At 33.1% G+C, this 141,948-nt stretch overlaps 14 protein-coding genes across 26 annotated transcripts in view; 9 read left to right on the top strand and 5 right to left on the bottom strand.

The window, feature by feature from the left end:
• LOC129887930 (cysteine-rich receptor-like protein kinase 2) overlaps positions 1-2,791 on the bottom strand; it is a 3,869-nt gene extending 1,078 nt beyond the window's left edge. The window contains exons 1-6 of one of the 3 annotated variants that reach the window (XM_055963183.1): positions 2,073-2,791; positions 1,044-1,810; positions 845-955; positions 608-747; positions 292-502; positions 1-103 (exon numbers count right to left, since the gene is read on the bottom strand). The exon at positions 1-103 is cut by the window's left edge and continues 132 nt beyond it. In XM_055963183.1, the coding sequence (XP_055819158.1) occupies positions 1-103; positions 292-502; positions 608-747; positions 845-955; positions 1,044-1,797 (1,319 nt within the window). In that variant the 5' untranslated portion in view covers positions 1,798-1,810; positions 2,073-2,791. Of the gene's footprint in view, positions 104-291; positions 503-607; positions 748-844; positions 956-1,043; positions 2,012-2,072 lie in introns of those variants that run through there. The other 2 variants (XM_055963182.1, XM_055963181.1) reach the window with 2 other exon arrangements.
• A 7,122-nt stretch (positions 2,792-9,913) lies between these two features.
• LOC129887931 (cysteine-rich receptor-like protein kinase 2) lies at positions 9,914-16,148 on the bottom strand. Of its 3 annotated transcripts, none has more exons than XM_055963185.1 (8): positions 15,935-16,148; positions 12,231-12,997; positions 12,031-12,141; positions 11,794-11,933; positions 11,478-11,688; positions 11,058-11,292; positions 10,804-10,954; positions 9,914-10,706 (listed from the first exon to the last, which is right to left on the bottom strand). In XM_055963185.1, the coding sequence occupies exons 2-8, from the start codon at positions 12,982-12,984 to the stop codon at positions 10,371-10,373; spliced, it is 1,938 nt and encodes a 645-aa protein (XP_055819160.1). In that variant the 5' UTR covers positions 12,985-12,997; positions 15,935-16,148; the 3' UTR covers positions 9,914-10,370. The 3 variants fall into 3 exon arrangements, with proteins under 3 accessions (XP_055819160.1, XP_055819161.1, XP_055819159.1); XM_055963186.1 differs by lacking the exon at positions 15,935-16,148 and adding an exon at positions 14,977-14,986; XM_055963184.1 differs by lacking the exon at positions 15,935-16,148 and adding an exon at positions 13,945-14,079.
• Positions 16,149-19,820: 3,672 nt separating this feature from the next.
• Positions 19,821-24,157, bottom strand: LOC129885222 (cysteine-rich receptor-like protein kinase 2). Of its 3 annotated transcripts, none has more exons than XM_055959421.1 (8): positions 24,023-24,157; positions 22,029-22,807; positions 21,811-21,924; positions 21,483-21,622; positions 21,153-21,363; positions 20,766-21,000; positions 20,538-20,688; positions 19,821-20,437 (listed from the first exon to the last, which is right to left on the bottom strand). In XM_055959421.1, the coding sequence occupies exons 2-8, from the start codon at positions 22,792-22,794 to the stop codon at positions 20,102-20,104; spliced, it is 1,953 nt and encodes a 650-aa protein (XP_055815396.1). In that variant the 5' UTR covers positions 22,795-22,807; positions 24,023-24,157; the 3' UTR covers positions 19,821-20,101. The 3 variants fall into 3 exon arrangements, with proteins under 3 accessions (XP_055815396.1, XP_055815397.1, XP_055815398.1); XM_055959422.1 differs by lacking the exon at positions 24,023-24,157 and adding an exon at positions 23,902-23,988; XM_055959423.1 differs by having other exon boundaries at positions 19,822-20,437; positions 22,029-22,631.
• A 5,484-nt stretch (positions 24,158-29,641) lies between these two features.
• LOC129887928 (uncharacterized) lies at positions 29,642-34,471 on the top strand. 4 transcript variants are annotated; one of them, XM_055963176.1, is made up of 8 exons: positions 29,642-30,060; positions 31,121-31,215; positions 31,602-31,705; positions 32,008-32,108; positions 32,190-32,293; positions 32,646-33,083; positions 33,633-33,764; positions 34,024-34,471. In XM_055963176.1, exons 1-8 carry the CDS (start codon positions 29,827-29,829, stop codon positions 34,181-34,183), a joined length of 1,368 nt encoding a protein of 455 aa, XP_055819151.1. In that variant the 5' UTR covers positions 29,642-29,826; the 3' UTR covers positions 34,184-34,471. The 4 variants fall into 4 exon arrangements, with proteins under 4 accessions (XP_055819151.1, XP_055819154.1, XP_055819152.1 ...); XM_055963179.1 differs by lacking the exon at positions 29,642-30,060 and adding an exon at positions 30,369-30,488; XM_055963177.1 differs by lacking the exon at positions 29,642-30,060 and adding an exon at positions 30,369-30,542.
• An 826-nt stretch (positions 34,472-35,297) lies between these two features.
• On the top strand, positions 35,298-37,057 carry LOC129885221 (peroxidase 57-like). The gene is made up of 2 exons (XM_055959420.1): positions 35,298-35,882; positions 36,308-37,057. The coding sequence occupies exons 1-2, from the start codon at positions 35,298-35,300 to the stop codon at positions 37,055-37,057; spliced, it is 1,335 nt and encodes a 444-aa protein (XP_055815395.1).
• A 6,859-nt stretch (positions 37,058-43,916) lies between these two features.
• LOC129885220 (glutamate--glyoxylate aminotransferase 2-like) lies at positions 43,917-49,684 on the top strand. Its single transcript, XM_055959419.1, has 14 exons — positions 43,917-43,977; positions 44,623-44,770; positions 45,374-45,439; positions 45,522-45,639; positions 46,188-46,269; positions 46,365-46,452; positions 46,572-46,730; positions 47,364-47,537; positions 47,636-47,767; positions 48,320-48,385; positions 48,588-48,652; positions 49,071-49,162; positions 49,252-49,408; positions 49,534-49,684. Exons 2-14 carry the CDS (start codon positions 44,654-44,656, stop codon positions 49,637-49,639), a joined length of 1,422 nt encoding a protein of 473 aa, XP_055815394.1. The 5' UTR covers positions 43,917-43,977; positions 44,623-44,653; the 3' UTR covers positions 49,640-49,684.
• A 3,396-nt stretch (positions 49,685-53,080) lies between these two features.
• On the top strand, positions 53,081-59,767 carry LOC129887927 (F-box protein At1g70590-like). 2 transcript variants are annotated; one of them, XM_055963174.1, is made up of 4 exons: positions 53,081-53,692; positions 55,971-56,104; positions 58,675-58,857; positions 59,416-59,767. In XM_055963174.1, exons 1-4 carry the CDS (start codon positions 53,116-53,118, stop codon positions 59,581-59,583), a joined length of 1,062 nt encoding a protein of 353 aa, XP_055819149.1. In that variant the 5' UTR covers positions 53,081-53,115; the 3' UTR covers positions 59,584-59,767. The 2 variants fall into 2 exon arrangements, with proteins under 2 accessions (XP_055819149.1, XP_055819150.1); XM_055963175.1 differs by having other exon boundaries at positions 59,374-59,509.
• A 1,132-nt stretch (positions 59,768-60,899) lies between these two features.
• Positions 60,900-62,204, top strand: LOC129884433 (stemmadenine O-acetyltransferase-like). Its single transcript, XM_055958729.1, has one exon. It carries the CDS (start codon positions 60,900-60,902, stop codon positions 62,202-62,204), a length of 1,305 nt encoding a protein of 434 aa, XP_055814704.1.
• Positions 62,205-62,999: 795 nt separating this feature from the next.
• LOC129887926 (nicotinamidase 2-like) lies at positions 63,000-66,789 on the bottom strand. The gene is made up of 3 exons (XM_055963173.1): positions 66,277-66,789; positions 64,657-64,923; positions 63,000-63,187 (listed from the first exon to the last, which is right to left on the bottom strand). Exons 1-2 carry the CDS (start codon positions 66,617-66,619, stop codon positions 64,673-64,675), a joined length of 594 nt encoding a protein of 197 aa, XP_055819148.1. The 5' UTR covers positions 66,620-66,789; the 3' UTR covers positions 63,000-63,187; positions 64,657-64,672.
• Positions 66,790-67,387: 598 nt separating this feature from the next.
• On the bottom strand, positions 67,388-75,410 carry LOC129887925 (succinate--CoA ligase [ADP-forming] subunit alpha-2, mitochondrial-like). The gene is made up of 7 exons (XM_055963172.1): positions 74,990-75,410; positions 73,634-73,843; positions 71,686-71,856; positions 70,592-70,715; positions 69,918-69,979; positions 68,302-68,383; positions 67,388-67,795 (listed from the first exon to the last, which is right to left on the bottom strand). Exons 1-7 carry the CDS (start codon positions 75,200-75,202, stop codon positions 67,659-67,661), a joined length of 999 nt encoding a protein of 332 aa, XP_055819147.1. The 5' UTR covers positions 75,203-75,410; the 3' UTR covers positions 67,388-67,658.
• A 1,845-nt stretch (positions 75,411-77,255) lies between these two features.
• Positions 77,256-84,545, top strand: LOC129887924 (tobamovirus multiplication protein 3). The gene is made up of 11 exons (XM_055963171.1): positions 77,256-77,602; positions 78,890-78,980; positions 79,139-79,191; positions 79,279-79,371; positions 79,450-79,521; positions 81,138-81,210; positions 81,293-81,338; positions 82,600-82,663; positions 82,761-82,814; positions 83,131-83,208; positions 83,988-84,545. Exons 1-11 carry the CDS (start codon positions 77,429-77,431, stop codon positions 84,078-84,080), a joined length of 891 nt encoding a protein of 296 aa, XP_055819146.1. The 5' UTR covers positions 77,256-77,428; the 3' UTR covers positions 84,081-84,545.
• Positions 84,546-92,286: 7,741 nt separating this feature from the next.
• Positions 92,287-97,575, top strand: LOC129885219 (transcription factor bHLH111). The gene is made up of 7 exons (XM_055959418.1): positions 92,287-92,824; positions 94,001-94,454; positions 95,024-95,188; positions 95,850-95,921; positions 96,303-96,368; positions 97,093-97,131; positions 97,281-97,575. Exons 1-7 carry the CDS (start codon positions 92,460-92,462, stop codon positions 97,434-97,436), a joined length of 1,317 nt encoding a protein of 438 aa, XP_055815393.1. The 5' UTR covers positions 92,287-92,459; the 3' UTR covers positions 97,437-97,575.
• Positions 97,576-110,520: 12,945 nt separating this feature from the next.
• Positions 110,521-118,473, top strand: LOC129887923 (protein indeterminate-domain 6, chloroplastic-like). 2 transcript variants are annotated; one of them, XM_055963170.1, is made up of 5 exons: positions 110,521-111,029; positions 111,735-112,131; positions 114,259-115,220; positions 115,768-116,155; positions 118,359-118,473. In XM_055963170.1, the coding sequence occupies exons 1-4, from the start codon at positions 110,945-110,947 to the stop codon at positions 116,097-116,099; spliced, it is 1,776 nt and encodes a 591-aa protein (XP_055819145.1). In that variant the 5' UTR covers positions 110,521-110,944; the 3' UTR covers positions 116,100-116,155; positions 118,359-118,473. The 2 variants fall into 2 exon arrangements, with proteins under 2 accessions (XP_055819145.1, XP_055819143.1); XM_055963168.1 differs by having other exon boundaries at positions 110,522-111,025.
• Positions 118,474-121,763: 3,290 nt separating this feature from the next.
• LOC129887922 (protein ACCUMULATION AND REPLICATION OF CHLOROPLASTS 3, chloroplastic) lies at positions 121,764-139,920 on the top strand. 2 transcript variants are annotated; one of them, XM_055963167.1, is made up of 16 exons: positions 121,764-122,160; positions 124,541-124,599; positions 125,489-125,529; positions 127,000-127,134; positions 127,953-128,001; positions 128,500-128,612; positions 128,774-128,845; positions 129,488-129,598; positions 129,869-130,050; positions 133,319-133,576; positions 133,679-133,743; positions 133,931-134,322; positions 136,186-136,290; positions 136,665-136,802; positions 138,560-138,726; positions 139,504-139,920. In XM_055963167.1, the coding sequence occupies exons 1-16, from the start codon at positions 121,805-121,807 to the stop codon at positions 139,574-139,576; spliced, it is 2,316 nt and encodes a 771-aa protein (XP_055819142.1). In that variant the 5' UTR covers positions 121,764-121,804; the 3' UTR covers positions 139,577-139,920. The 2 variants fall into 2 exon arrangements, with proteins under 2 accessions (XP_055819142.1, XP_055819141.1); XM_055963166.1 differs by having other exon boundaries at positions 121,765-122,160; positions 125,489-125,553; positions 139,504-139,919.
• Positions 139,921-141,948: the final 2,028 nt, after the last annotated feature.

Genomic DNA, 141,948 nt, shown 5'->3' with positions numbered 1-141,948 from the left:
ATTCGTGTCTTTGTGTTCTCGTGAAGGTATACCAATCCTTCTACCGTACCTATAATTATCTCAAATCTCTTCTCCCAGTTTAGAGCTTTACCTTTGATAGGGTCTGTCAAAGTTTAAGGTTAGAATCAAGATATGTGACGATCATTCTGGCGTGGTTATGTGAAAACACGACATTTAGTCTTAATGCAAAGGTGGTTACTTATTTTCACTTTTATTTTTAGTTGGTGTGATGATGACATGAGTTTAGCGTAAATATAATAGTGAGGATTCATATAGCCGACCCTTACTTACCAAATATGAAGCGATCAAGACTTTGGTTAGGGAGGAGCTCGTATACAAGAAGGCTTTCCGGTCCTGAGCAGCTGCAACCCAATAACCTTATCAAATTTTTGTGCTCAATGCTGCTGACTATGTTAACCTCGTTATAAAAATCTGCAACTCTATGTTTGTTGTTGAAGAACAGCCTTTTGACGGCGATCTCTCTCCCATCTGCTAAAACACCCTGCAGCACATTGCGGCTCAGACTCGGTTTAATTGCCAACATTTCAAGTATTGCATTGCTGTTATGTACAATTCATGAATTGCACTACATTCAACCATTACATACCTTATAAACCGTGCCAAATCCACCTTGCCCGAGCTTGTTGGCCTCATCAAATGACCCTGTGGCTTTGTCAAGTGCCGAGTACTTGAAGTTCAAGCTGATGTCATGAAGGATCTTCACTAATTTCTCGGCATCATTTGCACCTAAAAAGTTCAATAATTTTAATTCTAAGTTCAGTATATGTACACCATTGATATCCTATTGACTTTTATAACTAATTTTTGGCACAAAAGTATTTACCTTTTCTCTTCTTCTGGATTTGTTTGTTCTTCCAGACGCCAATACCAATGAAAGCACCTGCTCCCAAAACGACTGCGGAACTAACAACAATGACAGTGACTACAACTTTTCCTGCAATATGGTGATTTGAAAGTAAAAATTACGTGTTCAGTCGATAAATAACAGGTAAAACAGGAACAAAAAAAGAAGAAGAAAGTACCCCTTGATGACGAGCCTCCACTGGTAGAAATAGCATTGAGAAAATTGGTATCGGAATACCTCATGAAGCATCCGGTGTACAGAGCTCTACCTTCTGACCAAGGTAAGCATCCCAACATGGATGCAGATGCATTTTGTAAACACGCTGCACAAGAATTTGCATTCAGCGTCTTCCAGCAATCAGCGAGAACATAAGCTGTATCATTGAAAGGCCTGTGCATTGACACTTGGGCACGCGCATAGCCATTATTACTCGGTGCATTTGCAGCTGCTTGTTGAACGGCTAGCCTAGCATTCTGTTGGAACAATGAACCCTTTGTCGTCCTGTTTCCGCATACTCGCCTGTCCTCTGGACCTAAATACTGGTCATTGAACCTGTAATTTTCCGCTCTCATAAAGCAGCCATCAAGATAAATTCGCCCTCCATTATTAGGGAAGCACAGGGTAATATGGGTCCGCGCTTCAGAGAAGCATAAGCTACAGTCAATTAATGAAAGATCACCATAGCATTGGCCAAGTCCATAGGTAGCATCTGGTCCAGTGCCAGTAACTCCTACTCCATATCCTCTACTACTCAGTTGTTCACTTAATTTTTCTAATGTACGAACAGAATTTTCTACGGAAACCGTCGTGCTGTTTCCACATATGAGCTGGATTATCTGGGATCTTGGTTCAGCCACTGATGTATCTGTTAGAAGTAGGATCAACATGATAACAAAGTGACTACATAACAATGAAGGAGTTGCTCTCTCCATTTTCCCAGATGAACTGTACAACATAGAAAACAATGTAAGAGAAACAACATAGGTCACATCCGTTCGCATTTAATGAATGTCTGAGTCTTAATTCTTTAGATTTTATTCATTATAAATTCTTTTTGAAAAAACGGCCAAAATTACTCTTCAAAATAAATTGAGTTAACATTAAGATGTTAAGAATTTCTGTAAGAATGGTATATCAGCACTATTTGCCCAAGCATTTAGAAGGTCAAAAAAATAAGTGTAATTTGGAGAGGGTAGAGTATACGCACCTTTACCCCTATATCACAAAAGTAGAGAGACTGTTTTTGAATAGATACTCAGCTCAGAAACTAACCTCAGCTCAGAAACTAAGACATAATAAGGAAAAAAGAAAAAGGAAGTAACACTCACGAAGTTCAATCCTCTGAGCACTGTGCGCTCAGAAGTGAGATTGTCACGCCAAACTGATCAACTGTTATCAAAGTTGTAGAAACAGAGTTATGGATAATGATACAGAGAGAAAGTAGAAGGAACTTTATTTATTTATTCTATGAATGAATCAAAATGAATGATAAGAGTGATTATATTAATAAATTTATGAGAGAAGTCAACTATTGGAAAAAAATACTATTTGTGTGTATCTTTCTAAAGAAAGACTAAGAAACACAGTTGTATTGTAGCTATGAAGCCTCTTTTAACATACTAATTCTCCAACACATGCGTTCCACATATATCTCACTCTAATTATTATAAATATTTATAAATGATTTGAATACAGTTACAATATATATGTGATGAACTGCATAATAATTGAAGGAGAAAAAGCAACTGCACATAGCAATTAGTTGTGGTAGAGATACTTCCTCCATCCCAAAATATATGTTTGTCATGTCTTACTTTCCAGAGTTGATTTGACTAATCTTTGTAGGTAAATTAGATTAGAATAGAATAAAAAATTCTAACAGGGAGTATAAATTTACATAGCAAGAAGATCCCAAGGCCATATTATTTTTTGTTACTATATCCAAACCTAAAAAGGAGAATTCATTTATAGCAAATAATTTTTATTTGAAGAAGTCTTATCTTGGATTTGAATGAATTTTTTTAAATCTTTTTCCTTGAATGAAGTGTTTATATTATTTTTGGCATTTTGTTTTTATAAAATCTAAATATGTGTGCTATATTAAGATGTCGGTAATTGAAAGGACATTTTTGTTCTTCAATGTTAAAGGATATTTTACTTTTTAAAGGATATTCCTTTGTTGTTACAAAACACTTCATCTACCTTCGTGACTCCATTTTAGAATTAAAAACAAATTAAATATGGACTAACTCTATCTAGAAATACAATGAATTAATATCATATAATTGCTATTTAATATTTAATATATTATTTTTTAAATAATATTTTAATTTAGTGAAGGAGTAAAATAATAATTCAATTTTGCACTTTTAATAATATATATGATGATGATGATGATTGAAATGGTGGGGCCAGAAGTTTCAAATGGACGGATCAAAATTAATTGAGTGAAAAAATGGAGCAATGACTGATTTAAAAGTTATTTGGGTTGACCGTTAATTTTGCTCTTCAAATTGGTTGGTTTTAAATTGAGTGATGGGCACATGCTTCTCAGTACTGATTCGTATGGAATTAGCACGACTTTGTCCTTTAGCAATCAAACTCATATTTAGTGGGGCATAAGTTTTTTCGAAACTAAAGTCATGTGCGGACATAACTTGTGAGATACTATGATACAAAAATATAAACTTATGTCTCACAAAAAAATCATTTTTAGGAGGGGCATAAATTAAGGACCAGCACAAAATAGGAGCAAATTAAAGTGCAAATGACCTGAAATTTTATTCAACTTTATTACATACCGCCCAAATAAAAAATAAACTAAGTTAATAGACAGATCAATGATTCATTCAAAAGTTATTTGGGATTAAATGAGAAATTTTATGTAAAATTGTATAAGTTGTCTTTCAGATGAATTGTTCTTTTGTGTTGCCTTTCAAATGGGCTGATTTTTAATTTGTCTTTTAGCAATTGAACTTATGCTTAATGGGGCATAAGTTTTTTAGAAATTAATCAAGTAATGTCCAAACATAACTTGTGGAATATTATGATACAAAATATAAACTTATGTCTCACAAAAAAATGATTTATTAGGAGAGACATAAATTAAAGGTCAACTTGAAATAGGAGCAAATTAAAGTGCAAATGACCTGAAATCTTATTGGGGAACTTACATAAATCCTACTACTCCGGAGTTAATTACTTAGATATACTATAATTTGCAATATTACATATCTTATCAGATTTTGGCATGTCGAGATACGTTTGATACATTCAAATACATGTATCTCGGGATACATGGGGTCAAAATTAGGTATAATTTGTTCTAGATACATTGTATTCAAATGGATTCGCATGTATCTGGAATACATAACAAATCTTGCTCGCCACCCTCGCCTCTCTCTCATCTCGCTCGCCACTTTCTATGTATTTGGTATCTCAAATACATGTGAATCACACTAGATACATAACTCGCTCGCCTCTCTCTCTATTTTAGTGTATCTGCTAGTAAAAATACATGTATCTAACTATATATTCCTCAATATATGGTAGAAAATTCTTAATTAGTGATAAGATACGTAATATTTTTAAAATATAGATATAATAATATATATGATAGTGAAGTATGTCTAATTATATAGTTTTTCCAATCTTATTCTACTTTATTAATTACAGCCAAAACCAAAACTAAAAAAGGAGAAGAAAAAAGATACTCCTTTCATTATAATTAACGTGATACAATTTAATTCGGCTTAATTTTTTTTAAAAAAATGAGTACTTTTCAAATTTTTAATCTCACATATCACAATATTTTGTAAGACTATAAATTTTTTTAAAACAAATGTCTTTAAACATGACTAAAATTGCTTCTTATACACGTCCTTACTAATAAAAGAAAAAGTGCTCTTCGATTAAGAAGACATTTTGATTGAAATGGTCGACCACTGCATAAGTTGCCATCCATATTATCTAAATGTTCAATGCATTAGTATGAATATTTTTCTATTAATTATGTCTCTAACACGCCTTTTCGAATGTAAGTAAATATTTTTTCCCTGTGATTGAAGCATACATAAATCTCTTTTTGTAATACAACCTGAAGACTAATATCTATTTTAATACCATATTAAATATGTATAGCATTGATTTAAGATTTTAACATAAATAAGGTATCATCTAACTATGATTAATTAATTTGTATTTTGACCTTAATTATTTATTAGTTAATCATGATAAAGTGCATTAATGTAGAATAACTATTTTGCTTTTATAGAAACAAAGATTAATAAAAATTATTTAAAGTCAACCATTTTTAGAGTGTAATATTTTCAAAGTCTTCCACTTTAGGACTTTGGATCATTCCCCCGTTTATCTTTTGCTATATAATATCTTCTCCATTTCAATTTATATTTTTTTTTTAATTTTATTTTTTAAAAAAATAATATCATTTATATACTTGTATTCTGTTTGCGTAAGTTTTTGAAAAATAAAAAATGCTTATTTAAAGAGTTGTGGTATTTTGTTAAAATTTTTGGGAAAAAATAAGTTTTATTAAGTAGTAGTGTGGAAACTGAAAAAATAAATTTTCTCCAGAAATATTTTTGGAACCTTTACCAAATACAAATTTGGCTATGATAATAATGACAAAAATGTTTTTCAAATAGATTAGTTAAACACAAATTGCTATTCTATAAAAATACTTTTCGAAAAACACTTTTGTCAAAGAAAAGTAGCCAGCATCGATTTCACTATATTATTTAAGATCACAAGTTTAAGAGATATTTTGATGCATTATACAAATTTTAAATTTAAAATTACAATATTTTAAAAAAAAATCTCACATTGTTAAATTTTATGTCCAATCAAAATGAAATAAAGAAAGTAAATATTATTCCATTCTGATAGTACAACCAAGGAATTGTATTTAGGTAATTACGTGCATGTTGCATCAAGTCAAAAGTTTTTGTTGATAATAGAAGTTTCTTTTATCAAATCAACTTAATTTACATGTTAGTTGTAGAATTGAGAGTAGGATCATGAAACATAGGGTCGCTGTCAGGAAAGTCTATAGAATCAGTGAAGAGCCTTAGGAGGAGAAAGATTAATATAGCTTGTATTCAGGAGACTATATGGGTAGAAACCAAAGCTCAGGATGTGGACGGGTTTAAATTATGGTACTCAGGAAGCTCTAGAGATAGGAATGGAGTAGGTATTCTAGTCGACGCGGATCTTAAGGAGTGTGTGGTGGAGGTAAAGAGGATCAACGATAGGATGATGTTGATTAAGCTAGTTATAGGCAGGCTTATTGTGAACGTTGTTAGTGCGTATGCGCCTCATGTTGGCCTGGATGAAGAAGTCAAAAGACTCTTTTGGGAGGGTTTGGATGAGGTAGTGAGGAGTATACTGAGTACCGAAAAGATTTTCATTGGTGAAGATTTCAATGGTCATAACGGTACAACTTCAAATGATTTTGATGATGTCCATGGAGGTCTTGATTTTGGAGTGAGAAATGGTGGCGGGGTATCTCTTCTGGAGTTTACTAAAGCCTTTGAGTTGGTTATCGCTAACTCGTATTTTCTGAAGAGGGAAAATCAATTGGTTACCTTTAGTAGCACGGTAACTAGGACTCAGATTGACTACTTACTCCTACGGAAGGTTGATAGAGGCCTTTGTAAGGATTGCAAGGTTATTCCGAGTGAAAATATTACTACCCAACATAAGCTTTTGGTGATGAACTTGGAGATTAAGAGTGATAGGAGAAAGAAGATCCTCTATGACCGGCCGAGGATTAGATGGGGGGGCCTAACTCCCATTTTTTGTCGGGAGATAGGGGAGAAGTTGACGGGATCAGGGGCCTGGAGCAATAGTGGATGCGAACGACATGTGGGACATGACAGCTGGTTGTATTAGAAAAGCAGCTATTAAGGTTCTAGGGGTATCGAGAGGTATATTCGGTGGTCGCCAAGGAGATTGGTGGTGGAATGGAGAAGTACAAGGCATAGTGAAAGCCAAGAAGGTTGCTTATACGAAGTGGATGGAGTGCGTGGATGAGGAGGAGAAGAGTAGGCTTAAAGATATCTATAAAAAGGCAAAGACGAAAGCAAAGTCAGCGGTTACCAGTGCTAAGATGACAGCTTTTAAACGCTTATATGTTGAGTTAGGGGAAAAGGTGGAGATAAGAGATTGTATATGCTCGCTAAAGTGAGAGAGCAAAAATCTCATGACCTGGATCTAGTAAAGTGCATCAAGGACGAGGAAGGTGAAGTGTTAGTGGATGATACCTCCATCAAACAAAGGTGGCAGGCTTACTTCCACAGTGTCTTAAATGAAAAAGGAGACAGTGACATTGTACTGGGTGATTTAGCTCACTCTCATAGTCTTCAAGGCTTTGGGTACTACAGGTGTTTTAGGGTTGATGAAGTTAGACGGGCTATTAGCAGGATGAGGAGGGGGAGAGCTACAGGGCTCGATGAGATTTTGGTGGACTTTTGGAAGAGCACTGACAAGGCAGGTGTAGAATGGTTGACTAAGTCTTTTAATGTTATTTTGAAGACTGCCAAGATGCCCGATGAATGGAGATGGAGCACTATGGTTCCACTATACAAGAATAAGGGTGATATTCAAAACTGTAATAATTACAAAGAGATCAAATTGTTAAGCCACACTATGAAGATTTGGGAGAGAGTGATAGAGATGAGGGTGAGGAGAGAAGTGTCTATCTCAGAGAATCAGTTCAGATTCATGTCGGGGCGATTGATTACTGAATCAATCCATCTTATGCGGAGACTGGTGGAGAAATTTAGAGAAAGAAAAAGGGATCTTCATATGGTATTCATTAATATTGAAAAGGCTTAGGACAAAGTTCCGAGGGATGTTCTCTGGAGGTGCCTGGAGGCTAAAGGTATTCCGGTGGTGTATATTAGAGCGATAAAAGACATGTATGATGGATCCAAAACTCGAGTTAGGACGGTGGAAGGTGACTCAGAGCATTTTTCTGTTGAGATGGGACTACATCAGGGATCTGTACTGAGTCCTTTTCTTTTTACCTTGGTGATGGATAAGCTGACACGGTCTATTTAGGAGGAGATTCCATGGTGTATGCTATTTGCGGACGACATAGTTTTGATTAATGATACTCGGGAGAGAGTTAATGATAGGTTGGAGGTTTGGAGACATACTCTGGAGTCCAAAGGATTCAAATTGAGCAGGACCAAAGCTAAATACTTGGAGTGCAAATTCAGTGGTGCAATGTATGAAGAGGGCATAGAAGTGAGGCTTGCCACTCAGCCTATTCTCAAGACTGAAAGCTTTAAATACCTTGGATCCATCAACCAAAGCAGTGGGGACATCGATGAAGATATCACACATCGCATTGGGGAAGCGTGGTTGAAATAGAGGCTTTCTTCTGGAGTCCTGTGTGATAAGAAAGTACCACATAAACTTAAAGGTAAGTTCTACAGAATGGTGGTTAGACCGGCGTTGTTATACGGAGTGGAGTGCTGGCCGATAAAGAAATCTCATATCTAGAAGATGCACGTTGCGGAGATGAGGATGATGAGATAGATGTGTGGATATACTAGGAGTGATAATATTAGAAATGAGGTCATTCGGGAGAAGGTGGGAGTGGCTTCTGTGACAGACAAGATGAGAGAAGCGAGACTAAGGTGGTTTGGACGTGTGCAGAGGAGGGGTATCGATGCCCCAGTTTGAAGGTGCGAGCGATTGGATTTTGGGGCTATGTGTAGAGGTAGGGGTAGACCAAAAAAGTATTGGGGAGAGGTGATTAGACAAGATATGGCACTACTCCATATCACCGAGAACATGACCTTAGATAGAAAAGAGTAGAGATCGCGAATTAGGATAGAAGGCTAGTAGAGGTAAAATGGTATCTTGCAATTTGTCGATTTAGGGTGGTCGTAGGTCTAGGCATTCCATTATAGTTGCAGTGTTTTGTTTTGTTTTGATTACCATATTACATTTTTATCGTTATTGTCCTTGTCTTGTAAAACTTGCATCATTTTTTTATCAATATGCTCTCTCTATCTCTCCCTGTATATATATCTATCTATATATATATATATATATATATATATATATGTATTTATTTATTTATTTTTCTTATGTATTTATTTACTTATTTATTTTTCCTTATATTTGGAATGTGTCTTTTGAGCCGATGGTCTTTCTGAAACAACCTCTCTATCTCTATGAGGTGGTAAGGTCTGCGTACACTCTACCCTTCCCAGACCCCACTTGTGGAATTCCACTGGGTATGTTGTTGTTGTAGAATTCATAAACTTATGATCCTGGCTTCATTTTTGGAGGAAGACACCCCTATCAAGACTTTTTATTTTAAAATATGAATTCAAGACCGTTGAATGAAGATGAAGGGAATCCAATAACTAAAACGAGTTATGAATCTGATGACAAGTTCAAAAGTTATTTAACTTCTAATGCTGACATCCCCGAAGGAGAAACGCTCTCTACCAGGATTTTCTTATTCGAATGACTTGAGACCAAGAAATTCCATCCATTCCACCTCATCATCCTTAGTGGTAACATGGGCAGAGCTAGGGTACGGACCCTCCTTCGTCGGATTAAAATTATATTTTTATCTTTATAGTAGATATGTTGAATCTTCTTACTTCTTCTTATAGATTTTTTATTTATATTTTTGAACTTTTTATTCTGTTGCTTGAAATTTGACACCCCTTTGGAAGTGCTTGTCATGGGTAAATATGTTGAACTAAGTTGCTTTGATTTTAGTATGGACTGGCCCACTTGATTTTGGGCTCAATTAAGAGAAGCCCAACTAGAGGTCCAAGAACAAACTCAAAGCCTGACTACTAAATTTTGATAATTCGTCGGATTGTCTTGTCATAAATCTTGATAATAGCCCAATACTCACTACCAAATTGTGATAGTTCCGGCAAATCTCCATAAAATTCTTCAAGTTGCCTAGTCATAAATCTTGATGATTGCCAGAAATTGGCTACAAATCTAATAATTTTGATTGGCCGCCATAACTTGTTGTGGTAGAATTTTCGGCAACACGTTTTTGCTTCGAAATTGATCCAAATTTGATATCCAGTCTTATAATTTAGGAACTACACTTCGCAGATCATGTACAAGACAAATTTCAAGAAATTACAAGATCATGTACAAGACAAATTTCAAGAACTTACAGAGAATACCTTTGCAACTTAAAGGGACTAGACTAAGATCCATATTGAATCCCAAACAGTATAAAAACATCTGATGTCACTTTCTAATCATTCTCTTATTAACTAGGCAGTTGATTCGCTCACAGTTTTATAAAGACAAAATACAGAAATAAACTCAGCAACCCCCCCTCCCCCAGGGTCTCCTGTACTTTCAGAGTTGAGGTGTCTACATGTGCATACTCAAAGTTGAAATGTTTAGTTGCTAGTTAAGATCAATTTAATTTGTCTATCTTTAATATAAGCTTTAATCTAAGCTTCAATTTCAAGGCAACGGGATATCATCATCTGGGGTTAAAAGAACTATGAGATAAGATGGCAATCGTAGCAGATTCGCCTTGTTTAAGCGAGTACTTCTCCCAAGGGTCATGAAGTTCCATGGTTTTGTCATCCACGAATGGCGGCTTAGTAGGATGAGGCAACTCTTCATCTTTCTTGATGAACATTTGTAATGCCTTAGACATGGATGGCCGTAACGTTGGGATCTCTTGAGTGCACAAAAGTCCAACATGTAACACTCTCACAACCTCATTTTGTACATTGATTGTATGGCAGTTATGCAACATGAGATTCGGATCAAAAAGTTCCTTCACTATCCCGCGTTGAAAGTGCTCCCACACCTGTTAATGTCATCCAATAAAGTTAATATCAAAGAACAAAAACATTTTCCAAGATTTAACATTTGGTTCAAGAGAGAAGTGATTGATCAGAAATTACATCAGAAACTATGCTGACTGTATAATTGGCGTTTTTTCTCATGTTATTTTGTCTTCCAGTAACAATCTCTAGTAGAAGAACTCCAAAGCTGTAGACGTCTGCTTTTTCTGTTAGCTGACCGTGCGCCAAGTATTCTGGAGCCATATATCCTCTGCATAAAAAGGGTAAATCATCCATTATTGGACCATATTAGTCTTTGCATTTTTGTTTACTTTTACGCAAAAAATTAGAAGATGAGACGAAGAAATACTAACAATGTGCCAGCAAGGACAGTGCTTATGTGACTCTTGTCGTCTTGGAATGACCTGGCCAACCCAAAATCAGCTATTTTTGCACGGAGCCTCGAGTCCAACAGGATGTTGCTTGCTTTTATGTCTCTGTGAATTATTCGTGTCTTTGTGTTCTCGTGAAGGTATACCAATCCTTCTGCCATACCTATAATTATCTCAAATCTCTTCTCCCAGTTTAGAGCTTTACCTTTGATAGGGTCTGTCAAAGATTAAGGTTAGAATCAATATATGTGAATCATTCTGGTGTGGTTATGTGAAAACACGACATTTAGTCTTAATGCAAAGGTGGTTACTTATTTTCACTTTTATTTTTAGTTGGTGTGATGATGACATGAGTTTACGTAAATATAATAGTGAGGATTCATATAGCCGACCCTTACTTACCAAATATGAAGCGATCAAGACTTTGGTTAGGGAGGAACTCGTATACAAGAAGGTTTTCCGGTCCTGAGCAGCTGCAACCCAATAACCTTATCAAATTTTTGTGCTCAATGCTGCTGACTATGTTAATCTCGTTATAAAAATCTGCAACTCTGTGTTTGTTGTTGAAGAACAGCCTTTTGACGGCGATCTCTCTCCCATCTGCCAAAACACCCTGCAACAAATTGCGGCTCAGACTCGGTTTAATTGCCAACACTTCAAGTATTGCATTGCTGTTATGTACAATTCATGAATTGCACTACATTCAACCATTACATACCTTATAAACCGTGCCAAATCCACCTTGCCCGAGCTTGTTGGCCTCATCAAATGACCCTGTGGCTTTGTCAAGTGCCGAGTACTTGAAGTTCAAGCTGATGTCATGAAGGATCTTCACTAATTCCTCGGCATCATTTGCACCTAACAAGTTCAATATTTTTAATTCTAAGTTCAGTATATGTACACCATTGATATCCTATTGACTTTTATAACTAATTTTTGGCACAAAAGTATTTACCTTTTCTCTTCTTCTGGATTTGTTTGTTCTTCCAGACGCCAATACCAATGAAAGCACCTGCTCCCAAAACGACTGCGGAACTAACAACAATGACAGTGACTACAACTTTTCCTGCAATATGGTGATTTGAAAGTAAAAATTACGTGTTCAGTTTATAAACAACAGGTAAACCGGGAACAAGAAAAAGAAGAAAAAAGTACCCCTTGATGACAAGCCTCCACCGGTAGAAATAGCATTGAGAAAATTGGTATCGGAATACCTCATGAAGCATCCGGTGTACAGAGCTCTACCTTCTGACCAAGGTAAGCATCCCAACATGGATGCAGATGCATTTTGTAAACACGCTGCACAAGAATTTGCACTCAGCGTCTTCCAGCAATCAGCGAGAACATAAGCTTTATCATTGGAAGGCCTGTGCATTGACACTTGGGCACGCGCATAGCCATTATTACTCGGTGCATTTGCAGCTGCTTGTTGAACAGCTAGCCTAGCATTCTGTTGGAACAATGAACCCTTTGTCGTCCTGTTTCCGCATACTCGCCTGTCCTCTGGACCTAAATACTGGTCATAGAACCTGTAATTTTCTGCTCTCATAAAGCAGCCATCAAGATAAATTCGCGCTCCATTATTAGGGAAGCACCCGGGAAAAAGGGTCCGCGCTTCAGAGAAGCATAAGACACAATCAATTAATGAAAGATCACCATAGCATTGGCTAAGTCCATAATTAGCATCTGGTCCATTGCCAGTAACTCCTACTCCATATCCTCTACTTCTCATTTGTTCACTTAAAGTTTCCATTGTACCAACAAAATTTGGGGTGGAAACCGTCGTTCTATTTCCACATATGAGCTGGATTATCTGGGATCTTGGTTCAGCCACTGATGTATCTGGTAGAAGTAGGATCAACATGATAACAAAGTGACTACATAACACAGAAGGTGTTGCTCCCTCCATTTTTCCAGGTGAGCTGTACAACATAGAAAACAATGTAAGAAAAATAAGAAAGATCACATGAAGAAAAACTCAGAAAGATATTAATTTGAGAATTATGAATACTTCCTAAGCTATATAGAGCATCAAATTAGGTCGCATCTGTTTGCATTTAATGAATGTCTTAGTCTTAATCCTTCAGATTTTGGTCATTATACGTGCCTTTTTTAGGATTATCTTATTCATTCAGATCTCAATTGTTAAGTTCGTTTGTTCTTTTATTTTGTCACCGCCCAATGAGTCGGAGTATATTTAAATAATTAACACTTATTAACAATTTTTTTTGATTACCGTGGTGTCTGGGCCAGCTTTCATGCACCTTGACTAATTCCACGGGATACCTGTCACCTCTCAGAAGCAACAAAGACTAGGTAACTCTGTCCACCATCTAGGACAGATGAAAAGAATCACTTAGTGTTTTTTGTCTCCACTGGAATTTGAACCTGAGACCTCATGGCTCTCAATCACTTCATTGACCACTAGGCCACACTCTTGATTTGACTTTCACTGCTAATCGTCATTGCCGCTAACACTATCAACTACCACCATCCATCACACACGATCACCATCCATAACCACAACATATGTCGTCACTAATCACCACTAGTCATCATTTACAATCATCACCGCCAACCGTCACTACCACAACAATCACCAATCATTACCGACAATCACCACTATATATCATCAATCACTACGATCAGTCATCATCACCATTAATTATTATTATCATCCACTACATTTATCGGCCACCACCACCAACTACCACCATCTATCACCATTATCAGCCACTATTGTTAACAAAGAATATTTAGGATTTTGAGTTTATAAATTTTAGATTCCAAAACAAGTAAGTTATTGTCTTGATAAGTTACTTATACATATTAAGTAGATTTTAACATAAATATAGGTTATGTGTCAAACCTTCTGTGTTTTGCCAAACTGATAATCGGAATGCTAGTTCCACCCCTGACGGTTAGCCACCATATCACTAGATACTACCCACAACCGCTGGCATCAACCAACATCATCACCAACCAGAATCCTCATTTGGCACCCACAATCAGGACTATTAGCCATCACCATCACCACCAACAATCATATAAAATTTCTAAAATAATTTGATGATGTAGTATTAGATTAATCAATATTTTATTTAAATTTTATATTTATTAAGTTTTAATTAAAGATAAATTTTACACATTCAGATGTTAAAAAAAATAATCTTAATTTTTTAGTATTCAGTTCTCAATACAACATCTTTATATTCATATATGTATTCATATTTAGACATCTTTAATTTAAACATATTAATATAAAGGTGTATGTTCAAATTTGAACATCTTAATCTAAGTAAAATTAGACGGGGCCTTAACCAACTTAATTCAAATGGCATAATACCTCAATACTTCCTAATGTGGAACTCCATTCTTTAGTCTAGAAATTTTATTCGACTAAATGTAATGGAGTTTCAACTAATTTTTCTTTTGAAGAAATACACAGCTCAAACAAATTGTTATTGCAGCTAGAGAAGAAATAAATAGTTGAAAATCATTATTTTCGCTAAAAACATTTTATTTGGATAATTATTTTGCACTCAAACAAATATATAGCCTGTTTGGGGAAGCATAGGTCAAAAATACTTTCTTTTTTTTAAAAAAAAAGTATTTATTTTATAAAAATAAAGTATTTGGCCCAGCTTTTGAAAATAAAGTATTTCCATAGAAGCAGCAGAATTTATTTTCAAAAGCTAAAAAGAGAGCTTTTCACCAGAGTATTTTTTTTAAAGAAAAATACAATCACTTTTTGAAAGTTTGGCTAAACACTAATTTTTATTTAAAATTTATTAATAAAATACAAATACTTTTCAAAATAAGCTAATTTTAGAAATTCAATCAAACAACTTAATAATTAGAGAAAACAGAATAAGAAGGAAAAAAAAAAAGAAACACTCACAAAGTCCTTCTGAGCAGTGGCGGAACCAGGATTTTCATCGAGGGGGTTCAAAAAAATAAGTAAACACGCTAATAGTATCCACAAATAAGCAGATCGGATCGGGTCATATATGAACGGGTCGGATCAAATATAAGCAACTAGATAAAATTCAACTTTAGCTCAACACTAACAATAAAATAGAGAAAGTACGCGTTTGACATAATATTAAAATCAACATGAGAAAATGTATTTTTAAAATTTTAATTATGGGTTCTGTCGCCGTCATTGTTGTATAAATACATTATTCAATTTTTGAAACTAAATAAGGAACACAAAAGATTATACTATCCAAAAAAATATATTAAAATAAGAGAAATAATTAAATGAAAGTTTAATAATGAGGATTTTCTTAATTCTTGATTTGTACGTTAAAGGCATATTTTTTCTTAAGTTGTGGTCATTAATCTGTAGTAGAAGGATAAGAGAATACTTCCAAAATCCAATCCTATTTATTTAATCTTACTTATAATCATATTATTCCTTAATCAAATAAAAATTAAATGTTTGACTTAAAATGAGTATGAGAGAATTTTTTTAAAAATTTTAAATATGAAAACTCAAAAAAAGTTATAACTTTTACTTAATTTTATAAAAATAGAAAATTTTTTATTGTAAAGTGTAATTCATTTTATGTTGTGCTCTAAAATATTAATGTAAAATAATTAAACACATATAATATAGTTTAATATTACAATATTGGGGTTGGACGTTTCATTTATTAAGCAAATAAAAATTAAAATTGGCTGAAACTAAAATATGAAAAATAAAATGTTGCTACCCGGGTTCGAAACCGCAGACTTAGCTCCAGAATTTGCAATTTCATGAACCCCTTTACCGCTGGACCAAGTCTTTGGCTTGTGTTTAGGGGGTTCATTATTAAATATATACTCATAAATCAACAAATTGATTCTATACATACGGTGTAATTTTTCGACGAAGGGGGTTCGGATGAACCCCTAGGCTGCATGTAGGTCCGCCCCTGCTTCTGAGCACTAAACGGTCTGAAGTTCGCCAGATTTTTTAATCGGAAACTAGAGAGATCGCCGGCAAACTGATCAGCTGCTGTCAAATTTATAGAAATAGAGGAAGAGGGAGGAAATGAAAGGGAAATTTTTATAATTGACAAAGATCAGTTGTTTCGTGGAAGAAGTACTTTTTATACTATTGGTTCCAACTAAATTTGAATTTTATATTGGGGTAAAATATTTTTTTGACAAAATGATTTTATCACTTGTCATAATTCTCTTTTATTTTTTGTATAATTAAATAAATCTTATAATATTAAAAGTTAATTATATTATTTTTATTAATATTTTTTAAAATTACAAAAATCCTTTAAACTATATATGAATTCGAATATATCACTAGACTTTCGGATACATCAGAAGACATTCAGATACATAAGAGAAGAATATATCCGAGAGAGAAGGCATGCATTATAGAGAAAATAGACATCTGAATATATACGAGAGGGATGTATTAGCGAGAGATAAGTGATGTATTTGAGAGGAGATTTTTGAAATTTTTTTGAATGATAGAAAATTTTAAAGATTATGATAAATAAGATATGTATTTAGATAATTTTTTCTATTTTATCAATTTTAATTTATTTATTCTACTTTTCTTTTTTAGTCCATCAACTCTTTCTTACATATCTATAATTAAAGATCATAATATTTTTTTAAAATATTTTTTTAAATTTTTATATCAAATTAAAATTAAATAATAAATTAAAACAGAGCCAATAATTGTTTTTGGGTGATAGAAGTCAACAAGAGGAAAGAATTTATTGTGTTGAATTTTTCAAACGAAAGACTTAAAACAGTACTAAAATGAAAGACTTCAAAAGATATTTGTGGGGGCAGCTTTCGTAATCTACTTTACTTACTAACCAAACCAAAATAATAAAGAGGAGAAGAAAAAAGGTACTTCTCTGTTTCAATTTACACAAGTTTTAATTTTACATGAAATTTTGAAATAAAATTAATATGATCTGATAAAGTGGTTAGAGATGGAGATATCTCATTCAATGGCGGAGTCAAAATTTTTATTAAAGGAATTTAAAATCTAAAAAATAGACATACAAACTAATCGAAAGAGATTCAACATTTACTATATATACATAAAAAAAATATTTTAATTATGTATAAATAATATACTTTTCTGCCAAAGAGGGTTCGACTGAACCCCCTGAACTAAAGGTGGCTCTGCCACTGATCTCACTTATTAGACATTGATAGAGCTAGAATTTTCACTTAAGAGTTTAAAATATGAAAAAAGATACGTAATTTTTCATAGAATGAAACTCGGATGAACCAGTCAACCTTGCCTACCTCTGCCTTTGCACTTAGGCAACAAAGAAGTGGAAGCAACAAAAGCAAAAAAAAGACACCTATTAATGCTGCTCACAAAATAGAATCATATGATAGTGTCAATCCAAAAAGAAATGATGGATTTTTTCAACTTTCCATTAAAGAAAATTATTTTTCCTAATTTTTTAAGAAACTTGTTTTTTGTATATAATTTTTTTCCAAATTGACCGATCATGTTTTTTCTGATACTAGTTCTAGACACGTGCTTTGCGCGTGTATTCCATATTTTTAATAAAGTCATAAATGACTAATTTGAGCACAAATAAAAATACAAATTAAAGAAGTCTAATATGGAGAAAATACAAAAAAATAGAGAAGAAAAAATACAACGTACATATTCTTCTGAGGAGTGTAATCATAACAATATTGATGAAAAAAGAAATATAGAATCGGTACAGAATTTTTTCAAGTTCTTATCGACTCCTTCTCCCATATAGCCTTCTTCATTGAGTCACACTAAAGCATGAATCAAATAGTACAATAATGATATAAGCACTTCACTACTTTGACTGTAAAATGAAAAGGATAACCTTGGGTAGGGGTCACGTGAAACAAAAAAAAATGGATTTATATAGATAAAAATAAAGAAAGACCAAAAGATATCTTAAAATTTTAAATTAAATATTTGGAGGTTATGAATATAAAAATTATGAGAGTTATAGATAAAAAAGAGTAACAATTAAATAGGCAATTAAATATGACATAATATAATAATAATAATAATAATAATAATAGTAGTAGTAGTAGTAGTAAATGAAAGGGTATAAATTTCATAATACAAAAACTAATAAAATAACAATTGTATGACACAAGACATATGGATATTTTTTGATAAAGAATTTGAGTGTGAATATTGGATAGTTTAGTTTTAAAATTTAAATAATGAATATTACATTTATTATCTATTGAATTTCAAGATTTAATAATATTATAACATATTATTTGGGGTCATGAATTTGAAAAGATATAAGATATAATCAAGATTATTAAAACTAAGAGTTATGAAGATGATAATATGTGAGTTAAAAGACACAAGATTAATGAATATTATTAAAATATAAGTCATGAAAATGAAGAGGTGCAGTTATGGAGTTGATTTAAATGAAAAAGTAATTTTTTTAAATAATTTTGAGAAAATAAATTAATAGGTAAGGCGTATTCTTGTAATCCAACTTTTGACTTAGATACTTTTTATTTCTAATAATATACTAGTTTAGTGTATGTATTTTGCACGTGTGTATCGCGCTAATTTATGAAAAAAGATATAACTTAAATAAATTATTACGTGTGTAACTCATATCATTGAGTACATAATTTTAAAAAAATCGTAACCTTATCCTTACCCTTTGAAGGCAGAGAAGTTGTAACTTTAGAATACCTTTTAGCTGTAGTGATTTACCATAATTTGGAACTTGAAATGGACAAAAGTGGTTAATTTGAAGATTACTTGGAATCCTTGTTTTTTTAAAAAAATTATATTATATTATAATAAATTCACTTAAACATAAACTCTCTTTTCCATATATTTTATTTTAGGAGTCTTTCTAATTCTTCTTTTCATTTATTTTAGGAGTCTACCTTAATTCTACTATCACTTCTTATCATATATTTTAGGATTTTTTTTATTTTTTTCCCATATATTTTAGGAGTCGATATTATAAAGATAATCAAATAGTAATTTAATGAAAATTAATTGATTTAGAAGTGTCCCATAAACTTAGGAATTCAAGTGTTAGTTGAAAACTTTTTTTGTCTATAAATTATTTTGGGACTTTTTTTGTCCATATATTTTTTTGGGCCTTTTTTTAGGCCTATTATTTTGGAAGGCCTAATTTTTTGGGCTTTTTTTGGCAATATATAGGGCGAATTACATCTAGTGGCCATTCTGCCAAAATAATTACTAAAAAAATAGTCATTCGCTGTATAGACATGTATAGACAGTGTATATTTTATGTATAATCAAGCTATATTCAATTTTTGAGTGTATCAGAATGTATATTCAGTGTATAACTCATGTATAAGTAATCTATATTGTATAGTCGTGTATAGTCACTGTATATTTTCTATGACTTTGGCTATATTTTATATAAATAAAAAATGACTATATTTGCTGTAAACTAATTAGTTTATTATATATATTTGAAATTGTCCCATATATATATTTTATTTTTGTTTGCCTATTTTTGTGGACCTTTTTTTAAAACGATTTTTGCTTATTATTTTGAAAGTTTTTTTACTATATATTTTAAAAAATCAAGTCTATTTTAGTTGGAAAAAGATTCTTCAAAATTTAAGCATAATAAGAAAACTTTTTTTATTTAATTTTTATTATATTTGTTATAGTCAATATTCAATATCATTAAAATAATGGTATAATAATTGAAGAAAAATGGTGAAAAGACGATTTTGTCTAAAACGATGTCTTTTAATGAAGGGTAAAAAGGTCAATCAACATTTTAAGGGTCTTCGTACTTTTAATACAGTATAGATGATGATATGAGATGATATGATTTTAAACTTGCAACAAACTGCTCAATCATGAGTTGAGCTTAAATGGAATAGTGAGAATTCATATAGTCAACCTCAACTTGTTTGGGACCGAAACACAGTTGTTGTTGTTCTACCTAACAGCTCGATCACGATGAAGTCTACTTCAAGAACACGAGGCGAAATGATATGCTTGAGACATTCAGTTTCAGGGCACTGAGATATCATCATCTGGGGTAAAAAGAACTGTGAGATAAGTTGGCAATTGAAGCAGAATCGCCTTGTTTAAGCGAGTACTTCTCCCAAGGGTCATGAAGTTCCATGGTTTTCTCATCCACGAATGGCGGATTAGTTGGAGGAGGCAACTCTTCGTCTTTCTTGACAAACATTTGTAATGCCTTAGACATGGATGGACGTAATGTTGGGATCTCTTGAGTACACAAAAGTCCAACATGTAAAACTCTCGTGATCTCATTTTGTACATTGATTGTATGGTTGTTATTCAACATGAGATTTGGATCGAACAATTTCTTCACTATCCCGCGTTGAAAGTGCTCCCACGCCTGTTAATTTCATAGAATATAAGAGTTGAGATCAATATGCAAAAGGTTCTTCAAGACTGAAAATATTGTTCAAGAAACAATTTTGATAAAAAAAAATTACAATGGAAACTAAGCTGTCTGTGTATTCGGCGTGTTTGCTCCTGTTATTTTGCCTTCCAGTAACAATTTCAAGTAGAAGAACTCCAAAGCTGTAAACATCTGCTTTTTCTGTTAATTGGCCATGTGCTAAGTACTCTGGAGCCATATATCCTCTGCACATATTGGACCATATTAGTTTTCATGTACTTTTACGCGACAAAAGTAGAAAACAAGACGAAGAAATACTAACAATGTGCCAGCAATGGCAGTGCTTATGTGACTTTTGTCTTCTTGGAATGACCTGGCCAACCCAAAATCAGCAATCTTTGCACGGAACCTCGAGTCCAACAGGATGTTGCTTGCTTTTATGTCTCTGTGAATTATTCGTGTCTTTGTGTTCTCGTGGAGGTATACCAAACCTTCCACGGTCCCTATAATTATCTCAAATCTCTTCTCCCAGTTTAGAGCTTTACCTTTGATAGGGTCTGTCAATTTAAAAATTTGAATCAAATATATGAGAGTGTCATATTGGTGTGGTTATGTGAAAATACACCATTTAGTTGGTGCAATGATGACATGAGTTTAGCTTAACTTGTTTGGAATTGAGACGTAATTGTTGTAAAGTCCGGTTACTTACCAAATATGAAGCGATCAAGACTCTTGTTAGGAAGGAACTCGTATACAAGAAGGCTTTCCGGTCCTGCACAGCTGCATCCCAATAACCTAACCAAATTCTTGTGCTCGACGCTACTGATTATGTTAACCTCGTTATAAAAATCTGCAGCTCTGTGTTTGTTGTTGAAGAACAACCTTTTGACAGCGATCTCTCTCCCATCTGCCAAAACACCCTGCAATGAATCACGCCTCAGACGTTGTTTAACATGAACACTTCTAATATTGCATTAATGTTATGGACAATTGACGAATACCAACACATTAAAGTGCACTACATTCAGCCATTATGTACCTTATAAACCGTGCCAAATCCACCTTGCCCGAGCTTGTTGGCCTCATCAAATGACCCTGTGGCTTTGTCAAGCGTAGAATACTTGAAGTTCAAGCTGTTGTCATGAAGGATCTTCACTAATTTCTCCGCGTCATTTGCACCTAAAAAGTTCAAATTTCCCGGAAAAGCACAAGTAGACCATGACGCCTCAAGTTAATTCTTGAAAATTGTTTTCACTACAGTTGTGTGCAGATGATCGCGCGCTATATTCTCAGCTAAAAAATTAGCATAAAGATATAATACATGTTCATCATTGATATCCTAATGACTTTTATCACCAATATTTTACCTTTTCTCTTCTTCTGGATTTGTTTGTTCTTCCAGACATAAATACCAATGACAGCACCTACTCCTAAAACGACCACGGAGCTAACAACAACGATTACAATGACAACAATGTTTCCTGCAATATTATCATTTGAAAGGAAAAAACACCATTTAGCAGCTAGAGTATGCGTTCAGTCGATAAATAACAGACAAACCAGGACGAATAAAGAGTAAAATTACCTCTTGATGACGAGTCTCCACTGGCGAAAATATCATTGAGAAAATTTGTATTGGAATACCTCATGAAGCATCCGGTGTACAGAGCTCTACCTTCTGTCCAAGGCAAGCATCCCAACATGGATGCAGATGCATTTTGCAAACACGCTGCACAGGAATTCGCGCTCAGTGTCTTCCAACAATCAGCGAGAACATAAGCTGTCTCGTTGGAAGGACCGGGCACTGACACTTGAGCACGTGCATAGCCATTATTACGCGGTGCATTTACAACTGCTTCCTGAACAGCTAGCCTAGCGTTCTGTTGGAACAATGTACCCTTTGTCGTCCTGTTTCCACATACATGCCTGTCCTCTGGACCTAAGTACTGGTCATAGAACGTGTAATTCTCCGCTCTCATAAAGCATCCATCAAGATAAATTCGCCCTCCGTTATAAGGGAAGCACTGGGGCAGAACCGTTCGCGCTTCAGCATAGCATAAGACGCAGTCGAGTAAAGAAAGATCACCATAGCATTGGGCAAGTCCATAGTTAGCATCTGGTCCAGTGCCAGTAACTGATACTCCATATCCTCTAGTTCTCATTTGCTGGCTTATAGTTTCCATAACTCCTACAAAATTTGGGACAAAAATCGTCGTATTATGCTCGAGTTGAGTTCCACATATGATCTGGACTGTCTGAGATCTTGGTACAGCCACTGATGTATCTGATAGAAGTAGGATCAACGCAATAACAAAGAGACTACATAAAATTGAAGGGGCTAGCATCTCCATTTTGCCAAATGAACTGTACAACAGAAAAACTATGTGAGAGGATTAATTGAAGTAGCATTAAAATGACAAAAACATACCACAATAGACACCAATCACTACAGATAATCACCACCATCAATAGATGCTATATATCGTCAATCACCATACAAGTCACTACCATTATTAGCTATCATTATTATCAACCACAATTATATATAGCCACTGCCAACTACCACCATCAACAGACAACCACCATTGTTAACCACAACTGTCAGCCATTACCATCACTAACTACTACCCACCACCACCACAAGCCACTACTCGGCACCCATAACTACCATTGGACCTAAATCACACTTCAAAAGCTACCTCAAAAGGAGGAGGATTTCTCAAGCCTTATAAGTAATTCAGCCAAGTCTGGTGCGTGTATATTCATGGACAGGGGTTGTTTCCACCCCACCCTCACACCCAAGCAACTGTTCGGTTTCCTGGGGCCACATTGAGTCTAACTAGACACCAAGATAAATTAGGTCTTGGACCTAATTCACACCTCAAAAGTTAGCTCAAAGGAAGAAGGATTGTTCAAGCTTATAACGAGCCCCGGTGTGTGCATATTGATGGACCGAGAGTATATCCACATTGGTTAGGGCATGGACTAGTGACCTGTTTATATGGACTTGGACAATCTTCTCATAAATTTAGTTAGGCTCAGGTGTCATATAATTTAAAAAGAAAAAATCAGTCCTCTTTCTTTTGAATCAACCGTATCATAGTTAATCTTCATTTTTGCAGATTTTATACAAAAAAACTTCAACACCAAAGAAATGAGAAATTGTTTTTCACACAGCTGAATAGATTTCTCTTTTGTGCTCTCTTTCATTCTCTTTGGTTTGCTACTCAACGTCGAAATCAAGTAGGAAGTCTCACTTTAAATGGTAAAGAGTTCACTATCAAAATTCAAAGGGACTTTTATTTCTAAAGTTCAAAATACGAAACATCTTGTTAAAGATAGAGGAAGTACAAAGTACTTACCATCTAACTTTCCACACTAAAACAACACTAACAACAACATATCTAGTATAATACCACAAGTGTAATCTGGAGAGGGTAGAATGTACACAGCCTTACCCCTATCTCACAAAAGTAGAGAGATTGTTTTCGACAGACCTTCAACTCGGAAACTAAGACATAATTTGCATCTCAGTGAAAAAACACAATAAGGAAAAACGAAAAAGGAAGGAACACTCACGAACTTCGATCCTCTAAGCACTGTGCGCTCAGAAGAGAGATTGCGAGGCAAACTGATCAACTATTATATATCAAAGTTGTAGAAACAGAGTTATGGATGATGATACAGAGAGAAAATTGAAGGAATTTTATTTATTTATTTGATGAATGAATCAAAATGGAAATGATAAGAGTGATTATATTAATAAATTTATGAGAGAAGTCAACTATTGGGAAAAAAAAATTATTTGTGTGTATTTTCTAAAGACAGACTAAAAAAAACAGTTGCAAAGCAGCTATGAAGACTTTGAAAGGGTGTGCCTCTTTTAACAGAAATTTCCCCTCCTTAACATATTGGTATGGTGGGGCCAGAAGTTTTGAGTCAAAATAGACTGAGTTAATAGACAGTTCAATGATCGATTCAAAAGTTATTTCAGTTGAAATAAGAAATTTTATGTAAAATTATACCATTTGTCTTTTAAATGGATTGATCTTTAATATCGTTCTTTAGCAATCGAACTTATACTTATTTAGAAATTGAAGTCATGTTCAATTATAATTTACGAGAAATTATGATACGAAAATATAATTTTGTGTCTCTCAAAGGCAGGAAATAGGAGTAAAACTGCAAATGACCCTAAATCTTATTCTACTTTATTACTTACTGCCCAAACCAAAAATTAAAAGGAGAAGAAAAATCTGTTTTTTGCAATGCAACCTCAAGACTAATATCTGGTTTAATATCATATTAAATGTGTGTATCATTAATTTAAGATTTTAACATTAAGAAACTATCATCTAACTATGATTAATTAATTTGTATTTTGACCTTAATTATTTATTGGTTAATCATGATAAAGTGCATTAATGTAGAATAACTATTTTGCTTTTCTAGAAAACAAAGATTAATAATTATACAAAGTCAAACCATTTTTTTAGTGGGGACTAGAGTGTAATATTTTCAAAGTATTCCATTTTAGGACTTTGGATCATCCCCCTTTATTTTTTGCTATATAATACTTTCTCCATTTCAATTATATATTTTGTTTTTATTTTTAGTTTGTTTTAAGAAATAATATCATTTTTACACTTGTAGTCTGTTCGCTAAGTTTTTGGAAAATTAAAAATGCTTATTTAAAGAGTTGTGGCATTTTGTTAAATTTTTAGGGGGAAAATAAGTGTTATTTGAATAGTAGTGTGGAAACTGAAAAAGAAATAATTCTCTAGAAATATTAAAATCTTATATTATTAAATTTTATGTTCAATCAAAATGAAATAAAGAAAGTCAATATTATTCCATTCTGATAGTCCAAGGTCCAACCAAGGAATTGCATTTAGGTAATTACATGCATGATGCATGTTGCATAAAGTCAAAAGTCTTGTTGATAATAGGAGTTTCTTTTATCAACTTAATTTACACGTTAGTCGTAGAATTCCATAAACTTATGATCTTGAATTTGTTTTTTAAGGAAAATGTCCCTATCAAGATTTTTTATTCCAAATAAAAATTTGAAATCTTTAAATAAAGATGGAGGGAATCCAATAATTAAAACGAGCTATAAATTTGATGGCGAGTTCGAAAGTCATTTAACTTTAAATGATGTTGAATGACTTGAGACCAAGAAATTTCATTCATTCCACCTCATCATCCTTAGTGGTAACATGGGCGGAGCTAGGGCACTGACCCTTCTTCGTCGAAAAATTATATTGTATACGTAGGATTAAAATTATATTTTTATCTTTATAATAGATATGTTGAATCTCCTTTACTTCTTCTTATATATATTTTATTTATATTTTTGAACTTTTTATTCTGTTGCTTGAAATTTGACACCCCTTTGGAAGTACTTATGAGTTATGGCCTTATGGGTAAATATGTTGAACTAAGCTGCTTTGATTTTGGTATGGACTGGCCCACTTGATTTTGGGCTCAATTAAAAGAAGCCCAACTAGAGGTCCAAGGACAACCTCAAAGCCTGACTACTAAGTGTCCGTTTAACTTAACTTATTTTAAACAGATTATAAGTTGCTTCCAACTTATAAGGTATTTTAGATAACCTAAGCCAAATAGACTCAATTATTTTTTGGATTTATTTTAAGCACAAAATGGTTTTAAGTTGGCCAGTGAAAAACTCATATAAGTCAATCCAAACGGACTCTAAATCTTGATAATTCGTCAAGTTGTCTTGTCACAAAACTTGACGATTGCCAAATACTCACTACCAAATTGTGATAGTTCTGACAAATCGCTATAAAATTCTTCAGGTTGCCTAGTCATAAATTTTGATGATCGCTAGAAATTGACTACAAATCTAATAATATCCAGTCTTATAATATTAGTATCAATAATTTTTAATTATTAAATTCAACTCAAACCATCTAAATCAAAGCTAAGGTTGTCTATTGATTAGTAATTATGTTTAGTGCTAATTAATGTTGATTATTGACTTAAATAGTAGTATTTCAAATAAAAAACAATTTTTTGTTTAGGCCACCAAGAAATAAAGCATATGTTTATCATTTTATAATGTTATGTAATAATTAATAAAATCATATGCAACATATTCATAAAGTAGTATGGCTATTTTGGATAAAATAAAAAAGAGAAGTGACGTGTAAAATGGGATATAGAAAGTAAAGCTTCAATTGTTTGCATTTAATGAAAATCATAATCTTAATTATTTCAGACATCATTTATTAGATTTATTAATTTTTAAATTTACAATAAAATATTAATATTATTAAAATATATTTTCAAAGATTTTTATAAAAATAATAGTTCATCGGTTCCATTTCACATTGTCGTCATCATTCATTATTATCAACTATGTTGCACCACCATCACTAATCATCATCAATTATCACTGCATATCATTCATAACCACCATCATCAAATCTAATCATTTCCGCTACCAATCATTACAATTCGTTGTCGTCGTCATCACTAGCCACTATTTATAATCATCACACCTAGGGATGTATATAGACCGGGTTGGTTCAAATTTTTTACAAACCAAATCAAATCATTTGTGTCGGATTATTAAATCTATAAACCAAACCAAATCAATAAAAGTCGGGTTTTCCGATATCAATTTTTTTCGAGTTTTTTTTGGGTTTTTCGAGTTTTTTCAGGTTTTTCGGATTTTTCATAATACCTAATAAAAAGCACAGAGCAGTGCTTTTTAAAAAGAGTTCTAGTACAAAATATCAACATATAAGATGGAGGCAGAATACTGTTTGGATTTTAACTTTATAATATAACTTTATAAGATTAGCTTTTTTTGTATATTATTTAGATGGGCTTCTCAAGTTCAAATCTAAATGTAAGAAAGAAAACAAAAATTATTAAAAAATTTTAAAAAATATTTATAAATTACATTTTAATAAATATTTTTATGTATACATAATTTAAAAGTAGTATATCTATAATCGGGTCGGTTTGAGTTCGATTTGACTTTTTTTAGTTAAAATCAAACCAACCCTATAATGGTCGGGTTTTTTTTCCAAACACCAAACCAAGTCAAACCAAACCACTAGTCGGATTTTTTTTGGTTTGGTTCGATTTGTCGGTTTGGTGCGGTTTATCGGTTTGCCCTGTACAGCCCTAATCACACCAATCATTATTGCCACTGATAATTATATATCTCCAACCAACGTTATTATTCACCACCGGCATTAGCTATCACTATCATCCATTACAACTATCAACCGCAGTTATCAATCACTATTGTTACCCACTATCACTATTAGCTATTACATATTTATAATACCATCATTAGTCAACACCATCCCAAATCAGCACCCACAAGGGCCACTACTACTAGCCTTCACCATTTCCATATAATTATTAAAAAATATTTTATTGATGTTATATTAGATTTATTTAGTGTTTATTAAATTTAATATTTAGTAATTTCTCTTAAAAAATAAATTTTATATAATAAAATGTTTACTAACAGTTTTAACTATTTTATATTTAAATCTTAATATAATATCTCAATATTAAAATAATTATATTCTGACATTTAAATCTTAATACAAATCTTAATATTTAAATATATATTCAGATTTAAACATCTTAATCTTATTAAAGACCTAAGACTTCTATGTTGACAAGATTACGGTGAAGCATTCCATGTGTCTTTTCGTTTTAAATGAGTGATGTTGATCGGTGAAAATTCCAACCAATCATATCGTTACAGATGAGATGACTTGCTAAAATTATATAGTTTTCAAAAAATATATCACATAAATTAAGGCAAAAATGCGTCTAACGGTTTTGGATAGCTCTTTACCACACTCATAAATTTCCTATGCTTTCTTTTCGCATTTTTTCAGGTCAACTAATTTTAGGATCATTAGGATTTCAATTTTGATTTTGCCAAGTTGATAACTTGAAGTAGATTAATTGAATTATTCAAAAATCAAAATTCTTAAAGTTGAAGGCATAATATATATATATATATATATATATATATATATATATATATATATATGTTCTTTAACTAGAGTTCAACTGACATCTATGTCCTTTAATTTTGGTATAAATAGACACTTAAATTTGTATAAAATTGAACAAGTAGACACAAATGTCTTACATGGCATAATACATGTAGGACGCCACATACACAAAATTGTCATGTAAGATGCCATTTAGTACGAATATGTCTATTTGTTCAAGTTTTGAATAGTTAAAGTGCTTACTTGTGCACTAATAAAGTTAGAGTTCATAATTATAAGGTGATGTCGAGTCAAGAAACATATTTATTTATTATGCCAACTTTGAATACCAATAAAAATTAACCTTCACCAAATATTCCCCTAAGTATTTAGGATCATTTTGGATAATGCAAGTAATTATACCCTTAAAAATCAATCATTACACTAGATTTTAGGCATAATCTTTGGATTTTAATCCAACTCTATAACTAATAATTTGATTCTCTTATTGTTGTGTTTTCCTCCCTAAAGACAAAAGGTAAAATAAAATTTTCAAAATATTTTTAAGTGTCGTGATATGTTAAGTTTTGAAAGTCAAATGAGTATTTCTAAATTTTATTAATAAGTTTGATTTTCAAATTCAAATTATGACACGTGAAATGTGACAAAGGAAATACTAATTAATGGCGGAACCACATGTATTTAAGGAGTGTCAACTGACACATCTTAGTCAGAAAATTACACTGTATAGCTTGACACTATTTGATTTTTCTGTGAGTTTACTTTTTTATATTTTGATTCCTCTTAGTGAAAATTCTAATTTTGCCGCTGATACTAACAAATAAGGCAAGATCATTCCATATAATGATATTTTTTTATCATTACACGATATTAAATTTAACAATTCAATATAACAATAACAATATATCTTGTGTAATCTAATGAGAGGATTTTTGAAATGATAATGTAGAGCTGACCATATTCTTATTCAACAAGGTAGAAATTCTCGTATTCGTATATACATGTTCCTGCAGCTCAGATGAGTATATCGTAACGGCTATAAACACCTATTTCTTCCTATTAACAAAACATTGCAAGGATTTGATTGGTCAATTTTGAAAACGTGAAAGTGGTGGAAACAATTTTCAACAAACTCTATAAAACCCAAAAGAAAACAAGACCCAAACGTGTTTTTTTTTTCCTTCTTTCCATTCCCAACTTTCCAAGAATCACCATTTTTGAAGAAAAAAAAAAGACTCCATTTTTTTCTGTTTTAATTCATTTGGGGGGCTTTGAAAAGTTGTGGGGTGTTCTTGTTTTCTCTCAGTTTGAGCATTTTTTTACAATTTTTATTTGAGAAATATTCACTAAGAATTTTGTAGAAAAATGATAGTGAAATGGTGGGCAACAGCATTTCAATTGACAGAGCTGTTTGTGAGTTCTTTGGTTCATTTGAGTTATGGGTTTTACTTATTTAGCACAGCCGTTGCTGGTGATGTTTCTCAGTCTCTGAGCAATTGGATTTTCAAGACAAATTTTGAGGGTAACAAAGTGATAAAGAGTTCAAAAGATTTGCCTCCTATAGTTTTGGTTCATGGAATCTTTGGTTTTGGCAAAGGGGTAAATACCCCCTTTTCACATTTGGGGTTTTCCCCTATTATTAGTATTCTTCGATTTTATTATTACACGTTGTTTTCATTACTTTATCTTAATATTTGTGGTTGCTATTGTTCTTTTCTCTTTTGCTTTTCTCTTTTGCGAGATGAGTCTATCGGAAATAACATTTCTACTTTCACAATATAGGAATAAAGCTGCTTAATGTAGTTTTGGTTCATGGAATCTTTGGTTTTTGGCAAAGGGATAAATGCCCCTTTTTTCACATTTTCACATTTCTTCGAGGGGTTTTGGGGTTTTCCCCTATTGTTTGTATTCTTTGATTTTACTATTACATGTTGTTTTCTTTGCCTCGTTTCTCTTTTGCTTCACTTGAGAGGATAGTCTTTTAGAAAACCTCTATGCTTTTACACCCCACTTGTGGATTAAACTGTGTATGTTATTGTTGTTGTTGTTTGGGTTTTCCCCTAATTTGTCCTTGTACTATAGTAAGTTATCAATTTTGTTAATCTTTTGCACTTTTGGTTCATTCATAGTCTTGTCATTAACAAATCGTCTCGTATTTGTCATTGCCTTCAACGGAGCTTCAGCTTGAAATGAGTGGAATCGATGTGTTCAAATTCCTCGAGAAAAAGGGTCAAAATTTAATCAGGCTTTCCCCTAATTTGTCCACGTACTATAGGAAATTGATCAATTTTGTCATCTGTTGCACTTTTGGTTCATTCATAGCCTTGCTATTAACAAGTCGTCTCGTATTTGTCATTGCCATTAATGGAGCTTCATCTTGAAATGAGTGGACTCTACGTGTTCAAGTTATTCGAGAAAAAGGGTCAAAATTTATGCTTCAACTTTTGATTACGGTTTTATATTACTCAAGTTGGAGTTCCGTTAGGGGTCAAGGGTAAAAATTGGACCTTTTTCTAGCTCCAGAGTATAAAATTGCTCGATTTCGAATAATGTAGAGGGGACTTTGGCCTTTTTTCTTCCCTATACTAATGTTACACTTATTTGTTCTAATTGTTATGTGGGCTTGGAAATGTAATTATTTTTTTTCCTTTTTTTGTAGAGATTGGGAGGACTTTCGTATTTTGCTGGTGCAGAGAAAAAGGGTGACAGGGTTCTTGTTCCAGATTTGGGTTCGCTAACTAGCATATACGACAGGTGAATATTTTTTCTAAATTCTTTTTGGATTTTATGATTAATTATCTTCTCTGTGCTGTTTTGTGTTATTGTTAAGAAGCGTCTCAAGTTGGTTGAGGATAAGCTATTCACTTCATGAGCTACTTTTTGAGGATGAGCTATTCACTTCATATGAATAATAATACATCTAAACAAACGGATTTTCCAACAAGCTTTACGAGGAGATCTAGGAACTCTAATAGTTATTTGAACTTCAAGCTCATAGCGTTTTGAATACATAGTTAAATAAATAAAAATGTGCTTTCCCAAATAGCTTAAACTTTTAGATGAGATTGTCACATATGTCATTAGTTATACTGTTGCTTCTTGTTCTATAGTTTTTGCAACTGATGGATTTTTTAATTCAGGGCTCGTGAATTGTTCTATTATTTGAAAGGAGGGCAGGTTGATTATGGGGAGGAACACAGTAAGGCTTGTAGACATTCCCAATATGGACGAGTTTATGAACAAGGTCAAAATCTTTTTATTTCATCTATATCACTCACTCCCAATGATTTATTTCCTTTTGAGTCTGTTATGAAAATGACTACACATTTCTAAATTTTGAAACAATTGACTTGAACTTTTCACTTTATACTAATGAATGACGAGTTTTATATAGCCACACAAGTGTTATGACATGTTTAAGATCACATGTTTCAAAAATCGTTCTTTCTTTCCTTAAACTTTGTGCCAGTCAAACTAAGCCATTAAGGGAATATCATATTTCCATCTAACCTTACGACTTTGCTTTCCTGACAAAAAATGAAGCAGGGCACTACCCCGAGTGGGATGAAGATCACCCTATTCATTTTGTGGGGCATTCAGCTGGAGCACAGGTTGTTCGAGTTCTGCACCAGATGCTGGCTGACAAGGTAAATTAGTGCATGTTCAATTGAAAAATTGTGACACCTAAAATAACCTGTTCAATGTTAACATTAAACTTACTGTGATAGGCATTCAAGGGTTATGAGAACACTTCAGAGAACTGGGTCTTAAGCATAACATCATTATCTGGAGCACTCAACGGGACAACCAGAACATACTTCGATGGAATGCAGTGAGTTTCTGATAGTTTTTACTTACTGCAGTTTAACCTTATTTGATCTATTATTTCCATTTGAACAATTCCCTGGAAGTGATTCCTCAACTATAAATTTGATCTAACTCTGAGTTAATATATCATGTTTTTAGCTTTGATGTCGGGTTCCTATATGATTTTTGAGTACATAGTACTTGAGGAGGCACCCAATGCATAGAACATGTAATTACTCAGTTATATTATGATGATTTGCATGAATTCTGCTGTCAAAGCTATTGTCTGTTTTTAGCTTTCTTTAGTTTTATGTTTTGACCAGTTTACTTAGACTTGTAAAACTGTATTTGCTGAATTTAACTGAATTCTTGTACAGACCTGAAGATGGGAAGTCGTTAATGTCCATAAGTTTGCTCCAACTTTGCCGCATTGGAGTAATAGTTTATGAGTGGCTCAACATTCCCTGGATGAAGGACTATTACAACTTTGGGTTTGATCACTTCAGTATGACCTGGAGGAAAGTTGGTATCCGGGGTCTTCTTGATTTCCTTTTAGGGAATGCTGGTCCATTTGCTTCAGGGGACTGGATACTTCCTGATCTTACCATCCAGGGGTCAATCAAGTTGAACAGACACTTACGTACATTTCCGCAAACATACTACTTCAGCTATGCTACCAAGCATACCACGAAAGTTACGGGACTTGCAGTTCCTTCTGGCATTCTGGGGATACATCCTCTGCTATTCATTAGAGTCCTGCAAATGAGCCAATGGCGGCATCCTCAAGATGTTTCTCCTCCGTATAAGGGCTATAGGTTCGTGTCTATTACTCCTCTGTTGCCATCTACTTAGATAAATGAAGACACTTTATACCACAAGCCCTATTCACTTGAGTTTTTTTTCTAATTAGTCTGCAAGATCTCAAAACTCCATTAGTGAAAATTTTCTTAAAGTATCGAGTATCGTAATTGAGAGGGACTCTGTGTTGTGCCTTGCTGCTTTGCACTGAGATCCTACCCCCACCGGGTTATATTCTCATGACAAGTTCTTGTGGGTTGTGGGCTGATGTACACTCTGACAAAATAGAGATCTTGTAACATCGCTTTCAGTTGATTTCCGGTTCTCCTAATTTTATTACCTCAAAACTTTTTGTTTAATTTCCTTAGTAAGATGTAGATTCCCCTCCTTAGGACAATCCGTTTACGATCAGTTTAGAGTCATAAGTTTATTATCTGATAATTTTCAAAACCAGTTATTCAAATGCACCATTAAGTATTCTCAAAGTAATCATCATATGTGAAAGCATTATGAAACGACAAATAACTGGTTCATCTCATTGCTTTTATTTCATCTAATACATGCAGGGATGAGGATTGGTGGGACAATGACGGTGCTCTCAACACCATATCTATGACACACCCTCGTTTTCCAGTTGAACACCCGAGTCGCCTTGTTATTAAAGATTCTGATTGCCAGCCGTTGCGACCTGGCATATGGTAGGTGACCAGTCAGATTCTGTATCCATAGATTAACTAGACAGTCCTCATCTTATGCTTCCATCATATGTTGCTCGGAGTCTTTAAAAATACTAATGGGTGTGTGTCGGATCTTCCAAAAGTAGTGCATTTTTAAGGATCCGATACGGGTACAACAACATTTTGGAGAGTCCGAGCAACACATGCCAATTAGGTTATCACTCGTGTTGACATGATGGTGTTCAAAAGAAGCAGTATTGATAATTCCTCTGCTGTGCAGGTACTATAAGATTATAGAAGGTGACCACATTCTTTTTGTTGTGAATCGCGAAAGAGCTGGAGTTCAATTTGATTTGATCTACGACAGCATATTTGAGCGCTGCAGGAAGCATGTCTTAAGAAAGACTACAACATTACCAAACCAAGTACCTCTGGAATAGTCAGAAAGATATTTCTCTCATTTGTAACTCTTTTACACACTAACGAAAATCTATTTCTCAATTGAAATGGATTTTATGGTCAATGTCTCTCATTGTTCTTCTCTGTATGTAATTTGTAACTCTGTGGGGGGAATGGTTTGTTGTAAAAAGATGAATATAGAATTTTCCAAAAGGAAAACTTTCTGCTTAAACTATGATCTCAATGTTTTTCCATCATGATTTTGTTCATCTCAATCCTGTAAATTGCAAGGGACAAATTATCCTTGAATAGTGATTTCATGTTTTCAATTATGTGTGGTGTCTATTACTAGTACTAATAATAGTATGCATTTAATGTAAAGGAAAACAAGAAGAAGCTAATCAAGGGTGGCTAAGCACATTAGTGACTTAAAGCCAACACAACATACCCAATGTAGTTCCATAAAGTGGGGTTTGGGGAGGGTAGATCGTAGAGAGATTATTTTCGACAAAAAAGTAATTTATATATATATATTTTTTTTTATAAAATCTATTATTCTAGCTATTTGAGAAAATGAGATTCCAAAGTTCAACAAATATTAGATTCCAAACTCATAATTAATTATAGTGAGTTTAGTAATAAAAACTTTACAGGTTGGATCCATAAACTTTAGAGGACTTGACGGAATAAAACTCATTTTTTTCTTTATTTTGGAGCAACCGTTAGTATGATCGGATATTTTTCAACTATTTGACTAGTCAGAGAGCATTCTGAACTAAGTTGAATAACAACAAAAGCATATTTGAGTAAAAAACATAATAAAGGGTAAAACTGACCTATTTCAAATAGTTCAGAAGTATTTTTGACCCTTTTTCCCTCTAATAAAAATAGTTTTAAGAAGTTTATAAGGACCTCCCTATTTTGAGGGTGAAATTTCTCTTTAATTAGTTAAATTGAATTCATTGGTTTTCAAATTTTTAGCCATTTATTTCCTTAACAGAAATAACTGCCAAGAAAGATCTAACCATCAATAGCCTAAAAGCATTTTTTTTTTGTTCTCTACAATTTATTTATTTATAAGATCATCCAAAAAAGCTCAAATTGAACAAATATTTATCATCATATCACCATTGAGACTTAAAGAAAAAATAAATTATGGCAGCTAAGGTTGGGATTTTTGCAGCTATTTTACTAGTTTGCGCGGTCCTATTACCTTTGCTAGCCTCATCATTTCTGGATCATCGTCCTGAATTTCTAGAACATGATTCTAGTAAGACAGACGTAACGATCCATGGTGATATTAATAATGTTGTTCATGACAATAACAATGACTTCGCGATTCCTAGCTCAAATCATGAGACAAGGAATGAACGGTCCTTAAAGGAAAAGAAAAAGTCGAAGAAGAATAAGAATAAGAACAAGAAGAACAAAAATAGAAAAGAGTCTCACGAACATGATTTTGAGACTTTCAAGTTTGACCACCCCATAATAGGAGGTGGCCACCATGGAGTAGGGGAAGAAGGCGAATTTTCGTATGATTTTCCTGAATTTAACGTATCTACGACTATAGAAAAACACGTACAACCAGAGATTAATGGCGGATTACAAGAGGGATTTTATCAAAAAACATGTCCTCAAGCAGAGCAAATTATCAAAAATGGCCTAATTAGGGCACTTCAAAATGACTCTACTATTGCTGCTGCCATCCCTAGACTTCTCTTACATGATTGTTTTGTCAATGTAAGTTCCTCACCACTCTATGCAATTATTCATTAATTTCAAAAAATTATTTGGGCACCACGAAAGTCATTTTTTTCGGAACAATGGCGGGGAAAATCTTGAAAAATATTTTCAAGTGTTTGGTTGGTGAAACTAAAAAATTGATAACTATATTAGCATATTGGTGAAAAATAATTTTTGGCGACCAAACACCAGAATTTGACTTCATTTTTCGAAAAATATTTTCTTTCGTATCAAATATATACAAAGACAATCTTTAATTTTGGTGTTTGCAACCACGATAAGTCTAATGAAAATAGAGTTTAAGTTTTATACACCGACGATGTAAGAAATATTTAGGTCATCTAAACGACAACTAGTGACTTACTTGATAACCTTCTACGACAGCATATTAAATTACACTATGCAACTTATGGTACATGCAGGGTTGCGATGGGTCAATATTGCTGGATACAACACCAAGTGGTGGGAAGGTAGAGAAGTTAGCTCCGACAAATGGCATTACAGTCAAGGGGTTCGAACTCATCGATGAGATCAAAGCAGAACTCGAGGAAAATTGTCCGGGCATTGTCTCGTGCTCCGATGTTTTAGCCTATTTATCGCGTGACGCCTTTGTTGCATCAGGCCTCCCGCATTACGAGGTGCCAGGTGGACGACGTGACGGTATGGAATCGCTCGAAGAAAACATAGGTGGCAACCTCCCATTGCCTGATGACACAGTAGATAAAATGATTGATCTTTTCAAGAAAAAAGGCCTAAATGCTGAAGATTTAGTTGTCCTAATTGGTGCACATTCAATTGGAGTGGCACATTGTTTCAACTTTCTTTATAGATTGGACACACCTGAAAAAGCCCAAATGGTTGATCCAAGACTTGGTGGTGTTATGAGATTTACATGTAGTAGTGAAATGAGTACAATAGCCTTTGATGCCACAACACAATACAAAATGGACAATGTATTCTACAAGCAATTGTTGATGAAAAAAGGACTTATTGAGTCTGATCAAATTTTGACACAAGATATAAGAACAAGGGGACTTGTCCAAAAATTTAGTGATAGTGAAGTGGGCTGGTTTAGTAAATTCGGCGTGGCCATGAACAAACTCGGGGCAGTGGAAGTGCTCACCGGAAACCAAGGCCAAATCAGGAAACAATGTCGAGTTGTTAACTTATAAATAAGAGTTTCAACTTGTATACACTGAATGGTTGATTCAACCAATGCTCTAAATATGTATCACAATTTGGATGAATAATGTTTTCTTTCGCCATTTCTTAGAAGCGCTTATAAATTAAGCATTCGAAAGAAGGTACAAGAAGATGTAATTTGCTCATTCAAAACATTATCATAGACGGAAAAAAAGGACCTAATCGAACGAGAAATGAAAAAAAATCTTTTACTTTCCTATTTCACTTGAGAATTTTTTTTCGTTTTATTTGTATTTTTCTTGCTTCATCCTCATTGATATGTTGGAATTTAGTCTTGTGTGGTTCTATAAGCAAGCGTTGATGCATAATTCCAATGAGAGTACGAGTAACTTTCGTGTATATATGATATAGTTTAGTCTTGAGTAAGTGCTTACTAAAAATTGAGGGCAAATCAGAAAATAATATTGATAAGCGGTTAACTGAATAGGGATTTAACAGTGTACAATTTCTTTACTTTGTTGGTTTATATAAGTTGAAGTCTACTGGAAATTCGATATATGTAGTGCTTTAACATGTATCACAATTTGAGCCTAAACTACTAGGGTCTGTTGAATCTGTAACCACAATGTTGGCTCCGCCGCTGATTCTTACCTAACTAGTGTAGAGATTCTTAACAATCCTATTTTAGTAAGAAGTTGAAGTAAAAAATGCAACATTTCTTGAGATGTGAGGGGGTAATTGAAGATTTTTCATAGTTAGTGTTGGGGGGAGGAAGTACCACAAATAAAGTTTGATATGACAAATAATGAAAATAAATTGGACACGAGAATTTTACGTGGAAACCCCTCTAAATGATAGAAGGGAAAAACCACGGGGTAGAAGGATCTCACTATTTAATATGGAGTACACAGCTCTCAAATACAAGAAGAAAACAACAATTAACACTTCTCTCTTGTAAAAGGAACAACTACTAAAGAGGACACTCAAGACTAAAATATTTATCTTGGTGTATAACTCTCTTTGTATTCTTACTCTCTCTTTTGGGATAATTTAAATGAGGGCAAGAGGCCCTCTATTTATAGGAGAATGAAAACGCGTAAAATTATTTTACGCGTTTTCAAAACGCGTATGTTCAATTCAACAAAGGAAGGCTACAACAAAGTCATTAGGGAGGCAGCCTTTTTGACTTTGTTGGCCTCCCTTTTTGACTCTGTTGGCCTCCTTTGTTGACTGTCTTTCATTCTCCCACTTGAAAATTTAATTGAGAATCAATTAAGTCTTCACACCATCCTTTCTACCCAATTACTGTAATGTTACGTTTCTGCTAGGCCAATAGAAGATCGACACCATATGAACTTGTTGCTGTTGATCGGCTTCGTAAACATATCTGCCAGGTTGTCATTAGTGTGAATTTTCTGAATATCCACACTGCCTTCTTCCACCTTCTCACGAACGAAGTGATACTGAACTCATATGTGCTTTGTCCTTGAATGAAATGCTGGATTCTTTGCAAGATGCAAAGCGCTCTGACTGTCACAAAACAGAGCAACCTTCTCGTGTTTGTGCTCGAGTTCCTCCAGTAACATCTGCATCCATATTGCCTCTTTGCTAACTTATGTAGCTGCTACATATTCTGCTTCCGTCATAGATGTAGCCACGATAGATTGTAGTTTTGAAACCCAGCTTACAGCTCCTCCAGCAAGAGTAAACACATAACCTGTGGTGGACTTGTTCTTATCAAGATCACCTACATAATCTGAATCAACATAACCTTTAACATTAAAGTCTGATCCTCCATAACACATTGCAACATCTGAGGTACCCTTGATGTATCTCAGGATCCTCTTAACAGTATTCCAATGCTCTCTACCAGGATTAGCCATGTATCGACTAACCACTCCCACTGCTTGTGCAATGTCAGGTCTTGTACATACCATGGCGAACATTAAACTTCCCACTGCTGATGCATACGGTACTCGAGACATCTCCATCCTCTCTGCTTCATTGCTAGGACTCATACTTGAGGATAACTTAAAATTAATAGGAAGTGGGGTAGAAATTGACTTACAGTCTTGCATCTTGAAGCGTCTCAAGATTTTCTTCAAGTAGTTCTTTTGAGAAAGCCAAATCTTCCTATTATTTCTGTCTCGGTGAATTTGCATCCCTAGAATCTTATTTGTTGGTCCCAAGTCCTTCATTTCAAATTCCCTAGCCAACTGTGCCTTTAAATTTGTGAGACGATCTTTGTTGGGGCCTGCTACCAACATGTCGTCAACATACAACAGCAAAATAACAAAATCTTCATCACTAAATCTCTTGTAATAAGCACAAGGATCTGAACTATGTCTGTTGTATCCAAGACTTATAATGAAGGAATCAAATCTCTTATACCAACATCTCGACGCTTGTTTGAGACCATATAGAGATTTGTTCAACCTGCAAACCAAGTTCTCTTTTCCCTGTTCTTCAAAACCTTCTGGTTGGAGCATATAAATTTCTTCTTCAAGCTCTCCATGAAGAAATGCAGTTTTGACATCTAACTGCTTCAAGTACAAGTCAAATGTAGCACACATCGCCAGGACCACTCGAATTGTTGTGAGTCGAACCACCGGAGAAAATATCTCATTGATGTCTATACCTTCTTTCTGAGCGAATCCTTTCACCACCAATCTTGCACGATACTTTTCCACTTGATCATTACCATTGCGTTTGATCTTGTAGACCCATTTGTTTCCAATAGCCTTCCTTCCTTGTGGTAATTGAACAAGATCCCATGTTTATTTTTATGAAGAGCTTCAATTTCTTCTTGCATTGCTTCCACCCACAGAGATGATTCTTGGCCTTTCATAGCCTCATGAAAAGTTAAAGGCTCTCCATCTTCTGTTAATAGACAGTATGCAATATTACTCTCCATAGAATAATCTGAGTGTCAAGCTGGTTCTCTTCTCTCCCTAGTTGACCGTCGAACTTCTGGAGTTTCGATCTCAACTTGCTCTTGTTCTTCGTGCTCTGGTGCTGCTTCAGAAGAAACTGAAACTTCTTTTATTTCTTCAACTTCAACTGTAGTAGTCTCTGATTTTTCTTTTAAAGTGCTACCTTCTTTTGCTTGTATCTTGTTTTCAATAAATACAACATCCCTGCTGATTACCACCTTGCGAGCTGTGGGATCCCACAAGCGATACCCCTTGACTCCATCAGCATACCCTAAGAAAATGCATTCCCTGGATTTTGGGTCCAACTTTGATTTTTCTTGGGTGTTGTACATAACATAAGCAGGACTTCCGAATATATGTAAGCGAGAATAATCAGTTGGTTTTCCTGTCCACATCTCCATTGGTGTTTTCAGATCAATTGCGGTTGATGGTGACCGATTGATCACATAACAGGCGGTTTTGACTGCTTCTGCCCAGAATGGTTTTTCCAACCCTGCAGTTGCCAACATAGATCTTGTCTGTTCCAACAAAGTTCTGTTCATCCGCTCTGCTACTCCATTTTGTTGTGGAGTATATGCCACCGTGAACTGCCGTTTAATACCTTCTTGTTTACAGAAGTTATTAAATTCATCACCAGTGTATTCTCCTCCATTATCTGTCCTCAAACACTTGATCTTTTTCTCAGATTCAAGTTCCACCCGCGCTTTGAATTCTTTGAAAACTGAAAAAACATCTGCCTTCCTCTTGATTGGATACACCCAACTTCTCCTGGAGTAATTGTCGATAAATGACATGAAATATTTCGCTCCTCCTAGAGACTCCACCGGTGCTTGCCAGACATTAGAGTGAACCAGATCTAGTATTTCCTTATTTTTAGCAGAGGAACTGCTAAACTTCAGTCTATTTTTCTTACTGGTAACACAAAGCTCACAAAAGAGTAGTGAAACCTTTTTGAGCCCTGGAAGAAGTTTTTGCTCAGCAAGAATCTTCAAACCTCATTTCGACATATGGCCAAGTTTACAATGCCACATCATCGTTGATTCTTCAAATGAACTTGCTGACGCGGTTGATGCTTCTCCTTCTTGGTGTGTTTCACCTTTAAGCACATATAGATTTGCAGCAAGTTTTTCTGCTTTCATCACTACAAGCGCTCCTTTGGATATTCTCATGACTCCACCATGAGTCTTATACGAACATCCATTATCATCTAGTTGTCCTAAAGACAATAGATTCTTCTTCAAATCTTTTACATGTCGTACCTCCTGAATGGTGCGAACCGTGCCATCATACATCTTTATTTTGATGGACCCAATACCAATAACATCCAAAGCATGATTGTTTCCCATGAACACAGATCCTCCTGAGATAGGATTATATTGATGGAACCATTCTCTCCTGGAAGTCATGTGCCATGTTGCTCCTGTGTCCATGATCCAGACATCAGCAAAACATTTTCTGCCTTCATTATTTGATATTGCCTCACTACATAAAATATCGCCATCATCCGAGGTACATGCAACATTCCCTTGAGCATTTGATGGCTCAGGGTGTTCACTCTTCTTCTTGAACCGACAATCTTTCTTGAAGTGCCCTTTCTTGCCACAATTGTAGCACTTGATATTCTTCTTACTTCTTGATTGAGATCTGCCATGATTGTGACTCCTACTGGGGCCACGTTCAGTTGGTCTTCCTCTCACCATCATCAAAGCTTCAGCTTGTTGCGAACTTGCATGTCTGTCTTCTTTATTTTTGCGCCAATTTTCTTCTTCCAAGATAGCGGCTGCAATTTCATCGAAAACTAGACTGTCAGTATTGTTCGTCAGGTTGATAATGAGTTGATCATACGAGTCAGGCAGACTTTGAAGTAGAAGCTCCGCACGTTTAGTCCACTCTATTTTGCAACCCATTGTTGTAAGTTGCGAAAACAGAGTATTCAAAGTATTGATATGTTCAGTAACTGACATGGACTCTGCCATTCGAAGAGTATACAATCTTCTTTTTAAGAAGATTTTATTATGCAAAGACTTGGCCTCATACAACCCTGTAAGAGTATCCCATATTTCCTTCGCCGTCCGCTTTTCCGCTACACTAGACAACACTTGATCAGCCAGTGCCAAGTGTAGATCAGCAACTGCGTTGCTGTCTATGTCGTTCCACTTGCTGTCATCAACAAAGTCTGTGGGCCTGCCTTCAATTGCAGCTAAGCAATTGTCTTTTCTCAATATCGCTTTTATTTTCATTTTCCATAATGAGAAATTAGTCACATTGAACTTTTCAACGTCAAACTTTGTTGTACTCGACATTGTTATTTGCTTCACACCCTTCTAGATCGTTTCTGAATATTTTTGCGAACAATCGTGACAAACTGTATCGTCACCAAAATTTACTATTCACGTGAATAGTACTATTCACCGAATTTTACTAATCACGAAAATTTACTATTCATGAATAGTATCTTCGCATAAAACAGACAGAATAACCGAGGGCTCTGATACCACTGTTGGGGGGAGGAAGCACCACAAATAAAGTTTGATATGACAAATAATGAAAATAAATTGGACACGAGAATTTTACGTGAAAACCCCTCTAAATAATAGAAGGGAAAAACCACGGGGTAGAAGGATCTCACTATTTAATATGGAGTACACAACTCTCAAATACAAGAAGAAAACAACAATTAACACTTCTCTCTTGTAAAAGGAACAACTACTAAAGAGGACACTCAAGACTAAAATATTTATCTTGGTGTATAACTCTCTTTGTATTCTTACTCTCTCTTTTGTGATAATTTAAATGAGGGCAAGAGGCCCTCTATTTATAGGAGAATGAAAACGCATAAAATTATTTTACGCGTTTTCAAAACGCGTATGTTCAATTCAACAAAGGAAGGCTACAACAAAGTCATTAGGGAGGCAGCCTTTTTGACTTTGTTGGCCTCCCTTTTTGACTCTGTTGGCCTCCTTTGTTGACTGTCTTTTTGAGGGGTAAATAGTTTCAAAAATTCATATTTGGGGGGGGGGGGGTAATTAAGACTTCTCATAATTTAAGTGTGTATTTAATAAAGCGTGTCAAGTTTAAGGGGACTTTTAACTATTAACTCTTTACAAAATACTAAATCACACAGATTGGCAAGACGCAGAGGTTGAGATGGTTCAGACATGTGAAGTAGAGGAACAAAGATGCACTAGTGAGTAGGTGCAAGAGGTTGACAATAATAGATTTAAGGGAGAGGTGATTACACAATTAAGACATGTCACATCTTCAAGTTACTGAGAACATGATCCTAAATAGAAGAGCATGGAGATCAAAAATTAGGATAGACAATTAGTAAATAATCGAGCGATTTTTCTCTTCTCAACGATAGACCATGATTCTAGCCTGAAGCACCTTCTTATTAATTATTACGTTAGCACTATGCTATTCTTCACTTATTTCTTTTATTTTGATTATTTCTACTATTTGATGTCAATATTAATATTTTCATCATAACACGTATTTTCAAAACTCTTCTAAAAAATATTTTTCTTCAATTGATGGTCCATCGAAAACAACTTAAGCTCTGTCAGCGAGCCCATATACGATAGTTAGACTCAGAGTGAGAATCTCAAATTGACCTGACGTTTTTAGTGCCTATGAAACACAAAGAAAATCAATTCTTCCTTAACTAAGTCAAAGAGCGGATTCGTACTATCCTGTTAAACAGTCGAGTTGCCGCTCACAATAACCTAAAAACCTTTTTAAAAAAAATTATTTTATGAAAAAATCTAAAATATAAATCAGGTACTAGTTTTTTTTACCCAAAGACAATAAATGAACTAATCTGGTTGGGCACACATCCCAATGAATCCCATCACTTCATATGATGACAATTCATCATACTGCATGCCTTCCACGTGGAGCAAATAATATGACAAAAAACACCCACAGAAAATAAAAACAATAAAATCATGTTAAACTGCACCATTGTGTTTTTCCATTTCTTGAAATTCCCTTGTTCAAGAGCTAGAGTTATTGAGGTAATTATATTTGTTAAGCAAAAAAGTAAAGTAATTTCAAAACAAGTTCTTGTTCATTGTATTAATTAGTGGTTAAATGTTGTTTATATAATCTTCTTAGAATAGTTTCCACTAAAAATTAACTACGAACTTCGTCGCTAATCTGTTGCTAAATAGCTTTGTAATGATCAAAGTTGTTGATAATTTATGCTAACTTGGTGTTAAATAGGATTAGCGATGAATTTTGATGTTTATCGCATAATTTATCTAAGAAAACATGTAATTAATTGTACATCTTCTTCCAATTTTGAATTCCTTTGTTAAAGATCTAGAATTGTTGAGGTACTCATTTTTGTGAAATTGTTTTATTTATGGTCACTAGATTAGTAGTTAAATGATGTTTATATAGTTCTTGGCTTCATTTCAACTAGAAAAAAGTGAAATTAGCTACGAATTTCGTGGTTGATTTGTCGCTAAATAGCTTGTAATTATTCAGAATCTTTTATAATCTGTCCCTAAATAGGATTAGCGATGAGTTTTGTTGTTTAGATACAAAATTTTGTCTGTCGCTAATTCGTGACTTTTAGTAGTAGTAGTAGTACTCTTACCATTAATTAATTTTATGGTTTCTTTTTATAGTTGATAATTTATTCCTATACGTTGTAGGTTAAAGAGGTGCTATTTTTAATTGTTTATAATGTCGTCTAAGTCATTGGACTATGAGAATTTGAATGAAAATGTGAAGAAATGTCAATATGCCGTTCGAGGTGAGCTCTATCTTCGAGCTTCTCAACTTCAGAAGGAAGGAAAGAAGGTAAGAATTGTTCATGTCATGTTACTGTCATTTTATAGCTTTAATCAGTTCATTAATTCAGTCTATGGACTAGTCAAATGGATTGTGGTTTGTTTCCGCAAGATTTTCACTTTGAGAATAAAAAATATAAAGAAGTAAATATACGGAGAAGCCTGGAGATTAAACATATAGTACCGTATATGTATCTACAAAACAATTTTGACCTATTGATCCACAATGTATTTTTTTGCGGATCGGTGTCTATTGACCCCCCTCGAACAAGAGTAGCTCCTCCGTTTGTTCCAGTAGGTTGTGGTGGAGCTAAGTTTAATGAAGGGATTCAATTGAAGACTACTATTTCAAACTTCAGTTTTCATTGGCGCTTTTAAAACTTTTCACTTTTTGAGCCGAGGGTCTATCGGAAACAGACTCTCTACCCCATTAAGGTAAAGGTAAGGTTTGCGTACATCTTAGCCTCCCCAGACCCCATTTGTGGAATTATACTATATATCAGTAGATGTTGTTGTTGTTTTGCATAACTTATTGTCTAGCAAAACGACCATTTAGTTCATTGAGATTGCTTGTGTAACTATCTAATGCTTGATAATTCCTTTTACTCTGTAGATTATATTCACAAATGTAGGTAATCCGCACGCCCTTGGTCAGAAACCGCTGACGTTTCCCCGCCAGGTTTGGTCTAGTCGCCGAATGACTGTTCTGTGAGACACTTATGATTTTGGTATATGTCATGCATTTATCTCTTTATTTTCAGGTCATTGCTCTGTGCCAAGCTCCGTTCTTATTGGATGATCCTAATGTTGGACTCTTATTCCCTGCTGATGCAATCGCTAAGGCTAAACATTATCTTTCATTGAACTCTGGAGGTCTAGGTATCCTGTCTCACTTAAACTCCGAAAATGTTGTCGCATCCGTGTCAGATCTTTGGAAAGTGCATAGCTTTTGGAGGATCTGACACACATCCGATGGTATTTTTTGAAGAGTCAGAACAACATAAATTTTATGTGGCTTTGTTACAGGCATAGATCCATCTTACATTGCTTCCTCTACTTGTTATGCCTCTCTGTCTCCCGTCTTTATTTCCTTCAAAACTCTCTTCCGTAGAGTTTCTTCAGGAATTACTATCCCCTTATTTCTATGTTTTATGTCAACGTCAGATTATCGTTGTCATCTTTTATTTCGTTTGCGCATTTAACATATTTAAACTTAATAGTTCCTTTTCATGTTCTTAAAATTCTAATCGGTAATCTCTTATAGAAAGTCTTGCATTTATCATCCCGGTTCCTGAGCTCTATCCATTAGCAACTACTCGTATACATTGTCCTTCCGACAGTCAAGACTGTTGTTTTGCCTCAATTTTCCGGCAATCGTAAGATATTTTGTATTGAGAAATGATTTCTTTGTACTTCTGGTCAATTAGGTGCTTATAGTGACTCCCGTGGCATTCCTGGTGTAAGGAAAGAAATTGCGGATTTCATTGAGAGACGTGATGGATATCCAAGGTTATATCCTTTTTTATTTCATTTTAACTGGTCTCTTTGCGGTAACTTCAATTTTAGTTACTGGGATTACATTACTGGTTGTTTCTTTTGATCAGTGATCCGGAACATATATTTCTCACGGATGGTGCCAGCAAAGGAATAATGCAGATATTACATACTATCATTCGGGGCCCCAATGACGGGGTAACTATACAACCAAAATTAGGGGAAAAAGAGGATAACCAATATGTTCTGAATATTCTTTCAGGTTCTAGATTTTACGTGCATCGTAATATTCCTTACCGTTACATACTTCTTGTTAGGTGTTGGTTCCTGTGCCGCAGTATCCACTATACTCTGCTACAATATCATTGTATGGAGGTTCTCTTGTTCCGTACTATCTTGAAGAGACTGCAGATTGGGGTCTTGATATCAATGACCTTCAGCAATCTATTGGACAAGCCCGACAGAACGGAATAACTGTGAGTATATTTCCAGATACGTGCAGACATCCTCGCATGTATGGTTCTGTACATTTCCGATTTTGAGTGAGTTTTAGGCTTTGTTGCTCGGACTCTTCAAAAAATACCGACATGTGCTTGTCCGATAATACAAAGTAGTCCATTTTTGGAGGATCCAACACGGGTCCGGCAACATATTTGGAGAGTCCGATCGAGCAACATAGGTTTTAGGTCGTGCCAGAGTCCACATCTTACAGCACATTCAGGAATTGAGACTTAACAAATATTTTCCGCGACGAGCAAACTTGAATGGCTTTTTTTATAGGGCTGGTTCCCTTCACATTGACACAATTTTACGAGGATTTAATTTATTTACACCGAGAGTGTAGTCAATCTTTTACATTATTAGTATAATTTAACATGTTATGGTTGGTGACTTACTATTTATTCTAGCTTAGAGTTACCTGATTGTGTAAATATTTTTTATACCATCTTGCATGGGACTTAAAATTCTTTGTATATATGAAAGCAAATGAAAACAGGAATACTTTTTAATTTGTGTATGTTTTACTGCATCTTGTGTTATTCTTCATTATAATAATTAGCTTATCCGACTATAATGTGCAAACGACTTAAGTTTATATTATTGCCTAGGTACGAGCAATGGTGATTATAAACCCCGGAAATCCTACCGGACAGTGTCTTAGTGAACAAAATCTAAGACAGATAATAAAATTCTGTTACGAAGAAAATCTGGTGTTACTTGGAGACGAAGTTTATCAGCAAAATATTTACCAAGATGAGCATCCCTTCATGAGTGCACGAAAGGTATATACAAATATAGTTTTTTTCTTGAAGAATTTGTTAACCCACAAATATCATATTGGATCTCGAATAACATCCATGATGTTCCCCAAAATTCGTAGGTTTTATTCGATATGGGTCCTCCCGTAAGCAAGGAACTTCAGCTAGTTTCATTTCATACGGTCTCAAAAGGTTATTGGGGCGAATGTGGACAGCGTGGTGGATACTTTGAGATGACCAACATTCCTCCCAAGGTTTGTTTCTCCATCCCCAATTCGAATGTCAGTAATTGAAGTTTATTAGAAATAATCTTTGCTTCTGCTAAAGTGCTAATCCCTCCATGTTGAGTTACCTTTTATGGTTTAATTTGACAATGCAATTCTTGTCATGAGAGTTAAAGATGTATCGATCTCATTATTTATTTTGTTTTTCATTTCTTTTGGGGGAGGTGCTTCCATGGGCACTTTGTTTATCCTTACTATGTGCACTTGTTGCTCAGACTCTTCAAAAATGTCGACGGGTTCATTTCAGATCCTCCCAAAAATATTGCATTTTTTGAGGATCCTACAGGGTTGTGGCAACATTCTTGCAGTGTCCGAGCAACATACTATCCTAGTATATAGAGATGAGCTTGAGTTAAATTTAAAAGGAATTTTTTTCCGATCAAATGATGTTCTTTTTTCGACTAGACATCAATGAGCTATTCCAAAATGCCCTATGTTATAAAACATTCGAGGGTCGCATTATTTCCCAAGCATAATCTATGTACTACTAAGACATGGCCTTCCTCTAATTTGATGTTGCAGTCGGTTGAAGAGATATACAAGGTTGCTTCGATATCGCTCAGTCCAAATGTACCGGCACAAGTATTTGTGAGTAACTTTTGATCATTTCCTCGAAGATTTATCCTTCCGGAAAGGAAATCTTATTGTGATATAGAATTGGCAATCAACTTTTTCCGATGTAGCAAATTTACCTTATTTTTATGTTATCTGAAAGTTATGGCCAGTTTATTCTCTTTAATCGTAAACCTGTGCTGACAAGAAATGCTTGTATTCTTTCTCGTTTCAACAGTTGGGGTTACTGGCGAACCCACCTAAGCCCGGAGATATCTCGTATGAGCAATTTGCCAGAGAAAGGTATTAATTACTGCTGACATCTCTGTTACATGAAATAATTGAAACTTCATATGTGGAATTGTTGGAGTTAAGAATAGAAAATCTGAATTCTGCTCATTCGGTTTTGAGGTTATGTTGCTCTGACTATTGAAAATGCCAATGGGTGCGCGTCGTAATCCTCCAAAAGTAGGGCATTTTGGAGGATTTGATACGGATGCCTCAACAAATTTGGACAGTCTAAACAACATAGGACTTTTGAGTACCATTGAATATCTTGATGTTGAACTTTGTATCGCTAACTTCTTTTATCGTACTTATCGTGAATACAGAGAAAGCTCAATAATTAGTCTGTTCATCGTTATGATCTTCTACTCGTTTTATGATCTTGCCAATACATTTTTATGAATTCATGACAAATAGTATTTAATACTTGTTGCAGCAAAGGCATCCTCGAGTCACTAAGACGGAGGGCACATATAATGACCGATGGGTTCAATAGCTGCAAAAATGTTGTTTGTAATTTCACAGAAGGCAAGTCATCTCCCGTGTTTTCGTATTCTATATATTAGAAGTTGAAAAGCCACCGATCATTCACATATTACAAGGAAATATTTAAACAGGTGCTATGTATTCCTTCCCGCAAATTCAATTGCCTCCTGGAGCGATAAACGCTGCAAAGAAGCTCGAGAAAGCTCCTGATGTTTTCTATTGTCTGAAGTTGTTGGAAGCGACAGGCATCTCTACTGTCCCGGGTTCGGGTTTTGGCCAAAAGGAAGGGTAAGTACTCTTTTCCAAAGACATGGTCGAAAAGTGGTCAGTTGACGCTATTTTTGTTATCCTAACTGGTCATAGGAGATCATTTCCTACAATTATAGAAAGTGGTTGATGGTTTCTCTATGTAGGGTGTTCCACCTGAGGACAACTATCTTGCCAGCTGAAGAGGAGATGCCATCAATAATGGCGAGTTTCAAGAAGTTCAACGACGAATTCATGGAGCAATACGAATAGCGCTATTCAATTATGTAAAAAGGGCAGTTTGGTGCAGTAAAATTCTAGCTAGCTATGCGTAGGGTCTGACGCTATTCAATTATGTAGAAGAAAAAAAATATGATTTCAGTCTTTATTTTCTATGTTCGACTTTTATCTTTTTGTTTGATGAATTCTCTCTCAAAATTGAACAGTAATTAGTGTTTTGTCAAGCTTTTAAATGTGTGTTCGTATTTTCTTAGAAGTGTATTTTTCATAAAATATCGTGAATTTGATTAGTTATTTTTTTAGTTTGTGTGTTTTCTTCTAAAAGTACCTTATTTTAAAAAGTTGTAATTTTTTAAAAGCGCGTTTTAAATGTACTTCGAATTATTTTTAAACTAGATAAATTATCCGCGCTTTGCGCGATGGTGAACAACTTCATCAAGAGTACATATAACATTCTCTAATATCTGTTTGCCTTTTAAATATTGTATACATCTTTAACTTATTTGTTTTTACTTTTCGAAAATTCATTCAATTCATTATGAGAATTATAATGTAACGAAAATTTTTATCTACATCTATTGTTATTGTTACTTATGAAGTAACTAAAGTGAAAGCTCTTCAAATGAGCGCACCTGAAAATCAAATGGCAAAGTGAAAAAACAAGTAAATTGAATTAATTAGCAGCAAACGAACTCCAAATAACCAGATTTATTGAGATAATCAAACTGTTCAACCTCACCCTGTTAGAACATTTGAAGTTGTCCAAAGGGACAAATATTTGAAAATCATACACTGAAATATAGTGTCAAAACATAAAAACGGTTTTTCTGTATAGTAAAAAGGAGGAGCAAGGTACATCTAACATCTTATTTAACAAATGAAGCATGTTGTTGGTTATACCTCTAACCAAGTTGTATAGAGAGACATCTTATATCCTATTAGGACACTTAAATCTTAAAATGATTAACAATTATTTATAGCTCTAATTTTAGCATGTACCTCTTTGATCTATTAAGCAGTAGAGTAATTTATAATCGAGTTCCTACGTAAAAAAAAAAACTACGATTTTAAAAATTATAGTTAACTAATGAAGATAAATTCACTCAAAACTCATGTTTGATTTGAAAGAAAAAATGATGAACTTTATTATTCATTCAAAATAGTAGTGTAGCTGTTATTTTAACTTGAAATAATAAATTTACATGGGTGAACGAATTGAAACTTGTTTCACATTCATATGTCAACCAGAAGTATCATTATTCCCTGAAATTGGATAATGACACTTTTAGCAGGAAAAATTAATTTATAACAATTTCATTTCTTTTCAAACGTACTCAACTATCTCTACAACTTTGTCATCAGTTGTAAACTAATAATTTACCTACAAAGATGATACAAAAAAATTAATCCAAGACAATGTATGAAAACATAAATCTTTTTGCAAACTAAAAGCATTTTCACTAATTACATGAAAAGATCATTCTCTGTACCTTATTTGTTTTTTGTGATCCTTTGAAGGTTAATTGTGCATGAACCATTATAGGAACATTAATCAAAATTAGCGAAAAAATTTCATTCAAGTAGACATTTTACGAATTAATAAAATCTATCCCATTCAAACAAATAAAAAGAAGGAGAAATATCACTTTTAATTATGATTTATGAATTTTAAATTAGAGAAAGCCAAATAATTTGACAAAAAATGAATAGTACAAATACTGAGTTTTTAGAGTGCCACGTCATCAGGCTTAGGATCCACTTTTATATATAAGCTAAGATATATACTTATGAGCAATAATTAGTATTTGATCAAGCTTTTGAAAGTGTTTTTATATTTTCTTAAAAGTTATGATGAAAAAAGATTTTTTTATAGTTTATAAAAACCAGCTTCTACTATTTTTCAAAAAAAATAAATTCAAAAGTTTGACAAATACTATCTTATTTTTTTATATATAAAAAAAGCACTTTTTTAACAACAAAAATAAACTATTAATCTCTCAAAAACTGAACCAAGCAAGTTGATAATCTTTTTTTAAAAACAAAAATCCACACTAATAATATGGTTAAGGTTGCTTTATACACGAAGTTTCCTCTATTGTCCTCATTCCTCGTGTTCTTTTAATATCCTTAATAAGTATAGCTTTTTCTTTTTATCTCCTTTCTAGTATATTTAAGGCTTGAAAAATGTTATTTCAGAATTAATTATTTTATAATTAGTTATATTAGAATTGTTATTTCACTTTTGATGTGGAATAAAATATATTAGTATTACAATTTTGGGATAAATTATCTTATAGTTTATTTTAAAATTAATTATATAATTAATTATTTTTTATCCCTCATAGCAAGCGAGTCCTTGAAGTTTCTAGTCTTCTTGTGTCACGAGCTTTTGACATTCAATCATATATATATTTGATCGTTTAACAAGTGATATATATACATTTCCTCGTCATCTAACAATGGTACATATTTATCCTTTTTATTAACAAATTAAAAAAAATCTATTTTTTTCTTCATTTTAAAAATGTTGTAGTTTAAAAAATTACCTTAAATTTTGCCCCTCCAGATCCGACCCAATTAGAAAAAGAAAAAAATATCTAATTACACGAACATTCTTATCATATTTATTAATTTTCCTTATAATTTGAAATAGTTATATATTGTCTCACTAATTAACAATTTTCTATCAAATTTCAAGTCAAATAGACTTACACATATATATTTTTAATATTAGATACACAGATAGGGAGAGAGACGAGCGAGAGAAGCGAGCGATATAGTCTATGTATTTCAGATACATGCAAATCACACTAGACACATATATCTGAAATAGTAGATCATTTCAAATACATTCCGAAATAAAGATACATAAAGAGAAGCGAGCAAGAGAGTCACATACATGCAAATCTACTTAATAGTGTATTTAAAGCAAATTACAATTAATTTTGGCCTCATGTATCTGAGATACATATATTTGGACACACCAAATACATGTATTCAAAGTCTATATTCTGATAAAATTCATAATATTAAAAAGGCATTATACATAAATATGTCTTTTAACTTGACATCATTTCACATTTATGTCCTTCAATTTTGGGTGTGCACAAGAAGACACTTAAATTTATATAAAATTGAACAAGTAGACACGTGTGTCCTACGTGACACAATACACGTAGGATGCCATGTGGGACACAAAATTGCCAGATGCCATATAGGACGGATGTGTCTCTTTTTTTAAGTTTTGAATAATTAAAGTGATTGCTTGTGCACTAATAAAGTTAGAGGTCATAGTTATCCGTTGAATTCAAGTTAAGTGTCATATTTATGTATTATACCTATTAAAAACTCACATAAAAAAATAATTTAAAAAAATTGAATCCTTATTTTTTAACTTTCATAAAAAAAAAAAAATTATGGCCAAAAGCCTTTTTAAATTAATACCTACCGAAATTTAATACATGCATACCCATTTTTCTCTCTTTCTTGGTTTCCTTCCTTCCGCCTGAATGAATCAGAAAACATGGCCGCCGTCCAACTCCAATTCCGACGGAACAGCTCGTTTCACTGCTTTTTCTTTCATCAGAAAACAAACCCATCTCGAAAATCGTCCATCGGAAAATCCCTTTTTCAATCACTCCAAAAAGATCACTCCAACACTCCATCCAACATCCAAGTCTAGTAGTAGTAATAATCAGTACTGCTACTACAATCAAGACTTTTCTCAGCTTCCCTACGATGTTATCTTGAGAATTGCTGCTACTTTTACACTGTCGAATTTACGGGCAGTTTCTTTAGTATGCAAGTCTTGGTGCGATGCACTTCGACCTTTAAGAGAATCTATGGTTTTTCTTAGATGGGGTAAGAGATTTAAGCATGGAAGAGGTGGGGTTAAGCCTAATTTGAGTAAAGCACTTGATTCATTTCTTAAAGGAGCTGCTCGTGGGTCTACACTAGCTATGGTGGATGCTGGGTTACTTTATTGGGAGATGGGGAAAAGAGAAGAAGGGATTGGTTTGTATAGAAAAGCTGCTGAACTTGGTGACCCTGCTGGTCAGTGTAATTTGGGGATTTCTCTCTTGCAAGGTATTCAGATTGTTGCATTATCTTTTTTGTTTTCCTTAAAAACATAAACTTTGACGTTCAATAGCTAATGGAAATCTAGATTCAAGGTTGGAAAAATTGGAAACAGACTCGAAAACGGAACCACCACAACTTGGGTGAACTGCCATCACTAAGTGAGATGATCAAAGATTCTATTAACTAGTAATTAATTCCTACCTTTCGCTATTTGGGGCGGAAGGAAAAAGAAAACTAAGGGGAGGGATAGAATTACTACACTATCATGATCAACTATGTATCGGGCTAGGTTGTATGCACCTCGACTCTTTGATTAAGTCCCTGCTAACTTATACTAACACATGTATCGGTACAGATTTATGTGCTACATACACTCCCTTTTTTCTTTTTGGATGACAAGGGAAACCCACATCCGTTACTTTTTGTGTGCACACAGGTTAGAACCCCGCTCCTATGCAATAGCTCGCAAACCACACATGAGAAGTAACCCGTACTAGATAAGTCCGGTGCGACGAGTTCGACCCAAAAGGCAAACCCCTTGCTTTCGCTGGCAAGGGGTTTCGAACTTGAGACCTCCAACATGGAAGTCTCTAGCCCAAACTACTGGGCCACCCCGAAGAGTCACATACTTTACTTTTACTTGTTCACTATGCTTAAAATACTAGTTTTTTATTGTCACTTATCTACTTTAGCATATCAAGAAAGACAATTATTTTTCTTATTTTACCCTTAACTTTATCTACTCATTCCCCAAATCATTTCTCAAGTCCTTGAGACTATATACCAATTAATATAGGTGTCATAGCAACATACGTACAAAATTTATTATTTCTTAAAGGGAGTCAGTAAAAGTGAACAGAGGGAATGATTCTTAGCCAGTGAAACCATTGGTATTGGTTTTAGAGTCCACTGGTGGTGTATACTCTTGTCCTGTTGGATTTAAAGGAAACAGGGTGTTGCCTTAGGATCTACGAGGACTTGAGCTAAGGGATTATTTACTGATCGTCCCATAGTGCCCCTTTCCTGAGAATTGAACTTTAGACCTCATGGTTCTTCTTGACCCCTAGGGCGCACCCTTAGGTGCTGAGATTGTTGCATTATCTTATTCGTGCCTTATGTGTTCAGTTGTTTCTGTGGATTGGATGAATGTTGTTTGTTTATTGTTGGGACTGTTTACAGTTAAGTGAAAGAACTAGCTTTGCAATATTGATAACATCATGTTTTCTGGATTTGTGATCTATGCGCCCTGACTCATATTCATTCAATTAAGTCCAGGGCCAAGTATTTAGCTGTGTTGGAGGCAATATAGGCTTTGGGGTTCAGAAGGGTGCGTGTGTTAACTAGCCTGTATGTTATGCATAGTAAATATTTTTATCAAACTACGCTGGATATGTGAAAGTAACCTTAATCGCGCGAATTAATACTAATGGTGAGGTTGATAGCTTAGAAAAGTTTAAGCTCCTTGCTTTCTTCTTCCTACTCTGACTGGCCTCTCCTTTTGTGCTTCCTTTTTATTTTTAATGTGATGTAGCTGACTTGTTTTGAATAGTGTGCTCTTTTTGTTATTGTTTTCTAGAACCTTGTTGCCTTTCTCGCAATTGTTGACATGGCTCCTACCAAATTGATAGAAATAGATATATTCATGTGAAAGCATTGCATCTTTAGGACTGTTCCAGAGTCAAATATAAATTTGGCTTGCCCCCGGGGATTTGGTCTAGTTGCAAGAATGCAATGCGTGACTGCGCACACCACGGGTTCGCACCCTACAACAGACAAAAGCCGGATTTTTAGTAGAGAAGGGTAGAGAGGTGGGCCCATCACCAAGTTTTGAACCATGCCCAATTAGCCTTGGGGGATTTTTCGTTTACAAAGAGAAGGGTAAACATGGCTCCAACAAAGTGGCAAACAAAGTCAAAATGGCTCCAGTGAAGTCATTGATCTCAATTCTTAACATGGCTCCTATAAACATATTACTTGTGAACGTTATCAAAGGCATACTACATGTTAAGTCAAAACTTGGTGGTTAAGAGTACCCCGTAAAAAATTTCCATTTAATTTGCACTTTGTAGAGATTTAGTTTGAAGTGTCTGATCGAAAAAGGTTAAGACACTTGCGGGAAAATCCTTGCCGAGGGCCTGTGCCCCCCCCCCTCCCGGGATTAGTCGGGGCTCTAAGAGACTCGGACACCCGGTGCAAATCAAAAAAAAAAAGGATTAAGATTATTTGCATTGACAACTTTTACCTTTAATTTTCATTGTGATCTCTCCACTATACTCTTATGTAGTGAATCCTCCGGATCCTGAGGAAGCTGTTAAATGGCTTTATAAAGCTTCCGCTGCTGGCCATGTTCGAGCTCAGTACCAGCTTGCACTTTCTTTACATAAAGTTCATGGTCCGAATAGAAATCTCCAGGAAACGGTATGAAAAGTTTACCTCATTTAAGTTATTTACTTGATGTAATAAAAACTTTCACAGCAAGAATAGAATCTAGTTTGGAGTTTTCTTTGTCAATTATAAATTGTTATCTCCTTGCTAGTTTTAAATTACAGCATGCAATAGGAGATCTTGCAACTTCTATCTCAGAAGAAGGCTATTTTAGATTTTCTGTTTAAACAAACTCCTCTTCACCTACCTAGTTTCTCAAGAAGTCATTAAGGAAAATTTCGACCAAAAAAAGAAAAAATAGAAGCTGATAAGTAATGAGTATGGTAGCGTTCTGTTTATCTTAAAAAGTATCTTGGGAAAAAACGGAAAGTATGGTGGAGCAGCATAGGGAGAGGAAGAGGGACTTGCATATGGTATTCATCGACCTAGAAAAGGCTTATGATAAAGTCCCAAGAGAAATACTATGGACATGTTTGAAGGCTAAAGGTGTACCTATGGCATACATTAGGGTGATCAAGGACATGTACGAGGGAGCCAAAACCAGGGTAAGGACAGTAGGAGGGGACTCAGAACACTTCCCAGTGGTGATGGGGTTGCATCAAGGATCAGCTCTTAGTCCTTTTTTATTTGCCTTGGTGATAGATGGATTGACGCGACAAATTCAAGGTGCGGTGCCATGGTGTATGCTCTTCGCGGATGACATAGTCCTGATCGATGAGACTCGCCACGGAGTTAACGCTAAGCTGGAGGATTGGAGACATACCTTGGAGTCTAAAGGGTTTAAGTTGAGTAGGACAAAGACAGAGTACTTAGAGTGCAAGTTCAGTGAGACACCTCAAGAGGTTGATGTTGAAGTTAGGCTTGGTGCTCAGGTCATCCAAAAGAGAAGTAGTTGCAAGTATCTTGGGTCTATCATGCAAGGCAGCGGGGAGATTGACGATGATGTCACACATCGTATTGGGGTAGGGTGGATGAAATGGAGGCTCGCTTCCGGAGTGCTATGTGACAAGAATGTGCCACCAAAACTTAAGGGCAAGTTCTACAAAGTGGTGGTTAGACCGGCTATGCTGTATGGGGCGGAGTGTTGGCCAGTTAAGACTTCTCACATTCAAAAGATGAAAGTTGCTGAGATGAGAATGCTGAGATGGATGTGTGGGCACACCAGGAGCGACAGGATTAGAAATGAGGCTATTCGGGACAAGGTAGGAGTGGCCTCGGTGGAAGACAAGATGCGGGAAATACGACTGAGATGGTATGGACATGTGAAGAGGAGAGACACAGATGCCCCAGTGCGGAGGTGTGAGAGGCTGGCCATGGATGGTTACAGAAGAGGTAGGGGTAGGCCGAAGAAGTATTGGAGAGAGGTGATTAGACAGGACATGACGCAGTTACAGCTTACGGAGGACATGACCTTAGATAGGAGGGTGTGGAGGACCCCCATTAGGATAGAAGGCTAGTTCATAGTCTTGTTATTCTTCTCTATTCATAGGTGTAGTAGTGCATTACGATCTCTTGCGCTTTGACTTCTGATTTATGTTATTTCTGTTATTATTTATTACTTTCTATGCTTTGATTACTCAATTTTACCTGTGACGCTTTCATTATTTATTTAATCGTTATTTGTTATTAGTCTTTATTTATTTGTATTTATTTGTCATCTATTCGTTATTTGTTTGTTGTTTTTCTCATAAAGCTTTTAATTTTCTATTCTTATCTAACATTTTTTTATGCATTTATGCTTTTACTGAGCCGAGGGTCTCCAGAAAACAGCCGTCCTACCTTGGTAGGAGTAAGGTCTGCGTACATTCTACCCTCCCCAGACCCCATGTTGTGGGATTTCACTGGGTTGTTGTTGTTGTTGTTGTTATGGTCAATAAATTATTCAACTAGAAAAAAGGAAGCGGAAACAAGTTCTCGGGTAGATTTTATTTCTGGCAACTGGACTGTCCCACTAACAAAGAACTATGAGGGACAATGCTCATGGTAGGGACTGGATGAGGTACTTGTGCTGAAAACATAACGGATACTCCCTTAATTCCAATTTGTTTGTCTTATTTTCCTTTTTAGTATGTTTCAAAAAGAATGTCTCTTTCCTTTTTTGGTAACTCTTTAATTCTAACTTTCCACATGGCATGTTTAATTTCACAAGACTAAAGGGTATTTTGGTTACATATCTTTAATTTAAGACCACAAGATTCAAAAGTCTTCTTTACTTTCTTAAACTTCGTGCCAAGTCAAAACTAGACATACACAGAGGGAGTACTGCACATCTGAATGATGTGTCAGTCTTGTTGTGGATATGCAATAGGAGTTAGGACATATGTCTGCTGCTCCGTCTTCAGTTGAATTGATACATTTCAAAAAAGTTAAATTCCTTTCAAAAAATAGATTCGAACTTTGATCCATGGATCTTGAACGCAAATGTTTAAGTGTACCGTTATGACGCATAATATCTTGCTAGTATTCACTCTCTGTTTAAATCACGGATATAGGTCTTGGGAACTTTAATGGTGCTTAAACTATTGTTAGTTTCAACTGTCTGTTTAAATTGCAGAAATAGGTCTAATGAGAACTATACTAAAGGTTTCCTCTTAATTGCATAGGCAAAGTGGTACATGAGAGCAGCAGAAGGTGGATATGTTCGTGCTATGTATAACACTGCATTATGCTACTCGGTTGGAGAAGGTTTAATGCAGTCTCATAAATTAGCCAAAAAATGGATGAAGAGAGCAGCTGATCGAGGTCATAGCAAAGCCCAGTTCGAGCATGGGCTGAGTCTGTATTCTGTAAGTAGTGCCTAAATGCTTCTCCACTCCTTTTCTAGTTCAATTTCCTCATAAAATAGTCTAAAGAAGCACATAATTATATGGTGCCAAATGTTTCATACAGAAAAAGAAGCCCCTCCTCTCTTCTCCCCCTGATCTCATTCCTTTTTGTTTCTCGCTAGCCCGTGAACATGTAATATTGTTCTGAGATGAGTTTAAATTGAGTAACATCGTCAGTTAGGATTTATGTAGCGGACCCAACTTATTTGGGACTTTCCGGATTATCAAATCTCCTATATGTTTTGTGACATGCATTTGATAGGAAGTCGGTGAAGTTGTTTGCCTCCCCCTCCAAATATGAACAGTAGAAGCCTTAGTAGTTTCTAGCCAAAACTTACGGTCTTCAATAATAGCCTGAAGATGATACTGTATAAGCTGGATCGCAAGTAGATAATCTGTTTCCACTTGTAGTTCTTTATATCTCATTTATTTCGCTAATTTTAGCTCTTTTTTGATGCTTCATAACTCTGTAAATAGGCTTGAAGTAGTTTCATAACCAAACGCGCTCACATTGAACAGGATGGAGAGATGATGCAAGCTGTGGTGTATCTGGAACTTGCTGCTCGCGCTGGTGAGGCTGCAGCTGATCCCGTGAAGAATGTTATACTTCAACAGATGTCCACCTCTTCTCGGGATCACGCTATGCTTCTCGCCAATATCTGGCGCGCTTTACCTTCATCGCACTGATAACTTATTGTCAGCTTCATGCAGCTCTTTAATGAATGTATCACTTAACTTGTTGAAGTAAAAGTGTAATATAAGAACTTCCCCCCCTGCACTTACATGTTTCCAATTTCTGTGCTACTGCAATTATGAAAAAAGAGTTTGAACAGTGGATCAAAGGTAAATATATATTTACTACAGTTTATAACCGATCTAGACTCCACCTATGAGATTACATTTGTTGTTGATGCTGGTTGGTTTATAACTGTTGTAGTTGTTAACTCAATGTGGCATTTTTATAACTGTTGTTGTAATTAACTCAATGTGACATTCCCGAAATTTCGATGTAGTTGTTACCTCATTGAGCCTTTATGCCTACGACTGTTTTTCTCGGATCTCACTTGTCGGATTACATTGCGTTTGTTGTTTATCCACTTTCTTCTTCCCTTCTGATGATATACTGCCGTCCTAAGCCTGCAGCTGGAAATGAAATATAGAACACAAAAAATGTGCAAAGAATTGACCAGGAAAATAATTTGTCTTTATCTTGGTAAAAGTAATTAATATTCGAATATCTGTCCTTTTATTCCCTGAAATATTGACAAATACTAATTTGTCCCTGAATTATCTGTGTGCTATTAACCTCCAATTAATTGAAATGTGCAGTATTGAACATTTTGCTTGTGAAATTGCATACATTTGACAAATTATTGACCATTGAACCATTTAATTAATCATGCATTATGTTAAATTTATATCATTACTCTATATTTGAAAGTAATATATGTTTAGAAATAATCTAATATAACCTTATATTTACTATGTAAATGGATCGAAATCACGTATGGTGAATTAATTAACGGTTAAATATGTTAATGAAATATCACGAGGATCAAAATCAGAACAAGACCAAAGGTGCCGTCATCCATTTTAATTTTAGGTCTCTAACTTGTATTTAATTGTTTTATTGGCCAGTGATCAGATCATAATGCTTGTTCTTTAGTTGTATAGACAAAAAAAGATTAAAAAAACTTCATGGAGCCTTTCCATCTTTTGCTTCCAAGTGGAGAGATTCAATTTATTCATAATTGAGTTCAAAAATACAAAGACAAAAGAAACCTATATTTTTACATTAGAGAGAAATTGTTCTCTGTGTCTCTTCTTTCACATGTTTTTTTTAATTCACGTCTGCCTGAATGTCACAAAAAAAAATAAAAAAAAATCTCTAGTCTATTTAAATGCTCAATACCATTAATATAAATGAGTCACTTATAGAAAAACTTTCTACAATTGGATCAATTAGGTATATTTTTTTGCTTGAAAAAAAAAAAGAAAAGAAAATGAAGGTTGAAATAGAAGTAATCTCCAAGGAAATATTAATCAAGCCATGTACTCCTACTCCGATCGAATTTCGCCATTATAACCTTTCATATCTTGATCAAATAATTCCGCCCATCTTCATGCCCCTCGTTTATTTTTACCCAGCGAGTGACCTATTTTCCAACACAGAGCGTTCAGACAAGATAAAGTTATCATTATCCGAGGCCTTAGCCAAATTTTACCCTCTAGCAGGGCGTGTCGTGGACAACCTTTATGTGGATTGCAACGACGAGGGTGTTCCCTACGTTGAAGTTGTAGTCAAGTGTAACCTCGCCGATATAATTTCCAATCCGATTCCTAATGAACTCAACAAATTCATCCCTTATGAATTGGATGAAGTGAAAGATGTTGGATTAGTAGTACAAGTGAATTTTTTCGAATGTGGAGGAATGGCTATTGGCATAGGCATTTCTCATAAGCTAGCTGACGCTGCGTCATGTTTCATGTTTATCAACACTTGGGCAGCCATTGCATGTCGCCAGTGTCATTTATCCCCCTTTTTTGACTCTGCAACACTTTTTCCACCTAAGGACGCATCCCTGGTTAGGGACGTGTGCTTGGAAATTCAGAGAGAAAACATCTTGACCAAAAGGTTTGTGTTTTCTAACTCCGATATATCAGCTCTCAGAGATGAGTACGCCGATCAAAGGATGAAAGGTAGTGTATTCGAGAGAATTGGGCTACGCCCTTCAAGAATTCTAGCTTTATCGGCATTTTTGTGGAGCCGTTTCATGGCGACCGTTCATTCCGAAAGGGACCCGAACAAGATTTATGCGGTGACGCATTCGGTCAATTTGCGGGGACGAACTGATCCACCCCTTCCCGAATCTTTATTCGGGAACATTATGCGGTCCGCATTTGTGGTCCCATTTTTCGATAAAGGTAGTGAAGACGAAGTTTTTGAGTTTATGAATCAAATGAGAGAATCTATACAAGAAATTAATAATAATTTTGTGTCACAACTCAGGAAAAATGATCAACAACACTTGAATTTCCTACAAGAAAGAGCAAATGATAAAAGAAAAGGGCACATGGCATTACTTTCTTTTACAAGTTTGTGTAAATTTCCCCTTTATGAAGCTGATTTTGGGTGGGGCAAGCCGATTTGGGTCGGCTCGGCTCGGCTCGCTACGAAGAATATTATTGGATTTATGGATACAAAATTAGGTGATGGGGTGGAAGCTTGGGTGAATCTCGAAGCCGATGACATGGCTAAATTCGAAGCTGATAAGAAGTTGCTAGCCTTTTGTAAGAACGGGATATGAAAATCATTCTTCGAGTTCTTGCTTATATTGTGTTAGTCTGTATCGTTTCAATTTTATCGGCTGTTCATACGGACCAATTTCTTTCTAATTTAATTACTAGCTCGTGAAACCTGATTTATGGTCTTTGACAATATGTTTTTATGGAGTAAGAAAGATTGTTTTCGATAGACCACCGGCTTAAAAGCAAAGAGAAGAATTCAAATCATGATAACACAAAAATATAAGAGAAAAATAACAAGATAAAGGCAAATGAAATGACAAACAGAAATACACATTGAAAAAAAAAAACTACGGGATTACTAAATAGTACTACTAATAAAGAGAAGCGAAAGAGGAGGCTAGCCCCCCAAAAAGTGCGACATGTACTAACATTCTAGCCTAATCCCCGCCTTCCACACCTTCCATTCTAGAATCATGTGTTCAATAAACTAAAATTACATCATATCCTATCTAACCACCTCCTTCCGTTTTTCTTCGACCTATCTCTATCTCTCAAACTCCTTTTATAGTTTAATAGGTTCCAACTGCTTAATGTTGTGCCATATATGCATCTCAGGGACAATGTGATGCTAATGCAGAAAGTTGTGGGCTCCATTGAATGCAAATAACACCCTTCATTTAGTGTATAAAATTCAACTTTTCTAAAATTTAATATGACCAATAAAGACCTTTCATATATTTATATAGCAGTTAACCAATGCCAAGTGTTAAAAGTGAGGAAATAATACGTAACCTATATATATATATATATATATATATATATATATATATATATATATATATATGAGATTTACCTACCATAAACCACATATTTCAAGGTAAATTACATTATTTTACTGTAAACACTCTGCAGATAATTTCACCTTTGACATGAGAAGGTAAAACTTGTCATGTATTTATTTTATCTATCTTCTAAAATATTTACTCGCTAAATTACTTCTCCATAATTCCTTCCTCGCTAATTTCGTCTGTTACAATATTACCTGTAAATTGCATACAACATGAAATCTCATCATGAATATTATAATACGCTACAACAAAGGTTATATTTAACCACGAAAATATTTGCTACGACAAAAAATTCATCACTAATTTATTCACTTTCCATGACAAGGCTCAAAGCAATGGCGTGAACTAATCACTATGGATATTCATGTTTTTTTTTATGGCAACTTCACAAAATATACAATTTGTGTGTCGAAGTTGTCCTAACTCGGGCTCTCTTTGTCCCAATTTATGAGATTCACTTTCATGTTCCAAGAAACAATGATACCTTTATATACTTAAAGCCCGTTTGGATGGGCTTTAAGTTGGTCTTTGACCAACTTAAAGTCACTTTTTAGCTTTTGAACGTGTTTGTCTAATGCTAACTTTAAGCCATAAAGTTCTTAAAGTCAGTCAAAAAAAAAAAGTTAGGATTCCTAACTTTTTTTTTTCTAAGTGCTTAAAGTCATTTCTTTTACCATAGAAATTACTTTTATATCCCTTATATTTTAACTAAATTTCCAAACTACCCTTTTTATTCTTTTAACCCTAAAATTCACATCATTTTCCTCATTTAAACACTTTTATCCAAACACTCAACTGCTTATTTATAAAAATAACTTTCAGCACTTCAAAGTTCTAAAAGCACTTCATACATAAAAGTTACTTTTTTAAGCCCATCCAAACGGCTTTTTAGAAAACCATTTAACTTTAGAGATTTCCTTTTGCTCTTAATGACAAAAACTAGTTTCAAATTTGAAAAACTCTACGGAAACTAACCAAAAATAATATAATGTTTTGAAATATTTTTTGGAAAAAAAGAAAAGACTAACGTCTAAACAGACTTAGACCACATGTTTCAAATGATTTCTTTTCAAAAAATTCCGTACCCAATCAAAGTGCATCACATAAGTTGAAACAAAATGACTAATATATTGTCAAAGCTATAATCTATGTTGCTCGGACTGTCCAAAAATATTATTGCAACCGTGTGTCGAATCCTCAAAAAATGCACGACTTTTAGAGGATCCAACACGCATCTATCGACAATTTTGAATAGTCTGAACAACATAGGTTATTGCACTTGACTCCGAGTGTTCAGGATCCAACATGGACCTATCAACATTTTCAACATTTTTGAAGAGTCTGATCAACGTAGGTTGTTGTACCCGACTCCTGAGTACTCGGGTTCCAGCACACACCTATGAACATTTTTGAAGAGTCTGAACAACATAGGTTGTTGTACCCGTCAGGATCCAACACTCACTTATTCGACATTTTTGAACAGTTCGAGCAACATACATTATTGTACCCGACTCCTAAGTGCTCAGAATCAAACATGCACCTATCGACAGTTTTTGAAGAGTTCGAGCAACATAGATTGTTGTACCCGATTCCTCAGTGCTCAGGATCCAACACACACTTATCGAGATTTTTTGAAGAATTCGAGCAAAATAGATTGTTGTACCTTCACTCTTTAGTGCTCAGGGAATTGAGAAAGCAGCTTGAATCCTTTTGCAATCAACCAAATAAGTGAAACCATAAGCTAAGTTCTTCAATGTAGCATCATGCAATTCTGCTGAGGAAGTTGCAGTAGCATCTGTGGAAAAGAAGACTCTGAACCCTCTAACAAATGCCTCTCTGGCTGTGGTCTCACAACACAGATTGGTCATTACTCCAGTCACTATTACCTCCTTTATCCCCATCTCCAACAGTTTCTCCTCTAAGTTTGTATCTGCAAATGTTTGTAAATAGTAAATGTTTGGAATGGTACGCAAATATAGTCCGTAAAAGATTACCTTTTCAGACAAGGTTAGATTCAAGTCTAATGTTTGCTCATATAGAATACCTTTACATACAAAACATTAGATTGTAATCTAACATGTACAATAACTCACAAAATATTAAACTGAGACCTATTTTCGGTTTACTCAAAAACGAATTCTTAGAAGGTAATTTATAAGGTCCATAAATCATTTGCTAAAAGAGTTAATGATCAAAATCACACATAAACTATCATTTTTTTTCGTACATTAAAATTGCTCGTTATTCTCTTTACCTATCTCAACAATCACTCTCTTTGTATTAAAAGATATCCAAATGATGAGATGGCCAAATATTATTCTCACTCAACAAGGCCAAATATTATTCTCACTCAACAACAGGCGCATGTAAGCCAACTAATCACCTAGGTGTGTTTTACTATGATAGAAGGTTTAGTAGCTAAATGGAAGAGTGAAGGGTCAAAATATCCCAATATTTTGAATTTCCTTGTTGAACTATCATGTGTTCATTTTTCGTACATGAATTATCACCAAATATTTATCGAAACACACCTTAACTAGTAGTTGTTTCTTTATCCTACATAAAGAATGATGATATTTCAAGCAGAAAAATGGAACAACTTAGGGGCACTTGATAAGATGCATTAGAAAAAATAATGCATGCATTAGTTTTGCGTGCTACTAATACTTTATTTGGTACACTTTTTCAACTTATGTAACTAATACATAGTATTAGCAATACAAGAAGTTTTAATACATGCATTAACACGATTAAACATACAATTACCCCTGAACACGTTTTTCACATTCTCTCCACCATATTTGTGGAGGATATTTTTGAAAAATATATAATTCCTTTTAAAAATTATGTCATGCATGTTATTTTTAATACGTCAAACCACACACTACATACAATACCTTCATGTGTGTTTTTGACCATTCACTCTTATACAAACCTACCAAACACCCCCTTATAGTTGAAGGTGTATCTCAATAAACATTTAGTAATAGTAAGTAGCAAACTCGCACACTTATAGTTCAGCTATAAAACTTGAAAAATAGGAAATTTTCATGTGTGTTTTGCCCATTAACTCTAAATGAAAGAATAAATAGTTGAGGTATGAAATTCATGAGTATTTGACCAGTAACTCTCTCTAAAAGAGCCAAAATTTCACCAAAAAGTTGAAAGTTGAACAAAAAAAGAACTACAGAGCAATCAGAAAAAGGAATCCAAAGGAAATGAAATTAAAATAAATATAAAAAATGATTCAATAAAAACAAAATTTGTTAAAAAAAAAAAGTACCTCTGAAGGCACTGTAAGTGTGTTTTTCCACCACCAAATCACCGTCTCTCAGATCCAACTCCGGTATAAGTTCAGCTTCAACAGTTCCATCTCTGATAATATCACCGTTCCACCACTCGTAAATCATTCCGTAATCCTCCGGTGACTTATGACGGTGGCGCGTGAATATCACCGGTACGGAATTCCGCCGGCATAGGTCGATTGTCGTCTTAATTGCAGGTAGAATTGGCTTGCCCATGGAGTAGAAGTAGTTTTGCATGTCAATCACCAATAGAACAGCAGATTTCGGATCCGGATCTCGTTTTCGGGTCTCATATTTCTGGTACGATGATGAGGAAGCCATTGTAGAGAATTGTGATGAATTTTGGTGCTCTAAACAAGGAAGTGAGTTATCCACTTTGTAGTTTCCACTACCTTCTGGTTAATTGTCAAAAGACACATTTAAGTATCGTGCGAGTAATGTTTATCATTGTTTGGACAGAAAATGTGAACAATCATAATTGAGATGCTTTTTAATAAATAATTGATCATAATTTATATAGTTCGCACACTTGATAGTTTAAATCTAGGTACACATTATTTTTCTCAGATATTGTTGTTGATTTGAATTGTACATTGTTTTGGATGAAATTGATGTCTAATTTAAAAGTAAATATAATTAATCTATGTTCGTCACTAACGATACAAATATTTTGTAGACAAAACTATTAACGAAAAAAAGAAATTTTTATTTAATTTTACCTAATTTAATGATATTTTTGATCCCTTTCATACTTTGTTTCTTATTTGTTATATCCTCTTTAACTTCTATATTTCCATTTTTTCCATATTGCTTTGCTTTGATTTGTTTTACCCAAGTCAAATGTCTTTTGAAAGTCCATATCTCCATAAGATAGAAATAAGATATGTATATATTTTATCCTTCCAAAACTCCAGCTATGAAATTATACTATGTTGTTATTGTCCTTGAAAAAGAGGGCGAAACTACACACTTTCGTGTGCAGAGCATTGTCCGAGTAAAGCCTTCTTGAAGAAGTAGGGCTGGTGTACAACTGTCTTTCGCCATTTGGTTTACATAAAATTTACTATACACTAGTAAACAGCTAGTCAATCAGAGGAAGGGATAACAAGTCTTGTATTATGAATTTGCTCTGGTCCAAAAGCATGCTCATCTTGTCATAACAGGAAAATTCAGACCTAAATAACAATAAACCATCACAGTATCTTGATGGTTATTGGATAATGTTTCATATCCATCAAATTTTCTTTGTTATTATCTGCCAAAAATGGGTTATGGTGGGATAACGAGGCATAATTTTGCGCATGCCAGCAAAAAAAAACAAGCAAAAACAATTTCCAAATGAAGATGTTGCGCCACAGGCTTACACGAGACCCCTTTGTTTGAAAACGTCGAGCATTGCGACTCCAATTTTCGCGGGAGATTCACATACTGTAACCCCAGCTTCTTTTAGTGCCTTGATTTTGTCTTGGGCTGTTCCCTTTCCTCCTGATACAATAGCTGCAATTCCCAAAATTCAGGATTAAACTATTTCTCTAGGCATGACAGCAGGTAAACTGAAGCATCTGTTTATAGGTCATGCAATATTCAATCATCGTCATGCTAATGCAGCAAAGCAACACAGTAGAAGAGTGATCATGCACGTTCCTGGTAATTTTCAAGAAAAGATAGGAAAAAGACCAACGGGAATGGGACGAGGAAAAGAGAACGAAGCGAGGTATTGCAATTGCACAGTTCATTATTTCACATAGATATCCCATTATATGAATTTCACCAACTATAGATATGAGAAATTCTAGCATGAAACTTCTGATCAACATTTTAAATGACGAAAAAATATGGAGGGGAGATTCTTTTAAGGGTATGTAGAACAACATAAACTAGAAATATTTAATTAACAACAAAGTAGATTTAATCAATTCCAGATCTTTTGGTCCGCCCGGGTGGAGAGGGGGGTGGACTGAAATGGGATCACAAGTTGAAATATTTAATGAACAAGAAAGTACCTCCCGCATGACCCATTCGCCGTCCAGGTGGAGCAGTCAATCCAGCAATAAAAGCAACAACAGGCTTTTGAGTTCCACTTTCCTGTTCCAGGAGCAAAATACATAAACAAAAGTGTAAACTAAACATTACTCAGCACAATTTAAAATGCTATCAACCTCAGAGACGTGACAAGGAACTGGATGTTTAGAAATTCTGACATGATAATCTGCCAAAGTTCTGGGTATCCACGCAAAAATACAAGAAGCTAAAAGAGCATCTTGTCCAACTGTTCCGGGGGGCGCAACATTAACTTTCTTGAAATTCTCATATAGGAATCATAGAGCAGTGCTCGCAGATGCAGGATCAAAAGCTTAAAATTATTGGTTTGATTTCTGTTAGACAATCTAGGGCAAATTAAGGACGTGAAGGATAGCTGAAACACTGCTTATACGTGGAATAAAAGTCAAAGTGATGAACCACAAAACAAGATTCAACAAAAGAGCCAGTCAAAGAAAGCACAAATACATCTGGTCTTAAGAATGTCCTCTTTTTCACAGGTTGAAGTCAAAAAAATAAAAGGCGTAGAATTAGATTTCCGCCTCGAGGTACTTTTGGCCCTTTCAAGGGGAAGTTTCAAGATCCAAGTGGGGTATATAAGAAGTACAATAAGAAAAAGACAGAGAAATTGGCATTCCAAACAGAAGTGGGACAACAATCTTGAGTCAAGAGAGAAATGAGCTCACTGGTAAGTTTTACCAAGTTGTGAAGGGAAACCTAAAACTAGGGGACATATTTTTGGGAAAAAAGTGACAGCTGAAAAGATAATAGATGTGAATTTTTGGGACATGGGAAGGTGTCAAATCTTTCATGCAGTTGTGGGACTAAAGCAAGAGATCAAGTAGAATGATAGAGGTACAGTTTTTGTACTACTTTTACCTTGACAACGGTCTATAACATACCTGACAGAAAGAATTTCGTACCTATTGGAACAAGTACCATCTCATCCAGTTTCTTACAACACTGAATTTTACCAGATGGAGTACAGCCTCGACATGGATAACAACAGATCTTGTTTGTTCAAAAGACTCTTTCGCTTTTGAAATAAAACAAAGATTGAATAACTTGTCAAAAAAGAAAAAAACAAATATAATGCACTCCTATTCTACTAGAATTAAGTGGTCATGAAATAAAAAAATCAAAAACCTAAAATAAATATACTGCCTAAATCTGACCAATTCTGGAATTTTGACAAATACACCATCACTAGTAATTATTCCAACAAGTAAGAACAAACTTTAGTCAAGTAAGAATAAACTTTAGTAGAGACAAAATATAACCCCAATATCGCATTCCCTGACTGATATAGGTCCTTATTACCCAATAGCAAAATGTGACTCATCTAAATTTTATAGTGCCATATTTAAGAAATTATAATATTTACCAATAAGATAACTGTTACTCTTGACTGTATGGCACTCAAAAATACGGCTTGGACTCTATCAGAAACAATTTTCCAAACCAAGATGGAGAGAAATTCACATCACCACAAAAGAACTAAATGAGCCCTCTTATACAACAGTTGAATCCAGACATTGGAATACTTTACTCTGACATACATATTTAAATCATCACTAACCTTTATGAGGGCTGCTGCATCTTCTTCTGCTGTGCCACCAATCTCACCAATAAGAACAATACCTGGCATACAACAAGCACGTGTAATTAGATAGGATGTTCTTAATCTTCCTTCAAGATAGTACTAGATCTTCTAACTTCTGTTATCACCTCAATCTCAATTCTGTATAAATGGAATATATAGATTAAAGGCAACATAAAAGTCTGGGAAAAGCAGAAATATTGGCAAAACGAACAAAATTTCAGTATAGAGTAGAGAGTAAAGTAAGCAAAAGGTCTAAAGGTCCAACAACGATATTGACAAAAGGAAGTATCCATTTCTGGAGGCGGTGAATCTGATAAAAAACTAAAAACAGTTCTTTCCCTCGGTTGGACACTTGGTGGAAGGTCACCAAGGTAAATGGTAAGAAATTTGTGTTCTTCCCATTTTTTGGTGGCTTGGCAGGTCCATCTCCATTGATAGAAACCCTTTAGAAAATTTTCTCCTACAAAATCGTGCTGTTTACTACACAATTGCACTCTGGTAGTAACAAATTTTAAGAAACTTAGCATCTGATAATTCTTAAATAGATTATTATCTTATTGTCGTCTATCAAGACAAGTTTACAACAAGAAGAAAGCCATTGTATTCATGTTCTACACAGTTAGCTAAATTAATCCTTCAGTAAGATTTACCTTCCGTTTGTGGATCAGCAATAAATTTCTCTAAGCAATCAACAAAGTTTGTACCATTGAAAGGATCACCACCAATCCCAACACAGGTTGATTGCCCAAGGCCAACAGCAGTTGTTTGGAAAACCTAGAAATCACAGAACAATAAAAGAACAAATCAGAAAAAACAAAAGAAAAAACTCACAACAGAACTTTAGTGTATAGCAAATATTAACATCAAAGACCATATATAAAGTAGATAGTATTCCTCAGGATTCAGATCTGATCATTCCCAGTGTCATTTTCTAAGAGAAAAAATCTAAGTTATATCAGACACAGGAACCAGATTCAAGAAAAAAACTTTTTGACTTCCATATCTTCCCAACATTCATGGTGTCAGGGGGGCCTATACACATTCATAATTCAATGATGAGAACTTCAAAACTCATCAGTGGAAAAAACATAGAAAAGTAACAAATTAACCTGAGTATGGCTAACACATTACAACAGCATAATTGACTCAGTAATTATATTTCACAGACTGATTTCCTTCCTAGATATAGCAAGCCTGTTAGCATTTTGAAAGATAAACTTCTAGTACCAATGTTGCCAAAGGGGAAAGCCATAGAAATGCAACAACAACATACCCAATGTACTCCCACAAGTGGGCTCTCGAGAGGGTGGTGTGTACATAGCCTTACCCCTATCTTATGAAGGTAGAGAGGTTTCCGAAAGACCCTCGGCTCGAAAGCCATAAATATACATACAACAACAACAACAACAAACCCAGTATAATCCCATAATGTGGGGTCTGGGGAGGGTAAAGTGTACGCAGACCTAACCCCCACCTTGAAAGGTAGGGCGGCTGTTTCCGAACCCATAAATATACATCAAGTAAAAAAATAAAAAAGGTCTACAAATGTGGTGTTACAATGAACAAGTAGGGTTTTGAAAAAAGGAAATATGATTTGGAATCCTTTTTTCCCCAGGACGTATTCAAGAGAATCTTCTAAGCGTCCAAAACTTTAGTGGCTCATCATGAGTAAGAGGGGTGCACAAAATATGTTAAATTTGAACAAGTTTTTATAGACCACATTTTTCCAGAGGAAAAATCTTACCGCTTCATATGTCAGTGTGCCAGATCGAGAAACAATTCCGATACGTCCTGGTTTGTGAATGTATCCAGGCATAATACCAATTTTGCACTCTCCTGGTTTTATAATACCTGGACAATTCGGACCAATCAGCCGAGTTCTCGATTGCTTCTTAAGAGCAGCTTTTACACGAACCTATAATAACATGGAGAAAAACCAAAGAAAGGAAACAAACTAGTGAGAGAATAACAGAGTGAAAAGAGAAAGGTGCTAGCTCACCTAACAAGCTTATCCCAATTGTAATAATTATTCAATCAACCCAAAAACAAAGTAAAGAAGCCCCAAGAAAAACCAGAAACAATTTATAATAACCCCCAAAATAAACTCATCTAGGGGATGATGACTTGCAATCAGCATAAGCTTATCATAGTTTTCCCTCTATTCCGTATCTTCTTGTTGGATCAAGCAGCTCGAAACTAGAGTTTCAATGCATATAATAGTGCTAGCGCCACATTCAAGTATATACTCATCCATTTAGGTCCCAAGTTTACAATTACACAAACTACCAGGAATGTGATACAATGAAGAAATAGTCTAATACATTCAGTTCTTGAGAAACCTTGTCCTATCCAGTTGTCAATTCCATCTTGATACATTCATTACCTTGGAATTGACTTTCCAAGCTACAAGATCTCAATATTGTGGATTCAAAACAAGATTGTTGAATAATAGCTGAAAGACTAATGTAACTATGTAAGCATAATATGGAAGATCCATTTCGAAAAGGATAATATGAAAGATAAAAAAGAAATGTAGGTCATGACTAAGGTTCAGAATCTCAAAGATTTAATGATTGAAACTTAAATTATCAGATTACACTCCTCAAATTACTCATCCAAAGCTCAGATGGTTGTTTCCAAATTGTCAAAACATTCAATGCAACAAAAGCAGCAACTGACAGGGTTTACACTTAGATAGCATAACACAAATATTACAAATATCTTATGGCCAATACATTTCTTTTTAACTCTTAAATGGACATTCTAAGGCTAAAATAAATGTTATAAAATCTGGCCAAAACATTCTTTTAGAATTTCTTAGGGGAAACTTAAAGGTCTCTAACCCCTTACACCGTTTCATTTTCTGCACAATGAAGAAAAATATTCTTCTTGACTATGATAATCAATAAATAACAAGAATGGCACAAATGTTTGACACATAGAATACACAAGAAAAATGACTATTAGCCTAACAAATAAATGAAAGGAGGAGAATGAAAATGTTAACTTCAGAAGTTTTTTATCATTTTGACACTCTTTTGACCGTAGATTTCAGCCCATTTGCTCATTTTAACACATCCATCATACCAAAAAAATAATCTGATTTGCAGTTTTTATTGATAATTTTATTGTTGATCTTTAAAGTTGCTGCAGTTGTCTAGTTTCTAATTCTTCACCCCTTCCCACATTTAATAGATGAACACTTCTGTGCTGGTCATTGACACATTTAGTCATCAGAAAAGATTTTGCTCAACTACTTACAGAGTTACAGTTTACATATGTGTGAGTCTTTTCTTCCACTTCATGCTTGAATCTTTCTCCCAATATATTTTTTTCTTTTTCGGGGGGAGTGATTGAAAAGTTACTTCACAGACCAATAGAACAACTTTCATCCAGGAGATTCTTTTTCAAAAACTCACTGAAAATATAATTCACTAAGAAATCCCTCTTCCTAAAGGGAGAAGGATCAAAAGTGAGAAGATGCCTTAACCATTTCTAATCAAAATGTCCACAATTTATTTTGTTTCAACAACCGTTTTGAACTTCTATAACTAAAGAAATATATTACCCCTTCTATCTCATTTAGGTGTCTTAGTTTGTTTGGGTAAGAAATCGAAGGAGCGGTGTACAATTTTCTAACCTATAATGAGGGGAAAACGAGAAAATTCAAATAGATGAGATTTGCATCTTACCATATCATGCTGAGGAATTCCCTCTGTAATGCAAACAATTAAGTCCAATTCAGCCTCCAATCCCTCCATAATAGCAGAAGCAGCAAAAGGAGGAGGTACATAGATCACCGAAGCATTAGCTTTCGTCTCTGCTTTTGCCTCTGCAACAGTGTTGAAGACAGGAAGACCCAAGTGTTCTGTTCCACCCTTCTTGGGTGTCACTCCACCAACCTATTTAACCACATGAAAGTCAAAATAAGAAACAAAAATTATCTCTTTTCAGATGCCTATCATTGTCCCGAAGAAAAAAAGAGCAAATACATAACGAAAACAAGAACAAAACTTTCCAAATCAGTTTCATTAAAGAGTAGACTTTTTTCAATAGGAGCATATCATACACAAATTAGCATTTTCTTCATAAAATACGAATAGAGAAGGAAAACAACAATAGAAATGAATTCAAATACTTGCTCAATTACTCAAATGAAATCAACCGGATGGTTACAAGAAGTACCAACAAACTCTAAATAATTTAACAACATTACTAAGCAGTGACAATTCCAAGGAAACATCAGAAAACAAATATAAAGAGAAGACCTTGAAGACACAAGGAGCTCAAAACATCCGAAAAGAACCTTTTTAGGTAATGGTGTCGTGTAGGTCAGCTTGCCCACCTTGACTATACCACCGGGTATCTGCTATCTGACACCAGCCATTTACCAGGTAGCTTTGCCCCCAATGCATAGACATATGGGGAAATATTACCAGCACTTTCTCCCTCTACTGAGAATTGAAGCCTATTTTCTCAAGATTTTCACCCACCTCATTGACCACGAGGACATACCATCAGGTGCACATCATACAAGGACTTTTGACATGAGTATGAATGAAAGAACTATTATGCCAACATATGCAGTAACTATAAAAGAAGCAAAGCACATGAAAAATCATTTCCAAATAAAGAAAGCACTACTATACACATCGTTAAAGAACATCTAACAAAGTATCCCACATTCATATAAGGTCCCAAGAAAGATACAGCCTAGCCTAGCATCCAAAGGTGTGGCCTAATGGTCAATGAAGTAGTTTGAGAACTAATATTCATATCTCAGCAAAGACAAAAACACTAGGTGATTTCTTTCCATGTGTCAGTAGTTATTCCACCTCTAGAACTCATAACATATAAATCACACAGCAACAACTTTTCCATTGCACCAAGGCTCCCTTCAGCTCAACTATAAATATATACTAATTGATTTTTTTCAAAAAACAAAACATAAACAATAATTATATTAAATAGTGATGTATTGAACTATGCATCCACTGATCTAAAATTTTGGATCCACCTCTATTCCCCAGAAAAAAAGTATCACTTACCATTTTGGTACCATATTCAATGGCCTGCTCGGTATGGAACGTGCCGTTCTTTCCCGTAATACCTTGACATAGGACACGTGTATTCTTATCAACGAACACAGCCGGCGGCGGCGGTGCCGATCCAAAGAATCTGTACTGAGCAGATAGTGTTGGATTGCTAGAACTCAGCTTTGTTGACAGATTTACGATCAGTTTGGTCGCTTGGCGAGCCATTTGATCGATGATTTTCCGATACCTCAACTAAATCCTCTCAATTTCTGAGCGATTTACAGAGGATTTTCCGGTGGCGTTCGGTTTGTAGTGTAAAAAGCTTGAGAGCGGCAAAAGTAAAAGGAAAAGTCTTCTGAAAGGGCGAGTGAGGAATGTTCGTCGGATTCGGGGCGGATGGGTCACGTTTCAAATCGGGTCATGCGTTCGGATCAACCCAATTCGGGGTGTGCATAAATTAAGAGTGTACAAAATCGAATAAGTTATCGGTTCGGTTTTGATTTTTTAATATTAAGTTATTGAATAAATTGATATTTCATTAAGAGTGTAATAATTTACTATTGTATCCCTACATAAATGTTAAATATTAATACCAGTTGCTTATTGATAACCTTTGTTCCTTAGCCTTTAATTCACATTATTGTCTTAATTTTTTTTATTTGTGTTGCACTTATATAGTTCTTTTCATATTAGTTATTATTATTTCTATTTATTGAGCATTATGTAAAGTTATATTATTGTTCTATCATGTCAAATTATTGATGAACTCATATATTTATTTTATGAGTATTTTCATATTGGTTAAACCGAAAATCGAATCGTTAAGGACCAATAACCGATAAATCAAAAATCGATAAAAAATATCTTATTGCTTTGATCGTTGGTTTAGCGTATTTAAAAATCAAAAATCAAAAATCGATAAACCGAATTGATAATACATAAAATCGAATCGACTGATGCACGCCCCTAACGTAAATGATCGAAAATCAAATTATATAAAAATTTATTTTAATCAAATTTAAAAATCAAAAAAATGAATTAGTCTCTTACCAACTCACGTTAAGGCAAAAATTTTATCAAATCATTCACAGACTCACATATCACAAAATTGAATCGTACCATTTTGGAGTAAACACAAAGATTATATGCATTACAATAAATCTATTGTTTTACTAATATGTTATTAAACTTTACAGATTATTTGTCCAATTGTTTCGGGATCACAAATTTCTTTCTCTAAATTATCATTTTAAAAAAATTGTTTTCACATTATTTCATGTACTACTAAATTATGAATTTTTTAATCATACATCTAGCCTTATATTGCTCAACTATACCATTTGATCTTATAATTATAAAAATATCTGCTTGTTACTTGAGAATTTACAACCTATAGATAAATTATACTAGTCATAAGTATGATTAAAAATTAAGTGCTTAAGTACATATCTTTTTACAAATTTCAATACAATTGAGGGATATAATAAAACTAGTTTATTGCAAAAGATAGTTTTGACTTATGCTTGGCTCAAATAAAAATTACTATGCCTCAATTTCAAACAGATTAAGGCCCCTAATATAATTATTGTTTCTTTATTTAAGTTCATTTGTATTATTACATGAGAAATAAAATGTAAATAATACACACACGTATGTTATGTGTGTTTAAAAAATTTCTATTAAGTCTAGAAACTCCTCTAAGCTAGTAGATTTCAATCATATAAATTTATTATTTTCATTGTGTCTTATCTTTAGCTAAGTTCATTTTGATATTTATAATTTATATGTCCTTAGAAATAACTTCCTAAAATAATATTCAAACCGTAATAAGTAATTTTCTCGCGTTAACTTCAATTTGTGCTGTTCACTTTTTATCGAATGTGATCAATTTTAATATTATTTGATTTGATATGCCCGCATAATCATTCTAACATCTGCATCTTTAAACTACTTATTTTCTGAATATGTTAGACTTTAACAACCTAATATTCACTATTTTATAACATTATTGGTCAAGCATTATATAAGTTACATTTCACTTTGTTAGGGATTATAAATCCTAATCCTTTATTATTTAGACTAAAAATTATATTTGTCCCTTCCTTTTCCTAATGCATTAAGGATTTATACATTTATGACAATATTAACCCCCCTATAAAAGACATTATTTCAATTGAAATCCTACAAGGGTAAGTAAACGTGGCTGTTATATATATATATATATATATATATATATATATGTTTATTTCTATTTATTATTATACCTGTTTTTTTCTAGCCGGCCATTCAAAAAAAAAAAAGAGACAAAATTTAAATAAAACAAAAATAGAAAACGAAAAATAAATAAATTATTTCCGATACCAAAAAGGAAATTGTCAATTTTGGAGTTTGATTTCCTTTTTTATTTCGGGGATTTTGGATTTGGTGGGTTTGATTTTGGAATCTCCGGCGATGGGGCGGGCGGAGATGGTTGTAGGCCCGTCGGAGAAGGCGGCGGCGGTGGTGGTGTACCATCTGAATGATGCAATCAATTGGTGGGACGATGTGAACAGATCTCTTGTTTGGCAAAATCGTATATTTCATCTCCTCGCTATTCTCTACGGCATTATCGCCGCCGTTGCTTTTGTAAATTCTCTCTCTCTCTTTACGTCTCAGCGTTTTGAATTTTGAATTTTGTGAATGTTATTTTACCATAATTTGTTATGTTGATTGGGATAAGAGGTTGGTTGCTTAGGTGGTAAGCATCCTCCCATGTGAATTAAAAGAGAGTAGGTCTGGGCGCGTAATTTGTAAAGTTATTGTCACGACTACAGGAGGTTATAGGTACGATCTGTGGAAACAGGCTTTTCAGCTCTTCCCTTGACCCCGTGCATAGAGGGAGCTTAGTGTACTGGGTTACTCTTTTTTATTGTATTACGTTGATTGGTAATGTAAGCTCGCACGCGCCATGTATATGTGTTGGAGATGTATGAAGAATCTGATAATTTGTTTCGTGTTTGCTTGTCTATTTGTTTGAATTGAATGTCCTGAGCATCAAAATTTGATTTTTTTAGTCAAGGGAAGATTTCGAGGTGGAACTTTCGAATTTGAGGCATTTTAGACTTGTTTTTGATGGTCCTTGAAACAGGGATATATAGCTCATAGAGTTTGCATCAAGGCTTACTAGAACTATTACTCAACAGAGCTTTAGTTTCGGCTCATCTGGATAGGGATGGGAAAAAGAGAGATTTTTGTCGTTTGTGGATCACTCGGATAAACACAGTAATTTGTGAAAGGGGAGTAGCCTATAGTTATCGTATATTAATGCATAATATGTACAAGAGGCAATTGCTTCTTAAACATAAAATGCTTGCATGAATGGCTATATCAAATAGGAATAGTCTTTATATGATTTTATATGGAAACTTGAAAGTTATTAAAACTGAAATTTGAAACTAAAAAGGGAAGTTGTTGAATTAGGTAAAACTTATAGAGGATTGCGCCTTTTCCTCCTGAAAGTTTATTATTATTATTTTTGGTATGGCGGGTTGGTGTTGTTGGGGTTCAGCTGGTATTTAGTCATGGCAAAACTATAATATGTTACCTGGGAAAATTTGCACTTATAACATGTATATTTTTGGCAAAATTGAAACTATTTCTAATTTCCACTAATTGGTTTATGTATGCAAAAAAAAGGGGCACATGGCTTGGAGTTTGAAATTTGAAGCTTTGCCACGTTGGTTTTGTATGTGTCTCATTGATTGATTTTTGTATAATTGTTTAAATTTCCACATCGAAGACATGTTCTTGCGCATCGGATGATCATATTGTTATTCAGTTATTGCTCTAGAAAACTATTATCACTGGCATCAATACTTCAATTTATGTGCGACTCTGAAATTTGTTTCTGACTTTGCAACTTGGCAATTCCAGGTACAATTAATTCGCATTCAAATGAGAGTTCCCGAATATGGTTGGACCACTCAAAAAGTCTTCCACTTTCTCAATTTTTTTGTGAATGGAGGTTGGTATCTTTCCTTTCTTTACTTCTAATTTTCTTTTCTGAACATCCTGATGGGGACTTTCATTACACATGCTTCTCAAATGATTGGTCCTGTACACTCCACATTGTTTTGACGTGTTGGCTTTGTTATTTAACTGTGTCTTCATGTTCTTTGGCAGTTCGCTCGCTGGTTTTTACATTTCGTCGGGATGTTCAGAAGTTGCACCCGGAGGTTAGGCAATGGACTAACTTGACGTCTGGTGGATGTTTTTGTCTTTACACTCCTTTAATTCGTAACGTGTATGCTACATTTTTGCAGATTGTCCAACATATTTTGCTTGATATGCCAAGTCTTACATTCTTCACAACTTATGCTCTGCTAGTATTATTCTGGGCTGAGATATACTACCAGGTTCTTGTGGTCTCTGTTTCAGTTTAGTGTAGATATATATCTTCTCGAAATTAACGTATCTATTTTTTCCTATGACAGGCACGTGCTGTATCCACGGATGGGCTTAGACCTAGTTTCTTCACAATTAACGGAGTTGTTTATGCTATTCAGGTATATATGTGACAGTTATGCAAACTTATATGAACTCCTTCCATAACAATTTGTTTGTCTTGCTTTCCTTTTTAGTTCGGTTCAAAAAGAATGCCTCTTTCTTTTTGTGGTAACTCTTTAATTCTAACTTTCCACATGATATGTCTAAGAACACAAGATTAAAAGACATTTTGGTACATTCTACATATCTTTAGTTTAAGCGCACAAGATTCAAAAGTCTTCTTTACTTTTTTAAACTTCATGTCAAGTCAAAACTAGATAAACAAATTGAAACGGAGGGAGTATTATATATGGTAGTAATTTCTTGTAAGGGCATCTCCAACCCATTCTCTCTTTTACTCTCCAAATATAGAGAACTTCTATATTTGGAGTTCTCTATATTTGGAGACGACCAACTCCAACCCAATTCTCTATTTTACTCTCTAAAAAAGAATCTTCTTCTCTCTTCTCAATATTATATTATTATTTTATTTCATTTTTATTTTCTAATTTCATAATATAAATTCCTTTCTTCTTTTTCTAAATAATCATTTTATTGTCTTTCGGAAACAACCTCTCTACCTCTTTGAGGTAGTGGTAAGGTCTGCGTACACTTTACCCTCCCCAGATCCCACTTGTGGGATTTCACTGGGTATGTTGTTGTTGTTTTTCTAAATAATCAGCCTATATTATCATTTAAATTTGTGCATTCTTCATATGGAAAAATAATTATAATTTTAAATTACATATTCAAAAGTGACAAAAAAAAATTTAAAAAAAGTTGAAAAATTGTTAATTCAGGATGGAAGTAGTATACTTATCAATAATATATTTTTAGATGTTATATTACCTTAGAAAATAATTACGAATATTAAAGACTTAATTAATGGTCTTATATGATTTATAATATGTTAATTGCAAATATTATATAATATAAACAATATTAATATAATCAAAAAGTGAAATAAAGAGGATGAATTTGGAGAACTACTATTCACCTCTCTATAAATAGAGAATAGAGAGCTTTTTAGAGTGTGGTTGGAGTGCCTATTCTCTATTTACTCTCTAAATATAGAGAATAGAGAGTAAAATAGAGATGGGTTGGTGATGGTCTAAGAGCATCAATTTGTTTGGTGCTTGCTAGAAATAAACTCTGGTCTGGGAGTTTGGACATCAATATATTTCTAAAAATGGAAACAAGTTTCATCTGATTGGGTTTTTTCTCAACATTCAACATGCCGTTCATGGGGTAGTTCACGCAATGCCCTGGCCATCCTCTCCACCTCCCAAAAAAAAAGGATACCCTCCACTTGGGCATCATTAATTACTAAAATTTTCCCTTCTTAAGGGTATTCTATTAGCAGAAATGAGAGCACAGTGCCTAGTATTTCGCAAAATGTCGAGACCACTCATAAATCTTAGGGGTATATCAAATGAAGTGTCATTGAGAAAATATGTTTTCTGTCATTGGGAGATTCTTTATCAAGACTACATTTTGTTTGATGAGACCCCCTCTGTCACAGTTAGGCATACAAAGGTTTATGTTTTCTCGTGGAACTGTTGCATGAAACATGTGAGACAAGGGTTAACTCTTTTAGTTCATTGCTGACTTTCTTTGTTTCTAATATATCTTGCAGATTATATTATGGCTGATAATATGGTGGAAACCTATTCGAGTGCTCCTCATCTTATCCAAGATGTTCTTTGCAGGTTCTTGTTTCAGATTTAACTTATTTTAAGTGTTTTCCATGGCATGGATCTGTTGGAAAGTGCTAACACAATGTACTTGCAGGTGTATCCCTGTTTGCAGCATTGGGGTTTCTCCTTTATGGTGGAAGGTAAAATCTGATTTTTATTATCAGTCGCTTTGTCACTGACAGTAATTACCAAATGTACATTTGTTGAATGGCATACAGAATGGTTATAAACCAATCACACAAGCATAAAGCTTAGCACTTGTTTCTATCGTTCGTATAAAGGATGCTTTATCTTCTGATTCGTGGCTATTCTTAACACTTCTTTAGAAGCTAGAGTTGGTTATGTTGTCGATTGTTGTTTGCTTTGATCAAAAGCCAAAGTTTTTGGACTAAAAGGTGATCTTCTTCCTAGGCTGTATATCCACAGATCTAAACCTTAAAGAGATGAATCCGGTTGAGCCCTAATCTTTACATTTTTCTGAAGTTAAGTATCTTGTATTTATGTTATGCGGATCTTCAGTTACTTTCAGTGACCCGCACTTCATTAGTTTTGATACAAAGAGCACACATTGACAAAGAGGACAAAAGTAAAGAGGAAGACAAAGAAGGAGGGAGGGAAAAGAAGGGGGGTGGGGAGAGAAAAATGAAAGAAAGCATCCCCTAATATGGTGAATTAGAGAAGAGAGGAGCAAAAGATTGAAAGTTGGAACCTTCGAGAAATGACTGGAGAGCTCTTTAGGAGGAGATATGAGTGGAGGAAGCATCCGTTCTTGACCGACTAGTTTGACAATGCCTACCATTAACCTTCGCATTGCCATTGTCGCGTTCAACATCTGCTATATTGATTATCTTTATCCTCCTAGCTGAAAAGTGGAAGATTCCCCATTGAAGTCTTCCCTCATCTCTAAAGAGTACTCTAGAGTGAAGTTCCTAACATATAGGAAAGAAATTGGCAGGTGTTAGATTGAACGAATGCCAACAATATCACGACAGTGATGATGTCAAAACATTTTAATAAGTAAAATATCTTCAATTACACTTACTTATAGTGAAAGTTCATGTACCCTTTTATCGCCCTGCCTATTGAAAGTTCAATTTCCTCTCAAACATGATCTTAGTTCATTGGTACTGTTGTAGACAGCTGCATAGTATTGTTGAACAAGCTGTTTAAAAATAAAAGTAGTAATTAAAATATTAAGATACTGCCAAAAAAGTGCTTACAGTACTGCCTATAACATATGATTGTTTAGTTTGTGGATTGACCTTTGTTATATTCACACTTGGCTACCTTGTTTAAACTTGTGTATGAATAATTAGATCCGTGCAACTTGTATGTCAATTCATATTCATCGTTCAACATCACCTCACTATTTGGCTTTGATGTTCTTTCACTTCCTTCCAGGCTTTTCCTTATGTTACAGCGGTTTCCAGTAGAATCCAAAGGGAGACGCAAGAAGCTACAGGAGGTACATTATTAGTACTTTTTCTTTCCTGTTATTTTTCATTTTGGATTGTTTCTTCTTATTAGGTCTTTTGACTTCTCTGGCATTTTGGCTTCTGCAGGTTGGCTATGTCACGACAATATGTTTTACATGCTTCCTCATTAGATGTGTCATGGTAAGTCCATATTTCTTGTGAACTTGCCAATTTTTAGCTGACATATTACTATGTCAGAGAGCCATAACTGGCCCATGTTTGTATTGTGTGAATGATATCTATGTTTTGCTTTAGATGGTTTTTTTTCCTCTAAAACTTTACTTGAATCAATAAGTTACTCTTAGTTGAGATGCGTGCAAGCTGGCCCCGACACTTCTTTTTTTCAAAAAAAAAAGTCCTAGCTGATGCATTAACTTTCTTTCTAAAGGGCATGAAGCCTGTTTGGTTATTCTGTATGGCGTAATAGTAAGTTTCTCTCTGATTATCTTTGCTACAGATGTGCTTCAATGCATTTGATAAAGCTGCAGATCTTGATGTTTTGGATCATCCGATTTTGAATTTGATATATTACCTGGTGAGTTCCATATCACTGAACTTTTACTTCTTTAGGTATGCATATTGTCCCTTGTGCCATAACTAAAAAAGAGGTACTAATAGTCATTATTTCGTATATAATAATTGCCAAATCATGACTATATTGGATGTCAGCTTGTGGCATCTTACAATCGGTTTTATGCGCCAAAATTCTGTTTGGCTCCTTTTCTATTTAGTCATTTGAGTTGGGGATGGGAGTGTCTTACTTATGCCATGAACTCAGGTTTCTTTCTCCTTGTTGACATTTTTGTTAAATTGAATATTGGATTCAATCTTAAGATTATGGTGAAATATTTGAGACACAAGGAGTGGGAATCTTGTTCTGAAATTAAACTTGGTTATTATTTCGGCATAATACATAAACATGCACTCAAACTTGGCCTCATCTGGCAAGTAAGCACTCCAACTTTGAAAATGCATATCTCGTCCTCATTATATCTTGTGGACACCTTGATGTGACACACAAATTTTGGAGGTGTCTAGATGATCATTTTGTAAGTTGGAGTGTTCAACTAACACAGTGGAGACGAGTTGAGGTGTCTAGATGTGCATACTCAACCTTAGTTTATGTATCAAGCCTATGATTTCATTTGTTTGTATCCTATCTAAACCTTGGTTTGATCCAAATTTCAAATCATGAGTATATAGTTAGATATGGTGTTTTTTACTTTAGCATTCTGGGGGTAGACAGTGCATAAAAAATGGAGTAATACTTTCTATATGTTTCGAGACTAAGCAAACTTTTTAAACTCTTTGCAGTTAGTTGAGATACTGCCTTCTTCCCTTGTCCTTTTTATTTTGAGGAAGTTGCCTCCAAAGCGAGGGATCACACAGTACCACCCTATTCGCTAATACGTTAAGAGGGTAGATAATGATGAAAATCAGCTCCGGGATCAGGTATTGAGTGAGTTGGCTTTTACCTGGATGTGATTTGCAAGCAAGAAACACGAGAGGAGTGATCATGTAAATTGAAGTATAGTTCGTGGTGTACACTGAAATATCCATCTGTCCTCACACTTGGAGGATTGCAGCTCTGTTTTGTACTATTAGGTAACGAAGGAATTATGAAGTATTTTATGATCTTTAGTATATTATTTCGTGTTTGTATGTGTCATATTTTAATTGAATTCATTTTTTTCTCTCCTGAAATTTCATCGTTGTTTCCCAGCTCGGGTTCTGTATTCATTTGGCTCGGTTTTGTGTTAGCACAGATATCCTCATTGTTGGTTACTTACAGGATATCGAATACTATTGTAGCAAGATCAATATTTGTTGTTGTATCATGTATGATTCATAATAGACAATGTTTTACTTATTCATCGAACGAGTAAAGATTTCATGGTACATACCTGGAACAGAAATGTTGTACTTCGATCTCTCGGTTTATGAACAGTCGTGCTTGCTGATTTCTCGATTATCGATTGAAATATAGCTGGTTGAATGGATGGATCTATCTCCTTTTTGTTCTTTGGAAGAGGACTGGTTGGTGGACTTTACAATTCTGCATTTCCAACATTTGTTTGCAAGGCATTTCTGACTGTTAGTTATTGTCAGAAAGGTTTTTGATAAATTGATCATTTCTGGCTAATGATTTTGCCTCTAGTTTTTGTGACTTTGTCTTTAAGTTGGATTGCACTTGATTAGGGATGAATGATTTTTCAGTGTAATTCTACGAGTGGGGTTTGGGAAGGTAGAGTGTACACTAACATTATCTCTATTTGAAATTTTGATTTGAAATTCTTGTTTGTCTATAAAATCTAATTTCAAATTTACCGAAAAGTAGCATTTCAAATTTTGGTTTAGTGACGTCCAAATGGTCGACCTTGCCATCAAGTTGGGTCACTCGATCCTTGAGTGTTTCCTTAACAACAGCCGCTGGATAAAATTTGTAGCTAAACAGTAAAATTTCAACCATCGCAGACTAACCCATGTTGGTTTAGCGACGGACAAATTTTGTAGCTAAGCAATAAAATCTATTGCTAATTCTACTTAGCGACAAATTTTCGTTATCTACGAGCAAAATAGCTATGAATTAGCAACGAAATTTATAGGTAATTTCAATATTTTTTACCAGTAAGTTATGAGTTGATGTGGTGTATGTGAAGATGCATGCATCCTTGTTTAATCTATATTTTCTAATTTATATGATAAGATAAAAGAGTTTCTAACTTATTTTCTTCTTATAAAAATATGAGTTTTTTTTTTGGTAGGACATTTTTTTAGGAAACTCTTCTTGAGTTTCCACTAATAGAAAGTAAGGGACCACAATTAAGAGTGGATTTACACAAGGAAAAAAGTTAAAATAAAAAAATAAGTTTAATTTGTATAATATATATAGTACTATATAACCCAAAAAAATATTTTTATTTTTATTTTCTTTTATAAAAAAACAATCTTCTTGAAGATCAATTGAGAGAGACACTTAATGGAATTATATGTGATGCATTTTCCGTTTCAATCTATTCCAAAAGAACATACTTTTTTATATTTAGGGAAAAAATAACTTCAACCTTCCCATAATTATAGCTTTATAAATGAGATGATTCATATATATACAAAATTTATTACTTATTTTGAATCAAAAAAAAAAATCTTAAATTATGTGTATGCAGAGTCAAATACATCATATAAAATGGGATAAAATATAGTATGATTTTAGTCAAAAATCATATTTTTATTTTTTATCGTAAATTATATAATATGCTTTTGGTAAAAAATTTCCTTGGATCTTGAAATATAATTTGAGATGGAGCTCCTTGATTATTACTGTTTTATTATACTAATTTTTTTTATTTGTCTTACTCTAGGATATCAAGAGAAAAATAGTTTTTAAATTTTATTTTATGTTTAGCAGTAACTATCAATTCAAATCAGTCTTTAAGTCCACTATCATATACTAATAACCAACTAATATGAATATCATGATAAAATATGCACTTCATTTATTATTAAATGTTTATATATTTAATTTTGTATATCTTTAATAAAATTAAAAAGAAATTTATACATCGTTCATCAAATTTCTGGCTCCGCTATTAATTGCACTTGTACATTTTCATAATCCCAAAGGCCCTCCATTATTCTTCTTGATTTTCCTCCTTTCAATTACCGGCCATCCACTCAAAAGACAACAAATTTAAAAGTTCAACATCTATATTATTTACTAGTACTATATTTTTTGTGGCCACTCAAAAGACTAATTATAAAATGTAAATAGGGTCAACATCTATATTAATTTAGTATATTTATGTGGTTATTGATGGTTTATATGTAAACAACAAAAAATTACAACTTTAGTACACTACTTTCCACATAGTATACAAAGATAAAATGATGTCTTATAATCACTTATAAATTAAATCAAAAAAATAATTTTTTAAAATTTCTTATATATATATATAACTGAATATCTTGATTTTATAAGAAAGATTACAATAATAATATATTCAATATAATTTCGTAAGCAGAAAGATAATGTATATACATCTTTATTCTTATTTTATGAAGATAAAAAGTCTATTTTCATTAGACCATAAGCTAAAAAAGATAAAATTAAATATAAATTTATAAATTGGTAGTGTTTTTGCCATTGAGTATGCATATATATGCCTAATCTCATAGTATATCCATTTGAATAAAAGTATAAACTTTGTGCACCATTCTTTTGACACATGTCTACAAAGGTTGTACTAACTAGTTGATTATAATTTCCTTGTGACTAAGAGGCATGTGTTATATGATTGGACAGCAATTCCACTAAGTTAATGGAGATATAAATTTGTCTTATTGCTTCTTCTTTTTTAGGTTTTGATTTGTTTGTATTATATATATTTCACCTATCTTTGATATGACTATATTAATATTGCATCTATAGTGTTCTGCTCGTGGGAGGAGGAATGTTGAAAAGTGGAGTCCTCTCACTCGTGAAACTTCAACATTTGAATATTTAAAGAAGAAATTAAAATTTAAATTTTATGAACTCACGATTTCTAGCCTTTATAAGTATTTGGATTGGAAATTAATAAGTTCAATAGATTTTAAATATAAATACAAGATATTGTAACTAAAGCTATTGAATTCAGTTGGACATGTAATCGAAATGCTAACTAGTTGATCCACCATAGAAGTTAGGGGGCAACTAGTAGATTTGTTCCAAATCTCATATTTTTATTAAGAATTTTTCTTAATATTTATAAATAATATTTTCTATTATAAATTTAAATTAATAAAATATAATACAGATACCAATCACCGGAGGGAACACATAATATAAGCAATACTAAAATACTTTTTGGAGAAAGAGAGTTTCGTAGATGGGGTACAAATTTTGTTTATTCACTTCTTTTGTCGAATTTCTATTGGATATGTTTAAGTTATAAAAAATAATAATTAAGTATGCCATATATTTTATTGCAGTATTTTTTACTTAATGTTCAGTATTTGAGTCCGATTATTTCGAATTCGTGTCACGTAGTATCCTATTCAGATAGAAAAAGCTCCTTATCAAAGATTTTTCCATACTCAAGACTTCTGATTAAGGAAGAAACAACTTCATTCACTGTATTACATCTTTAGTAATATATCTGTCATGAGCACTAAGCCAACTATCTTGCTCGAGCTTCTTCGTGAAAATTTTAAGTATTTCCATGTGATGGTCGGGCATGTGTCGCATGCCTATCACATCACATGGAACTTTTTTTAATTTTACAAGAAATTATTTAATAATCACAATTTTTATTAATATTATATTATTCATACTATTGCAAAAATACTATAAAAAAGAATTCAAAGAGAAAAAAGAAGTTCATAATTAGGCACGGCAATTGGCAGCTAACAAAATCAAAATAAAATATTAAAAGACAGATGGCTTCCAAATCAAAACAAAGTAAAGTGGAAAAATTAAAGGGTGAAAGCAACGTAAACAATTTTACTTAATCTTAATAGCACCACAGTAATATAAGTGTTTTTTTATTATATTAATTTTTGATTGAATCAATTGTTTAATTAATTAGAGTTTTTTTGGAATTATATACACCACAAGAAATTTCTAACATTACTCTACCAATAAAAAGTCAAAGTTAGTCATCCCTCAATCCCAATTTGGACGTCTTATTGTGTTTTTAATTTCAAGAATTCAGCTGTAACAACCCATTAGATCCCGTAAATTTTTAAAGGGTATTTTGGATTATTCAATAACTATGATTATTTAGTTGACGGGTGAATTTAAATAACTAATTAAATTAATGGGTTAAAGTGTTAATTTAATTAATACTATATACCAATTATTAAAGGAAAAGGATAGGGTTTATAATTTTTTTATACATAATTAGTTTGAAAAAAAAGAAAAAGAGAAGAGAACAGCGACGCAGAATGTAGGGAAAAGAAAAATAAAGAAGAAGAGAAAAATAAGGATTTTCATTCCAAAGCATCAAGATAATTATTCTCATACTTTCCATTAAATTTTTATGCAATTATGAACATATTTTTAGGGTATATTGGTGGAGAAATAATGCTAAAATAAGGAAATATGACCCTAGGGTTCTTCACATAAAATCTTGATTTGGGGGTCGAATAACGATCCGTTTTAGCTGAAATTTGACATGTGAATTTATTTTATCATGAGTGAACATAATCGGAAAGAAAATTTCAGATTTGACTTCAATGACTCAGAATGACTTTTTGACCTAATTTTTTATCCGAAAATAAATATAGCTATATGGGTGTCATTGGATTCGTATTCTTATGAAGATTATATATTTGAACATATTTTGATAATTCGGAAGCGTTACGAGAGGCTCAAGTTTTAAAGTGATTATTTAATTTAATTAAGGTTTAACCCTAGTTTTGAAATTCATAAAATATGGGAGTTGACATGTTAAGTGACATCAAGATTAGAAACGTGTTTATAGAATTGAGTGAGTTAATGGGGCTAGGTTAAACATATATATATAATATTGGTGTTTACGGATTAGTTTACTTATAAATATTATATATTTGATAGATTAAGATTGGTCTGAGGCATTGAAGAAGGGGAAAGACATTGGTGGATTAACTTGCTTTACTTCGGTTCTTCGGTTGAGGTAGGTTATGGTTTTTTATTCTATATCATAGATAGACTCTTAATAGTGATTGATATTCATTGAGTAATGTGTGAAGTTTACTACGCATTTAATTGTTGTGGTTTGAATGGTTGATATGTTGTTGTGATTGGTCTGAAATCCCGAGGCCATTAAATTCATAATCTTGAACTTGCCCTATCAAAAATGGTGCCTTGAATAAAGAAGGCTTGATGAAATATTGTTAATGAAGTGGAATGTAATCATGAAGAATGATAAATTAATTATATTTGGATCGGGTGTCACGTTCCGACACGGTATATTTGGATCGGGTGTCACGTTCCGACACGATATATTTGGATCGGGTGTCACGCTTCGACACGGTATATTTGGATCGGGTGTCACGTTCCGGCACGGTAATATTAAAGGAAAATAAATTAAAATGACTTAATACTACTCAATCTCCAATAACTTATTTTCCAAAAGGGTGTGATATGGAGGCTTGAGTCCTCATGTGTGATCTTAATATTGTTGATTGGTTATGAAATTGTTCATTGTGTTGTCACTTGATCTTGATCTTGTTGGTTGCCACCTGTTAAGTGTTACGGTTGATTTTCCGCTATTACTTATTGCATATTGATTCCTATTTTGAGTCGGCCGATGATACCTACTCAGTACATGTTATCCTTTACTGACCCCTACTTGTATCTTTTCTTGTTTTATTTTGTGGGGTGCAGCGAGTGTTCCACCGACTTCGACTCGACCTCAGTTCTAGTCAGTCTCCAGTTCATAAGATTTCAGGGTGAGCTATCCTTCTAGCTGGCGATCGGATCTCTTGTCATGGCATGGTGTCCTTAGTTTTCGAATACGTTATGTTATTTATTTGGTGTTTGATAATTCGAGACTTAGTTTTAGAATTTAGATGTCCTTCATGTGATGACTTTTAAATTTTGGGGAAAACGTATTTATTTGAGCTTCCGCGTTATTGTTATTAGTTGGGGTTTGTATCGTTGGTTCTCCCACCCAGGAGGTTAAGTCTGGGTGTCATTCATGGCCCATTTTGGGTCATGACATCAGCATTTACACTATTATTATTATAATGTGTTACATAATTAAAAAGCGGTACATGAGCTGAATTTAGAATATCGTGAGATGATTCAGTTCATATTTGGTGTGTGCGTTAGAGTATTTAGAGGATCTTTCCCTATGCAACTCTAGTGTATTAATTATCATGCCTACGATAAATATTGAGTAGCTAAACGCGAAGCAGATAATTGCTGAAAGCATCTAAATAATAAGTTCGTACTACAAGATGAGTGACTCTTCTATTCTGACTTTTCCATAGTTTTCAATAGCACAATCAAGACAACGATGGATCCTCTACCCTATGAAGATAATGTGATAAAAGTATTTTTAAAAAAAATTCAAGAGAGGGTTCACTGATCGCGATCAAATTTTAAAATGATAAAACTTGTGGTTGCAGTATCATAATTTAGATTCAAATTTCTAAGTTGTTTTTAATTTCTTGAAAATATGAATTTAATCTACTAATCAATTTCACTCTAACGATTGGCTGAAGTAAATCTCATATGTGGACAAGATTCAACATAGACATAAGCAATACAACAAAATGTAAAACATGTCAACTTTTTTTTATAATGATATTCCAAACATTCTAAAAGTATTTTTATTATAAAAAATAATGATTCAGATACAATACTTTCTATGTTTTAATTATAAAATGTGATTTAAAGTCAAAGAAATTAGAAGGAAAAATAAAGATAGTAAAAAGTAATTAAAGGAATTTTGCCAGAATTTCATTAGACACTCAAACTATAATTTATTCCAATTGAGCAAGTGAACACATGATAAAAAGGCAAATTTATATAATTAAATGAGATGATATATATATATTAAATGATTAATTTATTTTCATAATGGATATTTGAAAATTCGCACAAAAGTTTTTCCAAAATTTAAATTGAAAGTGTCTAATCTAATTCTTCCTGCGTCCCAAAATAAGTGTCACTTTAATAAATAAATAAAAATCATCTAAAATAAGTGTAACTTATGAATTCAAGAATTTTTTATGTCTTCCAACTATATATACCCTTTATATACTTCATCTTCTAAATAATGTTCAATTCTCAAGAAACGTTTGTTAAATAGGAATATAGTTTAGTAAATAATACATTGTATTTATTAATTTCTTAATGGACATGATAATTTTTGCTAAGATAATATTTATTTTGAGACGATAAAAGTACAAAGTAGAAATAATTTATCATGTGTTCGAACCAGACTCGTCAATATATTAAATTTTTAAAAAACTATCTTCATGTCCCTCATGTTGGGTGTTTAACATGGCTTTCCTAGTATAGTTGAGTTTTCCTTTTTCTAAAAGGAAAACACAAAGTCTTTATATTTGGCTAGTTTTTTTTCATGTTGGAAAAGATTTATGACTCTATAAATAGAGGTTCATTCCTTCTAACATGGTAGCATTCACAAAATAGTCCTAGGGTCTTTGAGAGTTTGGTTTAGGGAGAGAAACGGTGAGTCACAAGTGTTACGTTAACACTTATGTGAACCTCTTTGTCATCCGAATGAATTGTGTGAGGTTATTTCTCTTGATATTTTTTACTCTCATATTTATAGTGGATTGCTCATCTCCTCTTGTGGATGTAGGTCTACTGATCGAACCACGTTAAATATTTATGTCTTTTTTGATATATTTCTCACTTGTCTTCTTATTCATAGTTTTTTGAAATTATCTTTGCTATCTTCCACATAACCTCTAATACGATAAACAAAATAAAACCATATCGAGGTCCTAATTGTACTACTTTGGTTCACAAAAGGGCTCTCAAAAGTGACACATCATACCTCTTCCCACTTCACCCCAACCCCCACCCCCACCCCCTTTCTCCCAACCATATATATTATAATAATTGCCCACAAATTCTTAGTGCTAAAAAGCTAGAAGCATTTAAAATTGTCCACCCCAAAATTGTTCTAATACCTACCAAAATACGTCACCCCCAAAAAAGAAAACCACAAAAGCACCCTCTTTAAATTCCATTCATTCCCCCATTGGCCTAAAGAAAGAAAAATGTTTTAAAACATTGTCCTCCATATTGTTAGAAATTAAGAAAAATCAAAGCATATAGTATAAGCCATGTCTGAAAAATCCATTCTTGAGTACACCAATTTAGCCAACAACAACAATAATCCAAATTGCTATTTGATGTCACAAAATTGGTGGCCACAAGTAGACAATAATAACAATAGTAATATTTTTCATCCAATTTCTACTAATTCATCTTTGTCTTCATGTAATACAAATAGAAGTTCATCATGTGAAGAAGATGTTATATCTATTTCTAATAATAATAATGGAAATAGTGCAACAAATAATAATCTTCATCGATATCAATTTCTACTTGGTGTTGATCATGAGAATAATAGTTCTTTGATTAGTGGAGAAATTGCTGCTAATTCTGATGATCATCACAATCACCTTATTTGGAGCCAACTTCTCTTGTGAGTTTGATTCTCTCTCTTTTATGATAATTGCATGTAATTGTTCATAATAAGTAATGTCAGTTTTGTTATTATGTGTATTTAAACAGTTTCATATTGTTCTGTTATACGATACTTGAGTCGAGCGTCTTTCTAAAATAATATTCTATTTACCATACATATACTTTACCCTTTTCAAACCTCGATCACCAGTGAAATTATACTGGAAAGGGGGGTGAGGTGTTATTGTTTATTTACCTTGAAAATTAAGTAGGAAATGACATGCTACAACATGTTTAAATATTATGTTGATAATATAAGAATTATTTACAACAATATGTTAAACCAACTTCTCCTGTGAATCTGATTATCTTTCTTTTATTGTCTCCTAGTTTTTCTCTAACCAAAAAATAAATAAATCACGAACTCATGTTGTTTGGATAATTCATTATGACTATGTTATTGTCCTAGTTTTATTAGGCACGAAGTTTTTATTTTTTCTTGCATGCAAACTTGCTAGCTTCTTAATTCAATTTTGTGAAGACAAGTTAGTGTAAAGAAAACTTGTACTGTATTTTATATTAAGCATCAGAGTCAAATTTTTTATTAAAAGAGTTCAAAATATAAAAGAATAAACACATAAAGAAGTCGAGACAATTTGACACGTACTATATATACATAAAAAAAATAAAAAAAATAATTTCACCTTAAATATACAATATGATTTTCAGCTAAAAGGAGTTCGAAGAAATCCTTTGCTCCTACTTGGCTCTGCCCCAAATGTATTTGTCTTGTCCACGTATAGGGGAGAGTGTCAATAATTAGTGGAAGAGAAATTTTAATTTTACCACTAATCGACCAAAAACCTAGCTAATTTCTTTATTAGATATGTGATATATGTAAGGTAAGACCATAGTTGAAAGTGGAGCACTAATAATTAATGTATTTCTTTTTTAATTTCTCATTCGATGTCGGGTGCTTTTTATCAAGATTTCTCCCATACATACCTAGAACTCAAAATCGTGACCTCTAATTAAGGGAGGAGTATCCCTCCGCTCTTCTCTATTTGTTTTCTCAATGGAAACCAACTAATATATGTTGTATAATTTTGAAGTATATAATTCACATAATGTATAATTTTTTATTTTTTTTTTGTATATTTTTCTACTCAATTGGATCTACTAATCAAATATGCAGAAGCAACTCTACTACCAGTGGAACAAGTGGGAGCATTAATACTAAAAATCTATTGGAAAACAATATGGAGATGAGCTTATTAGATGGGGGATCAACAACAACAACCTTAATCACCTCTAAATCTTGTTTTGATCACAATCAAATGGTTAATAATCATGATGATGATGATGATTACTCATTTCATCCTTATAGTAATCTTCTTGGGAGGCCATTTAATTATTATACAAATAATAATACTAACAATAATAATAATGATGATGATATGGACTCAATGTTTCCCTTGAGAAGTGATGATCAAATTGCACATCAAGATCAAGTTGATAAGTCAAGAAACTTGGCTAGTATTTGTTTTGGTGGCTATTTAAGCAATAAGCCATTGGTGGACTTTAAACCAAGTCTCAAAACTTTGAATTTGGCACAACATAAGAAGAATGGGCTCCAACAACCTTCTCTAGTAAGAACTCTCTCTCTCTCTCTCTAAAAAAAATTATATTACATGAAAAAAAAAATGGTATAAAATACAAATTATTTGGATAAAAAAAGAATGTTAGTACAAGTTTTGGGGTAGAAACACTAAAATAACTGAAATTAGTAACAGACAACTTTTGCTGCTAAATCACGAAATTCATCGTTAATTCTACTTATAAAAAATCTACGAGCCATTTGGATATAGATTAGTGATAAATTTCATAGTTAATTCGTTTTTCTTATAATAAAGGATTTTTGGTAAAGAAAAGTTTAATTTGGAAATTAAGTTAAAATTAGATGCAGAAATAGCCTCTCGCAAAATTGCAAGTTAAATATGTATTTATAAGACCTAATGTAATCCGACTCTTCCTCGTGGTACTCCACACATAGTGGTCAGAACTTAGTGCACCGTACTACTTTTTTACTTAATTTTAAAATTAAAAATCAAAGTATTTACAAGTCATTATTTTCACAAAGTTAGGCTTTTACTTTTTTTTACCCCTTTAAAGTTTAATTTCATTTACTCAAACTAACACTACTTGTTCTTGTTCTAAGAGCAAGTCTAGGGGTACAATATCAACATGCAACACATTGAAGAGAAGCAATGGAAGAGCACAAGAATATTATCCAAGTGATGGAAAAAAGAGGAAATTAGAAGATAATTCAGAGACTAATTCAAAAAGACAAAAAAATGAAAGCTCTGCAGTTTCATCTGCAAAGGTAGGGTTGGTTTGGTAGGAGGTATTAGAGAAAATAATATATCTACTTAGTTTTGGTATCATTTCGATTTTAGTTGTTTTTATTGCTTTAATTATCGTATTAATTTCTTGTTGTTACTTGTTCCTTTTCTTAATTGTTTCTGACATGACTTCTTTGTTATTGTATTTATTTTATATACTTGATTTTTGTTATGCCTTACAAGAGCTGAGGTTCTTTCGAAAACAGTTTCTCCACCATCACAAGGTAGAAATAAGACTGGTAAAAATAAGACTGCTCACACACCCCACTTGATGGATTACGCTAGATATATATTATTGTTTTTATTGTTGCAGCTTTAGTATTATTTAGTTCCTTGGTTGATAGTATTTTATGTATACACTATAGTCAGTATTATCTTTATACATAATAAATCATGACATTGTCAATACAGAATACTATTTATATTCTAACACATTCTATTTAATACTATTTTTATATACAATAAATCACGACATTAACAATACAGGATACTATTTCCTATTTTAATAAATCATATTCAGTATTATTCATATTTTGATTAGTATGAAGTTCTATTTTTATTTTCTTATTTTATTTTATTTTTATAACAACTCATTGATCTATTGTTTCGAAGCTTTACTTTATGTGGATGGATGATTTACAGATACAAGTTCCAAAAGTGAAGCTTGCAGACAAAATTACAGCTCTCCAACAAATTGTCTCCCCATTTGGAAAGGTTAGTCATTTTTTTGGGTCTTAAAATTTTGTGTTCAATCAAATAATTATAGATTCAATCATATTACTAAATATGAAAAATGACTATTTTTTAAAGTTAAGAACAAAATTTAATTCTTTAAAAAAAATAGAAAAAATTGAAGGATGTAAATGATTTGATACTTTTCTTCATTGTTTGCTATTTTTATGCTAATAATAATAACAACTCAATGTGCTAAACTAAATAAGATAATATTTTTTATGATTATTTATTAAAAAATATTGACTGCGTGCATTATGCGGATTTTAATATTAATTTATACATTATTATGATCAATAATATCAGTATTGTTATTAACATTAATTATCTCTAATCGAAAAAATTATCTTTATTTGTGTATAGACTGATACTGCATCCGTTTTATGGGAAACAATCAACTATGTTAGATTCTTACAAGAGCAAATACAGGTATGATTAAACTTTAGTCTTTGTTTTTTTTATTTTTTAAATTAAAATTAAATATTTTTTTCATATGTTTTATTAAAAAAGAATTAATTCCTTATGTGAGTGGACATGTTGAAAACATAATTAAATCTAAAACATATATGCTCTATTAAAAAAAATTAATTCAAAATACTAAATAAGATAAAAGAGTCTTTAATTTAATTATGTCGCATATATCTATACCATATATATTAACTCTACCTATAATTTTAAATAATTATGTATCTTACCATTAATTAATAATTTGAGGAAGATACATTTAGATACATGTCTTTTTGCTACTAAATACACTAAAAATAAGGAGTGAGATGAGCGAGATGGGGAGGGAAGCGAGTGAGATAGCCATGTATCCCATTCGTGTGAATCTACTTAGATACAATGTATCTAAAATAAATTACATCTAATCTTGATCTTATGTATCTCGAGATACATGTATCTTGACGTATCTAGACGCACTAAAATCTAATAAGATTCGTAATATTATAAATTAGAGTGTATTTAAATAATTAGTTCCTAATGAGATTTTTATAAGTTTCTTTTTTTATTGTGGTCTTACAAAATGACTATTACTTAAATATGTTCGTATCACCAGAAAAGCCAATGAGTAATTAATCTTTTAATAAGATTATTACACACGTTAATTCATAGATAATATGAAATTTTCTTTTTTCTCATGTATCCTCTGCAGCTACTGAGCCATGCCTACATGAAGAGCAATACATGCAAGGTGAGATATTTCATTTTTCAAAAAGTACCATTATTAATTTTTTATTCTTGGGTTATTTTCTAGTGTAAATATTCGTAATATTATAATATAATAAAATTCTAAGACTAATTATTATTGTTATTATACAAAGTTTTTTTTTTATAATTCAGGAAAGGTATTGGGGAGGATTTGAGGGAAAAGAAGTTGATTTGAGGAGCAAAGGACTTTGTTTAGTCCCCATTTCATGTACCCCTCAAATATATCATGATACTAATAATGGATCTGATTATTTAATCCCATCATATAGAGGATGTTTGTATAGATAATTAAGTATTTAAGTTAATAGTATATCGTTAGTATAAGAAATTTTTATATATTATCACGTCATATAAATAATATTTATAGTAAAATTAAGCTTTTTTTAAATGTGAGTTATGTAATTTTGAAATTAGATCAGATTAATTATTTTTTACAACTACGACAAGTAAAGTTGATGGTATAAAAATTCTTATAATAAGGATGTATATAATTTAAACTTAATGAATAATTAGCAAGTATTCGACTTTTTTCCCAATGTTTTGTTGGTATGTATATCTCTTTTTTTTTGGTAGTATTGATAATATTAATAATTAATACTTATGCATCGTAATATAAATAGGGTCACGATAGACCAAATGTTTCATGTGATCAATATGGGTTGTGGTTCAGTGGTGCACTGTTTCACCCTTAATCAGAGAGCTCGGATTCGATCCTTGGGTATGGAAATTTTTTTGTTGGGAGCGTCACCCCCGAATAGGCTCTACAGTGCGCGATCCGAATTTATTCGGGGCTCCACGAGCTCCGGACATCGAGCAGAAAATCCAAAAAAATGTTTCATGTGAAATGGAGTCGTGTACGATGTTATTATTATATGTCGCAAATTTAAAATCAAAATTTAATAAGTTAAATTATTTATAATTTTAGAAAACTATCATTCTTGTTTGAACGAATTAAAAGTGAATGCTTCCACTAAACTAAAATAAATGAAGCATATGATAAAAGAGTTTAACGTGTATATATATGAAAGTATAAAAATAATTACATGAAACGATTCATAATACCAAAAATCGTACTTTTAAAATAAAGCAAGAAATAACGTATTATAACATGTTAAATTCTCTACTAGTAATGTAAAAAAAAAAAATTACAGTATCAATATATAAAAATTAAATTCATAATAAAAATGCAAAAATTGTGGTAGATAAGATACTGAAAAGGAGTGTAAGTTCATGGGAGATAGAAACTACCTGGCGAATTCAAGATTTGAAGTTTATGAATTTTTAAATCAATTCCAAGTTCACATATAATAAAATTGGGTTCCCGTGAACTCGCGACAATGCTCTACATCCGTTACTCACTACTTGTGAAGAGTTTTTGAATCTTATGAGTTTCTTTGAAGATGTACTTTGAAGATATACATGTTATACATATTCCTAGATTACGGAATATGCTAGTGCATAATTTAGCCAAATTTTCTGTCTCGTGAGCGGCTCAAGCACATTATTGATCTAAAGTTAAAATCTAACGGAGGCTTTAAACTTTTGTTTTTTAAAAGTCTACTCCTCTTGCTATTTAAGATGCAAAGTTGTTAATAACTTATTTATAATCGATTTCTTCTAATAATTCTTTTTCAATTAATAATATAACCTCTTCATTTAATCTTTCTTGAGATATAGTACTCCAAATATATCAAGCTTCTTCTAAAACTTCTTTCTTTTGATAAGAAAAGTTCAGTTTTCTTACGAATAGTACTCAATATATTTTTTTAAAATCTTATAATCTATTATTATTAAAAATAAAATAAAATGGGACCCTTAAATTTGAAAGCCTAATTAGATACTTGCCTATTTCTTAAGGCGTTAAAGCCGGCCCTGCGTTGTTTCATATGGTTGATTGGGTTTCTGTATTTTTTTTAAAGTTGAATCGTAAATGATGCATTTGAATTTTTAAGATCGTTTATGTATTAAAACAGTAATATTATTTGTTGTCGAAAAAACAATTGAAGCTACAAATTACATCGTATGTGGTCTTCTTGGACAAAAGCAATTGACTGCAATATATATATATAAACAAAATTCATGCTATCGAGTCATTTAAAGATACTTATAGGTTCATGATAATATGTAAAATCAGACACACACCTGACAAATAAAACAAGAAATATATACTCAAAAGTACATTGTATGCAATTTTTCTTGTACAAAAGTAATTGACGGAATATAAAAACAAAAATTTATACTATTAAATTATTTAAAAGATAATTATAGTTAATCGTTCATGATAATAAATAAAATTAGGTACACACCTGAACAATAATAAAACAAAAAATATATACAAAGTACATCGTATGGAGTCTTTTGTGGACAAAAGTAATTGACTAATGACTACCATACGTTACAAATATATACAAAAAGGTGAACGTCAATAGTTTAAATTGAGAACGTCCAATGGTTAGACTTGAAAATAAGTCAAGTCTGGTGTGGCAACATCCAGAAGAAGTCATGGGGGAAAGCCCTTGGAAAAAGTTATCGTTACGTAACGACGAAAAACTTATTTTGTGTGACAATTGATTTGTTGTGATCGTATCATTACCTTAATATTTTCTTCTTATTTTGTCTTTACTTATTATTTATTAAATTCTATTTTATCATTTATCTTACATTTTCATAGTAGTTCTACTCTTTATCCTACTTTTCTTGTAGGTTTGTCATTCAAATTATGGATGTGTGACATTATGTAACGACAAAGAACGATACAAGTTATCTAAATGTTGTATTCATTAAAACAATACAATACGATATAATACAATACGATATGATACATTATGAAACAATACGTAACAACCCATCCAAACAAAGTGTAAGTTATCCCACTTGAGAGGTTGGATAAAATAATATCAAGTTAGATGGAATAAAGTGGGATATCCAGAATTAAAGTACTAAACTTAATTTATCAAAAAAATTAAACCTAAGGGACGGATGAGATCTTTGACATTTTTAATTTAAAGATTCGAATTCGAATTTGAAAATGAAGTAATGTTTCTTTTTAATGAGCTATACACTATATGAATTTGAAGTAATTAGGTCAATTGTTTTATAATACTAGATGATTATATTAGAAAAGGTGAAGTTTCATAAATAAAATATCTAATTCTATCTCCTTACAATTTTAGGCCTATATGCCTATAGTCATTGAAGTATATTTAGTGTACAACAAGTGTATAATAAATACATAACCACATACTGAATTACTGATTATATTGGAGTTATATTATTTAAAATTTATATAGAGTAATAATTAGAATTATTCTTGATTATAATTTTTATTAAATTGTTGCATAATTATGACTTAAGTAATTTCTTCGATCAATCTCTTTTAACACATGTTTTTAATCTTCAATTTCCTCTTTCTTCTTTTTAACAAAGAAAAAAAAATTATATTTGTGTCATGATCCAAACCCTTGGAGAGTGGCTAGACAAGACAAAGGGAATGTCATCGCAAAGCTATCTTGTATTCGTCGTATTTTTGACGGAATATTTTTTTCCATAGTACTCTAATATATATACGATGATATGATATGAGTTTAAATGAATAAATAAGAATTCGTATAGCTGGTTTTAATTACAAGATAGTTAATTATATATAAATCCAAACTTATTCCAATACTATCCATATCATGTGTATATATGTAATACAAAGTTATCAACATGAGGTGTGGTGGTGGACTGCTTCATCCTTAATCAGATGTCTCGGGGTTTGAGTCCTGGATATGAAAAAAATTCTGTTGGGAGTGTCACCCCCGAATGGGCCCTACAGTGCACAATTCAGATTTAATCGGGGCTTCACAGACTCCGAACACCGGGTAGAAAACTAAAAAAATAAAATGTAATACAAACTTACAACTTTAAGTAATTATACTAGCAATTAGTTATGAATTTCGTCGTCAATTCATCACTAAATTATTCAATAATTAAAAGAATTTTTTGATACTTCATCGCTAAATAAAATTAGAAACAAATTTTATTATTTAATTATAAAATTTTATCCGTCATTAATTCATATTTTTTTAGCCCAATTTACTGGATTCACCATATTGGGCTTCCACCTATGATGACATATATACGTCCTCTATTTCAGTGAATTGCCTCCAAAGTTGCTAGAAGGAGCCATCTTGCCTTAAAAAAAAAACTATAGAAATCTCACTAGTTTAGAAACTAATTATTTACGTACTTTAGTTTGCAATATTCTGAATCTTATCATATTTTGGTGTATTTAGATACATATATTTCGGGATATATGGAATCAAATTAAGTGTAATTTGTTCTAAATACATTGTATCTAAGTGGATTTGTATATATCTGAGATATAGAGACAAATCTCGCTCGCCTCCCTCCATCTCGCTCGTCACGCTTCTATGCATTAGGTATTCCAAATACATGAAATCACGCCAGATACATACAGATACATGTATCTAGTGTGTATCTGGTATGATTCACATGTATCTGAATAAATGACTATCTCACTCACCTCCCTCCCCATGTTGCTCGCCTCTCTCCCTATTTTTAGTGTATCTGGTAGCAAAAATACATGTATCTAGGTGTATATTTTTTAATATATGGTAGAAAACTCTTAATTAATAGTAAGATATATAATTATTTGAAAGTATAGGTAGAATCAATATATATGATATGAATGTATGTCTAATAACGTAGTTTCTCCCTTTCTTTTTTTTGTCCTTTAATTTAACATATTTGGTATGTTCGATAAAAAATAATTATATTCACAAACTAATCTACAAAAAAAATGTTAACTGATTATTATTATTTAAATAAGTGGCTATATAATTTAAAAATTCCTTTTTTGATATTGGAATGGAAACTACTATCTCTTTACTTTTCAGTGCATCATCATTTTACAAGTGTATAATCTTTACTCTTCTCTCTTTTCTTTTATTTTTCTTTTTAGATTCTACTTGAAAAAAATGTTGTTTTTAATTTTCGAAAAAATCATAGACAATTTATCTATGGTTCTCCATCTCTTTAACTTTCTCCATGTAAATACTAGAATTAGCTTTATCTGCTATGTTTTTTTATTAAAAAATTCTTTTTATGAGCTAAGCAGTAAAAATACTTTTAGTTGAATACATGATTTTTTTAAAAAAATTTATCACTAAATTTTATTTAAACACTTGAATTACGATCAGAAGCAGACATGTTAATCTCTTTCTTCAAATAACATAAACATGACTATTATTTAGAGTCTGTTTAGATTGACTTATTTTAAATACATTTTTAAATCAACATAGTTTTTAAGCATTTTTAACGTGTTTGAATAAACGAAAAGATTGTTTATAAGCACTTGATTAGCCGAAATCCATTAATTAGGATTATAAGTCAAAAACTAAGGATAAATATGTCTTTGACCGCAACCTATTTGGATTGAGCACCAAACAAATAATAATAATTTTTAATAAAAAAAACTATTTTTCATTGAAGTATTCTTGAACAAGCAAAGCTCTCTATATATATGGCTTATTTTTATTGGAAGAAGAGAAATTATTTGACTTCCAAAATGTGTTCACGTTTATTTTGTTACATAGATAAGACAAAAATGGGGGTCACTTTAATAAAGTTGGATAAACAGGATATTAATTCCAGAAACTGCATTCAGAATCTTGAGTGGTCCTTCACCACTAATTACTTATCTTGGCAATTAATCTTTTATCTCTTTATCTTTATATATTTTTACTTATTATATATTCAAATTCAAATATTTTTAGGACTCGTTTGGCTATAGGTTTTGGAAGTATTTTTTTTGGCAAAATAGTGTTTGTCCAATTAACTATCACTTTGTAAAACTTACATTTAAGCGTTGAAGACATATTGTTATCGTACAATATCCTAGAGACAGACCTCCATTTCACCCATCCAACTCTAGTATCAATATAAGACAATATCGTCAATTGTCATGTCTCCTTGAATTATGGAGCAAAGATACTTGAGCCTTTTTCTCTTGGGTATGATTAGGGCACCAATCTTCACTTCCACATCTGCATCATGCATCACATCACTGAACTTACACTCTAGGTACTATGTTTTACTTCTGCTTAATCTGAAACTTTTAGACTCTAAGGCCTCTCTTCAAATATTTCGTCTATCATTAACTCAATTACATGTCCCATCACTTAATACTATGTCATCTGAGACTAACGTACACCAGGACACCTCTTCTTAGATATATGTCGTGTCAAATCGTTCATCACTAAGGCAAAAAAGAAGGTCTAAGGGTTTATACCTCGTGCAACCCCATCACGATCAGAAAGTGTTTTGATCCACTGTCGTAACTCGAATTTTGGATCCATCGTGCATGCCTTTAATTTACAGGCCTAATGTAAGTCACATCTATACCTCTAGACTTCAAACATCTCCAAAAAGACATCCCTGAAGACTTATCATATGTCTTTTCTAGGTTAATGGACACCATGTATAAGTCCCTCTTTGTTTCTATATTGCTGCAATAATTTTCTTACAAGATGGATGACTTTTGTAGTCAAAAGCAATGCCATGATTCTAATTGGTTCTTAGAGATAAATACACCTCTTCTAATCTTCATCTCGATCGCCCCAGGGCTGTCTCGCGAAGATCTTCGATCCGAACCTTGACATCTACTCTCTCTTAGAGGATGAACCACGTCTTTGCTATCGCAAGAATATAGCGACTCTTCCATACTTTCATATTGTAACTTAATAGCTTAATATCCATATAGTTATTACACTTTTGAACATCACTATTGTTCTCGTACAACTGCACCATAATACTCTACCTCTATTTCTCTAATATTTAACCATCCTAAATATGACATTAAACAACTCAATCAGCCACATCATTACATGCCTCTTTTGCATTCTTCCAAAAGTCCAATCTACTAAACAAAATCAAACAGAGCAAAAACAAAAAACAAAAACCGTCCAAATTATTTAAGTAAAAATAATTAAAAAGTAAAAAAAGAAGAAATTATTAAATCTTGCAAACTATATGTCCTATTTGCTGGTGTGTTTTGACAATAATAATTAAATAAAGCCTGTGACACAAGTTGAGATGTCATTGTACATTCTTTTCTTCAAATGAATAACCAATACAAAGCCTTTGCCTTGAGAAAAGCTGGAACTCAACTTGTTTTTTCCATTCTTTTAGAATGGAGAGTCACAATCACACAGATTCAACTAAATCATAAAATGACTAGTGGCATGTCACAATATTAATTAATGTAACTTGATCACTAAATACATGTAGCTAACACCCCCCCCCCCTACTCCCCTAAAAAAGATCTTAATATTTCATACGACACTTGTGCGATTTCTATGATCCCAATTTGTTTGAGATTGAGATATAACTATTATTGTTATGTTATTGTATAACTTCGAAGAGGTTTTTTAATTTGACGTGTTAATATTTCATATGGCACTCTTGTGCGTTCATTGTGTATTCATACCAGTGGCGGACCCAGAAATTTTATGAAGGGGGTTCAAAAAAAATTAAACAGGCTAATCAGAAAAAAAATGTGCTTATTCGGATTTGAACTCGCGAGCTGAGACAAGCTAAGACAAAATATTGAACCCCATTTGCCACTGAGCTAGTCCTTTGGCTTATGCTCAGGGGGTTCAATGTTAAATATATACACATAAATTAAAAATTTTATCTTATATATACAGTATAATTTTTTAACGAAGGGGTTCGGATGAACTCCCTGAACTTGCCTTGGGTCCGCCCCTGATTCATACTATATTTGACTAAATTTATATTTGTACATTGCAGGACTCATTTTTGGAGACAACATTCCTAACAAGATTTTTTTTTTCATTTTCAGTAACTCAAACTCGAGATGTCTAAAAGGTAGAGGGATAAAAGTTGAGAAAAGAACATTATCAAACCATTGGTTACTCTAACATTATATTTGTACATTGTAGGACTCATTTTTGGAGATAATATTTCAAATAAGTTTTTTATTTCATTTTCAGTAATTCGAACTCGAGATACGTCTGAAAGGTAGAGAGATAAAAGTTGAGAAAAATACATTATCAAACCATTGGTTACTCTAACATGACTCATTTTTTAAAAATAACATTCCTAACAAGTTTTTATTTTTTATTTTTATTAACTCAAATTCGAGATGTATGATAGATAGAGGTATAAAAAGTTGAGAAAAGTACATTTCAAACCATTGGTGTTACTCTAACGTTCTTGCATGTCTTGACCATGCATGATGATGATGATGATGATTTGGTTGTCATTACATTAGAAATTCAACCTATTTTCTTGTTAACTTTTGGTAACTTTATAGGAAATACTAATTATTTAATTTGTGCCTCTTAAGATAAAGTGTGATTTTTATATACTAATAGTTTTTGCTTATTCCAAGTGGTTGGATTAAGTCTTTTAGTGGGTCCTATATATGATTGTGATATCCACTTTCTTTATATAATATATAACATTCTTCCCCTTTTTTATTCCTTTGATGTGACTCTCCCAGCACAACACAAGCTGCCTGTTGGTTAATTTATATACATAATAACTATTTCAAGATTCTCTTCTATTTTTTCTTCCTCAAAACATAATAATAATAAAATATTTAATATAATCCAAGTACTGTTTGAAGATTTAGGATATATTTCCGCAGACGTTATCTTTATCTTTGTAGGTTAAAAGTTGTTTTCGTTCGATGGACAATTTTTTTATCCTCCTAAATTGATTTATGATATTTGAATTTAGTAGGTTTTGATATTATATGTATATGGCTATTCTGACAATTTTGATTGAATTTGTGAGGAAAGAAAAAATACTAATTTTGTCACGCAAAAAATAATATTTCAGTAAAAATTTATTTTTCACTATTCATTTTTTCAATAAATTGGTTCGATAGAAAATGATCAGAAAAATCATGTTTTATAACATAAATTTCTTATTAATTTGCAATAAAAAAAACTCTATTTCTAATAGTGACTATACATTTCACTTAAAAAAAACTAATGCTTTAATAGTGAGGAAAAAATATCACTTGAAAATTGGTCTCTCTAATGTTTGACCAAAGAATGTTTTAAAAATACTTTTTGAAAAATATAGAAGAAGAAAAAAACCATGGCCTAAACGAGCCCTTAATTTCATAAGTGAACTAAAGTATTGAGTTTTTTTTTTTTCAAAAATATAAAATTAGATATCAAAAGAAATGACTAAAGAATATATATCATAATTTTATGGTTTAATATATTTAAATATTTAGAAAAAGTATCATTCTCAATTATTATTTTTAGTTTTGGGTGTGTGGGGATAAGGAACTTCAGTAGACCCATTCTTATCCAACAATAGAAATGTCTTATTTCATGTGAAGGACTACTTCAAAAATTGAATTAAAAGTGAAATAATTGGTGACAATGAAACTCGAATCTAGCACTTTTTTCCTCTCTATAAAATATAATTTTCTCGCTCATTTTTCATTGAACTAATTTATTCTAAAAACACATATAAAAAATTGATTCTCACTTTTTGTGTATGAAAATACTGTTACTTTTTCCTCACTAATTCAATTAAATATATTTATGATAATAATCACTGAATATTTTTCAACAAAAAATTTTAATGAAAAATATTGATATATAATCCATCATTATAGATATATAATTTTCTTTTAATTATATAACACTTTTTTTTCCCGGAAGATTGTTAAATAAAATATGAAAAATCTTTGTATGAATCTATTCAAATTATAACGAGGAGATCATTTTCTCAATTTATCCCATGTTTGCAAACTTGTAATGACATATTTGTTACAAATTAAAAGAAGGAAACTAAACAAAAACAAAAGCCATCCTTTTATCCAGTTGTTTAATATTTTTTTGGGACTCGATTAATCTGAATTTATATTGAAAGTTTTATTTTGAGAGGTAAAATACTCTCTATCAAAAATAATTTTATATCTATAATTTGTCACTTGCATTATATTTACTCACATATAAAGAATATATGAAGACTTCATTAATTAAATTCTTTTTCCACAATTAAGTGATTTTTTCTTAAAATAAAATACATAATTTTCATTAAAATTATTAGGTTCAATCGAATTTGACATTAGTTTTATTTTCCGTTTCTTCTCTTTTTTTAGGTCGAAAAAAAAAAGAGAAAGAAACAGAAAATATAAAAGAATATTTCTCAGGACTTCATATTTAATATGCATTTGGAATATTTATTTTTGACTATTAGCTAATAAAATAAAATTATTAGATATAAAGAAAATATAGTACTATAGTTAGCACCGCTAAAAATATAGTCCTTTATTTTTTATCACGAATCAATGAAAAAATTGTGTTATAAAACATATGATTGCTCCCTCCCCTCCCCCTTTCCAATTCTACCAAATTATCTTACTAAAATAATGCATGATGTAAATTAAAATAAATTCTCACTGAAATACTGAAAAGTTTTTAAATTATTTTATGTGAAAATATTACTATTTTTTTTCTCACTTGCTCAATCAAGAGACTGAACATTTTTCAATGTAAAAATAGTAATTTTTTAATAGTATAGTATGTACTTGTTGTGATGAAATAAATAAAGATTATGATAAAATCTTAAGATTTAACCAAATTAAAGATGTTGAATATGATTTTTATCTTTTATTTAAAAGCATTTTCCCCTTAAATAAATTTTACGTGACATATATTTAAATTAATCAAAATTTCAATACTCGAAAATAACAAAAAGGTGACGAAGGAAGGTTTTTGGCATGAAGTGATTAGAAGGATACGAAATGAGAGAAAGAGAGGCAAGTTGGTGGACCCAATCCGACGTCGCATATGGACACGTTACGGGTCGTGGGCTCCAATGACAGCACCATCATCTTCCTCTCCTCCCCCTGCCCTCCGTCATACGGTTGAATTTTATTGATCCGATTAATTTTAGGTTATTAGACATTTTTATTGATTTTTCATTTTAGGTTAAATTTCTTTCCAAAAGTTTTTATCTTTTTGCTTTTTTGATGACTCAAACTCACAACCTTATCGTTGAACGTAAGGAATATTTTATCATACGAACAACTCCCTCTTGTCAATTTCTTTAAATCAAATTGAAAACCTTTCGAAAAAACATCAGACGACGACCTAAGATTTTATAAGTCAGGTTTAGAGCTTCGGGCAAGCATCGGAACATTGGATCTAATGTTGTTCGAAAGGATAATTTTTCAAAGACTAAATTTGGATAACTTAAACTAGACAAGAAAATAAAATGATGGCCTAAAAAAAGATATTTGCATTAAAACAAAAGAGACATCTAATAACAATCGATTTTTCTATTAAGCGATTATATTTGTATTTATGTATAGTGTTAATTATAAATAGTCATATTTATTATTGTTGCCACATATAATACAATGATAATTATATTATTGACGTTAAATAATTGATGCGAAATTCTTTATTTGTTGTAATATTGCACAGACCATGAGTTTAGATTTGCATTGTATAGGCTCATTTAAAGAAAAACCTTTTCGTATAAAAAAAATATTATTCCAAAACTCGAACCTAAAATTTATAATTAAGGACAAAAAAATCTCATAATGGTTCCTTCCTCTCCTTCCACCTCCTCCCCTTTTGAGAATTTTTTGAAGAGGAAATCCTATGTGTGTAAATTTTGTAAAAAAATCAATTTTAATAGAGACAATGTTTTAAGTCATCACCCTTTGCTCTAAAATTGATTAACTTAAATTCGATTCAAATTGATTTAAAACATACAAAATATATGAGAAAATTATGGAATAAACAAAAAAATGTTGCCTAATTTTCTAGAATAATATCTAGCTTAAGTTAGTTGTAGTTATAATAATTTTTTCTATTTATAATACATTAGTAATTTTTACATATTTCTCCTTCTAAATTTCTCAAAGGCGTACACTTTAAAAGTCGTTTTGTTTAAAGTATAAGAAAATTTAATTTAATTTTTGTATAAAATTGTATTTTTTATATAACATCTAATTTATGGTAGAAATCAATAACCAGTATAATTTTCGTATAATTATATACTACATTGTTTGTTTTTCATTAATTATAAATTTAGCATAAATGAAGTGAATTGTTCAATATTGAAAATCAGAAGTTATATTACTAACCCATTTAACTTAAACAAGACAAGAATTATACAATATATATATATATATATATATATATATATATATATATATATATATAAAATAGAATGCGGGATAAGAGTACATGTTGTATTAGAAATACATTAATGATAAGATGATTCTACAATGACAAAAATGACATTCGATTAAGGCAATATGTATAATCCCTGAATCATTATTCGCCATATAATAATATTTTTTTGTATTATTATTCATCAGATAAATAATTAATATATTTCATTATACTCTTATATAGTTAGATCGTAAACCATACGACCCCTAAACTTACTCTTTAAATGTTTTAGTTCCATCTTTTGATGATTAGTTATTTTTTTCATTTTTGCAATTTGTGAATGAAAATAATTAATTCCCGGATTATTATTCGTCACATAATAATTATCTATACATTATTATTCACCACATAAATAATTTATTTAATTATACTCCCCGTATAATTAGGTCATTAACCAAACGACTCCTAAACTTACTCTTTGAAAGTTTTGATTCCCTCTTTAATTTTGATAATAATTAGTTACTCTTCGAAAGTTTTGATTCCCTCTTTTGATAATTAGTTATCTTTTCATTACTACATTATAATTTTCATATAATTACTACATTATTTGTTTTCCATTATAAACTTCGCATAAAGAATTAACTTTCATATTATTTTATATAAAATAAAATGTGAGATAGTAGAATAAGAATACATGTTATATTAGAAATATGTTGATGATAAGATCATACAATAGCGACAAAAATGACACTCAATTAAGGCAATTTCTATATAACAATTCCTAAAACATTATTCGCCATATAATTTTTTTATTTATGTATTATTATTCACCACATAAATAATTTATTTATTTCATTATATACTCCCGGCCCATGAACTTAATTACTCTTTAAAAGTCTTGGTTCCCTTTTTTTGATAATTAGTTATCTTTTCATTTTTGCAATCTCTACCTAATAATCCTTGAATTATTATTTGCCACATAATAATTAATTGTCTTTGCCTACATAACTAATTTATTTCATTATACCCCCCATATAGTTATATTGTAAACCATACTGTCTTAAACTTACTTTTTAAAAGTTTTGATTCCCTCTTTTGACATTTATGTTTTTTTTTTTTTTTTTTAGTATTTAGACTTGGGATAGGAAGTATAAAATGAGAAGGAAAAATAGTGATAGAGAGAGAAGAAAACCAAAAACCTTATTGGCATCTTTTTAGAAAATTTCATTTATAGCAAGTAGCTCTCCCACAATGGGATGATTCTTGCTCTCTCTTTTTTCCTCTCACTCTCACTCACTCATTCACTCTTTTTTCATTAGCTAAAAAAAAGTTTTGCTAATTAATTAGCAACAACTTTTTTTTGTTTTTGTTTTTGTTTTTGTTTTGTAAGGAGGGGTGTTTAGATAAGGTTTGTGAAGGAAAAAATAATCTTCTTGAATTCAATCCTTTTTTTTGTTTGTTTTTTGGGGTGAATTCAAGAAAAAGATAAAACGAATTCAAGAAAGATGTCAGCAGAACCTTCATCAATTATGTTTCGAGCAATGAGAGAAGAAGAAGAACAACAACAACACCAACACGAACTTCTTCTTCATCAGCAACAACAACAACAACATGGCGAACCGCCTTCTTCATCAACAACTCAATCTCAACAAGTACCAACAAAAAAGAGAAGAAATCAGCCTGGAACACCAAGCAAGTATCTTTTTTTTATATCTATGTATATATATATATACCAAAAGTTTTTTTTAAAAAAAAAAAAGGGGAAAAAAACTAAAAGGGGGTTTGGATTTTCCTTATTTTCATCAAAAAAGCAAAGGAAAAAAAAGGTGATTTGATTGTAAATTCAACTTTACAAGAAAAAAAAAGAAACCCTAGTCAATCTTGAAAGGGAATTCATGAGTATTGTGCTAACGAAAAAATGAAACCACTTTATTCACTTTTTGATCTAATTCTTTAAATAAAAATCTTTGCAAGTAAAATTCACTTATGTTGTTTAGATTCTTCAAAAGTACTACTGTCAGTTGTGTATTGAATCCTTCAAAAGCTACTCATTTTTTGAAGATTTGATACGATTGCAGCAACATTTTTAAAGAATTCGAACAACATAAATTTTATAGATATATGTTGCTCAGAAAATTGTGGAAGGATTTGATACATTTATGGCAATATTTATTAAAGGGTTTTCGAGCAACCTAACAAAATAGATTTTCTAGATATATGTTGCTCGAAATCTTTAAGAAAAAAAAAACTCTTGAGTGTTTGTTGAATTAATCCTCTAAAACCTATACATTTTTTTTTAAGGATTCGATATGTGTATGACAACATTTTTTGAAGTATCCAAGCAACGTTAATTAATTTCTCTCATGATTTTTTTTTTTTTTTTGTCAATTTTTTTTTCCAGATCCAGATGCAGAGATAATAGCTCTATCTCCCAAGACCCTAATGGCAACAAATAGGTTTGTATGTGAGGTATGCAACAAAGGTTTCCAAAGGGAACAAAACTTACAACTACACAGAAGAGGACACAATTTGCCTTGGAAGTTAAAACAAAAGAGTACAAAAGAGGTTAAGAGAAAAGTTTATTTATGCCCTGAGCCCACTTGTGTTCATCATGAACCTTCAAGAGCACTTGGAGATCTTACTGGTATTAAGAAACATTATTCAAGAAAACATGGTGAAAAAAAATATAAGTGTGAAAAGTGTTCCAAGAAGTATGCTGTCCAGTCTGATTGGAAAGCTCATACTAAGACTTGCGGTACACGCGAATATCGATGTGATTGTGGCACCCTTTTCTCAAGGTATGTTGTAGTACTAGTATTCAATCGTCTCGTCTAAAAGTTTAAATGATGGTATAAGACAGATATGGATAAAAATTGAGGTTATTTGAACCCCCATTTTGGTACGAATTAACAATCATGTGAATGTGGCATCCTTTTCTTTAGGGTATATAGTATTAATTGTTTCGTCTAAAAATTTAAGTGCTGATTAGACGGATTGAATAACAATGAGGTTTAATTTCTTTGTTTTTGATTTGATTTATGGACACCCATTTTTTTGGTTCTAATTACCAATCATGTGATTGTGGCACCCCTTTTTTCAAAGTCTGTGTATATATTCGTCATCTCATTTGAAAGCTTAAATCATATCAGATAGAGTCCAAAAATATGTCACCACTAAAATCATGGAAAATGTGATAGGACCGACCATATGTGAAAAATTTCACGAATTTCTAGTAGTGAAAGGATGGTTTCTTGATTCTTATTTTGATAATACTTGCTAAAATCAATTGTATTCAGGAATATAAATGTGATTGTTGCACCCTTTTCTCAAGCTAAGGTCTATACGATCATTTCGTCTAAGAGTGTAAGCTGTTTGAAAAAATAATACAAACGAAGTTAAATTTTTTTATTTTTTATAATTTATTGACGCACTCAATTTGGTACAAACAATCATGAGGATTATTATATAGCTCAAGTGAAAATGGCTATGATTATCTTCTTTGATTTTAGGGCTTTTACATTCCCCAGAAGTGAAGAAAAGTCTTAAAAGAAACTAAAAATAATGGAAAAAAGTTATTTCCAGCTTTTCCAACAGTTACAGATTCTTTTTGGACTATCAATTTAATTTTTTATTTTACATTTTTGTCTGTTTTCTGATAGGTTTTGTTTTTGTCTTTGGATCTTTTTATTTGCTGGTACTACTACTACTAAAGTATTATTACTTTTATCTCAATTTATATATGCACATTTTTCTTTTTTATCCGTCTCAATAAATGAAAGAGTTTGATTATAATTATTTTTTTAATCATACAAATTTTTAAGATTACACTATTAAAATAACTATATTTTTCATTAAAATTTTCTTTTGAAAAATATTCCATGGCTATTTCTATAGATATTTTAATTGAATAAGTAAAAAAAGAAAAATAGTAATGTTTTCACATTACAATAGATTTTGTGTCAATTCAAATAATATCACATAAATTGAGGCGAATATATAATAACTTTTTTTGTACCAATCAATTAATACCTAATTTTTTTGTCTGAACTGTTCAGTCATTTTTTTCCTAGGAACTATCGTCCTTTTGCCGTTACTTCTATCTGTTTCTTCTTATTCACGTGTTGTTATGCCATGTTGTAAAAATGTCTTGTCTTTTTTTTAAAAAAAAAATTTAATTTTATTTTTTTTGTTTGTTTTTTTGTCGGAGTTGTATAGATGCTTAATTGTTTTTCAGAATTCTTTCAACCACAACCCTTTTCATGATAATGTTTTGTTTTTTTTAGATTAAATTATTATCTTAGAATTTTTTCTCTTTATTCACAATCACTGCTATTTCTGGAATGAACTTTCACTATCACATGTGGTATTTTAACATCCATAAAATAGCTAAAAATGAATTCAAACATCTGCTAAGATAAAATTAAGGTTCGCATACGTGAATATATATACTTGGTATGTTATTTGTTGTTGTTTAAGGCAGTATAAAGCTTTTTCAGTATTGACTAATATAATTAGTTAAATTTCTTGTACCAACTTTATTAACGTGTGGTGGATACGTATTGTATTCTATTTCTATGATATGGGAGATCATAATAATGAATTTAATTATATTTTTGTATTATTATTATTATTTGTTTCTTAATTGTCATAATCATCTCTAGTATGGGACCACTTTGTACAAAACTATTACTCAACTCATTTTCAAGTTCATATATATGTTTATTGTTGACGTTTTTGGTAAGTTCAATGGTGTAATCATTTGTCTAATAAAAAATTCTCTACTACTTGACTTAAAAACATTCTTTTCAGACTCTATATACTTCTTTAATTAATCAAAGTATATTGGTTATTTTTCTTTTTGACTTACATCATAATATATGTATTTAATACGTTATATTGATAGTGTATATAACTTAAATATGCAGGCGTGATAGTTTCATCACCCATAGAGCCTTTTGTGATGCATTGGCACAAGAAAGTGCAAGAAATCCACCAAGCTTGAGCAGCATTGGGAGTCATTTATATGGAAGTATTAACAACAATAACATGAGTTTAGGCGGCCTTTCGAAATTAAATTCTCAAATTTCAAATCATCACGATATGCTTCACTTTGGAGGCAACAATAACAACAACATTAGTGGCGGGGCCCATCACCACCATCATCACAATCAGTTTGACAACAACAACAACCTCATTGGTTCGTCAGCGTTTCGGTCTTCATCTTCATTTTTCCAACTACCAGCTGATCAAACAAGTCATCAGGATTACGGGGAGAATAATAATAAACCATCAAATATCCATGGTCTAATGCAACTTCCCAATCTCCACAACAACACGAATGTTGCTACCGGTTCTTCTAGTATGTTTAACCTAAATTTCTTCCAGAATAACCATAATAATAATAACAACAACAATAACAACGTCGTTGATAATGCTCCTAATAGCAATATTTCTGGAGGCCTTGGTGGATTATTACTTCCTAGTCCTCATCAATTTAGCAACAACAATAGTGGTGAAGGTTCAAATAATTCATCAAACATTTTCTCAAGTGGTACCCTTCTAAGTGATCATCAACATCATCATCATATGAGTTCATCAATTCCTTCTCTTTATAATGTCTCATCATCGCCGGCACCGCCTATGTCCGCCACGGCGCTCCTCCAAAAAGCGGCTCAGATGGGGTCTACTACAAGTTGTAACAATAGTAGTACTAGTGCCTCCTTGATCAAAGCATTTGGTTCTGTTGTTGGTGTTGGTGGTTCGTCGTCTAGCACGACGAAATCTGATCTTCATCCGCCGCCAGCTGTCAACTTTGGCAGCGTTTACGGCCACGAGGATCCGATGAGCGCCGGGAATCATCTTCATGACCTAGTCGTTAATGCTTATGGTAAGTATACTTGCATGTTGAAATATGTGATTATCTTATCTAAAAATTTAAACGGTTAGAGTAATAATAATTTGATTTATTTAATAATATCATCAACACATCTTCTCACGTGTTAGCCTGATTCTTTATTTTACGGCTAAGAACGTGGAAATTCAGAGAAATTTTACACATAACCATCACTTTTCAACTCCTGAAATAAAAGAAAATAGTCGCTATCATCGAGTTTGAAATTCCACAAGGTAATATTTCAGTACATTATTATGGAATTTTCAATTGTGAAATTTCAAACTCAATGTGATGGAATTCCACCGGTAGAATTTCAAACTTAATAACATTGAGTATTTTTTTAATTATAGAAGTTGAAAAAGTGACTAGCCCACACTATTACTACTAAAAATTCATTTGGTCTGATCTTTACTTTTTTAATGATTCAAAAATATGAAAAATTCTTTTTCATACCTGATATATACCATGTTAACATATTTGATCAAACATCTCAATTAATCTTTTTTAATTTACTTAATTATATCTTCAACATACGTTACAGGTGCACACGATCAGAATCAAGACTATGGAGGGGTGTTAGGAGGGTATAACAACAACAATAAGATGAATAGTTATGATCAGCCACCACCACAAAAGAAGCAAATGATTAGTAATAACTTTTCAATGGACATTGGAATGAGTGAAGAAGCTAATAGGTTGACAAGAGATTTTCTTGGAGTTGGTGAAATTGTAAGGAGTATGAGTAATGGTGGAGGAGGATTTAGCAACAGCCAGCAGCAAATGAGTTCATTGGATAATAATAATAACAATTCTGAGAGTAGAAAAACTCAAAGTCGTCATCATCAACCTTTTGGAGGTGGCAATTTTCAATGAGTAAATACAAAGTTAGGGGAGAAGAAAAAAAGAGATATATGCACCAAAAAGTACAGGTAAAGTCAAAATACTACTTCTCTTTCGCTTTTATTTTATGTGTCTTGATTGATCTTATAATTTTAAATTAAAAGGTATTATATGAAAAAAAAATAAAAAAAATAAAGACAGTCTGATGTATAAAATATCTGCGTTAGCATAGTCTAGGAAAGGATTATGTACACCAAACGATGTGATATAGATAATCTATTTTAATACAAGTAGTAGTATTGACTGCTTTTATGATTCAAACTCGTAACAGGTTACACAAAGATAATTTTACTATTTGATTCAAGTCTCCCCTTTATAAAAATTTATATGTGAATTAATAGTTACTAAATCTTGTGATTTTAAATATGTCCTTTAAATTGAGGGTTTTATCAGAAATTAAACAACTTTTTTATCTCTAAGAAGTTAGGTCTTCATACACGATATCCTCTCATCCCAACTTGATAGGATTATACTTAGTATATTGTTATTATTGTGATCAAATAAACTTCTTTTTTTTTAAAAAAAAAAAAAAAGTTCTTTCCTTTGATAGAAATATGCCTGTCTGAATGTCAATCAGTATGTCTGTTACTTTCCTTTTGGCTGCAATCTGTTGTTAGGATTCTGTAGATACTTCACAGCACACCATTTTCAAAAGCACTTTATAACTACTCTATTAAATAATTAACTTATCTTTTTTAAAAAAAAAAAAAACTTACATGTAAATTAAATATTCTTTGAATGACCTAATATATTTTAAAAAATGTAAACCTAAATATACTTGCTATAACATAAAACTCTTTGAAGTATTTTATTCTATTTTAAAAGTAAAAAAATTCTTTATTTTCATAAAGAATTCTCTTATTTGATTGAAATACAAATTTTTTTGTAAGCTCCTTTTTAAATATTTATACTGTATATGATTCTCTCTAGAATTCAGTAAAATTGATTCTGAATATTCAATTATATGACTATATGGATAGTGGAGACTTGAGAGCAATAATGTTATGCCATCTTTCTATATGATATATATAAACTATTATGCAATCTATAAACTTAAAAAACAAATATTTTAAGTGATAAATACTTCTCCATTCTTAATCAAAAAATTTAGATTCAAGCCTTAGATACAAATCACCTTTGATAATTAGTAGGAAGCAGTTTGCCCAGAATTATGATATGACGAATCTGAATTAGTCGAACCTATGGAAGAAAAAATAAAATAAACAAATGTCAGAATATGTGGGGAGTGAAGGTCACATGTACATGTATAGATAATAATATTCCTTTGTTGTTTACATGCCTTGTCCCTCTCAAATTGCCCCCCCTCGTGCTGTCTCTCTTCATGTGAATGCATGTACAAAGTCACGGGGTGCTGCCCTATTGCCATTTTGGAATACTCATATAAATTATTCTTCTTATTTTTGAAACTGTTTTTCTATCGACACAAGATAAAGATAAATTTATATAATAGATAGTTAAATTGAATTTGAGCTGATCCAAAAAAATTGAGTTGATAGATGGACGGGGTCAGTGACCCCCAACTCGCCCAAGGGTTACTGCTGCTAAGATGGTTAAGTCAATATGAACTAAATAATGAGTTATACCCCCAACACGTTGAACTCTTAGCAAAGTTCTTTTGTATATATATAAAATACTATAAAGTTTTTTTATTTAAATATTTTGACAAAATTTTTTATGAGTAGCTATAAATTTTGCTCAAATCAGCTCAAGTTTTTAGATAGGCTGAATTTGAAAGGATCAAAATGATTTGAGTTGCTTAATTTGTGGGTCATTAACCTGCTCAAATTTAAACGAGTTGAACGCGTTATATTGTGTCCTTTTCATCCTTCAACATCTCCACCACCCCTCACCCCTATCCTCCCACCCTCACCTCCGATCGTACATATATATATATATATATATAGATTGTATATATACAAATGTTTTCAAAATAATATTTTTTACTGAAGTATCAAACGTAAAAAAAATCATTTATTTTTCTGAAAAAGATTGATCCATTTGGATCTTGGTCCATGATGGCCTTTTTATTGATTTTGACGATTGAATCTCTCTATGAATGGAAAAGGCACATTTTCCTTTGCCAAACACACTTGTCATTTCTTGCTGCTAATTTATTCTTCTTAATGTCGCTTCACTAGAGCTAGATTTAAATTTCACACATTATTAATTTTTTTTATTTTTGTTAATTAATTTTCATGGATATTCTTGTAGGGATCCAAGAACATGTTTTATAATGGAGCACATAGCTGTAGATTAATGAAGAAGTTCTCTTGAAGATTTTAGCTGGAATTTAGAAATACCTTTATTTCTGGAGATAAAAGTTTAGTACAAAAAACAAAAACTATGGTAGTTTTGTTTTTTTAATATTTTCTTTTGTTGTGGAATTTCTTTTTTGTTTTTATTTTGGTTGGATAGGCCAAGGTACAAGTATTAACTGCACAAAATTTTTAGAACTTCAAGCTTTGGTTATCTAATGACATATTTACATAAATGGTTTTTTTTTATATAGTTAGGTTTTACATGTTTAATTATGTAATTATTAAGTAGAGAACTAAGCATGAACAAAGAATTGTGTACCTACGTTAACACAACGGAAGTTCTTAAAAATTACTATAAAGAAAGTTGTCCAAATCAATTATGTCTTTCTTCGAAACATAATTCAGAAAGATAAATGTAATTTAATTTTAGAGAACTAAACGTCTGTGTCCTTTTTTGGGGACGAAAAGAAGAAGAAAAAAAATCGTCTTATCTACAGAAACACATGCCATATGAGTTTATCATGATTTTGGTGAAACTATTAAACGGTAGACACTAAGCTTATGCATTATTTGCAGAGCTAGATAGGAATATCGATGTTCAATTGAATTTCCTTCATCTAAAAGTTATATATATATTGTGTAGATAATTTTTTTTTTTTTTTGCTATGTATATATTATTGAATTCTTTTGATATTATACGAAAAATATTAATCTAATGTAGTGGTAAAGAGGTTTCAGAATTGATTTTGGTCACAAGTTAATTCAAACATAGGGCTGGCTTAACAGCACCGCAGAGAAATTTGTGACTTACCTTGATCAAGTCGTAAATAAAAATATTCCAACAGTAATGATAAAAAAAAGACTTGGAAATCAAAAATTGAAAGGATAGGGGATCGTCACAACCTCCGATCTATAGAATAGTTATGTTCACTATGTTCTCCTTATTATCGACATGCTATGATGCCTCGAAGCTATGTGACATTATAATGTTTCCTGAATCCTCTTATATAAATTTTTGGCTCTATTATTACTGGCGAATCTAATATTGTATATCGATATGAGTTTATTTAAATCTATAATTTTTAGTTTAAACCTGAATCGATCTGTTAAAATTCAATAAAATTGTTAATAACGATTAATAACAATTAGAATTGAGTTTTATATTAAATTCATAAAATTAAAATTCTGAATTCATTTCTGATAGGCTGAGTGGATTTGATTGTAAATTCTGATTAATTCTTGCTTGAAATTGAAGTCCAAAAGGTTAAAATTTGAAGCATTAATCATTTTTTTTGGTGGGGGCTTCACAATGATATACTAGAAATATTCAAGATTGTTTTTTGAAGATTTATTCAATTTGCTTAATATCATTATAAACAACCTGGCAGATCCACAAATATTTGGTTTATTACATCCAACCAAATATTAGTAGCTGCATGGCTCATCCAAAAAGCCATAATACACACATATATTATCTATTATTATATGATATATACATCAAGTGGACCTTATACTTTTTACCTTAGTTATATATCTTGAAAAGTACAATTGATGGAATAATTGATAATTATCAATGAGGATTTGAGCGATTTCATCTTTAATGGGCTTTATACAATATAATTTTGAATTAATTAGTCAATAATAAAGTACGTGATTATCTCATTTAAAAGCGTAAGTTATCAGATAAAACATAATGAAAATTTTATTGATAATGGATGGTGATAGACTCAGTTACGAGACATTTGGCTTTGATATCTTGCATGTATGAAGTGCACCTGCATGCAAGGGCGGATCTAAGAGCGGGAAGGGGTTCATCCAAACCCTTTCGATAAAAAATTATACTGTATATAAAGTAAATTTTCTGTATTTATGTATATATATTAAATTTCAACCCCCTAAACAAGAAACAAAGTGTAGCATAGTGGATAGTGCCTTTCAAATGGACTCCTGTGTTCATGGTTCGAATTTCACTATGAATATTATGTTTTTAACTTTTGTTATTTCTTTTCATATAATTTCGAGAACAGTCACTAGTCCGGCCCAATTTTTTGCCGTTAGCTTAGTTTTCTCAAACATTAGCTTAGTTTTCCATCAATTTTACTATTGATATATACCATATATGTCATATGTATATTTTATTAAATTACGTGATAGATTCTCAGTTTTGTAGGTTCATATTTTTATAATTAAAAGTAAGTTAAAATATAAGATGTGGTGATGTGGAAATTAAACCAGTTTTGTAGGTTCATATTTTTGCAATGCATATAAAACCTTTATCTTATATGAATTGTAACAAATATGCAATCACTTGTGTTTGTAAAGATGCATAATATAAGATGATAAATAAAGTTTTCCATAGTAGAAAAATAAAAATAAATACTCATATACTTCCGTTTCACTAGCTATTGATATTAGGATTGTTCAAAATCGAATCAAAATTGATAAACCGAATTATAAAAAAATTATTGGTAATAGGTTATTGATTTAGCGGTTTCAGTAATGGTTTTAATTTTTTGAATTATCAGATTATCGGTTCTTAACGGTTTAAAATTTTTTCTTAACGGGCTAACGATAACCCGATAGTAACTTAATAATTTATATTTATTACTATTCGGTATATAAAGTCTTTCACTTAGGATTTAGTTTTCATACTTTTATTTCTTGTTGTCTCAAATTCTTGATTATTATACAATATTTTACATTTGCTTTTGATTAAGATGCAATTTATCAACTCATGTGCATGTTTCATTTGGTTTGTCATCTTGTTTCTAAGTGATTTTCAATATTTTTTTTTTATCAAATATTAACAGTTAAACCGATAAACGAATCGATAATAATCAATAACCAATAAATCGATAACCGATATGCCAATATCTTATTGATTTTATAATGGTTTGACACGTCTATAACTCGATAACCGATAAATTAAACTGATAAACTTCAAAATCGAACCGAACCGATTAATACGCAGCCTAAATGATATCACATTTTAGCTCCATTTATATTTTTATTTATTTTTATCGCAAGTTTAATTTAATCAAACATTTCATTTCACTCATGATACCTCATTAAATAACACCACATTTATTGCATCCCTAATACATTGAGTTAATTTATTCCTTTTGAAATTAGACATACTAGAATAAATAGAAATTTATAGGTACAATATAATTTAGGAACTGAAATCGAAGAATTATATATTTTGTTTTAATTATTTGTTTTTGTCTTCCAAAAAAAAAAAAGAAAGGTAAGGACCAAATGTGTTGTGAATAAGAGTTACGGGACGAAATCGCATTTATTCATAGTTTGGGGACCTTACTCGCATTTATGTCTAGATTGTTTTACCACCTTCTTCTTCTTCTCCCATTTTCTCCTTCCAATTTCTCTCCGTTTATTGCTATGGACCTTCTCCTTCCGATTCCGGCGAGACTTTCCACATTTTCACGCGCCTCCGTGTGTACTATTTCTCCGATCAATCCTTTCAATTCCAACTCATTTACATACCGGAGAGTTAGAACTAGAGTGAATTGCAGTCCGAAGCCTGTGGGAGTGGAAACAAACTCGAATTTCAACAGTAGAGATAGTAATAATTGTGAATTGAATCTTGAAGATGATGATATTGAGGAGGCAGACGGTTTGAAGAATGTGTGGGAAGAGACTGAGTTTGTGGAGGTATTTGGAATTGGAAGCCGGAAAGACGCTCTGCTTGAATTCTGCTTAGCTTCGCCTTCTCTTTCTCCGGCTTTGAGATTTTGGTATGCTTTCTGAATTTTTTAATTTTTTTTTCCGATTATTATATATATATTTTCAAATTATTGTTATGTTAGGGTTATATGCTGTGTGTATACACTATCCTCCTCAGACTCCACTTGTGGAATTGTTGTTGTTTGTTTCTGAATTGTTGTAGCCCGTTTCGCCATGCTTCCGAGTTTTGCTTATTCAGAAAAAGTATTTTTTGGAGACTCTCTCTTTTTAATTAGCTAATCAATTTGAAAAGCATTTCTTTTACAAATATTAGAGCATCAATTTGTGATTTGCCAACAACATACCCAGTGTAATCCCACTTGTGGAGTGTGGGGAGGGCAGAGTGTAGTAGTAGATCTTCTTCCTACATTTGAGAGGTAAGGAGGTGGTTTTCGATAGACCCTCGACTCAAAAAACATTTCAAAGCAGGTCGGATTTTTTTTAGTGGAAGTGAAGAAGCCATAGAAAAATACAATGGTGTGATTTGCCAAGGGTCTAAAAGTTAATAAGGAGAAAAGCTACTTTTTTCAGCTTCTAAAAAACAACTTTTACTACTACTGCAAATCACTTACTTTTTTCCTAAAAGCTTGGGCAAATGCCTCAACCCTATAAAATAAGCACTTTTGGCTTCCTAGAAGCTTGTTCAAACAGGCTATTAATTTGATTGTGGCTTGGAAAATATTGAAGTAACGGATGACAAGATAGCTTGGTGGAGAAAATATTGCATCAAAGTTTTGAAAGTTGAATACTTTAATGAATTTTGATTCTTGAATGCTGTGAAAATGGGGTAGAAGTGGAATGGTGTTTACATTTTGCGTGTTCCATAATGGAAAGTGTTTCATGATTGGACCGAGGGAGTGGTAAATACAATTGATTGTTTATACATCCTCTCATCTATAAGTTATGAGATTTAAGCTGGGCGGTGAAGTCTGCGTTTTGATGCTATATATACATTTATCCAATGTACATTCCTAAAGCAGTAAGGACACTATACCTATTCCTGTACTTGCTTCAGAATTACATTTTTCTGATACATGATTTACATGTAAGCTTAGTGTCAATTCATTACTATCATGGCCTTTCCACCCTTGTTTTAACATTAAGAAGTTCAATGTTGTTAGGAGCTTCCTGTATACTTAAGGAACACTAGTATGAACTAAGTTTGACCTGCTTCATGGCCCAACATACACCAGTTCGCCAAATAAGTAGCAAAGGAGAGAAGTAGTTCTTACCTGTTCAAGATAAAAGTAGCAAATGAGAGAAATGTGCAGCGTTTCTATTTATTTTTATTATAGTGATGGTTCGGTTGTTCTAGCTTCAGTAGCATTCTGCTAGTTGGATGTTGGGATTACATGGATTGAACTTCATAGTACAATGTCAATAGTTGTGAAGGGCGAGGAATGCCAATGGACCAGAGTGCAAAGTGCATGAAACTTTTTGCAATCCAACAAGTGATGCGGGAGAGAGTAGAGCCATGTAGAGATAATAGATACTGGGTCATTGCTGAAAATATTAGTGGTGCTTGGAAAGCTGGAAGAAAAGAAATGTAGGATCATTTGACGAAGTGGAGTACCCAAATCATAATATAGGAAAAAGAATGTTTTTCTAGTTCCATTCATTTTGGTCCAAGGAAGAAATTCGTATTAGAATCTCCATTTGGTGATGTTTTTGGGAGGATCTTTCTGCCTTTTATGACATTTTTTTGAATTATTGAAAAAAGTAAAAGATAAATTGCCCTTTTTTATTGAGACAAGTAACAAGCTAAATTGACTTTTCTGGACAGCCTACCAATCTTTGATGGTTAAGTTTTGACTGCAAAACTGAAGGAATTTGAAGCAAGTTATCAAATATTTAGGGCTGACGACTCCGAAGCTTAGGCTAGTCTCTTGTTTAGAGATTTGTATTTCGGTAGGAAACGTAGAATATCTCTATTGTTAGAGAAATTTGTTTTAAGGACAATTATTGAGCATTGGAGTGAAATGAGCCCAAATAAAGAGGAATGGAGGAAGTTTGTGCTGGTTAATTTAATGGAGAAGTATGACATGGAGGACAAGGTGTTCTTAAATTATACGATGTAAAGCAACTCTGAAAATATTATGTCCTCCAATTTCTTCGAAATGTTGTGAAACTGATACTTGAGCTTGTAGTGCCTAATATACCACTCAACTTTGCGATTTAGAGATGATATACCCTCGTTAAAAAAGCAGCTCACATATACCCCTACCGTTACACAAATGGCCTAGATATACCCTTTTCTGAGATAAGTAACAAGATAAATTGGCTTCATTTTGTCCTAGAATGTAATGATTTCTCAAAGCTAATCATGTGAAACATAATTATGCAGTATTAATTTCTGAAATGTTGCCGACGTTTTTGTGATGGTATGTACAGGAATATTCTCGTGAAAGACTCAGAGAAGGTGCTATTACAAGAGAAAGTGCCTACAGAAGGTGAAATGTTTTATTTTTGTTTCTTTTTTCATTTTTGTTCTCCCTCCTCCATCTTCTTTGCTAAAAATAGTATCTATCTTCATTCTTCTTGATATGGAAGTTGTCTGGGGATTAGGTGGTTGTTTTCTAGCACTTAATGAGAAGAAAAGTACAAGTGGCTACCCAGTTGCTTCCATCGTAATTATATAGTTATCCCACGTATATCACCTACTCTTACATTGTTGGGTAACATCTTTGTTATGGGGGGAGCTGATGAGATGGTTTGGTTTTGAGTGGGTAATGCCGAGAACTGTGAAAGAAAACATGTTTAGCTGGGCTAGTAGAAGACGGAGGAGATGCTGGGCATGTGAAGTTGCGCCTTTAGCACTAATGTGGACCATACGGAGAGAGAGGAAAAGGGGAGCTTTTGATGGAATAGAGCAAGACGACGTACACTTGTGAAATAGCCTCTTCTCCCTTAGTTCTTTTTGGTGCACCCATATTACTTCTGGTATAATGATTGGGTGGCTTTCATAGAAAATCATGTATTTTTGTAAGATTTTTTACTTGTTGCTAATACTTTTGTTTGCGGGCTAGTTAATGCTCTTTTGTTAATAATATTCTTACTTCATCTAAAAAATATAGTTATCCCACGTGAGTTATGCAAGAGTTCTCAAAGAAGTTCATAAACATCTTGAGCAATTCCACCCAATGCCTTTAGGTGGTGGGTTGGATGCTTAGATTCTTCCCCATGCCAAGAGATCCTTTTGCAGCTTTAAATTTCTTGATACCTTTTAAGATGAGTTAAGCTCTTAGATTATCCAACTACTGTTCTGTCTATCTGTTCTTTGCTGCCTCCTTCCATACTATCTGTTATGAACTTAAGCTTTTCTCGTAACTTCTTTTGCAGATGTTTCTTCAAGAACTGTGGAAGTTCCATCAGCAATAAATTCATGTTCCAAAGCAGTTATACTTGTTTGTACATTCCTCAACTCTTATCCCTAAGATCTCCTTTAATTACCAGTGATTATTGAGTAAAGGTACTAGCTAATGTGAATTTAATGACAACATTCACTTGGATGGGTAACAAAGGACGGTGTTCCTTTGTTTTCCGCTAAGGCAGTCATGAGTAGAGGACAAGAGTCAGGGAATGCGTAGATGGTCATGAATAAGATTACGGACCAAGGATTTGCTCTGTTCTTGAACAAAATTATGTGTCTATATCTTCAGTTTAGTATCAAGTACTTCCTGCTTCTTGTGAAAGTAGCTTCAGAATCTATATAGAGGGTTAAAGTATTGTGTATTAGAATGGCATTAGAGCAAACACATGCATGATATGCAGGGGCTACAATAATCTTCTAGTTCAGAGGATACTGCTTAGACTTCAACATAAGGTTTAGTTGTATGAATATCTAAGAAATCATATCTGAAATTTGTCCAAAATTGCAGCAGAGAGTAGCAAAGAGGTGAAGAAGAGAAACATTAGGAATTTTCCCTTGAGTTCTTCATTAAGGTATTTGCAGAAGCTGCAGTCACTAGAAACTGATATTATAAATCTTAGAACATGTTTCGAAGAGTAAGCAATTTGAATTATATGCTTCGCTGAAGTGTCACAGAAACTGATGTTATAAATCTTAGAACATTTTTCGAAGAGTAAGCAATTTGACTTATATGCTTCACTGTACTTCCTCCTGTCTCCCTAAGTTAGCAAGTGCCTTTTTAAGCCTACACGATTGTTGGAATATGTACTGTAGTCATAACCTGATCAATCCTCCAATTTGGGTTGCTGAGAAGAACCTTGATAAACCACTAATGACTAAACCAAGTACTGGCATAACTTACATCACAAGCTACAGAACACTACTATGACCAACGATGCCTGAGCCATTAAGCTCCTATAAAGATATTGTTGCTTTTGAATGTCTCTAGCTACATTGCTACTTTATGTTTAGGGTCGAAACCTTTCTTATGAAGAAATGTGGATGATTTCTACCTTAAGAGAACTCAAGTTTTTGTAGCTAAAGAGACGCAGAAATCTGTTTTACCTGTGATTTACCTTTGCTTTCAAATAGACACTGTCCTATCGAACAGTTTGATAGATAAGTCAGAATTGTATTTTTTTTTTGAATTTTTGAGACTATTGAATGAAACCTTTAGCAAAATAAGAACGGAAGAAGTTGAATTGGCTTCACTTAGTAATGATAAAGTCAACTGAAAGATTCGTCTGGAGTCTTGCAACTTTTAATTGGGGGCGATAACCTTTTTGAGAAACTATGCCTGTGCTAGTGCCTAGTATAAAGGAAATGAAAATATGGAAGACCTGTACAGAGACATTTTCTTTTTGGCCATCTCAATTTCTGTTGCTTTAATTGTATGTTTTTTTTTTAAGCTAAAGTTGTTGTTTCCTTGTTGCTTCTTTAGGTGGCTAGTGCAGCTTATGGCTCCGATCATGTCCCAGCACTTGATATTATAAGGAAATTAAAGTCCAGAAATGGACTAGCCATCGGCATCATCCTGAAACCTTTCAGCTTTGAAGGACGAAGGCGCTATGATGAGGTATTATACTTTTGGTTTGGGAAATGATGCTGCTGAATAAATCTTTTTGTGGAAGGGTATCAGGCAAAAAAAGACAAATAACAACATTGATTCATGAAGGAAGCAATTTTATTTAAAAATCCTCGATGGTTGTAAAGAATATGAGCCATTTGACAATGTTGTATGTACTAAGCAATTTGTTGTTCTACTTTAATGAGGATACCCGAGATACACATATTGTATATGTCATACTTGTCAAAACATTGATAAACATATAGGGATGATGGTTTTATTTAATGTGTTCATACATAAACAACTTGAAGTCATAAACACCGTGTACTATATTGTAGGTCATATGAACTGGTGGTATAGGTAGGCAAGAACATCTAAGGATATAGGGCGTAGTGCATTATGCATTGTGTTATCTAATGGGGAGAACTGATCAATGATTTCTCATTTTCATATCAAAACAAAGATCAATATATCATAGACATCCCACCTTTATCAATAATGGTTTTTGAGAATGATCAATAGTAGTTTTCAAGGTAGACCTACTGATTCTCAAAAAAAAAGAAGAAAAATGGTATACCTACAAATGGCTTTTAGGTGCCGTTTTATTTCATTTTACTTCTATCTTTATCTTTGATGGACAATGGAGGACATTTTTAGAATTTCAAAAGTTGGGGTTTATTCATATTGAGGTTACATTAGGGACTATTGAAGATTTTTGTGTTTGGAATTTGATTTTCCTTGATTAAATTTTTAATTTTGGAACCATCTTCACAATATTACCAACCTTGTCTTCGACCAATATTTTTGATGGTTCATCCTACGTACAGGTCACGGATTTGATTGACAAACTTCAAAAGCATGCAACTGTTTGTATAGGTCAGTTGAACTTTGCATATTACTGTATTAGCTTATCTGCAGTTCATACAAATTTGATGATACTAATAACATAGGAGGTCCTTGCTTCTACACTGTTCATTTAGTGCACGCTCATCCATTAGAAGTCTTAATGAGCACATGTCTACTTCATCATAACTTTAATTACATGCGGTTAAAGCTTTGCATGGCTACAAATGTCATTGAGATCAATTTAATTGATTATTTGTGAAAATTAACGGCTTTGCTAGTAATGGTTCAGTTATTCTGGAATTGACCTTTACTTCCTGAATGCATAATATGACTTTTTTTTTGAAGATTGGGTATTGTTCGTAGAGAATCATAACTTTTTTTTACATTTTACTACTTACTGGTGTACTTGTATGCAGGCGTTTTTGTGCCCAAACTTCCTACAAAATTATTTACTTTATAGAACGAAGAGTTTGTCAGCAACTCTGCCATAGTTCCAAAATTGTAATGTTTGTTTATTTGGGTTTGCAGTTATTGACACTGATGGTCTCCTCAAAAAAGATCTTTTAACTCTGGATGAAGCTTTGAAGACTTCATATAATGCTGTTCTGATGGCTGTTAATGCCATTTCAATTCTTATGTCTGTAAGTTGTTTTTTCCTCCAATAAATCTCGAGTCTTTTATCCGCTCTTTTCCTCTTCTTCTTTTTACTGTGTTCTGGCTCTTGTTTTCTTAGTCCTTGTACAACTTCTGATTAATGAATTTATCTAATATCTGTCTGTCTGTAAACTTGCAACAATAACAGGAGGATCACATAAAGCTTCTAGATGCGACAGATTGTGGTACAAAAGAACTGAGTGGTCCAGAGCTAATAAAAGTAAGAACTATAGTCTTATTTTACATAATTAAGTTGAGTTGCTGATAAAATAGATTTTTTTTGAAGTGTGTTATCTCTAGTTGTGCATGATATGTACATTAAGTTATTATCCTTGGAAATCGCGGTTACGTACAAATTAGTAAATTTCTTCGCTCTAGAGGCAATATTTTTGGTTGTCTTTCAACTTTTGTAAAGGTTGAAAATTGCACCTTCTGTTAGTTCTTAGAAAAGAGTCACTTAATAGGAGTTTAGATGACTTCGTAAAAAAAAAAGAGTTGAGATGAATTTTCTTGGAAGAATGGAAAGAAGGAAGAAAAAAATGAAGAAAAAGGAGAAGAAGATTCATGAGGAGGAGGAGAAGGAACAGAAAGTAAATTCATTCACCTTGTATTCAGACAACAACAACATACCTAGTGTAGTCCCACAAGTGGGGAGAAAGTAAATTCATTCACCTTGTATTCAGACAAATTGAATTAAATCTTATTGGTGAGCAGAAGAAGAAACTAGTGGATGTTGAAGCAATATATAAAAAATGGACCGTTTCACTCCAAAAGTTCTTTAAATTGAATCCCTCTCTTGGTGCATTGAACCAAATGAATTTTGAAGACTGCTCAAATTAAAGGCTAAAGTGATTATTTTCAGATTCTTGAAAGCTACAAAGAGGCAAAGACTGGATTTGGAGCTGGCTACAATGTCGAAACTTCAATTCTGCGAGCTGTATACGATTGCCCATTCTTTGGTTTGGGAGTAAAGGTCAGACATAGTTCAACTACTTGTTAGAGTATATGCTTTCGTTTACCATCCACATCCTTGACAGCTAGTAATTCCTGCTTTGAACTTATGACTTCAATCAAGTGATTATATCCTTTTAAATCTACCGCTTTTTTCACAAGTTTTATTGAATGTATTTCCTGTAAGCTATTACGATTTCTCTCTCTCTCTCTGTCTCTCTCTCTCTCTACCTTGTGGTCTTTTGACCTCCATTTTAAGGCCTTTATTATTTTTACTTATCTTCTTTCTCAGGGGTCAAATGGTGTGGTTATATGCATTATTGCAAGTTCAGGTGTTGTAAGTTCCAGTGATGTGCGTAGCATCTTGCGCACGTTTCGCCAAATTACTGGATGTAATGGAGACATTGTGATATCAATTGTCCAGGAAGCCAGTATGGAGCCAAATATAATAGTTACGACTGTAGTTACATGTGGGTAAGTTGTTTTAACGAATACTGAGCTAAATTCTATCCTCATCTTTTTGTTATAGTTAGAGTTGTTTTATGAGATCTATCTTGTTTAGGACTTGCTACTCTATAAATAGATCCTCCTGTACTTTGCTTCTGGCACTTGATGAATGAGCATTTCATGAATTGATCTCCTCATTACAGGGTAGGGGTGGCAATCGCCTGGGATGCATGGGTGGTGGGATGATGATGACGATTGTGGACTGAGCTGTAATTGTTCTATACAAGATGGTTTAGAGGAGTAACTTATCAAAGGGACAACAGTAACATAACCAGTGTATTCCCATAGGTTGGGTCTTGGAAGGGTAGAGTGTATGCAGACCTTATTCCTACATCGTTGAGGTAGAGAGGCTATTTTAGGAAGATCCTTAGCTCAAGTAATGCATATCAAAGTAGTTTGAAAAAAAAATACAAAAGTAAAGAGGACATAACAAATAATAGGGAAAACATTACATAGCATTCATAAAACAAGGAATAGTAACAATAACCATATAATGCGATAACGAAGCATAGGAAACAACGGGTAGTAACAGAAATCGTAGGACAAGAAACTGCGAGAATACTGCTGCTGCTACTCCTTTGGGTATGAATGGAGAAATAGGTATGGTGCACCAAACTACTATCAAGCCTATCTCAATGGAAAGCGAGACAACGCTCAACTACCTACTAACCTTCTATCTTAATCTGCACCTCCATATCCTCCTATCTAAGGTCACGTCCTCAGTAAGCTAAAGATGCGGCATGTCCCGTCTAATCACTTATCACCTCTCCCAGACTTCTTCGGTCTAAATCTACCTCTTCTTAATCCACCATAGTCAACCTATCACACCTCCTTACTGGGGCATCTACGCATTTCCTCTTCAGTTTTCACATGCCCGAACCATCTTTGCCTCGCTTCCCTCATCTTGTTCACCACGGAGGTCACTCCCACCTTGTCTCGGAACCTTCATTCCTAATCATATCTTTCCTAGTATGACCACACATTCACCTTATTTCCGCAACTCTCATCTTTTGAAAATGAGAGTTCTTAACTGCCCAACACTCCGCCCCGTACACCATAGTCGGCCTAACCAACACTATGTAGAAGTTACCTTTAAGCTTTGTGTGGTACATTCTTATCACATAGGAATCTGGAGGTAAACCTCAATTTCGTCCACCCTGCACCAATACGACGTGTGACATCATCAACTTATCAAAGGGAAAAACTTAGAAAATTGCTTTAAGATGTCAATGGTAGTTAACTACATATGTTGTTGACATCATTAAAAATGTTACTATTCAGAGACAGCTATAGGAGAGGTATCTGGAGTGACTTATTGTACTAGAGACCTTCGTAGTTTCAAGCTGCAGGGAGTTTCTCTTAGTTCCAGTTAGATAGAGAAGATGTTAATGCCAGCTACTTATGGATCTTCCATTATATTTTGAAGTATCAGAAGAATGTTGTAAACCCATCACTGTCAATCAAACTGATGGCGTGAGCTATAAGAGTAGATACTAAAGTTTCTTAGAATAAAGGATATATCTCGTCTTTAACCCAGTAGATTAACAGTGCGGTTAGAGAAGTGGAGAGTATTCAGGCCAGACTAGTATATCATGTCAAGGATCTTAGAGTCTTTTTTCAATCTGTCCACACTCCATGACTTTAATAGTTAAGCATCATTGTGGTTCTAAGTACATGAAAATCAGTAAAACATCATGATATACTCCATTTTAGTTGTATATTACTCAGTCTTCTGCCATTAGTACTGGAGGAAGTAGGATCTATAAATCTATAGAAGTTTAGGAACTCTTTTATATTGTTGTTTGTTGGACCATCAGTGTTATAGAGTTTTTCCTTTTTCAATGGGCAAAGTGAGAAAACTATAGCACCAAGTTGACCGGAAATGTTCAAAATTTCTGTGGTCTAATTTCTTTAGACAAGTAGGAGTCTATGAAGTCCCTGTACATTGTCAAAGTCATTTACAAAAGGTCCTATGACTCCAGGAATCTTACAAAAGCTAAGGATAATGCTGTATCCTTAAGACATCTATAATTTCTTTTTGTACAAATTGTCAGAAAAATATATAAATGGATAGTCCTTCCCCTCCCCCTGTGCCTCTGACCCTTGCAATAGGTTACTGCAGCTTTCAAGCTGTCTGTCGTTGGCCATTTTACCGCAAATTGATTTTAAGAACACGTCATTTCTGTGGTGGGGGAGGTAGAAAGTCTAGTGGACTTCATAGGACAATTGTAAAAATTTCTTTTGGTTTTTGTTTACCATGATGCCCCCAGGGGGTTGTAAATCCCACTTCATCAGTTTTTACTGATGAGTTTTTTGGTTTGAATAAAAAGTTACCTCTATTAAAAAAAGAAGGCACCATATCTGACATATATATTTATATTGCAGCTCTGAGTTTTCCTTGGCGTTTTGGTTAAAAAAAAGTTTCCGGCAAAAAATATTTTCAAATTCTTTTCACCTGTTTCTGAAACAAACACCACTTGATCCTCTGTCCCCTGCATCACTTCCATCACATCCCCAGTCCTGTCCAATAAATATATTGTTTCTTTCTATTTCTTTTTAGGAAATTATCCTTACATAAGGGCCCTATTAATGATATATGGAGCTAGCTAGAACTTCCAAAACAAGTAGTATTCGAGCTCTAAATAAAAATTAAGACTCTCTAACTAGAAAAATGATAAGAAATAGTGATAATGTCTTTTATGATTCAGTATAATTCTTTTAAACGAATGATACCAGTACTCAGTATTCTTGCCTTATGGGTAAGTGTAATGTACAGTCTTTTATTCAACTACAAATGCATGTTGATACTGTAATTCTTGGAATATGATATCCTAACTTGACTCAAATATGTATTAAACTTGATTTCCTTGCTGATTATAGAATGCGATCAACTGATCAAAGAAGAATGTGTCTTTGGAATTTTTCTGCTAGGTGCAAAATTTTCCCTTTATGAGAGGAAGTCTTTATTTATTTTATGTGCTTTACTGACTAATCAGTGAATGTCTAGTGCCTGCTATCGGTTCATATCAGATACTGGAATTGTATCCTCTTGCCTTTTGTTTTCGTTTGTTTGCCTGTATACTGTCTGTTTCTTTCCGTCTGGTTCCATTATTTGTTGCCACACCATTCACTTCAGATGTTATATCAAATGATTTGCTAAAGAGTTCAACCTGTTGTTTTAGCGAATTTGTGCTTCTATCTAAAATCCTAATTCTTGAGTATTTGTTATTCCTAGGTACGCTGCACAGGAATCATCTGGAAAAACTAGTTTATTGTCTAGACTAGCACAACATATTCCTTTCATTTTTAAGATCCTTAAGAAGCCAGATCCACCACTTCAAACTGCCCAAGAAAGTGAAATTGATGAAAGTCCAGAAACTTCTGATATGGCAGAATTTGTTTCTATGGATAATGCACCTGAGGATATGTCTGTCTATTCTGGGGAACTGCAGGCATTATTTCGTACCAATGGTGAAGAAACATCCTTTTTGAGGTCTTCCTCTACTCTTTTAGAACTATCTAAGTTCATCTTTGCTGAAATCATTCTTGGACAACTTATTGTGCTCGCTCTTAGAAAAATTTTGTTGCTATGCAGAGATTATAGTAATGTTTCTGATGAAAGGAAGATTGAACTGTCAAATTCTGCCGTTGCTACTGAAGGTACATTATTATTTTTATTTTAGGTTGACTCAGTTTTTCATGCAGTAGCATCTTGACATGAATGCAATAAAGACTATTCATCAATTGCAATAAGATTAAAGTGGACAATTTTTTTTATTAGATAAGCAAATCAAAGTTATGAGCTTATAATGGAATAGTGAAATCCTGACCTGATTGGATTTTGCAGCACCTTTTGTTTTCAAAAGAGAGCTGCTCACAAGATGGAATCTGGGGCCAGGAAAAGACATTTCAGAAGGCTTAGCTACAGAAGGGACCGAGAACTTGGAAGCTAAAAACATGGTTGATAATACCAGCACCTACAAACTTCCAGTTGGTATAAAGCATAAAGAACAGCTGCAAACTAGTTCCTCAAACTCAAGAAATTCGGGGAGGAAATCTGAAGAAAGTAAAGGTGCACAGCCTAGAGATATCTCAAATCTATCTCAGGATGCAGTGGATGAAGAATACAGCGAAATTGTTGCAGATGTTTACAACTCTAACCTTTCCTTAATTGAAAGAAACTATGCTAGTGTCCCAAAAAGGAAAGGAGTTCTGTCTACTCGGGCAGCCTCTATGCTGGTAAATATCCTTTTTTTGGTAACTAACCTTTTAATAATCACCAAGTGTAACAACACTACAAAGCCACAGATCACTATCACAGCAGCTATCAACAGTATCTATTAGAAAGGAAAGACTACTATATGTCTAGTTCTGATTGTAGCTCGCATGTTACCTGCTATTACTCTTGCAATTCTATCTGGATTCCTACTCTTTTTCTTAAAAAATCCTTTGGTTCCTCTCCATCCAAATGGCATGTATGACTTCAGTGCTAATTTTCTTGAATAACTGAGCCTCTTTGGATTTCCCCTTGGACTTGCTGATTATCCAATCTTGGTAGTGATCCCAGTTGGTAGCAGTGAAGGTGTTTCCTTTCATCCATCTCATTGCCTCAGCCACAGTTGCGTAGTGAATTGACTAGTGAATAAATAGATGCTCCCTGGTTTCCTCAAAAGCTTGACAGAGATTACATGTTGTGTCCACAGTCAGATCCCATTTGAGTAGTCTATCAGCTGTGATCTCCCCTGAACCTAAATCCATAGTGTAAGCCTAGCCTTTGGTCTGGTATCGTTGCCAAACATCAGGCATTTTGATGTTGCTCTAGGACAGTCACCTAGCATCTGAAGATACACCTGCTTTGTTAAGCTGCCAGTCTTAGAAATCCTCTGAACACAGGTCCCAACATGTATTGCTTCATTTCCACAATTTTCCTTACCAACCAGCTTTCTTGAGCTGGAATTCTTACGTCATTCCATTGTTTTCCTTTGATGTAGTAAGAATGGATCCATTTTATCCACATCTTATCTGCCTTATGGGCCAGGTCCCAACAAGTTTTGGTTAGTGCAGCCTTATTCCAGAAAGCCAGATTGATCAGCCCCAAACCTCTTACAGATTAGGAATACAGATCTTGTCCCAGGATACCAAAGCCCTCGTAGTGATGACATTAGTGCCAGACCAAAGATAACTCCTACAATAGGGTTCAATAGCCTAATTTTAGTGCTGGACATAATTAAATTTATTACAGATCTTGTCCCAGGATACCAAAGCCCTCTTAGTGATGACAGTAGTGCCAGAAGATAACTCCTACAACAGGGTTCAATAGCCTAATTTTAGTGCTGGACATAATCAAATTTAACTCTATCATAAAAAAACTTACTAATATAGATAGTTATAAGTTGCTTAGAAATATTTCAGTAGATAATTGCACAAACTTCTTTCTACATTATAGTTAATAATCAATTGCCTCAGTTTCTTTAAATTTGATAATTTTGATGGAGTGTTATATTAGCTGTTGAAGTTGTTGCATTTTTTCCCCTCTTTTCTAACTGATCTATGTGCAACAGATACCTTATGAACTGGAAATGATGGATACTGTTTCTAATAGTGAAGAAAATTAGAGGTGTCTTATATCAACTTCTGCTGTTGATTATTTACGACACAAATTTATGTTATGGTAAATGGGCCTCAATACAAGTAGAAACCAAGAAAAGGAAATGTATATGTTAATGATTACTGGATCTTTTTCATTTTTCTTTACTCAATCGTAAGGATAGGCTGTCTACGTCACACCCTTGGGGCGCGGCCTTCGCCGGACCCTGCTAACACCAGATGCTTTGTTTACCGGGCTGCCCTTTTTATGCAATCAGAAATCACTTGTGGTTCCATGATTTCATTGAGCAGATTTGAATTTGTATTTTGGTTCTTGTCCATAGTTGAAGCTGTAGGACATGGCACCAAAGCCATTTCCTTCTCCCTCCACCTCAAATTTATCCATGCATAGAGGAAGCTAGACATCTTAGTGTCTTGGTTGGTTATATGACAAGGGAGAATTAAGTCGTCGAGTTTTGATGGAAGGTTAAATATATTTTTTATCATCATACTCAGGAAGCTGAACGCGATTCAAAAAAGAAGTGGATTCCTGTAGTTGAAATGAAATACAGGGGGGGTATATACAGAGGTCGCATTGAAGGAGGACTTCCAGAAGGAAAGGTACTTTGATCTAGCTATACAAACTCAGAAGACCTGTTTTCTGGGTTACTTTGTTTTTTCAAAAAAGAACTTTTACTCAGTCCCAAAAAGAAGAAACTGTTAACTACGTAGAGTGCAAAACAGTTTTTTTCTTTTACCAAAGTATCATGAAACATCTTTTTGAATATTTTTAACTTACAGTATTACGATTTCTAGTAATTTTAATGTACTTTTGCAATACGTAAATTTTATTTCAAAAAAATTGTTATCTGAATTCACACTGTAAATTAGATGCATTCACCCTCGTGCTCCAAACCCTGGCGTTCAACTTCGGGATGACGAGTATATTTGTTTTCTCGTGTTTGTCTGAATGAAATGAATTTTGAATTCTATAGGGCTGCCTGTCTCTTGAAGATGGAAGCAAATACGATGGTATGTGGCGCTACGGGAAGAAGTCAGGGTTGGGTACATTTTACTTCAATAACGGTGATACTTATCGGGGTTCATGGAGAGATGATCTCATGCATGGAAAGGTACTAATAATCCTTAAGTGCTTCCCAGAGTTTGATAGTTCTCTATTAATATACTATACAAAAACTAGTGTGGGTGCACTTCTGCTGCACGCTATTAGCTTCTCGTTCTATGTTTCCTGATGTTTCAGAAAGTAGTAACATTTCAACACATCATGGATTCCCTCAGTTATAAAATTTTTCTGTTACCTTTATCCAAAAAAATATAAAATCAGTGCGACACCTTTTTGAAATATACCAAGCAGCATGCAAAAGCAGCTTCCTGGCATTCATGTGGACTATAGAAGAAAAAGAACCCGAGAGCTTTTTAAGAATGTGAAAAGCTCGTTTGTGCATTTAAAAGAACATGTTGGTTTTTGGTAAAAAATTTTACCTACTAGATTTACATTTGGAGGACTGGGTGTTCTCTTTTATGGATCATGTTTGAGATTATCCACTTTCTTCATACTGATTGTATATGGGATTACTCCCATTTACATCAATAAATTTTTAATTCATCAAAAAACAAAACAGCCTCTATCCAAATTATTCCCACTTTTTCTTTGTCAAAAAAAAATTAATTCCCACCTTTTGCTTTTCAAGCATCAATTAAGTTGAACTTGATAACAATTTGTTTCAAGAATTCTGAAGTATTTTGGAGAAATACTTTGAATTTGTGGCATCTTTTGTCTATCTTCTGGATCTGTACCAATTCATCCATGGTTGGTTTCATAATGAAAATTGGTCAAGTTGATTCTTTGAGAATTGTAAGCAGGTATTATAAACTTCAGCAAAAAGACAGTGATGGGAGCCATATTTACAAACACAAGACAGCTCTATTGCATCCTTGATTCTTCTTACAAGGATTCTAAAGCTTCCAAAATTGATACTGAATGATCTGGATGATATTCATTACACCAAAAGTGAAAAAATAAAATACAATTCAACATGATCTTTTGGGTAGAATTATATCTATTTTCAAAACATCTAGAGTTTCTTTCCTTCCAGATGGTCCACCATATGCATGTAGGAATTATTCTCCATCAGCTCGTGGCTGGTACATCTGCCCAAACTGTTCCAACATGCCAACAACTCACTAGTTGATCTTGGAATTGTCCATTTAATGCCTATCAATTAAGGAAGATCTGACACAGCTAGTTAGTGATGACATCTAAATCTGTCATTCCATTCTCTTGAAACAACGAGCCTAAATGTCTAATTGTTTGCATCTTGGCATCACAATCCTATCTAGTCTCTCTCACCTGAACTGTGCTCTTCTCACGCTTACTAAGGTTGCAGTGCATGTATTAAGTCTTACATTACTTGTCCTAAAACCCGTACTCTCAAAAATGAATCTTCATAGTTCATTTTTTGGTTGACAACCAAGTTGAATTAACTTAATTTGGTCAGCAAATAGCATACATTATGAGACCTCATCTTGTATTGTGTTGGTTAGCTCATCCATAACTAGGGTAAACAAGTAGGGGTTCAATGCCGATTCCTATTATAGACCACTATTATGGGAAACTCCTTTGCATCTCCTACTACTTTTTTGATAAAGCTTTGTATCTCCTACTACTGTTCTCATGCTAGTGACGACTCCTTCGCGTTTCGGACTATGAGGATTTATTTAATAATTTTATAATTAAAATTTGTAGATGCCGTGGATATCACTTGACAAGCAAGTTCTGCACACTTTTCTTTCTCAGGAAAAAGTTTGGATCGTCCTAGTTGGCTAGTTGTCATTGTCTAAACAAATAATATTCTTTAACAATATATAGGGATGGTTTTACTTTCATACTGGGGATCGATGGTTTGTGAGCTTCTGGAAGGGAAAGGCTAATGGAGAAGGCCGTTTCTATTCAAAGCTTGGTGATGTATTCTTTGGACACTTTAAAGATGGATTGCGCCATGGTCATTTTCTTTGTATCAACATTGATGGGACGAGGTATGTATGTTTAGTTCTCGACTTTCTTAATTCGGGCATCATTTTTGCACCTTAAAATACAAATGCTGAACTGGAATTTAAAGTTGGCTTAATGCTGAAATAATGTTCGTTTTATACTTGAAATAGGTGACATGGCCAAAAATGATATATGGGCAAACGATGTGTGATTTAGCATCTTAAATCATATATCTTTTGAAGTTCCTAGGCTTGCATATGACTTAAATATCTGCTGTACATCTTGTGCTTAATAAAAACACAGTTAAGGCTCCATAGTTCCCCCAATTATAAACCTAGGATATAAGGTGAAGAGGTCCATGCTAGTACCAGCGGATTGCAGAAATTTGTGTCATCCTTCACTCCTTGAACTCCCGTCCGTGCCAAATGTGCTACCTTATGTTGTGGCCTGTGGGTTTAGGAGGAGCTAGTGAAGGGACTAACACGGACTATTCTCCTAATAGATACCTATATGGCAGATGTATCAAGCACCCTGTTAGGTTGCTAACTCATTACATGTCCGAGGTCAATGAACCACCACCCTTGGCACCAGAAGAACCAAGTTGATTGTACATTTGTATGGGGTTTCACCCTTTTTTTTTAGCGGTAGTGCTGGCATGTTTCTTTTTACCTTCTACTCCTTGTGACTAAGAAGCTGTACACTCATTTGACTAATCTTTCTCAATCTTCATGATTTCTGGGCTCTTCTATGTAATGCTGACACAAGTACTCTTTTGTTAAGTACACTTTTTATGTTATTAATGTAATCCTCATGTTCTGTAGGAGTATCGAGGTATGGGATGAAGGCCTTCTTCAAAGCCGAAAGAATTTGGATTCTGACACCGAAACCGGGTAGACTGTTTGTGTATTTGTGAAAATATGCTCTCCTTCGTCCGTTCATGGTGTCCTTAAGAAACAAATGCAGAAGAATAGCAACAGAGGGCGGGGTGCCTCTTCGAAGAGTTTTCTTCAATCGACTTCAATGATCATAGCAACTATGCTTTAGCGGCAGCAGCAGCAGCTCAATTATAATCAGTAATGTTATATAGCACACCCTCTGATCATTTGTTCTTTATCTGTACTAGTGAATCCAAATTGAAATCTCCAATTCAAACAGATCTTTGGTATTATTATGTAAATAGTAATTTTATGTATTTTTTACACCTAGGGGCATAGCCTTTTTTTTTTTTGGCAGCGCCTTCTATGTTTTGGAGTTTGATGTTCTTAGCTTCCTATCCAAAAAAGAGTTGGTCACACATCCAAAAAATTCATGAATTAATAATACTCATGAAAAAAGATAATCTTGAATTCTTGTTTCATAACACAAACTCTAAAAAAGCAATGTCTGCCTTTCAAAAAATAATGAGTATTATTTAATTGGAAAAGGGTCAAAAATGTCCTTGAACTATGTGAAATGAACAAAAATACCATCTATTTATTGTTTGATCCAAAAATGCCCTTGCCGTCAATAGTTGAAGGGCATTTTTGGATCAAACTATAAATGGAGGATATTTTTGTCCATTTCAAATAGTTTAAGGGCATTTTTTACCCTTTTCCGTTATTTAATTGGTAGTCATAAGTGGATTTACAAAATTTGAGCTCAAACCGAGTTGGTCATGCATATTGAAAAATGATGGATTAATACATACAAAAATTGAGAATATCTTGAAATCCTAATTCGTGACAAACTCTTAAAATATCGACGTCCTCCTTTCAAAAACAACTATGAAAATGATTTATTAGGTCGTTATGGACGGTCCTAAAAATATTATGCCAAGCATAGCGATGTGAATTATGTAGAGATTCTGAAAAGGGTTTACTAGGTCATTGCAGATGGTCCAAAAAAATTTAGGCCAAACATAGCCAGTCCATTATATCCCATAAAATTTATGGACTAATACATATGAAAAACTGATTAAATTCCCCCAGGTCACTACAGAGGTGTCTGTAATGGTTTTGAAAAAAAATGTTCAAAAATCATATCACCAAAAAATTCATTGACTAGCTAACATATACAAAAAACTGAGTAAATCACCTAATTCTTGTTGAGTGACTCATAAATGCTAAAAAAATAGCGTGGATCATGGTAGGCTATACATACTATTGCACCAGGTCATTAAAGAGTGTCCTGTAAATATTTGTAAAAAAAGTGTCTGAAAACCATATTATCAAAAAATTCATTTACTAACACATGAAAAATTGAAAAAATTGCCTAATTCTTGTTTACTTACCCCTAAATGCTAAAATTCGCGTGGATCATGGTGATGTTATACGTACTGCCATGTCATTACAGAGGATCCTGTAAATATTTTTGAAAAAAATTGCTCGAAAGTCATATCACTAAAATGCTAAATAATGGCGTGGATCATAGTGATGCTATATGTACTGTTCTCCCAAATCATTACGGAGGGTCCTATAAAAATTTTGAAAAAAAATATTGAAAATCATATCACCAAAAAATTCATTGACTAACACACACGAAAAATTGAGAAAATTACCTAATTTTTATTGAATGCCTCCTAAATGCTAAAAAAATGATGTGGATCATGGTGAATCTATAGTACTGTTTCCCCAGGTCAGTAAGGAGGGTCTAATAAAGGTTTTGAAAATAAAGTGCCCGAAAATTATATCACCAAATAATTTATTGACTAACACATGAAAATTTAAGAAAATCGCCTAATACATGTTGATTGGCCGCTAAATGTCAAAAAATAGTGTAGATTATGGTAAGACTATACGTATCATTCTCCAGGACATAGGACTCTCTGTAAGTATCTGGGGGATAAGTACGTATAGCCTCGGCACGATCCATAGTGCATTCATAATATTTAGGGGCCTCACAAGAGTAATTAGACGATTTTTTTATTTTTCGTGTGTGTTTACCAATGAATATTTTGGTAAACTGACTTGCGATCAATTTTTTTCTGAAATCTATATGAGACCCTCTGTAAGTATCTGGAGGATAAGTATGTATAGCCTGGACATGACCCATGGTGCATTCATATCATTTAGGGACCGCACAAGCGAAATTAGATGATTTTCTCATTTTTCGTGTGTGTTAGCCAATGAATATTTTGGTGAACTAGCTTCTGATCAATTTTTTCTGAAACTCATATAGGACCCTCCATAAGTATCCGGGGGATCAATAAGTATAGCTTCGAAATGATCCACCACACATTCACAATATTTAAGGAGCGATTTTCTCATTTTTCGTGAGTGTTGCCCCAT

The sequence above is a fragment of the Solanum dulcamara genome, chromosome 4, assembly GCF_947179165.1.
Source record: "Solanum dulcamara chromosome 4, daSolDulc1.2, whole genome shotgun sequence".
Classification (NCBI taxonomy): Eukaryota; Viridiplantae; Streptophyta; class Magnoliopsida; order Solanales; family Solanaceae; genus Solanum; species Solanum dulcamara.
Note: the sequence above shows the minus strand (reverse complement) of the source record. Positions and strands in the feature narration are given on the sequence as shown.

What these genes read in the sequence shown, in the direction of transcription:
- LOC129884433 (XM_055958729.1), top strand. Translation starts at nt 60,900, where the DNA reads ATGAAGGTTGAAATAGAAGTAATCTCCAAGGAAATATTAATCAAGCCA.
- LOC129887928 (XM_055963176.1), top strand. Translation starts at nt 29,827, where the DNA reads ATGATAGTGAAATGGTGGGCAACAGCATTTCAATTGACAGAGCTGTTT. An exon ending in CTAACTAGCATATACGACAG is followed by an intron (nt 31,216 to 31,601) that starts GTGAATATTTTT and finishes TTTTTAATTCAG; the next exon opens with GGCTCGTGAATTGTTCTATT. An exon ending in CCTCCGTATAAGGGCTATAG is followed by an intron (nt 33,084 to 33,632) that starts GTTCGTGTCTAT and finishes TAATACATGCAG; the next exon opens with GGATGAGGATTGGTGGGACA.
- LOC129887922 (XM_055963166.1), top strand. Translation starts at nt 121,805, where the DNA reads ATGGACCTTCTCCTTCCGATTCCGGCGAGACTTTCCACATTTTCACGC. An exon ending in CCATTTCAATTCTTATGTCT is followed by an intron (nt 128,613 to 128,773) that starts GTAAGTTGTTTT and finishes CAACAATAACAG; the next exon opens with GAGGATCACATAAAGCTTCT. An exon ending in GTGGTCCAGAGCTAATAAAA is followed by an intron (nt 128,846 to 129,487) that starts GTAAGAACTATA and finishes GATTATTTTCAG; the next exon opens with ATTCTTGAAAGCTACAAAGA.
- LOC129885219 (XM_055959418.1), top strand. Translation starts at nt 92,460, where the DNA reads ATGTCTGAAAAATCCATTCTTGAGTACACCAATTTAGCCAACAACAAC. An exon ending in ATTTGGAGCCAACTTCTCTT is followed by an intron (nt 92,825 to 94,000) that starts GTGAGTTTGATT and finishes TCAAATATGCAG; the next exon opens with AAGCAACTCTACTACCAGTG. An exon ending in TCTTACAAGAGCAAATACAG is followed by an intron (nt 96,369 to 97,092) that starts GTATGATTAAAC and finishes TATCCTCTGCAG; the next exon opens with CTACTGAGCCATGCCTACAT.
- LOC129887931 (XM_055963185.1), bottom strand. Translation starts at nt 12,984, where the DNA reads ATGGAGGGAGCAACACCTTCTGTGTTATGTAGTCACTTTGTTATCATG. An exon ending in AATCCAGAAGAAGAGAAAAG is followed by an intron (nt 11,934 to 12,030) that starts GTAAATACTTTT and finishes TGAACTTGTTAG; the next exon opens with GTGCAAATGATGCCGAGGAA. An exon ending in TCTTGATCGCTTCATATTTG is followed by an intron (nt 11,293 to 11,477) that starts GTAAGTAAGGGT and finishes AATCTTTGACAG; the next exon opens with ACCCTATCAAAGGTAAAGCT.
- LOC129885220 (XM_055959419.1), top strand. Translation starts at nt 44,654, where the DNA reads ATGTCGTCTAAGTCATTGGACTATGAGAATTTGAATGAAAATGTGAAG. An exon ending in TTCAGAAGGAAGGAAAGAAG is followed by an intron (nt 44,771 to 45,373) that starts GTAAGAATTGTT and finishes TTTACTCTGTAG; the next exon opens with ATTATATTCACAAATGTAGG. An exon ending in ATGTACCGGCACAAGTATTT is followed by an intron (nt 48,386 to 48,587) that starts GTGAGTAACTTT and finishes TCGTTTCAACAG; the next exon opens with TTGGGGTTACTGGCGAACCC.
- LOC129887923 (XM_055963168.1), top strand. Translation starts at nt 110,839, where the DNA reads ATGTCAGCAGAACCTTCATCAATTATGTTTCGAGCAATGAGAGAAGAA. An exon ending in AAATCAGCCTGGAACACCAA is followed by an intron (nt 111,026 to 111,734) that starts GCAAGTATCTTT and finishes TTTTTTTTCCAG; the next exon opens with ATCCAGATGCAGAGATAATA. An exon ending in CCTAGTCGTTAATGCTTATG is followed by an intron (nt 115,221 to 115,767) that starts GTAAGTATACTT and finishes CATACGTTACAG; the next exon opens with GTGCACACGATCAGAATCAA.
- LOC129885222 (XM_055959421.1), bottom strand. Translation starts at nt 22,794, where the DNA reads ATGGAGATGCTAGCCCCTTCAATTTTATGTAGTCTCTTTGTTATTGCG. An exon ending in AATCCAGAAGAAGAGAAAAG is followed by an intron (nt 21,623 to 21,810) that starts GTAAAATATTGG and finishes TGAACTTTTTAG; the next exon opens with GTGCAAATGACGCGGAGAAA. An exon ending in TCTTGATCGCTTCATATTTG is followed by an intron (nt 21,001 to 21,152) that starts GTAAGTAACCGG and finishes TTAAATTGACAG; the next exon opens with ACCCTATCAAAGGTAAAGCT.
- LOC129887925 (XM_055963172.1), bottom strand. Translation starts at nt 75,202, where the DNA reads ATGGCTCGCCAAGCGACCAAACTGATCGTAAATCTGTCAACAAAGCTG. An exon ending in GAATTCCTCAGCATGATATG is followed by an intron (nt 71,857 to 73,633) that starts GTAAGATGCAAA and finishes ATGTTATTATAG; the next exon opens with GTTCGTGTAAAAGCTGCTCT. An exon ending in TGCTGATCCACAAACGGAAG is followed by an intron (nt 69,980 to 70,591) that starts GTAAATCTTACT and finishes GTTGTATGCCAG; the next exon opens with GTATTGTTCTTATTGGTGAG.
- LOC129887927 (XM_055963174.1), top strand. Translation starts at nt 53,116, where the DNA reads ATGAATCAGAAAACATGGCCGCCGTCCAACTCCAATTCCGACGGAACA. An exon ending in ATAGAAATCTCCAGGAAACG is followed by an intron (nt 56,105 to 58,674) that starts GTATGAAAAGTT and finishes TTAATTGCATAG; the next exon opens with GCAAAGTGGTACATGAGAGC. An exon ending in ATGGGCTGAGTCTGTATTCT is followed by an intron (nt 58,858 to 59,415) that starts GTAAGTAGTGCC and finishes CACATTGAACAG; the next exon opens with GATGGAGAGATGATGCAAGC.
- LOC129885221 (XM_055959420.1), top strand. Translation starts at nt 35,298, where the DNA reads ATGGCAGCTAAGGTTGGGATTTTTGCAGCTATTTTACTAGTTTGCGCG. An exon ending in TACATGATTGTTTTGTCAAT is followed by an intron (nt 35,883 to 36,307) that starts GTAAGTTCCTCA and finishes TGGTACATGCAG; the next exon opens with GGTTGCGATGGGTCAATATT.
- LOC129887926 (XM_055963173.1), bottom strand. Translation starts at nt 66,619, where the DNA reads ATGGCTTCCTCATCATCGTACCAGAAATATGAGACCCGAAAACGAGAT. An exon ending in CACTTACAGTGCCTTCAGAG is followed by an intron (nt 64,924 to 66,276) that starts GTACTTTTTTTT and finishes AAACATTTGCAG; the next exon opens with ATACAAACTTAGAGGAGAAA.
- LOC129887924 (XM_055963171.1), top strand. Translation starts at nt 77,429, where the DNA reads ATGGGGCGGGCGGAGATGGTTGTAGGCCCGTCGGAGAAGGCGGCGGCG. An exon ending in TTCAGAAGTTGCACCCGGAG is followed by an intron (nt 79,192 to 79,278) that starts GTTAGGCAATGG and finishes ACATTTTTGCAG; the next exon opens with ATTGTCCAACATATTTTGCT. An exon ending in GACGCAAGAAGCTACAGGAG is followed by an intron (nt 82,664 to 82,760) that starts GTACATTATTAG and finishes TGGCTTCTGCAG; the next exon opens with GTTGGCTATGTCACGACAAT.